Below are 144,179 nucleotides of genomic sequence, written 5' to 3'. Positions count from 1 at the left end.
CCACTGATCATATAGCAGTTGATGATGATGATATGGGTCATTCTATTCAAATAACACCTCGCATGATTAACTTTTCAAGAACTGAAATGATAAACAAAATAACTCTTCAACCCATAGAAGATGTACCACATTCCATTCATCTTATGGTGTGGAACGTTGGAGCATTTAACATTGCTGAATGACAAGTGACTTTCTCTTCAAATCCAATACCCATATTTCAACAAAAGTACATGCAAGTGTTTGATGAGGCCCAATTCAGATGGACAATGCGCAATGCATGGTGTCATAGGCACGGCCTAGCTCAAATGTACTTTGACTAGTTGTATGACTTAGCGGAGATACAAAACAACCGTGACATCTATTTGGCCAAAACATCAAGCCATAGAGTATGTTTACTCTAACACAGTCTTTGACGATCATGAACCGAATCATAATTGGCCTTTGCTACAAGGCATTATAATTTGGGAACGGAGGAGGGTTTTGAGAAATAATGGTGGTGGGAAAGATTTGGAATTCTTTAATTTCCTTTCTTATTTTCTTGGCCAAACGCTGGTGAACGGTTAGAGGACTTAATTTATTTACCACCTCCAATGAATCCAAACGAGGTTGAGTTGTTGCCTCCGTCTCCACCATCTATAGTCGGCCATAATGCGGCTGCTGCTCCTCCTCCATTGCATATAGGCAGCCATGATGCGACTGCTGCTCCTCCTCTATTGTCATTGGCTGTGCGTGAAGAAATATTTAGGTTTGAAGAAGAAGAAGATATGTGGTTGATGAATGTACTCGGACATAATACAGATGTGCCTTCATTGCCACTGTCCGTAGGTGGAGATTAAGGGTGGCAATGAGGCGCGGAAAAATCGAAAACCGTGGGGATAAAAACCGACAGGGTTGGGTAAAAACCGAAAATTTTGGGTGCGGGAGAGATTTTAGCCCCGAACATTAAAATTTGGAAAGGGTGTGTATTACTATCACTGAACCACGGAGATCCGCAAACCGCACCCGAATAACCAACCAAAAAATCTCCGAAAAAATTTCCGAAAAATAAAATAAAATATTTGAGATAAAGAACATAGACTTAATTAGTTGTAAGCCCGCATTAAAGTTATTGTTTAGTTTTAAAAATTAATTAATATATTGTCTAATTAAACAAATTAAAGAAAAAAGAATTATAACATATATAATTAGATAAATTAACAACTATATGATTGAAGTAAGACAAATCTAATGGTGATTGATCAAATAGCAGTTGATGATGATGATATGAGTCATTCTATTCAAATAACACCTCGCATGATTAACTTTTCAAGAACTGAAATGATAAACAATATAACCCTTCAACTCATAGAAGATGTACCACATTCCATTCATCTTATGGTGTGGAACATTTAACATTGCTGAATGACAGTTGACTTTCTCTTCAAATCCAATACCCATATTTCAACAAAAGTACATGCAAGTGTTTGATAAGGCCCAATTCAGATGGACAATGCGCAATGCATGGTGTCATAGGCACGGCCTAGCTCAAATGTACTTTGACTAGTTGTATGACTTAGCGGAGATACAAAACAACTGTGACATATCTATTTGGCCAAAACATCAAGCCATAGAGTATGTTTACTCTAACACAGTCTTTGATGATCATGAACCGAATCATAACTGGTCTTTGCTACAAGGCATTATAATTTGGGTACGGAAGAGGGTTTTGGGCAATAATTGTGGTGGGAACGATTTAGAATTCTTTAATTTCCTCTCTGATCTTTTTGGGCCAAACGCTGGTGAATGGTTAGAGGACTTAATTTATTTACCATCTGCAATGAATCCAAATGAAGTTGAGTTGTTACCTCCATCTCCACTATCTATAGTCGGCCATAATGCGGCTGCTGCTCCTCATCCATTGCGTATAGGCGGCTATGATGCGGCTGCTCCTCCTCTATTGCCATTGATTGTGCGTCAAGAAATATTTGGGTTTGAAGAAGAATAAGATATGGGGTTGATTAATGTAGCTACAAATGCGCCTTCATTGCCACTGCCCGTAGATGGAGATTAGGGGTTGCAATGGCGCGGGAAAAAATCGAAAGCCGTGGGTATCCAAATGACAGGGTTGGGCAAAAACCGAAAATTTTGTGTGCGGGGCTGGGGGCGAGAGAGATTTTAGCCCCGAACATTAAAATTGGGAGAGGGTGTGTATTACTATCCCCGAACCACAGGGATCCGCAAACCGCCCCCGAATAACCAATCGAAAAATCTCCGAAAAAATTCCTGAAAAATAAAATAAAATATTTGAGATAAAGAACATAGACTTAATTAGTTGTAAGCCCGCATTAAAGTTATTGTTTAGTTTTAAAAATTAATTAATAAGTTTTCTAATTAAACAAATTAAAGAAAAAAGAATTATACCATATTTTATTAGATAAATTAACAACTATAGGATTAAAGTAATACAAATCTAATGGTGACTGATCAAACAGAGGTTGATGATGATGACATGGGCAATTCTATTCAAATAACACCTCGCATGATTAACTTTACAAGAACTGAAATAATAAACAATATAACCCTTCAATCCATAGAAGATGTACCACATTCCATTCATCTTATGGTGTGGAACATTGGAGCATCTAATATTACTGAAGGACTAGTAACTTTCTCTTTAAATCCAATACCCATCTTTCAACAGAACTACATGCAAGTGTTTGATGAGACCCAATTCAGATGGACAATGCGTAATGCATGGTGTCATAGGCACGACCTAACTCAAGTGTACTTCGACTTGTTGTATGACTTAGCAGAGATACAAAATAACCGTGACATATCTATTTGGCCAAAACATCAAGCCATAGAGTATGTTTAATCTAACACAGTCTTTGACGATCATGCACCGAATCATGATTTGCCTTTTCTACAAGGCATTATAATTTGAGAACGGATGAGGGTTTTGGGAAATAATGGTGGTGGGAACGATTTGGAATTCTTTAATTTCCTCTCTGATTTTCTTAGGCCAAACGCTGGTGAACGGTTATAGGACTTAATTTATTTTCCACCTCCAATGAATCCAAATGAGGTTGAGTTGTTACCTCCGTCTCCACCGCCTATAGCCAGCCATGACCCGGCTGCTGCTCCTCCTCTATTGCCATTGATTGTGCGTCAAGAAATATTTGGGTTTGAAGAAGAATAAGATATGTGGTTGATTAATGTACTCGGACATGATACAGATGTGCCTTCATTGCCACTGCCCGTAGATGAAGATTGGGGGTGGCAATGGCGCGGGAAAAAACCGAAAACCGTGGGGATCCAAACTGACAGGGTTGGGCAAAAACCGAAAATTTTGGGTGCGTGGCTGGGTGCGGGAGAGATTTTAGTCCCGAACATTAAAATTGGGAGAGGGTGTGTATTACTATCCCCGAACCACAAGGATCCGCAAACCGCCCCCGAATAACCAACCGAAAAATCTCCGAAAAAATTCCTGAAAAATAAAATAAAATATTTGAGATAAAGAACATAGACTTAATTAATTGTAAGCCTGCATTAAAGTTATTGTTTAGTTTTAAAAATTAATTAATAAGTTTTCTAATTAAACAAATTAAAGAAAAAAGAATTATACCATATTTTATTAGATAAATTAACAACTATAGGATTTAGTAATACAAATCTAATGGTGACTGATCAAACAGAGGTTGATGATGTTGACATTGACAATTATATTCAAATAACACCTCGCATGATTAACTTTACAAGAACTGAAATAATAAACAATATAACCCTTCAATCCATAGAAGATGTACCACATTTCATTCATCTTATGGTGTGGAACATTGGAGAATCTAACATTGCTGAAAGACTAGTGACTTTCTCTTCAAATCCAATACCCATCTTTCAACAAAACTACATGCAAGTGTTTGCTGAGGCCCAATTCAAATGGACAATGTGCAATGCATGGTGTCATAGGCACGGTCTAGCTCAAGTGTACTTCGACTGGTTGTATGACTTAGCGGAGATACAAAACAACCGTGACATATCTATTTGTCCAAAACATCAAGCCATAGAGTATGTTTACTCTAACACAGTCTTTGACAATCATGCACCGAATCATGAATGGTCTTTGCTACAAGGCATTATAATTTGGGAACGGAGGAGGGTTTTGTGAAATAATGGTGGTGGGAAAGATTTGGAATTTTTTAATTTCCTTTTTGATTTTCTTGGGCCAAACGCTGGTGAACGGTTAGAGGACTTAATTTATTTACCACCTCCAATGAATCCAGACGAGGTTGAGTTTGTACCTCCGTCTCCACCGCTTATAGCCAGCCATGATGCGGCTGTTGCTCCTCCATTGCCTATAGGCGGCCATGATGCTGTTGCTCCTCCTCTATTGCCATTGACTGTGCGTTAAAAAATATTTGGGTTTGAAGAAGAAGAAGATACGGAGTTGATGAATGTACTTGGACATGATACAAATGTGCCTTCATTGCCACTGCCCGTAGATGGAGATTAGGGGTTGCAATGGGGCGGGAAAAAACCGAAAACCGTGGGCATCCGAACCAACAAGGTTGGGGAAAAATCGAGAATTTTTGGTGTAGGGCTGGGGGAGGGAGACATTTTAGCCCCGAACATTAAAATTGGGCGGTGGTGGGTATTTCTATCCCCAAACCACAGGGATTCGCAAACCGCGCATGAAAAACCGACCGAAAAATCTCTAAAAAATAAAATAAAATATTTTATATATATATATATATATATGTAAGATAATTAGTATTTAAATATGATTACAAAATAATCAGTATTGCGATAAGTTAACTAGTACTATTACATACATCTACAACAATTTAATTTAGTTTTATTGCCGCTCTTGATATATCACATATATTTAGATATATCAGTACTGAATCCTGAGTTTTTTATTATATCAGTACTTTAATTTTGTTTTATTGCTACACTTGGTATATCATATGTATTTAGATATATCAGTATTAAATGCTGAACTTTTTTTTTATTATATCAGTACTGATACTGAATGTTGAGTTTTTTTATTATATCAGTACTTTAATTTTGTTTTATTGCTACTTTAAAGTTATATTTTATAATTTTGTTTGCTCTAAACTGATATTTTATACCAGTAACACGTGGTGAATTTTAAATTTGGGGATTGAGTAATTTTTTAAATTGGGGGATTTTTTAAATTTTATTTGGGGATTAGGGATTCCCCAAAATCTGTGTAGAACCGTGCGGACGGGTGTGGGTGCCAAAAAATTCCCGAATATTTTTTTGGGATTCCCTGAAACCGCCCTCGAAATTATTGGGGGCGGAATGGGGGATGCAACCCCCCGCCCCACCCCGTTGACACCCCTAATGGAGATGATGTGGCTGCTCCTCCTTCTCCATTGCCACTACCTACAGATGGAGATGCAAATGGATTGTCTGAACCTCATAGCCAAGAGATTAAGTAACAACTTGTATTATTTATTTATTTATTAAATTAACACTCAATAAGAGATTATTTAGTTTAATCTTTCTTTTGTCTTTGAAAATTGAAAGTACATACTATATGTATTTCATTCATTAATTAAAATTTCAGTAAATTATAAATTATAAATTTTATGTGAATCTGAAACTAATATTTTTGCAATTAAGAGTAAAAATGGTTCTTAAAAATTGACAGTCGTGATCAATTTAGTCAAAGTTTAGATATCATCTCAGCCTCAAGTTGACAAAATCACTCGCATACATTAATTTTAATACTAAAAATAGAAAATGTTTGTATAAAAATAAAGAATTTTTTTTACAAAAAAAAAAAACAAGCAGATTTTCTAATGCTTACTCTTGAACTCTTTGTATACACAGTAAGATTTTGGAGTAAATATTTAAACTTTGATTTGGACTAAATTAACAGTGATTTCCAAGTTTGAGATTAATTTTGACCTCTAATTTAAAGTTCATGACAATTGAAAAATCACTTGCTTTTAGAGAATTTAAAAGAGGGGGGAAACAGTATCATATCCAGTGGATGAAAGATCATATTTTTCTTTATAGACATATATTTTATCTACATTTTATCGTTAAGATTTGACTTGTCTTTTACTTCCAAACTTCCTCAAAAAACGATACTTGGATGGAGGATTCACACCTCGTGAAAAAAAGTTGTGTTTTAGTTAGTCTAATAGATGGAAGCCCAGTAACCATCGAGATTTTAGTAATAACAATTTATCTCATATGCTACTTATTCTATTCATGTATGATAAATTTAATTAAAGCCCGACTTTCAAAACTCGGTCAAATTCGGTCAAAACTCAGTCAGATTCGGTCAAAAACTCATCAAAACTCGATTCGAAAGAGCTATGCTCGAGATATTAACAAGCCAATACCGAGCATGCGTAGGTTCGACTCGGCTCGGCTTGTTTATACTCCTAGTTATATTAAATATCTTACAACATTTTCTTCCACATTAATAAGAACACCAACATCATAACATATGTTCTGGCAAATCCTGTACCTTGTTTCTCTATTCAAATAGTTACAATACAATGTCAGACATAAATCATATTTACTGAACTTTTTAAAGACAACATTTTGATAATTTAAGATGTTTACTAAATTGTTAGGCCAAAATCCAAGGTACACAACTTCAATCTATTTTGAAATACTTCAAATCCTTTTCTAGATATGTAGCTAAATCTATACATATCAATGTCTATCTCCAAGTAGTTTTCTCACTGTAAGAAGGTAAAAAGATATACTAATCACTACTACATCCATCAAATATTAATTTCCATTAGACTTCAATCCCACAAAAAAAAAATTGTAACTATAACTAACCAATTTGTCATTCTGATCCCCGAGTTTCCTATTTGAAAGGCCACAACATTAATAGGAGAGCGAAACAATAGGAATTTGAAAATTACCAAATAGAATTCATGTTGAGGCATTGAGAGAACATGTTTTTCATTGTAAGCATTTATAAGCTTTCTCTCAACAGAGCTAATTGCAGATCGCCAACATTTGCTAATCGTCTCAAAAATCTTTAATCTCTCCTTGAATGGTGTAATTGTATCAACAAAAAAATCTCTTACTCTCTCAACTTCATCATTAACTAACCTTTGTAAAGAAGAGAAAGATGACACATTGTGACATTGCTTAGTAACATTAAGGCTTAAACTATTAAAGATGCCAAAAGTGGAGATATATTTATCTTACACTAATACTCTCTTGAAAATTAGAAGGAAATTCCTCCGAGTAACCTTTGGACACCTTAAAATACATGACCAAGTTCATCCCTTCTCCATCACTTTCGCTTTGAAAAATTGTGGCAGAATACAAAGGAATCCGTAGGAAAATACATCATGTTGTGATACAACAATGGAATTTGAGCATAATATTTTTTCACAGAGTACAAAGATCAGAATCATGCTACATTCTTGTGAAGATGCATACTTTATATATGAAACTCTTGCAAATTAAAACAAACTAGAACATGATAATGGCAATTGTTGGTCCAACATAGAATCAGAAAAAATTGACATAGAGCCTAGGGAAAGAAAAAGCAACTCTGACGTACTATTATGTCGAACTAGGGGTGTAAACGAGTCGAGCCCGAACCTATGTAGGTTTCGTATTGGCTTGTTAATATCTCGAGTCGAGCCCTCTCGAACCGAGATTTGATGATTTGACCGAATTTGACTGAGTTTTGATTGAGCTGGGCTTTTATTGAGCTTTTAACGAGTTTTAACCAAATTCATCATACATGTATAGAATATGTATCATAGAAAACAAAAAAAAACCTTATAACATATGGATTATGTTATAAGAAAGTCATCTTTAATCAATCTATTACAAATTCTCTTTGAAAGCAATGTTTTATACCTATATTTGAGATTAACCCTCTCTCCAAATTAGTCCAACTTTATATGTTTCCAGGATGGAGAAGAGTTTTACAGATAAAATGCAACATGAAAAATGAAACTCAATTGGCTAAAGAAAAATCTTACATTTTACTGGAGACGAGAGACAAGTTTGCAATCTGATTTGAGCCAAATTTTGCAATTTCAACTCCAGCACACTATACAGACAGTGGGAGAGTAAAACTATGCAAATACTCTATTTACTAGGCCCTTTTAATGTTTACTTTGATTAACATTTGTTGCCAATGGGGCATTTGGAAAATCTTTCTGTTAATTGTTAAAGTATATATTTCCAAGTCTTTCTCTGTGGTCAAAACATCTTATATGCCAATGTTGTTAAATGGGCTCTCTTTTTCTTTTACAGTCTTATAAAGATTCAATGCATTCAAGGTTTAAGTCATCGAATTCAAGCTTATTCCTCCTTGGTTTTATATACCTAGCAGTATATATGTTCTTGCAACCAGTCGCTATCGTTGATGAGGATGAGGATGACGACGATGTGGTTGATGATGATGATATGACTCATTCTGTTCAAATAACACATCGTATGATTGACTTTACAAGAACTGAAATGATAAACAATATAACCCTTCAAACCATAAAAGATGTACCACATTCCTTTCATCTTATGGTGTGGAACGTTGGAGCATCTAATGTTGCTGAAGGACTAATGACTTTCTCTTCAAATCTAATACTCATCTTTTAACAAAACTACATGCAAGTGTTTGATGAGGTCCAGTTCAGATGGACAATGCGCAATGCATGGTGTCATAGGCACGGCCTAGCTCAAGTGTACTTTGACTGATTGTATGACTTAGCGGAGACTGATTTTCTTGGGGCACACGGTGGTGAACGGTTAGAGGACTTAATTTATTTACCACCTCCAATGAATCCAAACGAGGTTGAGTTGTTACCTCGGTCTCCACCATCCATAGCCGGCCATAATGCGGCTGCTGCTCCTCTATTGCCATTGACTGTGCGTCAAGAAATATTTGGATTTGAAGAAGAAGATATAGGGTTGATGAATGTACTCGGACATGATGCGGATGTGCCTTTATTGCCACTGCCCATATACAGAGATGATGTGGCTGCTCCTCCTTCTCCATTGCCACTGCCTACAGATGTAGATGCAAATGAATTGTCTGAACCGCATGGCCAAGAGATTAAGTAACAACTTGTATTATTTATTATTTATTTATTAAATTAACACTCAATAAGAGATTATTTAGTTTAATCTTTCTTTTGTCTTTGAAAATTGAAAGTACATACTATATATATTTCATTCATTGATTAAAATTTCAATGAATTATAAATTATAAAGTTTATGTGAATCTTAAATTAATGTTTTTGCAATTAATAGTAAAAATGGTTCTTAAAAATTGACAGTCATGATCAATTTAGTCAAAGTTTAGATATCATCTTAGTCTCAAATTGACGAAATGAGTCGTATCCATTAATTTTAATACTAAAAATAGCAAATGTTGTATAAAAATAAAGAATTTTTTTTACAAACATATTTTCTAATTGCTTACTCTTGAACTTTTGTATACACAGTAAATTTTAGGAGTAAATATTTAAACTTTGATTTAGACTAAATTAATAGTAATTGCCAAGTTTGAGGGTAATTTTGACCTTTAATTTAAAGTTCCTTTGCTTTTAGAGAAAATTAATAGTAATTGCCAAGTTTGAGGGTAATTTTGACCTTTAATTTAAAGTTCCTTTGCTTTTGTATTCAGTGGATGAAAGATCGGATTTTCTTTATAAACATATCTTTCATCTACATTTTATCGTTGAGATTTGACTTTTCTTTTATTTCCAAACTTCCTCAAAAGACGATACTTGGATTGAGGATACACGCCTCATGAAAAAAAGTTGTGTTTTAGTTAGTCTAATAGATCGAAGCCTAGTAACCATCGAGATTTTAATAATAATCTCATATGCTACTTATTCTATTCATGTATGATAAATTTAATTAAAGCCCGACTTGGTCAAAACTCGGTCAGATTCGGTCAAAACTCAGTCAGATTCGGTCAAAACTCGTCAAAACTCAGTTTGAAAGAGCTATGCTCGAGATATTAACCAGCCAATACCGAGCATGCATAGGTCCGACTCTGCTCGGCTCATTTATATCCCTACTTATATTAAATATCTTACAACATTTCTTCCACATTAATAAGAACACCAACATCATAACATATGCTCTGGTAAATCTTCTGCCTTGTTTCCATGTTCAAATAGTTACAATACAATGTCAGACATAAATCATTATTACTGAATTTTTTAAAAACTGCATTTTGATAATTTAGGATGTTTACCTGAATTGTCAGACCAAAATCCAAGGTACACAACTTCAATCTGTTTTGAAATGCTTTAAATCCTTTTCTAGATATGTAGCTAAATCTATGCATATCAATATCTATCTCCAAGTAGTTTTCTCGCTGTAAGAGGATAAAAAGATATACTCATCACTACAAATATTAAGTTGCATCGGACTTCAATCCCACAAAAACAAAAAAAAAATATCAATCCCACAAAAACAAAAAAAAATTATAACTACAACTAACCAATTTGTCATTCTGATCGTCATGTTTCCTCTTTGAAAGGCTACAACATTGATAGGAGAATGGAACAACCGGAATTTGAAAATTACCAAAACATCAAGCCATAAAGTATGTTTACTCTAACACAGTCTTTGACGATCATGAACCGAATCATAATTGGTCTTTGCTACAAGGCATTATAATTTGGGAACTGTAGAAAATCGCTTTTCGAATCTTCTTTCATTTTCCTTGACACTTTCATTGCTCGTCGCTCTTCTAACTCGCTCATCATCCTGTCAATTTCATTGATTTCTTCATCCAACTTTTCTCTTTATCACATTCTGCAATCTTTTCTTGAATTTCTCCAGATCTATTTTTGAGCATTTCTTGTCTTTTTTTGAATGACAATAACTCGGTAATATGATCTGTCGTTGCTTTAACATCAAATCCAAGCATTTCAAAACCAGGTAGAGCTCCCAAATAGCTGTCAAAAAGACTTGTAGGCTTCTCTATTTCCAACTCGGATGCCTTCTCGACCAATGTGGCGAATGTCAGCATATGACGGATAGCAAATCCTTCACGAATTGCCTCGTCGAGTTCCGATAAAGGAGAAAAATATGGCTTTTAAGGCAGGAACCGGAAAACTACTAGAGAGTCTATGTATTTCCAAGCAAATGAGGTTTTTGTGAAAGGTAGCTCATTGTCTGCTAGAATGTGTATAGCTGAAGATTGGTGCAAAAATCGACAGGGTTGGGCAAAAACCGAAAATTTTGGGTGCGGGGCTGTGGGCGGGAGAGATTTTAGCCCCGGACATTAAAATTGGGAGATGGTGTGTATTACTATCCCCGAACCAAGGGGATCCGCAAACCGCCACCGAATAACCAACCGAAAAATCTCTGAAAAATAAAATAAAATATTTGAGATAAAGAACCTAGACTTAATAAGTTGTAAGCCCGCATTAAAGTTATTTTTTAGTTTTAAAAATTAATTAATAAGTTGTCTAATTAAACAAATTAAAGAAAAAAAGAATTATACTGTATTTTATTAGATAAATTAACAACTATAGGATTGAAGTAAGACAAATCTAATGGTGACTGATCAAATAGAGGTTGATGATGATGATATGAACCATTCTATTCAAATAACACCTCGCATGATTAACTTTACAAGAACTGAAATGATAAACAATATAACCCTTCAACGAATAGAAGATGTACCACATTCCATTCATCTTATGGTGCGGAACATTGTAGCATCTAACATTGCTGAAGGACTAGAGACCTTCTTTTCAAATCCAATACCCATCTTTCAATAAAACTAACTGCAAGCGTTTGATGAGGCCCAATTCAGATGCACAATGCGCAATGAATGGTGTCATAGACACATCCTAGCTCAAGTGTACTTCGACTAGTTGTATGACTTAGCGGAGACACAAAACAACCGTGATATATCTATTTGGCAAAAACATCAAGCCATAAAGTATGTTTACTCTAACACAGTCTTTGACGATCATGCTCCGAATCATGATTGGTATTTGCTACAAGACATTATAATTTGGGAACGGAGGAGGGTTTTGGGAAATAATGGTGGTGGGAACGATTTGGAATTCTTTAATTTCCTCTCTGATTTTCTTGGGCCAAACGTTAGTGAACGGTTAGAGGACTTAATTTATTTACCACCTCCAATGAATCCAAACAAGGTTGAGTTGTTACCTCCGTCTCCGTCTCCACCGCCTATAGCCGGTCATGATGCGGCTGCTGCTCCTCCTCCATTGCGTATAGGCGGCCATGATGCGGCTCCTCCTCCTCTATTGCCATTGACTGTGCGTTAAGAAATATTTGGGTTGAAGAAGAAGAAGATATGGGGTTGATGAATATACTCAGACATGATACAGATGCGCCTTCATTGCCACTGCCCATAGATGGAGATTATGGGTGGCAATGGGGCGTGGAAAAACCGAAAATCGTGGGTATCCAAACCGAGAGGGTTGGACAAAAACCAAAAATTTTGGGTGCGAGGCTGGGGGTGTGTATTACTATCCCCGAACCACGGGGATCCGCAAACCGCTGGTGAACGGTTAGAGGACTTAATTTATTTTCCACCTCCAATGAATCCAAACAAGGTTGATTACCTCCATCTCCACCATCTATAGCCGGCCATGGTGCGGCTACTGCTCCTCCTCCATTGCATATAGGCGGCCATGATGCAGCTGCTCCTCCTCTATTGCCATTGACTGTGCATCAAGAAATATTTGGGTTTGAAGAAGAAGAAGATATGGGGTTGATGAATGTACTCGGACATAATACAGATGTGCCTTCATTGCCACTGCCCGTAGATGGAGATTAGGGGTGGCAATGGAGCGGGGAAAAACAAAAAACCGTGGGGGAAAAGCCGACAGGGTTGGGCAAAAACCGAAAATTTTGGTGCGGGGCTTGGGGCGGGAGAGATTTTAGCCACGAATATTAAAATTTGAAGGGGTGTGTATTACTATCCCTGAACCACGGGGATCCGCAAACCGCCCCGAATAACCAACCAAAAAATCTCCGAAAAAATTTCTGAAAAATAAAATAAAATATTTGAGATAAAGAACATAGACTTAATTAGTTGTAAGCCCGCATTAAAGTTATTGTTTAGTTTTAAAAATTAATTAATATGTTGTCTAATTAAACAAATTAAAGAAAAAAGAATTATAACATATATAATTAGATAAATTAACAACTATACGATTGAAATAAGACAAATCTAATGGTGATTGATCAAATAGCGGTTGATGACGATGATATTGGCCATTATATTCTAATAACACCTCGCATGATTAAATTTACAAGAATTGTAATGATAAACAATATAACCATTCAACCCATAGAAGATGTACCACATTCTATTCATCTTATGGTGTGGAACGTTGGAGCATCTAAAATTGCTGAAGGACTAGTGACTTTCTATTCAAATCCAATACACATCTTTCAACAAAACTACATGCAAGTGTTTGATGAGGCCTAATTCAGATGGACAAAGCGCAATGCATGGTGTCATAAGCACGACCTAGCTCAAGTGTACTTCGACTGGTTGTATGACTTAGCGGAGATACAAAACAACCGTGACATCTATTTGGCCAACACATCAAGCCATAGAATATGTTTACTCTATCACAGTCTTTGACGATCATGAACCGAATCATAATGGGTCTTTGCTACAAGGCATTATAATTTGGGAACGGAGGAGGGTTTTGGGAAATAATGGTGGTGGGAACGATTTGGAATTCTTTAATTTACTCTCTGATTTTCTTGGGCCAAACGCTGGTGAACGGTTAGAGGACTTAATTTATTTACTACCTCCAATGAATCCAAACGAGGTTGAGTTGTTACCTCCGTCTCCACTGTCTATAGCCGGCCTTGATGCGGCTGCTGCTCCTCCTCCATTGCATATAGGTGGCCTTGATGCAGCTACTCCTCCTCTATTGTCATTGACTGTGCATCAAGAAATATTTGGGTTTGAAGAAGAAAAAGATATGGGGTTGATGAATGTACTCGGACATAATACAGATGTGCCTTCATTGCCACTGCCCGTAGATGGAGATTAGGAGTGGCAAAGGGGCGGGGAAAAACCAAAAACCGAAAATTTTGGTGCGGGGCTGGGGGCGGGAAAGATTTTAGACCCGAACATTAAAATTTTGAGGGGGTGTGTATTACTATCCCTGAACCACAGGGATCCGCAAACCGTCCCCGAATAACCAGCCAAAAAATCTCCGAAAAGTTTTTCGAAAAATAAAATAAAATATTTGAGATAAAGAACATAGACTTAATTAGTTGTAAGTCTGCATTAAAGTTATTGTTTAGTTTTAAAAATTAATTAATATGTTGTCTAATTAAACAAATTAAAGAAAAAAGAATTATAACATATTTTATTAGATAAATTAACAACTATACGATTGAAGTAAGACAAATCTAATGGTGATTGATCAAATAGCGGTTGATGACGATGATATAGGCCATTCTATTCTAATAACGCCTCGCATGATTAAATTTACAAGAATTGTAATGATAAACAATATAACCATTCAACCCATAGAAGATGTACCACATTCTATTCATCTTATGGTGTGGAACGTTGGAGCATCTAAAATTGCTGAAGGACTAGTGACTTTCTCTTCAAATCCAATACACATCTTTCAACAAAACTACATGCAAGTGTTTGATGAGATCTAATTCAGATGGACAAAGCGCAATGCATGGTGTCATAAGTACGACCTAGCTCAAGTGTACTGGTTGTATGACTTAGCGGAGATACAAAACAACTGTGACATCTATTTGGCCAACACATCAAGCCATAGAATATGTTTACTCTATCACAGTCTTTGACGATCATGAACCGAATCATAATGGGTCTTTGCTACAAGGCATTATAATTTGGGAACGGATGAGGGTTTTGGGAAATAATGGTGGTGGGAACGATTTGGAATTCTTTAATTTACTCTCTGATTTTCTTGGGCCAAACGCTGGTGAACGGTTAGAGGACTTAATTTATTTACCACCTCCAATGAATCCAAACGAGGTTGAGTTGTTACCTCCGTCTCCACCGTCTATAGCCGGCCTTGATGCGGCTGTTGCTCCTCCATTGCCTATAGACGGCCATGATGCAGCTGCTCCTCCTCTATTGCCATTGACTGTGCGTTAAGAAATATTTGGGTTTGAAGAAGAAGAAGATACGGGGTTGATGAATGTACTTGGACATGATACAGATGCGCCTTCATTTCCACTACCCGTAGATGGAGATTAGGGGTGGCAATGGGGCGGGGAAAAACCGAAAACCGTGGGGATCCAAACAACAGGGTTGGGGAAAATCGAGAATTTTGGGTGCAGGGCTGGGGGAGTGGGAGATTTTAGCCCCGGACATTAAAATTGGGAGGGGGTGTGTATTACTATCACCGAACCACGAGGATCCGCAAACCGCCCCCCAATAACCAACCGAAAAATCTCCGAAAAATAAAATAAAATATTTGAGATAAAGAACATAGACTTAATTAGTTGTAAGCCCGCATTAAAGTTATTGTTTAGTTTTAAAAATTAATTAATAAGTTATCTAATTAAACAAATTAAAGAAAAAAGAATTATACCATATTTTATTAGATAAATTAAAAACTATAAGATTGAAGTAATACAAATCTAATGGTGACTGATCAAACAGAGGTTGATGATGATGATATGTGCAATTCTATTCAAATAACACATCGCATGATTAACTTTACAAGAACTGAAATAATAAACAATATAACCCTTCAATCCATAGAAGATGTACCACATTCCATTCATCTTATGGTGTGGAACATTGTAGCATCTAACATTACTGAAGCACTAGTGACTTTCTCTTCAAATCCAATACCCATCTTTCAACAAAACTACATGCAAGTGTTTGATAAGACCCAATTCAGATGGACAATGCGTAATGCATAGTGTCATATGCACGGCCTAGCTCAAGTGTACTTCGACTTGTTGTATGACTTAGCGGAGATACAAAACAACCGTGACATATCTATTTGGCCAAAACATCAAGCCACAGAGTATGTTTACTCTAACACAGTCTTTGATGATCATGCACCGAATCATGATTGGTCTTTTCTACAAGGCATTATAATTTGGGAACGGATGAGGGTTTTAGGAAATAATGGTGGTGGGAACGATTTGGAATACTTTAATTTCCTCTCTGATTTTCTTGGGTCAAACGCTGGTGAACGGTTAGAGGACTTAATTTATTTACCACCTCCAATGAATCCAAACGAGGTTAAGTTGTTACCTCCGTCTCCACCGCTTATAGCCGGCCATGATCCGGCTGCTGCTCCTCCTCCATTGCGTATAGGCGGCCATGATGCGGCTGCTCCTCATCTATTGCCATTGATTGTGCGTCAAGAAATATTTGGGTTTGAAGAAGGAGAAGATATGGGGTTACTGAATGTACTCGGACATGATATAGATGCGCCTTCATTGCCACTGCCCGTAGATGGAGATTAGGGGTGGCAATGGGGCGGGGAAAAACCGAAACCCGAGGGAATCCAAACCGACAGGGTTGAGCAAAAACCAAAAATTTTGGGTGCGGGGCTAGGGGCGAGAGAGATTTTAGCCCCGAACATTAAAAGTTAGAAGGGGTGTGTATTACTATCCCCGAACCACGGGGATCCGCAAACCGCTCCGAATAACCAACCGAAAAATTTTCAAAAAAAATCCCGAAAAATAAAATAAAATATTTGAGATAAAGAAAATAGACTTAATTAGTTGTTTGCCCGCATTAAAGTTATTGTTTAGTTTTAAAAATTAATTAATAAGTTGTCTAATTAAACAAATTAAAGAAAAAAGAATTATACCATATTTTATTAGATAAATTAACAACTATAGGATTGAAGTACGACAAATCTAATGGTGACTGATCAAATAGAGGTTGATGATGATGATATGGGTAATTCTATTCAAATAACACCTCGCATGATTAACTTTACAAGAACTGAAATGGTAAACAATATAACCTTTCAACCCATAAAAGATGTACCACATTCCATTCATCTTATGGTGTGAAACGTTGGAGCATCTAACATTGCTGAAAGACTAGTGACTTTCTCTTCAAATCCAATACCCATATTTCAACAAAACTACATTCAAGTGTTTGTTGAGGCCCAATTCAGATGGACAATGCGCAATGCATGGTGTCATAGGCACGGTCTAGCTCAAGTGTACTTCGACTGGTTGTATGACTTAGCGGAGATACAAAACAACCGTGGCATATCTATTTGTCCAAAACATCAAGCCATAGAGTATGTTTACTCTAACACAGTCTTTGACAATCATGCACCGAATCATGATTGGTCTTTGGTACAAGGCATTATAATTTGGGAACGGCGGAGGGTTTTGTGAAATAATGGTGGTGGGAACGATTTGGAATTTTTTAATTTCCTCTTTGTATACACACTAAAATTTTGGAGTAAATATTTAAACTTTGATTTGGACTAAATTAATAGTGATTTCCAAGTTTGAGGGTAATTTTGACCTCTAATTTAGAGTTCGTGACAATTGAAAAATCACTTGCTTTTAGAGAATTTAAAAGAGGGGGGAAACAGTATCATATCCAGTGGATGAAAGATCATATTTTTTTTTATAGAGATATATTTTATCTACATTTTATCGTTAAGATTTGACTTGTCTTTTACTTCCAAACTTCCTCAAAAAACAATACTTGGATAGAGGATTCACACCTCGTGAAAAAAAGTTGTGTTTTAGTTAGTCTAATAGATGGAAGCCCAATAACCATCGAGATTTTAGTAATAAAAATTTATCTCATATGCTACTTATTCTATTCATGTATGATAAATTTAATTAAAGCCCGACTTGGTCAAAACTCGGTCAAATTCGGTCAAAACTCGTCAAAACTCGATTCGAAAGAGCTATGCTCGAGATATTAACAAGCCAATACCGAGCATGCGTAGGTTCGACTCGGCTCGGCTTGTTTATACTCCTAGTTATATTAAATATCTTACAACATTTTCTTCCACATTAATAAGAACACCAACATCATAACATATGTTCTGGCAAATCATCTACCTTGTTTCTCTGTTCAAATAGTTACAATACTATGCCAGACATAAATCATTATTACTGAACTTTTTAAAGACAACATTTTGATAATTTAAGATGTTTACTGAATTGTTAGGCCAAAATCCAAGGTACACAACTTCAATCTATTTTGAAATACTCCAAATCCTTTTCTAGATATGTAGCTAAATCTATACATATCAATGTCTATCTCCAAGTAGTTTTGTTACTGTAAGAAGGTAAAAAGATATACTAATTACTACTACCTCCATCAAATATTAATTTCCATTAGACTTCAATCCCACAAAAACAAAAAAAAAAATTGTAACTATAACTAACCAATTTGTCATTCTGATCCCCGAGTTTCCTCTTTGAAAGGCCACAACATTGATAGGAGAGCGAAACAATAGGAATTTGAAAATTACCAAATAGAATTCATGTTGAGGCATTGAGAGAACATGTTTTTCATTGTAAGCATTTATAAGCTTTCTCTCAGAAGAGCTAATTGCAGATCATCATCATTTGCTAATAATGCCAAAATCTTTAATTTCTCCCTAAATGGCACAATTGTATCAACTGGAAATGTTCTGACTCTCTCAACTTCATCATTAATTAACATTTGTGAAGAAGAGAAAGATGGCACGTTGTGACATTACTTAGTAACATTAAGTCTTAAACCATTAAACGATCAAAATGGAGGTGTATTAGACTAATACTCTCTTGAAAATGAGAAGGAACTCCTTCGAGTAATCTTCAGACACCTTAAAATACATGATCAAGTTCATCCTTTCTCCATCACTTTCGCTTTGAAAAATTGTGGCAGGATACAAAGGCATCTGCAGGAAAATACATCATGTTGTGATACAAATAACAATATACTGTTCAACGATGCGAAGCAAAGCTAGTTATTGTATTGAAGGCATGAGATTGAGTACCAGATGAGTATTAGCTTAGGCCCCGTTTGGTACGCTATAATGAGCATTGTAATGGAATGACCATTACAATGAAGGCTCATTACCATGTTTGGTTAGTCATATCATTTTTATCATAATAGAATCACAAATACATCATTCAAATTTTCTTTACAAACAAAATAGGTATGAATAATCATTACGATTGACCATTGTATTTTTATTACTAATTATGAAGTGTGAAAAATACATGAAAGCATAAAAAATGAAAAAATGCGAAAAAAAAGAAAAACATGAAAAAACAAAAAACGAGAAAAATGAAAAAACGCGAAAATCGAAAAACGGAAAAAGGCGAAAAACATGAAAACGTGAAAAACACAAAAAAAGGAAAAGGAGAAAAAGGAGAAAAAGCACGAAAAATGAGAAAATGAGAAAAACGGAAAAAAGAAAAAATATGAGAAAAACAACAAAAACTGCGAAAAACTGAAAACTGAAAAATGAAAAAAAAGAAAAATATGAAAACACGAAGAAAAAAAAAAGTAAACGGAAAAAAGAACGAGAAACACGCAAAAAAGATATGAAAATTGCATTTAACTAATATAAACATATATATTGTAATGATAATTTCGTTTTATCAATTTAACATTTGCCAACCAAACATGGTAATGGAATCATTATTCCATTCCATTACATCTTTCATTATATTAGAACCTTGATTACATTACATTGCATTACAATGTACAAAACGGACCCTTAGTGATGTAATTTGCACATAAGATTTTTTCACATAGTACAAAGGTCATAATTATGCTACATTCTTGTGAAGATGCATAATTTATATACCAAACTCTTGCAAACCAAAATAGAATAGAACATGATAATGACAATTGTTGCTCCAAAGTAGAATCAGGAAAAATCGACATAGCCTAGTGAAAGAAGAAGAAACTTTGAAGTAGGGGTGTAAACGAGCTGAGCCGAGCCTAACCTAGGTATACTCGGTATTGTCTCATGAATATTTCAAGCCGAGCCATCACTATCCGAGCTTTAACCGAATCTGGCCGAGTTTTGACCGAGCCGAGCTTTGACCAAGCTTCTAACGAGCTTTAACAAAATTCATCATATGTGAATAGAATAAGTAGTGTAGGAGACAAAAAAAATGCCTTATGACATACTCCATATGAGTTTAAAAAAAAGTACAAAGAAAAACAAACATATGTTATGGCCGAGATTCAAGAATAGTAGATGATACTCATGGTCGGAGATCACAACCCACAAAAAAAACAATGAAATATATATTAAAATTTGTAATGTATTTTGTTCCTTATCAAAATCTAATTTTCTAGCTAAAGATCTAAAGGCCTAAGCTTTTTTTGTATCATATTTTTTTATGAATTAAATCTCATGTGAGTTAGGAATTGTGATGTTAATGGAAAAAAAATTAAAACAATGAAATATATTATATATGTATATAATTAATGAAATATATATAGTAATTAAAAATAATCCAGCATGTTTGCGAGCTTTCGAGGCGAACCTGAGGAAGCTCGACCTTAGACTCGTTAGTGCTCGAACCGATCCGAACTCGAGTCGATTTATATCAAGCTGAGCTTTACCCGAGCCGAGCTCGAAAATTTTGTTAACTACCAAGACTCATTGACACCCTACTCTAACGTACTATTGTGTCCGACAACATACAAATAGTAACTTAGTGATGAAATTTGAACATAGTAGGTAAAAAGATCTCGAAAGAAAAGACCAAAATCTTATTTATAATTTTAATTCTATTTAAAAACAAAATTTAATAGATTTTATTATAAATTCAATTAATTATCATTCAAAATTGATTATGTTGTCTTTATAAATAAAAGGAAAAAGTACAAAAATAAACCTTGTGGTTACACATGTTTTCGATCGGCACGCTTGTGGTTTAAAAGTTTATAAAATGGTACCTTGAGGTTCATTCCGTTAGCAAACACATACCAAATTGACTAACGGTGTTAAAAGTCAAAGGAAAAAGAGTTAATTTAGTCCTTATATGTATTTATTTTATAAATTAACCTCCTTGTTATCTAATTATCACAAATAAACCCTAAAATAAAAAATAAAAATCAATTATACCATCTTCTCCATCTCTTTAAAAAAAAATTCTTCTTCTTTCTCTCTTCTCTCTCATCTTTCTTAATTTTTCTCTAGTTTTTCTTATACATTCAATTCTACCTAGGCCATCAATGGCCACAGCAAGAACAGGTTATGTTTGGTGTATGGATAATCTATTTGCTAATACTAATATCAAGCCTAAAATACTGGTATTCTTGTTGTCAATTGCAGCTTATTTTATCCCACACATTCACTTTCTGCTATGATTATTAATAAGTATAAATTGAGGGGAAATATCGTGAGCTTCAATTTAGGGGGAATGGGTTGTAGTGCTGGGGTTATATCTATAGATCTTGCTAAAGATTTGTTACGAATTCACAGGAATACTAATGCTGTTGTTGTTAGTACAGAAAACATTACACAGAATTGGTAGTTTGGGAATAAAAAATTAATAAAGAGGAAAATTAATTTATTAATAAAGAGAAGAGAGAGAAAATAGAAGAAAAATAAGAAATTTAAGAGAGATATAGAGAAGATAGTGTAATTGATTTTTATTTTTTATAATAAATATAAGGACCAAATTAACTCTTTTCCTTTTAACTTTTAACACCGTTAGTTAATTTGGTATGTGTTTGCTAACGGAATGAACCTCAAAGTACCATTTTGTAAACTTTTAAACCATAAGGATGCCGATCGAAAACAGGTGTAACCACAAGGTTTATTTTTATACTTTTCTCTAAATAAAATATATCCACAATTTTATTTTTGTCATATATTATTGTTTAATATTATTATTTAATTAGCTAAAAATTTGGAAAAAAATTATTTAAAAGAAATAAAAGAATAAACGTCGTATAACATTCATGATTTCAAAGTCTCCATAAGGTTCCACCCCCTATAGAGATATTCGCTTCTCTAACCTAAGGTCAAATAAATGCTTGATGGAACAAAATAGATCGCTTAAACTAGTGCTGGAAACTGATCTAGAGGTGACGGAGATCCAACACTAAGAGCATGTATCCCTTATAGTGTTAATTTGGGGTCCGCCCTAAACGAGGGATCTCTCTTCACTCAAAAGAAATCGACTGTGGGTGTTTCGATGCATGTTCTATGACTTGGATCAAATTAGCCCCCTCAACCATTTGGTGTTTGTTATGAGAAGTGTAGGAGTCTATGGACCTCCTAAGAAGAGGCAGGTAAACCAAGGAAAATATGACTGTGAGCGCCTCTAGTAGGGTCTTCTATGTCTATATAAAATATAATCTTTTTTTTTAGTAAAATTGAATATTTTAATATACTTTACCCGAAATAGAATAGAATTTCAATTTAATAAAAACATGAAAGTTTTTTTTTATTTATTATTTACAGTTTTAAACTTCTCAAACTTTTTTTTTTCATAGAAAGAAGATTTTTTTTACAGAGAGAGAAAGTGTTGGTATTGGAATATTAGTTTGGAAGAGGGGATGAAAGCAGATTCTCCCAATTTATGACCCACCATACGATGATTTGCAGCTAGAGAAGAATGAATTGGAGGATTGAGTTCGATCGTCCTATTTGATCAACATAATCTTACCCTATATTAATTTCCTGTTATTGAAACGGAAAAAAATACCATTAGACAAAACAACAAACAATGAAACCAAAAACAGATAAAGCGTCAAAACTATGAGACGCAATTGAAATTCCTCGGGAATTATACATTTTTGTATTGATAAGGTGGTTCACTATTTCTTGAATAATGGTACTTGTAGCCACAATGATTGATTGGCTTCATCTAAAAAAAAATTAAAATTAGTGGTAGACAAATGCAAAAATAAAAATATTTTCAGTCATTATTATTTGAGCATATTGAGAATAATCAGTTTGGAAAATTCATAGTTACTCACAAAAAAATTTAGCGGATTGAAGTGTATCTTGTAAGAGAGACGTGATTGATTAATATTCGGTATAGATGAGCTATTTTTTATTTATCAAAAGACAGTGCAGATCAGCGTGTTTCAATCCATAAATCCACAGAATATTCTAAATCTATTCTTAATTTAATTGTTATTTATTTGTTATTAGTTGTTATTGAATTGTACTTAAATATTTTAGTATGTCCAATTATATTATTTTTATTTGATTGAAATTTTTATTTCTAATTTAACTGAATATAAATTATTTCTAACAGATATAGCTAGGAGCATGCCCGCCAAAAAACCCTTTTGAGGGTAGTATAATTGAAGGTACAATGTTTTTTTTAAAAGTGGGTACAATGTTCTTTACGATATTCGTTGAGAATTGGAAAATGTATAAAGTATTTTAAAACTACAAAAATACAAGAGTAAATAATTTATTAGTTTTTTATTTTTACCTAATACACGGTTTAATAATTATTTTTTAATAATACATTATTTAAACCGTTTAATCTCTTATAGTGCTTATTTATTAAACTTAATTAATGAATTTGGCGAAAAATCAAAATCAAGTTTCAATTTTAAGGGACTTTTTTTCCCTGATGATGACGAAGAAAAAATGGATTTAGAAAATGAAATAAAAATTATAAATTTTTTATTTGATATAGTTGTAGTGAAATCCAAAAAAGATTAAATTGTTTAATAATTTAAATATTTAAGAGACTTAATCTGTTGAATAAAATAAAAGTTAACTAAATAATATATTATTAAAATACGTGAACTAAACAGTGTGTTGGGTAAAAATATACGAACTAAACTCACCTTAGGTGAGAACCACCCAAAACTACGTAGTTTTGAGTAGGAAAATTAAGAAAAAATGCTACTACTTATTAGGAGGTTCAAACCTAGGACCTGTTCATCTACACTCCATGTTGTTTACCACTGAGCCAATTGCTCTTTATGTATATTATTTCGCGCGCTGATTAATATACCATCTCCCTTTTAGCTTCTATTGTTTTTTTTTGTTTAATATTTGACGCATGCACTTATTAATATCGATTAAATATGCATAATAATGAATTATTAATAGAAAAAAGGAAATGTGAATAATAATGAATTATTAATAGAAAAAAAGAGAAATGTGCATAATAATAAATTATTAATAAAAAAAATCCAAGAACATGCTCTAATTTCTTATTTATTTAATTCATTTATATTTTTGTAATTTATGTTATATAGGAAAATATATTTTTTAAAACATACGTTAGGACATATATTTTAACTTTTAAAACACGAACTATAAAGTTTAGAACGTACGACATATTTTTTAGAACATACGTTATGTTTTTTAGAACATGTGTTATGTTTTTTCGAACATGCGTTATAAATTATATTATAGAACAAATGAAAAAACGATCGAGATATCTACTGATTTTTTTAGAACATTATACTTAATTTTTGGAACACAAAGTATATATTTTTTAAAACAAACGTTAGAACATATATTTTAACTTTTAAAACACGAATTATGAAGTTTAGAACGTACGACATATTTTTTAGAACATAAGTTATGTTTTTTAGAACATGTGTTATGTTTTTTTGAACATGAGTTATAAATTATATTATAGAACAAATGAAAAAACGATCGAAATATCTACTGATTTTTTTAGAACATTATACTTAATTTTTGGAACACAAACTATATATTTTTTAAAACAAATGTAAGAACATATATTTTAACTTTTAAAACACGAACTATGAAGTTTAGAACGTACGACATATTTTTTAGAACATACGTTATGTTTTTTAGAACACGTGTTATGTTTTTTCGAACATGAGTTATAAATTATATTATAGAACAAATGAAAAACCGATCGAGATATCTACTGATTTTTTCAGAACATTATACTTAATTTTTGGAACACAAATTATAAAGTTTAGAATATATGTAACAATATTTAGAACATCGTCCTTAACATTTTAAAATATAAATTACAAAAATATAGAGGAATTAAATAAATAAGAAATTAGAGCATGTTTTTGCATTTTTTTCTATTAATAATTCATTATTATGCATATTTCTTTTTTATTAATAATTTATTATTATGCACATATTGATATTAAAAAGTGCATGCACATGTTGATTGAGGTGTGCATCGCCCCTCCGCCGAATGATCTCCTCTCCTGGAGAATTGCTGATGTGGTGGACTCGGAGGGAGACTGGATCTGGTCTAAGTTCGACTCCTTTCTTAGCCTGGAGACCCTCCTTAATATTAGAGGTGTGAAGATTAGTAATCAGGAGGAGGATAAGGACAGACACTGCTGGGCCTTGACTAATAATGGTTCTTATTCTTGCAAATCGGCCTATGAAGCTTTTACCCCTAATAGGGCTGATCCTCCTTTGGAAATTTGGAAGTCCATTTGGGCCCTCAAAGTCCCCTACCGCATTAGGAGTTTCCTATGGCTGGGAGTCAAAGACAGGCTCCTCACGAATGCAGATAGACACAGAAGGCACTTGGCTGTATCTGGTGCCTGTAGCAGATGCAGCGGCCATGTGGAAACCTTGTGCCATGCTTTGAGGGATTGCCCGAATAGTAGAAAGGTTTGGGAAGGGGTCCTTCCTCACCACATCCTTCCTTCCTTTATGGGGTTCTCTGATATTGACTGGTTCTCTGAAGGCGTTAATGGGAATTTGTTGGCCAGTATGGAGCACGGGGCTATTCTCTTCGCTATTATTTGTCACCAAATGTGGAAATGGAGGAATGAAGAGTTATTTGCTGAGAAGACTGTCTTTATTCCTGACCTCCGGTTTTACTTCTCGAAAAAACTCTCTGTTATTACAAAGAGTTTTGAAGGAGAGCCCCTGGTTCACCCCTCCCCGGTTAAAGAGGTCCAGTTAGTTGGTTGGAGGAAGCCCAGGGAAGGGGTTGTCAAGTTGAATACGGATGGCTCCTGCCTTAGTAATGGCAGAATTGCTGCTGGTGGAGTTCTTCGGGATGCTGGTGGCGCCTGGCTGGCTGGGTTTACCCATAACTTAGGTACGGGCTCCTCCTTTACTGCAGAGCTCTGGGGGATCTTGTCTGGCATTAAACTCGTCATTCGCATGGGTGTTAAAAGACTTTCGGTGGAGTCTGACAATTTGGAGGCTATCAACAGGATTTCGGATAGACAGGCTGTTTGTCTTAAGAGTCAGAATCTCATTAAAGCCATCTTGAGGCTTCGTCCTGCCTTCGATTCTCTTACCTTCTCCCATATTTATAGGGAGCAAAACCGCGTGGCGGATCGCTTGGCAGCTGCTGGGCATGGGGGGATGTTAGGTGTTTCTACCCTTTCCGTTCCTCCTTCTTTTCTGTTACCTTCTCTTCTTGAGGATAGGATTGGGGTCAGTCTTCCTAGACTGATCCCGGGTTAGGTTTTTGTTTGTTTGTTTTTTTTTTCTTCCCTTCTTACCAAAAAAAAAAAAAAACAATTGAAACTAAAAGGGTCATAATATATTAAGCAGCGCGACACAAAATAAATAAGAAAGACAATTGGTTCAGTGGTAAGTAGTGTGGAGTGTAGATGCAAGGTCCTAGGTTCGATCCCTTTAGACAGCAATATTTTTTTTTTTAAATTTTTTACCCAAAACTACGTAGTTTTGGGTGGTTCTCACCTAAGGTGAGTTCTCACCTAGGAAAGTGTTCTCACAAGAGCCCTCTCCTATATATATATATATATATATGTGGATGAAAATAACAAATATGACTAGAAAAGAACTATTTTTTTAACATATCTTCGTATAGAATCTTTTATTTATCAGTTTATTTTAGCATAAATGTGAAATATACGTTTCTTGAATATTTTGAGGGTCCGTTTGTTTCAACTGTTCCTGTTTGCTGTTGTTGATAGACAATCGATATTATTTTATTTTATTTTTATAAAAAGCAGATATTTCAAAATTTTACCAAACACTTCTATCTCCCGTTTAGTATTGAAATACAAAAGGTAGTTCCGAAAAACGGAAACAAATGGTCATTAAATCTTCTACTTTCGTGGTGGTGGTGGGGGTTAGCCCTTCCGGCCGCCGGAACCACCTTGACCCCGGATCGTTTCGGCCCTTCTGTCTCAATTTTTTTTTATCGGGGTGTTGAATTAGCCCCCTTAGATGGCTCATTAAGTGTTATGCTTATCCAAAATTCAAAATTTTATTATTTTGGGCCTATTAGGTACTTCCTAAATCCAAATTTCTATTTTTTTTTAGGTTTGTTAGGCCCCTTTAAATCTAAATTTCTAATTTTTTGGCCCTAAACCCAAATTTCTAATTTTTTTTCTCTGTTAGGCCCTCATTAAATCCAAATTATTAATTGTTTTGCCCTGATAGGCCCTCTAAAATCAAAAATTTTAATTTTTTCTACCTGTTCGGTCCTCTCTAAATCCAAATTTTTTTTATATGTTAGGAATCTTATACAAAATCTAGCTTAATTTTGAGAAATTGTACATCAATACTAAAAAGTTGGTCCTTGACCACTCAAATTATAACACGCATATATACAAAAAAAAAATTGTGCTAGTTCGATTTAGTAAAAAAAATATTTTTTTTTTTACTAACACACGTGTAAAACCGGCCCCAACTGTCCTGTATTCACCACTACTTGATATGTTTGGTTTGTAATTCCGTTTATAATTAAGACAAGGAAAAGGAGATAGGTAGGCCCCTTACTCCCGAGCAACTATTTCTATCACATTCACTATTATGACAAACGCTTTCCGTTTATAATTACGACAAGGAAAAGGAGATACGTAGGCCCCTTACTCCCGAGCAACTATTTCTATCACATTCACTATTATGACAAACGCTTTTTCCCATTTACAAAGCAAGGACTTTTAGGTTGATATCCTCGAAATAGAAAATTTCAAAAAATAAATTTGTTTATCATTATATATTTACTATGGAATCACATGTTTTATTTTTCAAAAATATAATTTTTTGAACTTTCTCTTACTAAATATTAACTTTCTATCTTAACCAAACAACACCTAAATGACCACAAAACTAAAAAATTGAAGAGTAAAAACTAGGGATAAGGGCCAAATTTAACACTAACATTTCAAGAGAAATACAGATTTAGCACTAACGTATAAAATGGAGCAAATTTAACTCTAATGTTTTCAAGAATGATCAATTTTAGCATTGTGTTATCAAAAATTTGAAAGGACGGGTTTGACTGTTATTTACTGTCACATTGAACCTTCCAAACAAGTTTGTCAATAAATTGAAGTTGTTTCGTATATTTTTAATTGGTTATTTGTATGTAAAATATTTTAGACAATTTGATAAAAAAAAAAAAATTGTAATTAACTCATATGCAATAGATTTAGTTGTTAAAATTTTAACAGAATTTTATAATTTTGTTGGTAATGCACTAAATATTTTAGGTAATAGTCAAACTGGTACTTCTAATTTCAATAACATAAGACTAAAATTGATCTTACTTGAAAATATTAGAGTTAAATTTGTACCATTTCGTACATTAAGGCTAAATCTGCACTTCTCTTAAAACGTTAGGGTTAAATCTGGTTTTATCCCTTAAAATTACTTAGAATATCATCAATTCTTGAAATTTTCTATTTTGAAGTTCATTAACATTCAAATTATTAATGTCGACCTAAAAGTCCTTGATTTGTAAATGGAAAAAACTTCAGTCCTTTGTTTTTAACCAAAAAAAATACTACAGACATCTATCTGTAAATTAGCGAAACCACATTTTTTTTTTTAAGTTAACCCTTTGATTGTTTGTTTACCAGACGGTACGGGAACAATAATGCACAAGTAAAATAGACTCCTGGTGAAATTGATGCAGCCATCAATGAAATAGAAACATTCTACGCGGCTTGTGAAGACGGTAACATGGATACATAGATTTATGGACTAGGTTCAGCTGCTTCTAATTATTATCGAAAGTATATTAAGTTTGAAATGTACATACGAGACCGACAAAACATAAACTAACATAGTTAATACCTACCTGATTGTACCTGACATAGTTAATACCTACCCGAACAAAATTATCTCAAAGAGAATATGCACACCGTGACTTAACCCCGAACAAAATTATCTCAATGAATGAAAATACTATTAAAAACACTAGATAACTCTCCGCCAAGGAGCTGCAGATTTAACCTTGAACTTATGCTCCACATCAAACATGGCATCTTTGATAGATGAGACCTCAAGTTGTAGAAATTCTCGACTCGAATCTTCTTTCACCATTTGTGTCACTTTCAACGCTCGTTGCTCTTCTAACTCGCTCACCATCTTGTCAATCGCACTAATTTCTTGTTCGAGTTTTGCTTTTTTCTCATCAGATTCTGCAACCAAACTTTGATATCTTTTCGATTGATTGTCGAGTTTTTCTTGCTTTATTTTGAGAAACAACAACTGGTTAACACGATCTGCAAGTGCCTCAACATCAAATCCAATCGCTTCAAGAATCTCAAGAGCTTCCAAATAGCTGTTAAAAAGGGTTATTGGATCGTTAATCTGCAACTTGGTTACCTTCTCTACGACGGAAGCAAAGGTCCACATATGACCAATAGCTGCTCCTTCGCGAGTCTCCTCGTTGCAATCCAATAGAGGACTAAAATGGGGATTCTGCGGTAGGATTCGGAAAACTTCTAGAGAATCAAAGTGATTCCACATATAAGAGCTCTTTCTGAAAGGCAGATTTTCGTTCCTCGCAACAGGTTCGCTCTCCGCTTGAACATTTACGGATTGGTTAAGGTTTACAACATTTCCTACATTGATGATTTCAGCAGGATCTTCATTTATCTCGTCTTCTCTAGCTGCAAAACATCAGTTTTTCAATGATCAAAATAAAAATGACCGAAACTGCATACGATGTTCTATCCGTAACGCCTTAAGTTAGTATCAAAATATCGATACAGTTTTCAACCAAACAATAGGCAAAATCAAGTCAGTTTTTCGTTCTGCTGTGGATTCATATTTCATCTTAACAAACTAATTTTTAGCTAATGTGATTAGCAATGACAGACGACTTCAGGGGCGGAGCCAAAGGGGCAGAGAGGGTCAGCCGACCCACCAGAAAGCCCCACATTTAATTTTTTGAAGTAGCATTTAATTTTTTTTTACATGATCTAGCCCCCGACGTTTAGGTCCTGGCTCCAGCACTAGACGACTTTCAACGACTTTCTTGGAGTATGCTTCCACATTCTATCATTTGAAAGCTCTAATTTCTGCAACCATGTTATAATAAGAGTTATACGGCAATTAGATAACAAATTAACAATGAGAACATGGGAAGTAGCAACTTTTCCAGTATAAGTAGAAATGATACCGATACGTCTAAGAGGTTGATGTACGCGTATCGGGCGTATCGAATACGGATACATCGGGAATATGCGGCAAAACAATCATTCCCTTTTAATTAAGGGGATACGTTTCAGAGTAAAATTTAGTGTTTTTTTTTTTTCAAAATAACTTTACAAAAGGGTTAATATATAAAAAAATCTAAATATAAATAATTAACTAAACCAGTGGGCGTCCACTCTTTCATTTGCGAAAAAATAAATAAAAAACTAAAAGCTAATCAATATTGAGATATCTGCCAAATTTAACTCTAACGTTTCAAGAGAAGTATAGATTTAGCCTTGACATATGAAATGGTGCAAATTTAACCTTAATGTTTCCAAGTAAGATCAAATTTAGCCCTACGTTGTCGAAAATTAGAAAATACTGATATGATTTTTATTTAACTGGCACTTCAGACCTTCCAAACGTCACTTATATTTAAGATATTTAGTGTACTACTAACAAAATTACAATTTTTTTGTCAAACTGTCTAAATATTTACGGTGTTATTAATACAGTTACAAATAACCAACCAAAAATGTACGAAACAACTTCAATTTATAGACAAACTTGTTTGGAATGTCTAATGTGACAGTTAAATAACAGTCAAACCATTCTTTTCAAATTTTTGGTAACACTGGGCTAAAATTGATTTTACTGTTAAATTTGCATCATTTCGTACCTTAAGGCTAAATCAACACCTCCCTTAAAACGTTTGGGTTAAATTTGGTCTTTATCCCATCCATATTATATGTTTGTAGATGAAGAACATGAAAATGTTTTAGAATAGTCTTTAGAATTAGTAGTTTAAATAGTTTGAAGTATTAAATATTTCATTTCGACGAATTAATGAATTTTTGGTCATTATGAATGTTATTTAATGTTATATATATATATATATATATAGAAAGTTCGGCGTAACCGTACCTGTATCTCATAATTTTTAAAAATGCCATTTGCCGTACCCGTAACTGTGTTTGTGCTTCATAGGATATACCGGAAAACGATTACAATTCCATGTGAGTTTACCTGCAGCTGCAACGTTCTGCCCTGTAACTTGAGCAATCAGTTCTCTTCCGCTCTTCTTTGGGGACGACTCCATTCTATTTTCCGGTCCAGCTTCTTGATGGTTACGGGTCTGCATTCATAGCAAGTTCATTATTGGAGGCTATAGATACTTTGTACTTGAAATGTTTATGTGCCATTTCAATTTGAAAACAACTTACAGTATTCTTTCCCGTGTTCAATGGCGGATTTGCACCCGAATTGCGTGTCGAGCATTTAGCTAGTGTACTCTCTGTAACTTGCTCGGTTGAGTTCATTAACACCGAAGAAGTAAAAGAGACAAGAGAGTTTGCTTTTCTGAACTTCTTAGAGTGATTTGCAGTATTATCAACATGTTCTGATTGTTTTTCCTGACACAAAAAAGCCCACTTTCTCAGTGTCTACATGTAATTCTGCTAGAAAGCAAATTAGATAAATAATTTGGGGCAGTCGTGTCATAATCGTGTTATGTTATTTGTTCTCAATACGAATATATATGATATAACACAAAAATAATCGTGTTATCTTGGACGGATTGTTTCTGTAAATCATGTTTTTCCTACACAAATTGGCTAGAATGACTTCATTGAAATCAAAAGGGTGAGATACACCTATGGCGAATCTAAATTATAACAAAATCTAAGATTCGTGATTCAAATCGTACGTTTCGATTCGATTCAGCTCTATTTCGAGTCGGATTTATAGGGTGAATCTAAATTATAACAGAATCGAATGTGAATCGTTGGTGAATCGGACGATTCCACTGATTCGAGAAATATGCTAAAAAGTCGTGAGAATATCTACCGCAGCAGAATCCAAATTGTAGTTTAGAAAAACTAGAAGTCTCTAATAAAGGGAGGAAATAAATTAGTGGAAAAGAACTAATCAGAAATTTTAAAAAAATAAAAATAAAATTAAGGGTTAATTACAAAATTGAGAAAGCCAGTTTCATTTTTAAACGCATTATAACATGTGCTACCAAACTAGACACTTCTATTGTCTACTCTCCCGAAATGTAAATACGAGAAACCTATAAGTGTATGTACCTGAACAATTAGGGTGTGAACCGCAGGTCCTTTACCATCATCATCACTCTTTGGAGTCTTTTGTTGCCCCTCGGTATTATCCTGTCAAAATAGAATCAATCAAAACCAACTAAGTAATAAATTCAAGAATATAAATACATAGAACAACATGATTAAATATACCTCAATATCATATACCACTAGATTTGCATCATCTACATTAACATCAGGAGTAGATGCAGCCAGAGCATTTGCCTTTGGCTCTTCCCTCAACTCTGATGTAATTTGTGCAGCCATTGCCTTCCTCTCTCTCCTCATCTCTTCCCTCAACTCTGCAATTACCTCTGCTGCGATCTCCGACTTCAACTCTGCCCTAATCTCTCTCTTGATCTGTTCCCTCAACTCTGCAACGACCTCCGCCTTAATCTCCGACTTCAGCTTTGCCCTCTGCTCTTCTCTCAGCTCTGTTGGTACACATATCTTCCTCTTTTTCCTCACCATAGGAGAAGCATCATCTTCCTCTTCCACTTCCTCTTCTTCCACCTCCACCTCCTCCTCCTCCTCCTCCTCTACATCTTCTTCTTCTTCCACGGTCTCATAACTCTCAAATAAACTTTCTATATCTACTGCACGATCGTCGATATAGTCCTGGAGTTTCTTAGACCACACACATGCTTTCTCGGCATCCTCCATAACAAGTTGAAATTCTGGAGCTTCAGATGACTACAAAACAAAATATCCAAAGATCAAATTGTAAACAAAACACATATTAAAGGTGTGCATATACATAAAACATTTTATTTACTTACACTGAACACTTCCCATACTTCTATGAATGTCGGGTTTTTTGCCGTTATCCATCTACTAAGGCGTGGGAGGACGGAACTTGCTCTCTTGATATAGAATTTACGTGGCGCCTTCCATATCTCGAGTATCCAAACCTGTACAAAAGTTCAAATCAATTAAACTATGTTGATACAAATCTAAATTCAAGAATATATATACGAATCACACCTGGAATGCGTGTGATAACCCAATTAATTGATATTGCATGACAATATTGATCTTTCCTTTACTGAAATCCTCAAACTTTTCTTTTCTCGACAAACCATTTATAGCCCTTTCCATGCTCCTATACGTCTCCTCCCAAGCCACTACTCCCCATGGAAACTCATCAAACAACTTAGGAAAATCAGTGAGGTCGATGATATTGTTATCGACCGAATGAGCTGGATCGGGAGTGAAGAAGATGCGATGTATAACATATAACATCGCCATGAATACTGCATCACAGTCTTCTTCGTCGTGCCAATTTGTCTTCTCGAAAGCTTCATATATTTGTTTGTTAGTTAAGCTCCGACTTCCTCCAAAGTACATATCTCTCAACCTATTCTTCTTCTCCAAATTACTCATCCTTTGCAGAATTGGTTTCATATCGCCAAATCTCAACCCAGTGATAAGTCCGAACTCCCAATCCCCAAATTTAAGTTCAACTCCTTTCACATTGAACCACATCTCTCTATGTTTCGGTTTAAGTGGAGTAATCTCTCTAGTTAATACACCATGGCATATGGGAGTAGATAAATTGCAAAATTCTATATCCACCAAATGTCCGAAACAACTCCTCTTAAACATTTCCATCTGCTTTTTTGACAAATTACTCTTTAGTGTCTTCATTACATCGAAGTCAGCCCTCACTTCGATTGATGCCTTTGTATTCAAACTAAAGGGATACTTGAATTTGATGTTTTCCAGACTATCATCTAGAGGTACTCTTGTCCGAGATAATCCTCTCTTTCTCTTGTAATCCGTCTTGGGATACTTGATTGAAAACTTCACCTAAAAAAAATGGCATTTAGTGTAAGGGAAACAAGAAAAACAAAACTATTTCGCAGTTAACACAACAAATATTTAGCGGTTAAAGCAACTACAAAGCAGATAAAAACTGCGAAAACAATTGTTTTAGTAGTTCCTCCTATCTCTTGGCAATGTATGAGATTGCGAAGGTAAGATCCATTCGATTATTTTCTCACATTTGCTCTAAGCTTCCAACTTGTTAACCTTACTAAGTGCAATTCCTTTACAAGATTGTCAAATTGCTTTTTATAATTTTTCAGCTTATGTTAATAGATGTTATTGTCATTCTTATATTAAAAACTTTTCAAAAATCATTAAAAATCATAAAGATATGCAAGTTCGCATTCATGAAAACCAAGTGCGCAGGAAATTAAATTGACTGATATGAAACTATTGATACTGAAATAAGGGTACTTCTAACACATTCAATCATGCAAATACATTTCAAAGAAGTTTGCAATTCATTAAGGGGCGTTTGGTTTGGGGGTTTCAGGAAAGGGTAAGGGAAAGGAGAGGCTTCATTCCCTTTGTTGGTGTTTGTTTTGCTAATTAAGTGATTCCCTTTGCCCTTTTTCAGTTTTGGGTTTACCCCTAACTCCTCTAACCCATTCCCCACTCCCCCTAAGGTTTTCTATTCCCTTTCCCCTCTCTTTCTAACCTACACTCCTTATAAAATTCTACTTTACTCCCTATTTTATTTTTTATTTTTATTTTGGTCTCTATATTTTTTTATTTTTACATTTCTTTATCTTTGGATTAATTTCATTTTTGTTATATATTTTTAATTTTTTTACTCAAAAAATATTTTTTGACTAAATTTTACTTTTTTATTTTTGTTTAATCCTTATATTTTTTTATCACTAGATTAATTTCACTTTTGATCCTTATAATTATTTATTTTTACATTTTTACCCTGAAAAATAATTTTGACCAAATTTTTTTCTTTTATCATATTATTCAGTTTTAATATTTATTTTTAATTATTTAAAATAATTATTTTCTTTTTAAATATAATATTTATGCATTTTCTTTGATTAATTTTAACTTTTATGAACTTTATATTATTATCAATAAGGGTAGCAAATGAGTGACGTTTTGGATTGTTTGAGATTATATATGAAGTTATTTCACGTTTTATGGAAACTATAGTAAAAGAGTTGAATTTTTTTTTATTATATATGAAATTAAAAAAAAAATAGTTTTGATTCCCTATTTGAACCAAACATCCACAAAGGGAATATGGTGGAATTGCATTCCCTTTCCTAAACATATCTAAACACATAGGGGTATAAATGCTCATTCCTTTCCTTTCCTTTAGTTTCCCTTTCTTGATTCCTTTTCCCTTACCCCTTGTGAACCAAACGCCCCCTAACATGCTAATAAATATAACTCTAACCCTAATAAGGCTTTAAATCATACGACTTACAATATTCTTTCTTGTGTTTAATGGCAGATTTGCACCTGAATCATGCGTCAAGCATTTAGCTGGTGTATTCTCTGTAAATTGTTCCGCTGACTTCATTAACACTGAAGGAGTTAGAGAGATGGCAGAGTTTTCCTTTCTGCACTTCTCATAATAGTATGAAAATGTCTCCTCATCATGTGCTTGTTGTTTTTCACAATCTTCTGTGTTTGGTACTTCCTGAAACAGAAGCCCACTTTCTCATTGTCTACAAAGCAAATGGGGTGCCAATTCGGGGTAACTTGCAGCGTTAGTTATTGAAGTTTGGGGTTTATTTCAAAAAGGTCAATAAATTTCATATTCTTTCAATAAAATCATTAAACTTCACATTTGACTTTTTTAAAGTCATTCCGGCCAATTTGGATACAAAAACTCTACATAGAAAACAGTTGACTATATACCAACTAATCGCCATGTCGCACAAGGATGTGTTTCTTAAAAAATTTGTGGCATAGGATGTGCAACATGGCACACATGTGTCAACTGTGAAAATCAATATTTCAGTGAGTTTTTGTACACAAATTGCTCGTTTCAATGATTTTATCGAAAGAAAATGAAGTTTAGTAAACATTACAAAGTAGACCTCAACCTTTAGTGACCATATGCATTTTACGCACTAATTCGGATAGTGGCGCCATAAACAATTTATGTTGCCTGTGTTTCACACAGTTATATATAATATAAATGCAACAAAAATGATAATTGTGGCATGTTAGACGAATTGTGTTTGTAAATCATGTTATTGTGTCACAAATTGACCCCATCAACCCTTGCCGGCGTTCAAGGGATTATGAACTATCTCTCAACTTTGAATTAAAAGGAACTTTTAAGAGAAAGATGTAAATGTCCATCAACTGTGTATGATTTGAAGTTTAAAAGAACAAAAATAAGTCTATATGTTTGAGAACAAAGAAGTTCAATCAAAACGTGTTTTACTTCAAAAATTGAGAGCACATACCTGTGTAGGAGGACGAAGCCATCTTCCATCACTCCAATCCAAGTGCATCCTCAAATTTTCGGAGCTAAAATACAACTGATGAGTTAGGGTTTCAAACACCACTCTATACGTTCCAGAAGTATTAACTTCACTCACCACTCCCTTCCACCACCCATTACCGCACAAGGCGTCGACGACGTCGTTCAGATTATAAGTCTGATCAGCCACAGGAGGCGGCGGAAGTGGCCTAATAAGGGAAATGTCGACAGTTTCTTTCAATCGCTGATTCGAATGGTTCTGATACTCAACCATGAATTTTCCTTTAGGTTTAGGATATGATTCAAGGATCTTACCTTCATACCAAGCTCCAATAAACCCTGGATTTTTTATTTTCACCTCCACCATTGATCCTATGCTTAGAAAATCCATCGTTTTGTCCTCGATCGCCATGGCCATGGAAATTTGGGGTTTCTTCTTCTGCAAAAGGGCAGTCAACTCATTTTCTTTTCCCGGCGGCGAAAAGCTTTTCAATTTCTTTCTTATTTTGGGGTAATTTACATTCATAGCCCCCGAAAGTTTCACTTACTTTCATTATGGACCTTTAACTTCAAAATAGAACATTATGGCCCTCTGGTAGGCTTAAAGTATTTGTATTTGGTTTCTGATCTATTCAAAATTTTGTTATTTGATCCCTGATTTATATTTCGTCACATTTGGCCCCTGATCTATCAAAATTAGTGAAATTTCCCCTATTTTGTATAAATGTTTAACGGAATCGTTATCTCGTTAACAAGTAACGATATTTTGACACTTGAACTTGATACGTGATATTTCTAAAAAGTTTTTTTTTGCCACATTATATGAAAATAATTAATTAGATTAAAAAAAATAAAAAAACAAATCCTAAACTAAAATATATCGTTACTTATTAATGAGATAACGATTCGGTTAAGTTTTAATACAAATTAGGTGAAACTTCACCAATTGGGATAGATCAGGGGTCAAATGTGACCAAATAATAGGTCAGAGGCCAAATGATAAAATTTTGAATATATCAGGGGTCAAATACTGCTTTAAGCCCCTTTGCTAACATAATAATTTGTTTTACCGTTTACCAAATCAAAATAATCGGTGATCCGTTTTACCGTTGACCAAATCAAAATGACAGTTGATATCAAAATTCTAAAAATTAAAATTTTCTAGAATCACTATTTTATAGTATTGTTTTATTTTTATTTTAATTTGGACCGATTTCATAATTACTTACTCAATTCAACCTAAATTTTATAATTTGATGAGATTCAGGATGCATAGGTAATTTTATAAATTCTTCTGGTTTAAATTTATAATTATTTTATTAATTATTTTTTCTATCAAAATGTGTCATATTTGTAGTTTAGGAGATTTGGTAATTTACCAAAAGTTCTTACTAAATTGTATAATTGTCCAATCAAATATTCAAGTATACATCAACAAGTTTGGTATGGAAGTTGGATAAAGGTAGTGGAGCAAAATAATTCACAATATTTTACAGAATTTATACATATTAATCTTCAAATCTATTATTAAATTTTAGAAAATATGAAATCATTTTAAGACATACTGATATGCGATTAGAGCAGAATAAGAAATAAAATATTTATATTTTATAATAATGTTTTTGAAATTGACTCAACTTGTCAACTTTAGAGATAAAATCGCTCATGTCTACCAACATTAAAGGTAAAATTATACCATTTTAGACATTAGGGGTAAAATTGCACCATTTTAGACGTTAGGAGTAAAATTGCTCCTAGCAGTAAAAGTTATGGGTATTTTTGCACCTTATCCCTTTAATAAATAATAATAATAATAATAATAATAATAGTAATAAAGGTAAATTACATTCATAATCACTTAGCTATATCAATATTAACGTTACAACCCTGAACTTCATTTATTAACGTAAAAATGGATAAGGTGTAAAAATAGTGTTAACGTTTACGGTCAGGAGCAATTTTACCCTTAATGTCTAAAATAGTGCAATTTACCTATAATGTTGGCGGTCAACAGTAATTTTATCCCTAAGTTGTCAAGTTGGATCAATTTCACACCTTATTATTATAAAATACAGAATATTTTGTTCTTTATTATGTACCAATTGTATATCAATTTGTTTTAAAAAAAAAAGATTTCATATTTTATGTAATTTAAGAATATAATTAGATTGGTTTCAAAAAAATAAATATATTTAGAGAATAATATTTATAAATTCGGTGAAATATTTTGAATTTTTGTTTTTTGTCCAAATCGTACAATCGACAATATATTTTTTAATTTTTTTAAAATTTTTTTCACGTCTAATCATATGTTTATGATTTATTAATAACGAATGATAAAATGGCTCAGATGTGAAGTATTTTTTTTTTTGGTAGGAAAAGAAAGAAAAAAAAAACAAACAAACAAAACAACTCAACCCGGGATCAGCCTAGGAAAACTGACCCCCACCACATCCTCCAAGATCAAAGAAGAAATGAAGCACGGTGGAGAAGAAAAGGTAGAAAGACCTGGGGGATTCTCTCTGGCCTGAAGCTGGCTAAGGATCTAGGGGTGAAGAAGCTTCTGGTTGAGTCAGATAACCAAGAAGCGGTTAAAATGATTTCTGAGGGCAAGTCTGTTTGCCGGAATAGCTTGAATATTATTAAAGGCATTAAAAGGATTGGTCCTCCTTTGAATCTATTAAGTTTGTTCATATTTATAGGGAGCGGAACCGCGTCGCGGACCGTCTTGCAATGGAAGGGCGCTCAGATGTGAAGTATAAATAACAAGATTCATGACCGAAAACATAGTTTAATAAATTATTTCTCAAATTGACCCAACTTACCAATGTTAAGGATAAAATAGCTTTTGACTACCAACTTTAGGGATAAAATTGCACTATTTTAAACGTTAAGAACAAAATTGCTCTTGACTATAGATGTAAAGGGTGTAATATCACTTAACTATAACAATATTAACATTACAACCCTAAGCTTCATTTATTGAAGTAAAAATCCTTAAATTTTACACTATTGTAATATTAAAGTTCAAATCAACAAAAATTCGTTAAACATATAACCAAATGATGACCTCGATAAATTTAATTACATCATCGACACTTTTTTTTTTATCTATACTACCATAATAAAGAAAAAAAAATCTAAAAAAGGAATTATATTAGGTTTAAACTGTATATATATATATATATACAAAACCAAAAAATAAACTAACATAGTTAATTCCTACCTTGTAGTAACTAAGTTGACAATGCACACTGAATTTGTACGCTGTGGCTAAATTTTCACTAAAAACAAACAAATGCGTTGTGGCTAAACCCGAACAAAATAAATTGTCAGTTCGAACACTAGTAAGAACGCCAAGGGACTGTAGATTTAACCTTAAACTTTTGCTCTAAACCAAACATGGCATCTTTGATAGATGAGACCTCAAGTTGTAGAAATTCCCGAGTCGAATCTTCCTTCATCATCTGCAACACCTTCAACGCTCGTTGCTCTTTTAACTCGCACATCATCTTGTCAATTGCGCTAATTTCTTGTTGTAGTTTTACTTTGTTCTCATCACATTCTGCAACTAAACTTTGATATCTTTTCGATTGATTCTCGAGTTTTTCTTGCTTTAGTTTGAGAATCAACAACTCTTCAATACAATCTACTAGTGCCTTGACATCAAATCCAACCGATTCAAGAATATCAAGAGCTTTCAAATAGCTGTGGATAAGGGTCATTGGATCGTCAATTCGCAACTTGGTTACCTTCTCTACGACGGAAACAAAGGTCCACATATGACCGATAGCTGCTCCTTCGCGAGTCTCCTCGTTGCAATCCAATAAAGGAATAAAATGGGGGTTCTGCGGTAGGATTTGGAAAACTTCTAGAGAATCAAAGTGTTTCCACAGAAACGAACTCTTTCTGAAAGGCAGATTTTCGGTCCAGGCAGATTCGCTCTCCGCTTCAACATTTGCGGATTGGTTAAGGCTTTCATAATTTTCTACATTGATGACTTCAATAGGATCTTCATTTGTCTCGTCTTCTCCAGCTGCAAAACATCAGTTTTTTCAATAATACTGACACGCATCATCAGCTAAATACGTGTACAAAGTGTGGTTACCTGCAGTAGGAACCTGCTGTCCTGTAACTTGAGCATTCAGTCCTCTTTCCGTCTCCTTTGAGGACTGTGCCATTCCATCTCCGTTCGTTCTTGCATTGTCTGTAACTCGTTCTGATGAATTCAATGACATCAAAGTCACCTGACATTCATCAGGAGACGGTAAAACGTCGGTAGAGTTCTCTGTTCTGAGCTCGTTGGAACAGTTTGGAAGTGTCTCCTTAGTTTCAGGTGCTGGCATCTTTTGTTTCTTATTTGTTGATGTTGCACAAAAAGGGCTTGAATGCTCTACCGGATTCTTCCTCGACTTCTTAATTTCACTATGATTGTCAGCTCCGCTTGAACCCTTCAAGGAAACACGTGCTGATTGTTCTTCGCACTCTGTTCTGCACGGTACTACCTGAAACAAAGGTTAGTGTCTCAATAGTCTAGATGAAATTCTGCTAAAGCAACTTAAATAAAAAATGCCCCTATTTTAATCCTTTCTTTTGATCCACCGAGGAGAAGATAGGAAGACGGGGCATCACACATTCATCCGGGTGACATTGCTTTTGAGTAGGGGTGGCAATTTCTGACACGAAAACACGATTTACAGAGACAACCTGACTGACACGACACAATTGACACGAAAATCATTTTTCTAGTATTTATAACATATAAAACCATACGGAACATATATATGAGATAACACGATTTTGACACCAAACACGAAATTGACACCTCTACTTTCGAGACCAGGTATTGTCTCAGTTTCTCTCTACACACTCACAGACAAGAAGAAAGTTTAAGGGCCTATAGCCAATCCCCTGCCAAGACATACCGAGTAATGAGTAAGCGAAGGAGTATTCGTTTACCTCTCCTTATCGTAAATTCAATCACGGAAGCCGTAAATACTTTGTAATTGAAATGTTTACGTACCATTTCAATTTAAAAACTAAAACACAAGTAGTAAGTTAACGCATAAATAAATATGAATTCAGAATAAGAAGCGGGAACCGAAGCATATTGTATTAACCAAAAAAATAAATAATACAATGGATGAAGCTTAACAGCGTATGATTATAAAGACTATTTAAGAGGGATCGCCTGAGGCGAGCGGGTGCACTTACAAAATTCTTTCCCTTGTTCAGACTGTTAGATCCAGCCAACTGCAGGTCTCTAGTAATTGTACTGTCTGTAACTTGTTCCGTTGAGTTAATTAGCATCGAAGCCGCACGACATTCATCAGGAGATAAATGGTTGGAAGAGTTTGGAAGTGTCTCCTTAATTTCAGGTGCTGGAATCTTTTGCTTCTTACTTGTTGATGTTGTAATAGGAGAAGTCGACTGCTCTAAGGAATTTTTCCTTGACTTCCTAACATAATATCGCTCCTTGCCATGATTGCATGACGTCCTTGAACCTTTAACGGAAACATGTTTTGATTCTTCTTCTTCATTTTCATCTTCATCTGCTGATTCTTCTTTTTCTTCTTCACGTGCTGATTCTTCTTCTTCTTCGTCTTCTTCGCGTGCTGATTCTTCTTCTTCTTCTTCTTCGTCTTCTTCACGTGCTAATTCTTCTTCTTCCTCTTCGTCTGCATCTGCTGATTCTTCGTTTTCTTCTTCTTCACGCGCTGATTCTTCGTTTTCTTCTTCTTCACGTGCTAATACTTCTTCTTCTTCTTCTTCACAAGCTAATTCTTCTTCTTCTTCTTCATCATCTTCATCTTCATCCGCTGATTCTTCGTTTTCTCCTTCTTCACGTGCTAATGCGTCTCCTCCTCCTTTTTCTTTTTCTTCTTCTTCCCGCGGTATTATGTTTGGTATTTCCTGAAAAAAAGCACAGTATCTCAATTGTCTAGATAGAATTCTGCTATAGCAACTTAGATAAACAATGCCCGATTTTAACGTTTTTATCCGACCCTCCAAACATAGTTATTAAAGTCATAAGGCGCACTAAAGCGCAAGGGAGTCCTAGAGCCTAGGCAGGCACAAGAAGAACACATAAAATGCATGAAATCACAGTTGGTGCATAGTTCTCTCCTTCAAAATTGCAGCTCGGTCCCCAAAACCGAGCAGCATTTTTTTTTTTTGTATTGTTCTTTGCAATATTTCTGCCGTCTACATCTTCTTTCGTTTTCTTTTTATTCTAATTTAGTTTCGGCCTTAGATCATATAGATAGGACAGACATGAGATTAAAACATCACATTTTGAACTTGAAATCCTAAAAAACATTATGCAGAGCTTTTAGATTTGTGCATAGGCGCTCCTCCAGCAAGGTGCTAGGCTCATAAAGGCGCACGACTCTTGAACAGAGCCCACCTTTTATGCCTGAGGCGTGCCTTTCTGCATCACAAAATAACGTACTGATTTTCAGACCAGTTATTGTGAGTCCCTATATCTGCACACTCACGAGTAAGAAAGAAGCACGATTAAAGGCATATAGGCTATGTTGCACAGAAACAGACACGGGAAACGTTATTTCTAAAAAATATATAGCTAGTAAACAATAATGGAAACAGAAAAGAAACTGAAATGGAAACGAAATGCGGAAATGCTAATGAAGAGTGTTGCGAGCAAAATAGCATATAGGCTAAGTCTATACATCCTAATTTGAAACTTGAGATTTGAGCATAGCCACGCCTTGGCATATAGGCTATGTTGCACGCAAACAGAAACAGACAGCAGAAAAAACTTTATTTCTGAAAAAAATATAACTAGGAAACGATAATGGAAACAGAAAAGAAACGGAATGCGGAAACACGGGTAAATTACACTCATGGCCACTTAACTTTACTCATTTAACATTATGGTCACTGAACTTCAATTCTTAATAATATGGCCATTGAACATTACACTTTTTAACACCGGTGGCCACTCAACGTCTCAAAACAACCTTTGACGGTCTCAAAATAAAAAATTCGAAGAGTTAATAATATTCTAAGGAACTTTAATTCTTGAAAATTTTTGTTTTGAGGTCATTTAGGTGTTTTTTTATGAGGAGAGAAAGAGTGAATTTGTAGAGAGAGAAAGCTCCAAAAAAAGGTGATTTTGGAAAATAAAAAATATGGTTTAATGGTAAATGTCATTCTGAACAACTTTAATTCTTGAATATTTTCATTTTGAGGTCGTTACCGTTCATTTTGAGGAATTAATTAAAGTTCAATGGCCACTCCGTTAAAAATAGAAGTTCAGTGGCCACAATGTTAAAATGAGTAAAGTTCAGTGGCCATGGATGTAATTTACCCGTGGAAACACTAATGGAGAAGAGTTTCCGTGCAATATAGCATATAGGCTAAGGCTATATATCCTAATTCGAAACTTGAGATTTGCGCATAGGTGCGTTTCCGGCAACGCGCTAAGCTCATAAAGGCGGACTCAGACACACGCCTCTTGAACAAAGCCCACCTTTTGGCTTCTCAGGCAATATACCTAGAGCCTAGCTCCTTTTACGACTGAGGCGTGCCTTTAATAAATAATGTATTGATTTTCAGACCAGTTATTGTCTCAGTCTGCACACTCACTACTACTAAGAAGCAAGTTTAAAGGCATGTAAGCTATGTTGCACGGAAACGGAAACGGACAGCGGAAAACGTTATTTCTAATGGAAACAGAAAAGAAACTGAAAACGAAATGCGGAAACGCTAATGAAGAAAAGTAACGTGCAAAATAGCATATAGGCTGATGCTATACATCCTAATTCAAAACTTGAGATTTGAGCATAGGTGTGCCTCAGGCAAGGCGCTAGGCTCATAAAGGCGGACTCAGGCGCACGCCTCATGAACAGAGCCCGCCTTTTGGCTTCTCAGGCAACATACCTGGAATTAATCAAGTTTAAAGGCATGTAAGCTATGTTGCACGGAAACGGAAACGGCAGCGGAGAACGTTATTTCTAATGGAAACAGAAAAGAAACTGAAAACGAAATGCGGAAACGTTGGTGAAGAAAAGTTTCGTTCAAAATAGCATATAGGCTGAGGCTATACATCCTAATTCAAAACTTGAGATTTGAGCATAGGTGCGCCTCAGGCAAGGCGCTAGGCTCATAAAGGCGGACTCAGGCGCACGCCTCGTGAACAGAGCCCACCTTTTGGCTTCTCAGGCAACATACCTGGAATAATCAAGTTTAAAGGCATGTAAGCTATGTTGCACGAAACGGAAATGGACAGCGGAAAACGTTATTTCTAATGGAAACAGAAAAGAAACTGAAAACGAAATGCGGAAACGCTAATAAGAAAAGTTTCGTGCAAAATAGCATATAGGCTGAGGCTATACATCCTAATTCAAAACTTGAGATTTGAGCATAGGTGCGCCTCAGGCAAGGCGCTAGGTTCATAAAGGCGGACTCAGGCGCACGCCTCATGAACAGAGCCCACCTTTTGGCTTCTCAGGCAACATACCTGGAATTAATAGCCTAATCAAAATGTGTTATTTATTTGAAAATTGAGCATATCAAGTGCAGTAATGGACATAAAGCAAACCAGACAAAGAGATCATGAATAAAAATCAACATTTTTCAAATTACCAATTTGATTCCATCAGTAACGAATAAAGCATTGGTTCGCTGAGGGGGTCAATTTTATACGTGACTGTGTTAAAAAAAGTTTTTTTGTTAAACCGAACCTGCTCAAACTTTTTTTTCATCTCAAAATTAAGCTACATTTTAGGCTTAATACATCATTTGCCCTCCGAACTTCTCCAAAAAACTTGATCGACCCCTTGAACTTTCAAAGTGTTTCGATAGCCCCTGGACTTGCATAAATGTTCATTGAACGTAAAATGTAATCAATTAATCACTAGGTTGCAAAAAAAAATTAAGTTAAATGCGGAATATGTATTGTACACGTCTTAGATTGTTATTACATAATTTATAAAATAGATTAAAAATGAAGTTCTTACTTGCTCAACTATAAATTTGTCTTCTCCAATATTAGAACTACATACCCCGACCTTGATAGTAAAGATGTATCGCGTTTAACTTACTTTTTTTGCAACCGAGATTAATTGATTAAATTTTACCATAACTGAACATTTTATGCAAGTTTAGGCACCTATCGAGACACTTCAAAAGTTCAGGGACCAATCAAATTTTTTTTGAACAAGGTCAGGAAGCAAATGATGTATTAAGTCTATATTTTACTACAAAGGTAAAATTGAGTTGAACAAACATATTGAAATTTATAGCCAGTCATGTATTAATCAATCAATAAAATTGAGTAGTTTTTATTGAAATTTATAGCCAATCATGTATTAATCAATCAATTTGAATTTTGTAATTACACACAACTGAATGAGACAATTTTAATTTGTTCGGGAACATGAGGGCCAAAACCAGGTAATTCTAACCACTGGAGGCCGAAACCATGTGATTCCGCGGCCCGGGGCCTGGTCCGCCCCTCGAGATGATGAATAAAAAAGACAACATGTAGAAAGTACCAATTCGATTCCACATGCAATCTAATCAAAATTTCAACAATTGGGGCAAATGAAAAATTGAAAAACCCTAATAAATTAGGATAGAAAACTCACCTTCTTTTTAGGGTGTCGAACCCATCTTCCAAACATCCAAACATGGTGAAACCTCAACAAACCTCCATTAAAATCCCACTGTTCACTCGGATTTTCAAAAACCACAGTATACTTTCTTCTCAATTTTTTCTTACGCTTCCGAACATCAACTTTACTAACCACTCCCGTCCACCATCCATCACGGTGAAAAGCGTCGACGACGTCGTACGGCTCATAAATCTGCTTAGCCGCAGAAGGCGGAGGAGCAGGCCTAATGAAAGAAATGTCGACGTCCTCTATCAATAGCTCATCCGGATAATCATCAGATAGTAAACTCTGGTATTGGACTGAGATTTTGTTTTTTCGATAAGTATTAAGGACCTTGGCTTCATACCAAGCTCCTCTAAATCCTTCTTCGTCGCTGGTGACCTCCACTGCTGCATTGACTTTTAGAAATCTGAACTTATCTTTCCTCTCTTTGTCGATTATCGGAATGGCTTTGGGACCTCGCCGTGCTATTCTTCCCATTGTCGTCGGAAGAGACGGAAGAAGACCTGAGGAAGACAGACAGACAAATGATTTTCTGTTTGGGTTGAAAATTAGTATAATGGTAAATTACAATTCTAATTCTGTTGAGGATAAGTTACCAAAATAGGTCTAGAGTTTTTTTGGAAAGTATCAACGTGGGCTCCACATCCAAAATAGCACAAATGCAGACTTATATTTAAAAAACGAGTTCTTATATTAAACGTTCGGTCTTTCATATTACTTGAAGGACATGCGATTCACATTTGGACACGTGTATTGTGACCAACTCAAAGAGCTAGGTATGTGCACTCTCTCTATCACTTGGACCTCGAATATTAGCTTAAGAGTCTTGAATTACTAATTGGCTTAATCGTTAGAGTGTTTTCAGGGTCCGATCCACACACAGAGACGACTTCCGGAGGAAACACGCACCTCGAAGGACGCCCGATAGCAAGCGGGACCCATTGGCGTGACCCCCTCGGCCACTGTAGCTACACACCTTATTAATATGTGTGGGTCGATATTACACATGTTAAAAAATGTATTAAAAGTCATCCGTTTGACATTGATAACCGGATGCTATTAATAATTTTTTTTTTTAAAAAAATAGTATCAATTTAGGCATCAATAATGAAATGTGACACGTCATTCGTATTATTACTCCATTAAGTTCTGATTTCTCTCTATGTACAATTGACAAACCTTAACGGAATAATATAAATGATGTGTCACGTTCCGTTATCAATACCTAAATTTGTACTCTTTTTTAAACGTTAAGTATATATTGGTGTTATTTTATACGTTGAACCTAAATTTATACTTCTCCAAAAACTATAGATCTATTTTAGTACTTTATCCTTTCTTTTTAGGTTTAAAGTGTTATTTAGCTCCTAATCTAACCAAATTTTATCATTTGACCGCTGAAGTATTATTTTGACACATTTAGCTCATAAACTATTCCAATTGCTGAAATTTCACATAATTTAGATAGAAACTTGATAAACTCGTTCTCTGATATGTAGTGATATTTTGACACCTGGACTTAACACATGACACATCTTAAAATTTATCTGTCACATAAATTTTCTTACATGAAAATAATTAATTAGAATTTAAAAAATGTGTAAAATACCACTAACATTTACACCTAAGGGGGCGTTTGGTTCAAACTTCGGAATCGGAATTGGAATCGGAATCGGAATGTTACGGAATCAGAATCGGAATGACTATTTATTTATTTTGTTTGGTTTAATCCGGAATCGGAATCCGATTACTTTTAACATTGTTTGGTTCAAATCTTAGAATTGGAATCAAAATCAAAATTGTACAAAATCAATTTTTTTAAATTTTAATAAATAAATAAAATATGAAAACCATTAATAATAAACTAACCGAAAATAATTAATTATAAAAATATTTATAAATTAATTAGTATATAAATAAATATACTATATATTATAGTATATAGAAAATATTTGAACAACCAACCTATTATATGATAAATATACTATAATATATATGTAAATAAATATATTATATTCTAACCTATTATTGTACCTTTTTATAGTGTATGGCAGTTACAAAATGGTGGACTATATTTTTCCTTTTTTTTTAATTAAATTTATAAGGAATGGGAATTAAATTTGATTGAAGGGGAAGGAGAGGGAAGGAGTGATTCCCTTAGTGGGGTGAATGTGATTTCATTCAAATATGAAAATTGTAAAACCAAACACTTACAAAGGTAATTAATTAGTCACATTCTCATCCCCTACTACAAATATGTTTAACCAAACACTCTCTAAGAGCAATTTTATCCATAACGTCTAAAATGGTATAATTTCACTCTTAATATTTGCAGCCTAAAGCAATTTTATCTCTAACGTTGATAAGTTGTGTCAATTGGAAAAATTATTTATTAAATTATCTTTTCGATCATAAATCTTGTCATCTACATTTTACATGTACGTCATTTTCTCTATCATTAATAATAGATCATAAATATACTATTAAATGTTGATTTTTAAAATAAAAAAGTAATTATTTTAAAAATAATTGTATTTTTGTACGAGTTGGATAAAAAAAACACATATGTATTTCCTCTGTCAATAGCTCATCCGGATACTGAGAATTTGTTTTTTCCATAAGACTTAAGGATCTTGGCTTCATACCAAGCTCCTCTAAATCCTTCTTCGTCGCTGGTGACCTCCACCGCTGCATCGACTTTTAGAAATCTGAACTTATCTTTCCTCTCTTTGTCGATTATCGGTATGGCTTTGGGACCTCGCCGTGCTATTCTTCCCATTGTCGTCGGAAGAGACGGAAGAAGACCTGAAGAAGACAGACAGACAAATGATTTTCTGTTTGGGTTGAAAATTAGTATAATGGTAAATTACAATTTTAATTCTGTTTAGGATAAGTTACCAAAATAGGTTTATGTTTTTTTTTCGGAAAGTATCTATGTGAGCTCCATTTAAAAAAGAGTACTAATAGTATGTTTGGTTGCTGCTTTTCGACCTCTTGTTTAACTTTTGTAGCCAAAAGGTAGATTTTTATAAAAACGGAAAATCCCAATTTTTTTTGGAAAAGTAATCTTTTCAAATAGCAAACATCAGGTAAAACAAATGGGCACTTATGCCTCGATAACTATACGTGACACATCATTCATATTACTCCGTTATGTTTTGATTTCTATCTCCGTATACCGTTGATAGAACTTAATGGAGTAATATGAATGACATGTTACGTTCTGCAATCAAAACTAATATAATGATAAAGCAGTCTAAATTGATACTTCTCCGAAAATCATAAACCTCTTTTATTACCTTATCCCTTAATATAATGGTAAAGTACAATTCTAATTCTTTTTAGACTTAAAATGTAATTTAACCCTATGATCAATCTAAAATTTTAGAGATAAAGTACAAAAATATCATTAACGCTTATAGTCATGGGCAATGTTACTCTTAACGTGTAAAATTATACAATTTTACCCAATATTAATAGTCAAGAGTAATTTTACACCTAATATTGCTAAGTTGGGTCAAGTTCAGACATTATTATTAAATACAGATATTTTGTTTCTTATTATGCAAAAATTGAATATCAGTTCGTTTTAAAAAAAAATCATATTTTCTGTGATTTAATAATAGAATTATAGGTTAATATTTATAAATTTGGTAAAATATTTTAAAGAAAATTTTATCCAACTCGTACAATAGACTATATATTTTTTAATTTAAAAGAATCACATTTTATCATATATTTATGATATGTTACTAATGGTTGATAAAAACGACTCACATGTAAAGTGTAGATGACAAGATTCATGGCCGAAAAGATATTTTGATGAATTATTTATCAAATTGACTCAACTTGACAATGTTATGGGTAAATTTGCTTTTGGCCGCTAATATTAGGGGTAAAACTGCACCATTTTAGATGTTAGGAAGCTCCTGACTGTAAACATTAGGGATATTTTTGCAACTTATACTAAATTTTTTATCATTGGGTCTCTCATGTATTATTTGGTAAAATTTAGCCCATGAACTAATTTCATTGATAAATTTCATTCAATTTAAATGGAAACTTGACTGTAATCCTTGATATATATATATTGATATTTTGACATTTGGATTTGACATGTAACATATTTTAAAGTTTATGTGTCACATAAATTTTCTTATGTGAAAATAATTATTTAGATTAAAAAATAAATAAATCCCGAAAATAAAATTTTATTAAGTTTAAGTGTCAAAATATTATCACGTGTTAATAGAATAATAGTTTTATTATGTTTCCATGCAAATTCGTTGAAATTTCACTGATTAAGATATGTCAAGAGCCAAATATGACTAAATAATAAATCAGGGTCAAATAATTTTCTTTTAATAGAGTTTTAAGCTTTTTTTTTTATTATTAATGTTACTAATAGGCTTAATAAATCATATATACTGAATTTGTCCAAAAAACTTGATTGGTCTCTAGATTATATATAGTGTTTTATTAGCCCCATAAACTTATTAGTCACTTAAATTTATTTAAAGTGACATATTGACTTTCTGAACTTTTTTAAAGTGATGTTTAAATATATAAAAAAAATGAAAACTTAAAAAATATAAAAGTCTAATTCGTGATTTCAAGTCTTTAAAGCAAATTAATTTTCTGTTATATATATTTTTATGGTGTTTTATAGATTTAGAAACTTAATTATAACATTTTAACAAATTTAATAGACTAATAAAACATCATATAAATTCAAACGAGCAAATGAAGATTTTTTGATAAATTCAGGAGAAATGATGTATTAAGCAAAACTAATACCGTCATTCTTTTTACCTTTTTAATTTCATTTATGTTGTTATCTAAACTCCTTTGATCCCAATCCCCAAAATTTTCTATTCTTATCCTTATAAAATTATATTTAGTCTTTATTTTATATTGGGTGTTGTTACTTACCGCCCTCAAATTACCTCTTGCCGCTCCCATTTGAACAATTTTACCCTTTCGAAGAAGAAAAAAATGCCAATTTTGATCTAGGTGGGTGCCAAATCCGCCCAGCCAATGTCTTGGGCGGGTGGTATATCCGCCCAAGCCATTGGCTGGGTGGATGCTCGATCCGCCCAACCAATGGGTTGGGCGGGTGCTGGATCCGCCCAGCCCATTGGCTGGGCAGATCTGGCACCCACCTATACCAAAATTAGGCCTAGGCACAATCGTAGACTTTTTAGCGATGGAAAATACAAAATTTTCCAATGTTTTGTGACGAAAAATGCTAATCGTCACAAAAAAATATGCATTATTTTCATAATTTTTTTGAGAAAAAATGTAAATTTTATTGTTTCCGACTCATAATCATACATTTTCGGGATTCAGATTGTCACATATCAATTATTTTCATAATTTCAATTATTATTGTTCGAGTTTGTGATTTTAGAGAAAGAATTTTTAGTTTTTTTTATCAAAATTATAAGAAGGGCAAAAAAGTCCAAATGAGGACGGTAACTAGTAATTTGGGAACGGTATTGAGTAATTCATTTTATATTTTATTTATTTAGTCTTACTTTCTAACCTCGAAAAAATAGTTTTAACCAATTTTTTTTATTTGATCATATTATTGCAATTTCAATATTTATTTCTTAATTATTTTTTAAATATATTTTTATGTATTTTTTAATTTTATTTCAATTTCTTTTATTTTACCGTCTTTTTATTTTAATTATTAAAATAATTGATTTTATAGGAAAAATATCTCGGTTAAATAATATTTTTGTCTGGTAATACATTCGCTAAATGCATAAGATAAAAAAATTTAAAAAATTTCCTTAAGGCCAACTTAAATATAAAATAATAATTTATTAAATATATATGAAAATTATATATATAATTCATAAAATAAAGCACTTCCCTAAACAATTTTTATTTCAAAGTTGAGAAAAATAGTAACCACATGGGTTTTTTTAGAATTAACCTTGGTCTTAATTTTAACTTTCTCTCTTTCAATTCTTGCTTAGTACTAAACTTATGTTTATATTTTGGCTTAATACATAGCCAGCTCCCTGTACTTGTCCATTTTTTTTCATTTCACCCCTAAGCTTAAGTGACTTTCATTTTACCCCTGAACTTACAAAAAGCAAACCATTTTACCTCTCCTTGCCACGTGGCACAAATCTAGCGGTCGGTTAATGGGTGGACTATTTCGTCGGTCAATGGCAAGGAGGGGGTAAAATGGTTGGCTTTTTGTAAGTTTAGGAGGTAAAATAGTTGGCTCTTTGTAAGTTCGGGGAGTTAAATGGTTGACTTTCTATAAGTTTAGGGGTAAAATGAAACTCACTTAAGTTCAGGGGGTAAATTGAAAAAACTGGATAAGTTCAGGGCTCTGGTTATGTATTAAGCCTTATATTTTTGGGATAAGGTACCAAAGTAGGCCTAAGGTTTTTGGAAAAGTATCAATTTAGTCTCAACGTTCAAAATAGTACCAATATAGGCTTAACGTTTATAATATAATATCAATTTAGGCTTAACGTTTACAATATAGCATCAATTTAGGCCTCACGTACAAAATAGCACCAATATAGGCTTAACGTTTACAAAATAATACGAATTTAAACTTAACGTTTACAAATAAACGTCACAATTAAATTAACCATATTATATTCTTTTCCTATTAACTTTATATGTTACTTTTTTATTTCGTTCTATTTTCTTATTTATTATAATAATTAATTAGTATTCTTGCCCATTAAAATCTTATATTTGTTTTTCATCAACCATTTCATTACTCCTAAATTTCATGGCTTATATAATATATGCAAACTAAAAGTAATTGAATATTCATAATATTTCGAACACTGACATATATCAATATTATTTTAACTAGTGTTCGAAATATTGTGAATATTAAATTACTTTTAGTTTGCATATATTATATAAGTCATGGAATTTAGGAGTCATGGAATGGTTGATGAAAAACAAATATAAGATTTTAATGGGCAAGAATATTAATTAATTGTATTATAATAAATAAGAAAACAGAACTAAATAAAAAAAATAACATATAAAATTAAGGGTTAAGGTGTAAAAATACCCCTAACGTTTTAGGTCAGGAGCAATTTTACCTCTAACATCTAAAATTGTGCAATTTTGCCCCTAACGTTGGAAGTCAAGAGCAAATTTACCCCTAACGTTAATGAATTGGGTCAATTTCAGACACTATTATAAAACACAGATATTTTTGTTATTTATTCAGCACCAATTCGTTTTGAGAAAATGATTTCATGTTTTTTATAATTTAATAATAGAATTTGAGATTAATATTTATAAATTTGGTGAATTTTTTGAATTTATTTTGTTTAATTCGTACAAAAAAGACAGCATATTTTTTTATTTTTTTCACATCCCAACGTATGTTTAAATAAGAAATATAAGATTTTAATGGGCAAGAATATTAATTAATTGTATTATAATAAATAAGAAAACAGAACTAAATAAAAAAAATAACATATAAAATTAAAGGTTAAGGTGTAAAAATACCCCTAACGTTTTGGGTCAGGAGCAATTTTACCTCTAACATCTAAAATTGTGCAATTTTGCCCCTAACGTTGGAAGTCAAGAGCAAATTTACCCCTAACGTTAATGAATTGGGTCAATTTCAGACACTATTATAAAACACAGATATTTTTGTTATTTATTCAGCACCAATTCGTTTTGAGAAAATGATTTCATGTTTTTTATAATTTAATAATAGAATTTGAGATTAATATTTATAAATTTGGTGAATTTTTTGAATTTATTTTGTTTAATTCGTATAAAAAAGACAGCATATTTTTTTATTTTTTTCACATCCCAACGTATGTTTATGATTTGTTACTGATAAAATGACACACGTATGAAGTGTATATGACATATTCATGACCGAAAAGAAAGTTTGATGAATTATTTATCAGATTGACCTAATTTATTAACGTTATGGATAAAATTGCTATTCGCTTCCAACGTTAGAGGTAAAATTGCACCATTTTAGACGTTAGGGGTAAAATTGCTCCTGGTCCAAAACGTTAGGGGTATTTTTGCACTTTAACCCTAAAATTAATAGAAAAAAAATATAATATGGTTAATTTAATTGTGATGTTTATTTGTAAATGTTAAGCTTAAATTCGTATTATTTTGTAAACGTTAAGCCTGTATTAGTGTTATTTTGTACGTAAGACCTAAATTGATGCTATATTATAAACGTTGAACCTAAATTGATATTATATTATAAAAGTTAAGTAAGTACTATTTTGAACGTTGAACCTGTAGTTATCCAAAAACAACTCAGGCTTATTTTGGTCCCTTGTCCCTGTCGTTTTTTGAACCATTCTTTGGTTCAACTTCAACGGCACTCAGCCACTCCTCTGCCGTCAGTTCTTCGTCGCCGGCCGTCCGACGCTCCTGGCCTGTGTGTTCCTCACCGCCGTCCATCTGTCTTCCTCGTCGCCGCCTGCTGTATTTCTCACCGCCGGTAATTTCATCCTTTTTCTCTTTCATTTTTGTTCTTCTGTTTGTAGAGTCGGAGGTTTCTTCCTGTACTGAAAAGCTTTTTCCATATTTTGTTCATCTGAATATCCTACTGCAATAATAGCCCAACTATTTGGAATTGGGAACTTCTGGTTTTGGGATAGTTTTGGGTCTGTGCTTATTTTTTTTTATTTTTTTTATTGTTGTGTGATTTGTTGCAAATAAAAAATCAATTACACCTTTTGAATTTTCATTATGGTGAACAAGAGATGAATTATAATTTAGATTCAGAGGGTGGTAGTGAGGAGGAATTGCTATAGGCTATTAGTCAACAAGACAATTTAGGATTTGCTATTTTTAGTTGAACAATGGAACTTTAGACTTGAATTTGGGATTTTTTTTGCATGTTTGAACTTAAGTTATGGTTAAAGATTTTGTCATGGTTTGATATTTATTTCATTTTTAGTTTTGTTTAGTTTTGAATTCATTATTTCTTATAAATTTATCATTATTTCCGTTGAATATTGCTAGATCCTATACTACCTTGCTATATTTGTTGATATGCTAATTGCCAAACAGGGTTTTATCAGTTAATTGCTTGATTTCTGCAGGTATGACTATAAATACAGTAAAATGTAGCATGCACTTGGAGAAGTTCAAGTCTTGGAATGCTGATCCAAGAGTTATTCAAGCAGTTGAAGCTACCTGCTTCAAATGGTTCCTAAGAATGGGAGATCCTGGCCATCAAAGCTTGCAAATGATAACTGCCTTGCTCTTCTTTTACAATAAAGATTCAGAATGCTTTCAGTTTCCCAAGGAGGATAGGCAGTCTTTGTATTTGGATTTTGGCCTGCAAGATATCCTGTATATTACAGGACTTCCCATTGATGGGATCCAGGTATGTTTATTGTTTTTGTTAGATTTTAGAAACTTAAAACAGAAAACTAAACAAAAACAGAGAAGTAAAGAAGAAGATGAAAGATAAAGCTAATACAAAGTTTTAGGCTACCAGTAAACTTTTACAGACCTTAACTTTTTCTGTTGTAAGCAAAGTCTGCAATTTCTGGTTTTTTAGCACAATATCATTGTGTTAACAGTTTTTATGACAAACAATTATAAGGTCCCTATAATTTGGAACTGTTTAAAAATGCCCTTAATATGCTTGTGGCAATTGGAATGCAGGTATCAGGGTTTGAGGACAAGGACAGTACTAAGGTTATCAAGGATCATTTTTGTGTTGATGAGAACACGGCTGCAAGGTTGTTTATGAAAAAAGATGGAAAGAATTGTGAGCAGATTAACCCGGCACGTTTGATGGAACTCTTTCAGAAAGTTCCTGAAAATGTAACTGATGCTGCTGCTTTGGAGCCTTATGTGAAGGCTTATTTATTATATCTGATTGGAGTAGTGCTTTTTTCGAACAATAGTAATTCCATTCCAGTATTGTATATACCACTGCTACAAAAAGATAAAATCAATAAATATGCTTGGGGGGCAGCATTAGTTGCATACCTCAAACGTTCCATGAGGAAAGCACATGAGAGTTTGATTAAACAGAAGAATTCAATTCTCGATGGTTTTTCATACGCTATACTGGTAAGGTTTTTAGATAATATTACTAATTTATTATTTTGATTTCTAATATATTAATGATTTTCATTGATAACTCGCATGCTTTTTGTCTTGTAGGTATTTGCATTAGAGCGATTTTCAATTTTTCAAGGTTCATTTGCTCGACCATCAGAATTTCCTTTATTTTTGGGGTGGATGAATACAACGAGTGCAAAATTTAAAGACACTCAAAACATGACCATGGTGCAAGCATACAAGGAACGATTAGAGAGATTGACTGAGGAAGATGTGAGTTTCTTTCCCATTGTATTGTTCCTTTTCATATGTTTAATGTTTTCCCTGTTTTATGCCTTAGTAGTTACTAACCTTCATAGTTATCAATGACGACGCCATGGCACTCCTATGGCGCACCAGGCGCACTCCATGTCGCCATGGAGTGAAAATGGCGGGCGGTGTTCGAATGGCGCGCGCCAAGTGTGCCATTCTGCATCACAGTGCAGTTTGCAAAGGCGCGCCATATTAACCAACGTTTATTTTTATGACTGTATGAAAAAACGTGTATATGTGGGGCATAGTTATTAAAGGGTCATGGCGCACCAAGGCACAAGGGGTCCTGGAGCATGGCGCATTGCCATGGCGCACGCCTGAGCGACACACGGTGCACTATTTGATTATGTTATAATGTTAATATGACATTAAATATATGTTACATGTACACAAAAACTATTGCTCGTCTTGGATTCAGTTTGTAAATGTAGAGTTTGTTAGAATAGATAGATAGATAGATAGATAGATAGATTAATGCCTTTTTAGAGTTTGTTAGAATTCTGTTTGGTACTTAACTTGGTGTTTTTGTCAATTTAGTTTCATGTTTTTATGTGGTTTGGTCTTAATGCCTTTTTATGTTTTCACAGATTTGTTGGCAGCCTTATACTCTAGTTGACTGCACTATTAATTTGCCCAATGAGTGCGAGTCTCAATTGTGGCTTATATATGCTCGTGTGCCGTGCATCTGTTTCCATGAGGTGGCGATGAATCAACCAGAGTCGTGCTTCAAACAATTGGGATTGGAAGAAGGAGATGTGATTGAGCCGAAGGAATTAGGGTCGGACGAATTCAGGAAGCAAAGAGACAAAAGAGGAAGGATGATGATTCAACTAAGCAAGAATAAAGATAAAAATTGGAAACAATGTAACCCTTTCTACAAATGTATGAATCACGTATGGACGAGGCGAAACCTCTGTATTCTGAAAAGAGATTTCGTCTTTACAGGGGTGCTGATAAATGACGACGAGGTATGATTTTAATTTTGTATATCTCATGGTTTTTATAAACATTTCGATTACAAAGTATTTAGTTTACTGCCTCGGTGATTGAATTTACGATAAGGAGAGGTAACGAAAGCTTACTCGTTACTCTGTATGTCTTGGCCGGGGATTGGCTATAGGCCCTTGAACTTTCTTCTGGTCTGCGAGTGTGCTGACAGAAAGTGAGACGATATCTGGTCTCGAAAGCAATGTTACCCGGATGAATGTGTGATGCCCCGTCTTCCTATCTTCTCCTCTGAACACCTCGGTGGATCAAAAGAAAAGATTAAAATAGGGGCATTGTTTATTTAAGTTGCTTTAGCAGAATTTCATCTAGGCTATTGAGACACTAACCTTTGTTTCAGGTAGTACCGAGCGAAGAACAATCAGCGCGTGTTTCCTTGAAGGGTTCGAGCGGAGCTGACAATCATAGTGAAATTAAGAAGTCAAGGAAGAATCCGGTAGACGACCATTCAATCCCTTTTTGTGCAACATCAACAAATAAGAAACAAAAGATGCCAGCACCTGAAACTAAGGAGACACTTCCAAACTGTTCCAACGAGCTCAGAACGGAAAACTGTGGCGACGTTTTATCTTCTCCTGAGGAATGTCAGGCGCCTTCGATGTCAATGAACTCAACAGAACAAGTTACAGACAATGCAAGAACGAACGGAGATGGAATGGCACAGTCCTCAAAGGAGACGGAAAGAGGACGAAATGCTCAAGTTACGGGACAACAGGTTCCTACTGCGGGTAAGCACACTGTACACGTATTTAGCTGATGTTGCGTGTCAGTTTTATTTTGATTATTGAAAAAACCGATGTTTTGCAGCCGTAGAAGACGATACAAATGAAGATCCTATTGAAGTCATCAATGTAGAAAATTATGAAAGCCTTAACCATTCCGCAAATGTTGAAGGGGAGAGCGAATCTGCCTGGACCGAAAATCTGCCTTTCAGAAAGAGTTCGTTTCTGTGGAAACACTTTGATTCTCTAGAAGTTTTCCAAATCCTACCGCAGAATCCCCATTTTATTCCTTTATTGGATTGCAACGAGGAGACTCGCTAAGGAGCAGCTATCGGTCATATGTGGACCTTTGTTTCCGTCGTAGAGAAGATAACCAAGTTGCGAATTGACGATCCAATGACCCTTATTCACAGCTATTTGGAAGCTCTCGATATTCTTGAAGCGATTGGATTTGATGTCAAGGCGCTGGTAGATTGTATTGACGAGTTGTTGATTCTCAAACTAAAGCAAGAAAAACTCGAGAATCAATTGAAAAGATATCAAAGTTTAGTTGCAGAATGTGATGAGAACAAAGTAAAACTACAACAAGAAATTAGTGCAATTGACAAGATGATGTGCGAGTTACAAGAGCAACGAGCGTTGAAAGTGTTGCAGATGATGAAGGAAGAACGAGCGTTGAAAGTGTTGCAGATGATGAAGGAAGATTCGACTCGGGAATTTCTACAACTTGAGGTCTCATCTATCAAAGATGTCATGTTTGGTTTAGAGCATAAGTTTAAGGTTAAATCTACTGCCCCTTGGCGTTCTTACTAGTGTTTGAACTGAATTTATTTTGTTCGGGTTTATCCACAATGCATTTGTTTGTTTTTAGTGAAAATTTACCCACAGCAACTCAATCGAAACTCGTCCTACAAATTCAGTCTGCATTGTCAACTTAGTTACGACGAGGTTTTTGGTTTTGTATATATTATATATATATATATATATATATATATATACAGTTTAAATCTAATATAATTCCTTCTTTAATTTTTTTTTCTTTATTATGGTAGTATAGATAAAAAAAAAAAGTGTCGATGATGTAATTAAATTTATCGCGGTCATCATTTGGTTATATGTTTAACGAATTTTTGTTAATTTCGAACTTTAATATTACAAATAATGTAAAATTTAAGAATTTTTACGTCAATAAATGAACTTTAAGGTTGTAATGTTAATATTGTTATAGTTAAGTGATTATGAATGTAATTTACACTCCTTATGTCTACAGTCAGGAGCCATTTTATTCTTAACGTCTAAAATGGTACAATTTGGTAGTCAAGAGCAATTTCACCCTTAATGTTAACAAGTTGGGTCAATTTGAGAAATAATTTATTAAACTATGTTTTCGGTCATGAATCTTGTCATTTATACTTCACATCCGAGCCATTTTATCATTCGTTATTAACAAATCATAAACATATAATTAGACGTGAAAAAAAAAATTAAAAATATATTGTCGATTGTACGATTTGGACAAAAAAAGAAAAATTGGTACTTTTTTTAAACGTTAAGCTCATATTGGTGCTATTTTATACGTGGAGTCTAAATTGATATTTCGTCAAAAAGCATAGACCTATTTTAATGTCTTATCTCTTCAATCAATGGATAAGTTACCAAAATAGGCCTGTGGTTTTTGAAGAAGTATCAATTTAGGCTCTACGTATAAAATAGCACCAATATAGGCTTAACGTTTAAAAAAGATATCAATTTAGACCTCGATATATAACGGATTGGACACGTCATTCCTATTACTCCGTTAAGTTCTGATTTCTCCCTCCACGTACAATTGACAGAACTTAACGGAGTAATATCAATAACGTGTCTCGTTCCGTTATCAAGACCTAAATTGGTACCATTTTTTAAACATTAAGCCTATATTTGTGCTATTCTGTCATTTACACAATTACAAATAACATATCGAAATGACAATATTTAAGTTTGGCAAATACAAGTTAATCATATAATGTTTACTTTGTTATTAAAACAGGTATAAACAACCCGTAAAAATACACATAACTGCTTTATTTTATCGATAAACTTGTTTGAAAAATCCGATACGATAGTCAATAACTGTCAAATCAGTCGGTTCAAATTTTCTATTGTGTGGGGGTAAAATTAAACTTGCTTAACAACGTTAGAGGTAAAATTACACCATTTCATACGTTAATGATAAATCTGCACTTCCCCGAAAACGTTAGGGGCAAATTTGTACCTTATCCCGTATTATGAGTAAATAACATTTACAGTCCCTAAACTACATGGATATTAACACTATAGCCCATAAACTTCCATTTCTTGACACAAAAACACATTTTTCATAACTGCAACAGCATTGTCCAAAACAACAAAAAATCTAATAAAAAAAAATGAAACTAAATGATGTCATTGAGAAATTTAACTCTCCGCCAAGGACCTGCAGATTTAACCTTAAACTTATGCTCAACATCAAACATAACCTCTTTAATAGACGAGACCTCGAGTTGTAGAAATTCCCGACTCGAATCTTCCTTCACCATCTGCGAAACTTTCAACGCTCGTTGCTCTTCTAACTCGCTCATCATCTTGTCAATTGCTCTAATTTCTTGTCCGAGTTTCGCTTTTTTCTCATCACATTCTGCAACCGAACTTTGATATCTTTTCGATTTATTCTTGAGTTTTTCTCGCCTTGTTTTGAGAATCAACAACTCGTTAACACGATCTACCACTACCTTAACATCGAATCCAATCGCTTCAAGAATAGCAAGAGCTTCCGAATAGCTGTGGAAAACGGTTACTGGATCGTTAATTTGTAACTTGGTTACCTTATCCACCACGGAAGCAAAAGTAAGCATATGTCCGAAAGCTGTTCCTTCGCGAATCTCATCGTTGATATCTGATAAGAAACTAAAATGTGGTTTCTGCGGTAGGATTCGAAAAACTTCTAGTGAATCAATGTGATTCCACAAAGACGAGCTCTTTCTGAAAAGTGGAAGATTTGTGTTCCGAGCTGGTACGGTCTCTACTTGCACATTATCTTCCGCGGCTGCAAATAAAAAAAGTTTTTCAATAATGAAAAAAACGAAACTGATGCGCATCAGCTGATTACGGTGTTCTTACCTCCTGCTGCCGGAACCTGCTGTACGGTACCTTGAGCATTCATTCCTCTTTTCCTCTTCTTCGCGGACTTTGTCGTTCCATCTCTATTCATATCGAACAGTGAGCATTTCGTTATTGCACTCTCTGTAGCTTGTTCTGCTAAGTTCATTGACATCGAAGGTACGCGACATTCATCACGAGATAAAACATTGGCACAGTTTTCCTCAATTACAGGTGCTGGCATCCTTTCTTTTTTAGTTCTTGATCTTGTACGAGGATAAGTCGGCTGCTCTTCTTCTTCTTCCTGGTCGGCTGAAGGATAACCATACTTAATCAGATCGGTAGAAAATCAAGTGCGGAACAAAATATAATGCGTATTCATCAATAATCGTGAAAAATATAATACACGTTTTCTGTGCGATCTGCGACCGGAATTGCAGATGATGTTCTAACCATAACAAATTCAACTTTACAATGAATACAGTTTTCGATAAAGGTGTCAAAACGCATTGCCATATCATAATCATGTTATGTGATCTATATATTCCTACGTAAATTATAATCGTGTTAAACGGGTTGCGTCAGACGGGTTCTCTCTATAAAGCCTATTGAACTTGTTTTAGTTGTCAATTCATTTCATGCTGCATATTCTATGTTGCATGGAAACTCTTCTTCATTAGTGTTTCTGTGTTTCGTGTCCGTTTCCTAGCTAATTTTTCTTAGAAATAATGTTTCCCGGTATCCGTTTCGTTTCCCGTTTCCTTGCAACATAGTTCATATTCCAGCTTACTTGACTTAACTAATTTTAGCCAATCTAATTAGCAAAGACCTATGTTGCACGGACACGGAAACGGATACAGAAACGGAAACAAACACGGGGAACGTCATTTCTAAAACATAACCTTCATAGAATAGCTTTGAAACAAAACCGGACACGGACAGGAAATGCCTACTAAAGAGGAGTGTCCGTGCAACATAGACAAAGACAAGGACTTCATCGACTTTCTTGGAGCGTGCTTCCAAATTCTATCATTTGAAAGCTCGCTCTTACTCAACCATTACATGCCAATTAGATAACAAATTAACGATGCGAAAATAGGAAGTAGCAACTCTCGAATATACTGAAAAACTATTACTCTGTTTTGTCATTTCAATTCCATGTGATGTGAGTTTACCTGCAGCTGCAACTTGAGCGTCCAGTTCTCTTTCAATCTTCATTGAGGAATCCTCGATTCTTGTTTCCGGTCCGGCTTCTTGGTGGTTACAGCTCTGCATTCATAGCAAGTTCGTTATTGGAGGCAATAGATACTTTGTAGTTGAATATGTATGTTCGATTTCAATTTGAGAACGACTTATGGTATTTTTTTCCCTTCTTCAATGGAAGATTTAAACGGATTGTCATGTTAAACGGATTGTCTATGTAAATTATGTTACCGTGTCAGAAATTGATAGACCTTCAACCCAAAGATGTAAATGTCCTAATTATGACTTGAAATTTCATTAATAAATGGAGTTCCTGATTTGAACGGGTCCAAAAATAGCTTATCTTTCAAGGTAGATTGTATCAACGAATATAGGAATTTAGTGTCTGTTTTACAGAAGTCGGAAATTCAATTTTGTTTCAATACAATCATTGAACTTCATATTTCATTTTCAATAAAGCCAACCAATTTGTGTACTAAAAAAAAAACAGCTACCACGTTTCTGACACATCAACCACAAGTTAGACCTGTTCGGTACGACAATTAGTTGGTATATAGTCGACACAACATTCCAGTAAGGGGTTCTCTAGACAAATTGCCTATAATACCATAAGTCGTTCTCAATTTAGCATTACTAACATAATAGTATCGGAACTTTAAAACAGGACATAAAAGTTTCCGAACTTTGACATATACGAACATAAAAGTCTAAATGACCATTGTAAGTACTTATTGACCATGTGAAATGCGTTAAAATCCTACTTCTTTAAGAGCCATGTTAGTAATCAAAATTACGGCACCTTCATATTAGTAAAGGAGTGTGATTTAGCTGCATTTTACGTGTTCAACCGGTATTTATACTAACATAAAAGTCTAAATGACCATTGTAAATACTTATTGACCATGTGGAATGTCGGTAAATCCTACTTCTTGAAGAGCCGTGTTAGTAATCTCAAAATTACGGCGCCTTCATATTAGTAAAGGAGTGTGATTTAGCTGCATTTTACGTGTTCAACCGGTATTTATACTAACATAAAAGTCTAAATGACCATTGTAAGTACTTATTGACCATATGAAATGCCGGTAAATCCTACTTCTTGAAGAGCCATGTTAGTAACCTCAAAATTATGGCGCTGTCATATTAGTAAAGGAGTGTGATTAAGCCGCACTTTACGTGTTCAGCAGGTATTTATACTGATCAACCGGTATTTATACTAACAGAAAAGTCTAAATGACCATTGTAAATGCTTATTGACCATGTGAAATGTCGATAAATCCTACTTCTTGAAGCGACATGTTAGTAACCTCAAAATTAAGGGGCTTCATATTTAGCCGCATTTTACGTGTTCAACAAGTATTTGTACTAATCATCGGTCATTTGGACTTTGGAATTTATGTCAGTATGTGTCAAACTTCTAAGACTTTTATATCGGGTTTTGAAGTTTACTAATCATTAACACCAAAATTAAGCGACCATATGTGTATTTTACTTGATATCAAATGTGAAGTTGAGTCACCTCCTATGTTGCAGGGACATGGAAACGGACACGGAAACAGAAACATAACCTTCATAAAACAGACTCGGATGCGAAACACACGGACACAAACGCGGAAACGCTACTAAAATTAAGGAGTTTTATACTGATCAGCGGTCATTTGGACTTTGGACTTTATGTTAGTATATGTCAAAGTTCAAAGACTTTTATATCCGGTTTTGAAGTTAACTAATCGTTAACACCAAAATTAATGGGCCATGTGTGTATTTTACTCAATATCAAATGTGAAGTTGAATCACCTCATATGTTGCAGGGACATAGAAACAGACACGGAAATGGAAACTCACACGGAAAACGTTAACTTTCATAAAATAGTCTACAAATGAAAACAGAAGCAGATGCGAAACAGACGCGAACATGGACACGGGCACAAACGCGGAAACGCTACTAAAGAAGAGTGTCCTCTACTAAAGAGGAGTATCCGTGCAACATAGGTCACCTCAAAACTTTAACCACAGTTGGTGTATTTTAGCAATCATAAGCAAGAAAAGTAACATTTTGATTTCATATCGCCCGGAAACTCTTCTTCACTAGCATTTAGGCCTTTCAGTAAAATTTTGATTTCATGTTAGAGTTTCCGCCAGTGGCAAATACAGGATTGGTCCGTTGTCGGGCCAATTTTACACGTGCGTGCTTAACAAAAGTTGCTAAATCGACATAGGTGTTATCATTTGAGTAGTCCCGGACCAATTTTTTACATGGCAATTTAAAACTTCTCAAAATTAAGCTAGATTTGGATTGCAAAAGTAAGATTGAGTTTTGAACTAACTTAGTTAAATTTTGTACTTAAATACAAACTCGTTAATTAACCACTCCAAACCTTAATTTGTCGGGACCGAAACCATACATAACAGGGGTAGTTCTAATGGCCAGGGGCCCGAAAACCATCCATGGTAGGGGTGGTTTCGGCGGCTGAAGGGGCTTGGCCCCTCCAGGGACCCCCTTGTCTCCGCCCCTCACATTTCATCCCCGTTTCCGGGTCTTTTCCGTTTCCAATACCATTTCCTAGCTAGATTTTTTAAGAAATAACATCTGGTGTCCGTTTTCATGTCAATTTCCGTTTCATGCAACACAGTTTCACATTTATTCTGATCAAATTTCAAAAAATAAAACAAAATCACAATGCATTTTGTTTGAAATAATGGAAAGTAGATGAAATCACACCTACCTGATTAGGAGGACGAACCCATTTTCCATCACTCCAAACAAAGTGAAACCTCAAATTTGCAGAGAAATAATCGAACTGTTCAGATGGATTTTCAAAGACAACAGTGTACCTTCTTCTAGACTTCCCCTTCTCCTCCTCCTCCGTGACTGAAACTTTACTCACCACTCCTTTCCACCACCCATTACGGCGGAAGGCGTCGACGATGTCATTCAGCTCATAAGTCTGATCAGCCGCAGTAGGCGGCGGAAGAGGCCTAATAAAGTAAATGTGGACACACTCTGTAATTGGGGGATTTGACTGGTACTGAACCCAAATTTTCTGCTTAGGGTTTGGTTTTGATTCAAGGACTTTGGCTTCATACCATGCTCCTCTAAACATTTCTCTGTTGATTCTCACTTCCACCATTGAATTTTTGGTTAGAAATTCCATCTTTTTGTCGTTGATCGCCGCCATGGCTATGGAATTTGGGCGTTTCTTCCGATCACTTTACAGTCGACTGCTTTTCTTTTTGCAAAATGCTTTTCTTTTGATCCATTTTTCTAAGGAAGGGCATCAATGTCTTTTCACTTATTCTTAGAAAGGTCTCCATGGTAAATAAAAATAGTTGTACAAACCGAACTGGTCAAAGAATCGGGGAACTAAAGGGTTAATGGTAGGGATGGCAACGGGTACTCTACCTGCGGGTACCCGGCACTACCCGACTCTAATGGGACTACCCGTACCCTATATAAAAGGGTATGGGATCAAAACCATTACGCGTTAGGGTAATGGGACGGGTATGGGAAGACCCCCCAGGGTACCCGTTACCTGTCATAATTTTTTTAAATATTAAAAAATATTATTGTGTTTTAGATGTAAGATGTGATATTTGAACATGAACTTTTTGTTTTTCGACCATTAAGTGATACCACTAAGCTATTTTATTTTTATTGATTAAGGTTCAATTTATTCAATTTTTAGATTGATGATTTATTAAATTTGTACTTTGTTAAATTTGGAATATTATTTATTTTATTTATTGATTCTTAATGGGTAAGGGTACCCGCGGGTACCCGTGAATTAAATGGGACGGGTATGGGATGCAAAACATATTCCCGTTAGGGTAATGGAAAGGGTACGGGTAATTAAAAAATAAACGGGTAAGGGTTTGGGATTGACACTACCCGCGGGTACCCTACCCGTTGCCATCCCTAGTTAATGGTTTAAAATTCAACCGAGATTGAACTAAAGTTAACGAAATTTGTACTTTTTAGTGATACGAGAGATTATGTGAAATAGTTTTGTAGTGACCTAATCAATCTTTTCGGTGCCTGAAGTAAGATGGAAAGATGATCGGTGTGAGACCGTTGCCAATACAAAGCAATTGAAAGTAATTACGGAGAATGCGTGTATGTACCTTGATTATAGGGTTTAAGACATATTTATAGGATATTGTTATCCTTAAATTCATCGGATGACATTATTGATGTAATTTAGGTGAGTTGTGTTATAACTGATTTAGGTTTTCTTGATGTTAGACGGAATTGGGGGACGTGATTTGAACTGGATTCAGATACTCTTTCATTGGTCCATGTGTCAGAGGAAGGACGATGTTCCTGTTTAGTTGAATTTGACAGCTCATATTGCTTCGGACGTGCCCATTAGCTTAGAATGGGAAACGTATACTAATAACTATTTCCCATGTTATCATTTAGTTTTATTTAACCTTTTAAATACAGCTGCAATCCGAACCGTTGTGACTCGCAAAACCGTGATCGGGTTTTCTGTTTGATGGTTCAAACGTCTGGTTCAATGGTTTTTGGTGGGTTTTCGCATTGTCAAATTTTAGGTACCTCTGAATCGATCTCGCGTTGAACTCGGTTAATCTAGTCGGGTCGGTCCGATTTTGACAACTTTAGGCTTAATACACGGGGACTTAAAAATTTGATTAACACAAGGGTATTTATAGATTATCTAGTTAGTCTCTTAAACTTACGTAAACTAACATGATTAACTCGTTAAATCCATGTGGCAAAAAATAAATAAATTGAACAAATTAAAATACATATCACTTTAAATAAGTTCAGGAGAGCAAAACATCATGTAAGCACGTTCAGAAAAATATGTCACTCTAAACAAATTTAGGTGACCAATAAGGATAAGTTAAAAAAGTAATCAAATAGTATCCAGCTCAAAACAAATTTGTCCCGAACAATATAAATTGTTGGGATAAAGTGCAAAAATAACTCCAACGTTGACAGCTTAAAGCAATTTTGCCCTAACGTCTAAAATGGTGTAATTTTACCGCTAATGTTGGCAACCAAGAGCAATTTTACCCTTAGAGTTGGTAAATTTGATAAATTTGAGAATTAATACATCAAACTGTTTTCTCAGTCACAAATTTTATCATCTAACATTTACATTTGTATCATTTTATTAGTAACAGATCACAAACACATGAATAGACGTGAAAAAAAATAAATTCAAAAAATTATATTGTATTTCATACGAGTTGGACATAAAAATTTAAATATTTCATCGAATTTAAAAATTTTAATCTTCAATTCTATTACTAAATCACAAAAAAATATGTGAATTTTCTTTAGAACTAACTGTTATGTAACTAGTGCATAATAAGTAGCAAAACATCGATATTTTATAATGATATCTGAAATTGATCCAACTTACCAATATTAGGGATAAAATTGCTCTTGTCTGCCAATATTAGGGGTAAAATTACACCATTTTAGATGATAGAGATAAAATTGCTTCTGACTTTCAACGTTACGGGTATTTTTGCATCTTATCCCTAAATTGTACAATTGAGAATTTAGGTACGTCATTTTTATCTACACTCTTCATTTTTCAAACACCAATTTTTATTTTTTCTTCAACCCACTACATCATTTATAACACGCAAAAAAAAAATCTCTATTTTATTTCATTCACTGTAACATTTTTATTAATTTATAATAAATATTAGTTGATGAATAAAAACACGTAAACACGAAATAAAATTTAGAATACTTCGAGAGTAATACAACTTACGAATCAATTAATGTCATTTTTTTTGTTATACCAATCGCATCTCCAATGGAGAGTGGTATACAATACTATTTTTGATTGATTGTAAAAGTTCTCTATAAACACACGTGGTATCATATGAGTTTCATCTTGTTTGAATTTTTACTACATGTTTTTCATTTGTTGGAAGAAAATAATTAAAACTCAAACATTTTATATTTAAAGGCATTTCATTTCCAAATTTATTCTAAAATCGCAAAACTTTGGAACTAACTAATACATAATGGTGATAGGTAAATCGGCTTTAATTGTAATCAATTACAAGGTTCAATGGGACATGAAATGGGGACATCAGATTTTCTCCTGGTTCAATGACATCGATTTTAGGGTTGGGGATTTTGAAGTCGGGAACAAATTGAGTGGACGTTTGGAGCCTTTCCTATTTTTACTCTTTGCTACACTAGCACGTTTGATGGTGTTACTAAAAAAAATTGTGATTCTTAACGGTGATATTCACAATCCTCGTTTGTCATAAAAAAAAAAAAAAAAACTCATTAAAATTCATATATAAATCGGTCGAATCATAAAAGTTATTTGAAATTAACCCCTAAAATATTTGGATAGGTTAAAAGAGATAATGTAACTATTCCGATCATCGATTCTACATCGAGGATGACTCGTGTATGAACTTCGATAACATAGTTACCAGTAAACAAAGTATAGAGAGAGAAAGTAAAAAAAATAAACCATTTTTTACCTTTTTTGGACGTAATAAGGATCGTATCATATTTATAAGAATATTTTAAGAAAATAACATTATAATTATGATTTTTAATGATTCTTTTAATATTTTAACAAAATAACATTATAATTATGATTTTTTAATACCTTAAATGATATATTTTGTGAGATAACATACAAATTTATCTCCACAGTTGTTAGAGAAAAGTAAATTTAACCTTTACGAAACCTTAAAACTAGTTTACCAAATGGTTAGAAAACTCGAAATTAAAAGATAACAGGAAAATAAAATTACACAAAAAAAAAAAAACTCATCTTCCATTAAATTAAGTTTAAATTTGCACCGTTTAAAAAACTTTAATTTAAAATTGCTGTTTTAAAATTTCACCGTTAGAAAACGTTAATTTAAAATTGCATTTTTGAATCCGTTTTTTCATTTAATCAAATAGTAATAACTGGAATTCATAGTTTCTATAATAAAGAGCGCAATTAATATTATACCGCTAACTTAAATGATGTTCCGAACAAATTTGATTACATCATTCAATTTTTCTATCTATACCACCCGCCACTATAAACTATACCCAAATACCTAATTCCGCTTACACCGAACAATGGAGGTGCAATTATACTAATTACCTATCCGGTTATAGCTAAATTAACAATGTCGACTCAGATTGCAGATACAGTTTCGGTTCTCACTAAATACATCGAGATGCACTGAAACTAAACTCGGAACAAAATTATCTGAACGAGAAGACCACAGAGAACACTCTAGATAACCCTCTGCCACGGGGCTGCAGATCTAACCTTAAACTTATGCTCCACATCGAAAATGGCAACTTTTACAGAAGAAACCTGAAATTGTACAAGACCCCTGTTTGAATCTTCCATCCCCATCTCGGATACTTTCAATGCTCGTTGCATTACTAAATCACTCGTCGTCATCCTGTCGATTTCAGCAATTTCTTGTTCCAGTTTCGCTTTTCTCCCATCACAATCTGCAAGCAAAGTCTGGTATCTTTTCGATTGATTTTTGAGCTGTTCGTGCTGTTTTTTGAGAGCCAGCAACTCGTTAAGACGGTCAGCCACAACCTTTGCATCGAATCCGATCTCTTCAAGAATTGCAAGAGCCTCCACATAGCTGTCAAAACGACTCATTGGATCGTCTATCTGTAACTTGGTTACCTTCTCTGCCATGGAAGCAAAGGTCAGCATATGACCGATAGCTGATCCTTCACGAGTCTCCTCGTTGCAATCAGCTAAGAAATTGAAATGTGGGTGCTGTGGTAGGATTCGGAAGATCTCGAGAGAATCAATGTGCTTCCACATGTATGAGGTCCTTATGAAAGGCTGGGTCACTGGTTCGGGCACTTGACCGTTTACTTCAGCGGATGGGTTGAAAGTTTCGACATTTATCGTCTCTTCTCCAGCTGCAAAACATCAGTTTTTAAATAAGTAAAACGAAATTGAAATGCATCATCTAATATGTATATTATGTGTGCAGTGTGCTTACCTGCAGTAGGAACCTGCTGGCCTGTAACTTGAGCGTCCAGCTCTCTTTTCCTCTTCTTCGAGGACTCTGTGATTCCATCTTCCGATCCAGCTTCTTGTTCATTAGGACCCTGCATTCATAAACAAGAGCAACCATCTAAACTTTTGAATTCAATATATATTTAAGAAGGGTTGCCGATATTAATATAATATCGAAACAGGCGTCTAGAAATTCGGTTGATCCAGAACTAGAAGCGATATAAATGTAAAATGGTAATAGTGTCAAATGAATTGCGTCAAAGCAAGTTGTCTGTCTCTGTAAATTGTATTCTCGTGTCAAAAATTGAGAGCCCTAAAAAAATCCCAATTTAAATGGATCAACTGGAACATGTGTTCGTTTCGTAACAGTGATTCGGTTAAAATGTGAAGTTTATTACTCTAATAACAACACTGCAATATGAGTTTTCGAGCAGAAATCAAACCATCCAGTTCTATGTAAAGTAGAAAAACATTAAAGAGGATTTCAATGAATTTCAAAGGAAACCTATTATGAACACGGGAGCACTTACAGAGCATTTTCCCTTCTTCGGACTGTTAGATCCAGCCAATTCCAGATTTCTGCTGGCATCAAAAGTTGAGCATTTAGTAATTGGCATCAAAGTCAGGAAACATTGACGAGGAGATAAAATGTCGGCAGAGTTTGGAAGCGTCTCCTCAGGTTCAGGTGCTGGCGTCTTGAGGTTCGTACTTGCTGATGTTGCACAGAAAGTGCTTGACTCCCCTGCTGGATTCTTCCTCGACTTCTTAACAGAAGATTTCTCCTCATCATCGTCATTGTCTGCTGTGCTTGAACCCGCCTTAAGGGAAACATGTGCTGATTGTTCTTCAGCATGAGCTCCGTCCAGTAATACCTGAAACAAAGCCAAGTTTCTCAGTTGTCTAGATGTAATTCTGCTAAAGCAAATTAGACAAATAATGCCTCATTTTAACCCTTCGTTTTCTTCCACCGAGGTGTTCAGACGAGAAGATAAATTGAAACCTCAAAAAAACAAATGAAAAAATCCAACCAAGAATTTGCTCTGTTTATATGTTCTTTCTAAGCCATAGCATTCATTTGTTTTATCCCAAGGTAGAGATAAATAAGCAATGTTTAAAACTGAAATTTACCAAGAACAAAATATTCCTATGTTGCATGGAAACGGATACCGAGAAACGTAGGAAACGGAAACGTAGGGAAAACGTGTAAATATAGAAAAAAACATAGAGGCATACAATGAAGGAATTATCAGCCAAATAGGAAGTTTCTATTGAATAGGAATTGCAAAATAGGAAGTTTGAATTTCCAGACTTTAATCGAAATAGGCAGAGGAAACCATTTAAAAATGAGAGACGTCTTTTATATTTTGGGTAATTATGGAAACATGCACGGAAACATTTGGTATCAGTTTCAGAGAGTTTCCGCCGGAAACAGTGAAAAAGAGTTTCCGTGCTCATAGAAATATTCTGATTTTACTCTACTCTTTCTTTATAAACTAGCATTGAAAATATCAACACAACTAGAACATACACTTTCTGTTCATCATTTTCGTTTTTCCCTTTGATTCTAGCTATGTTGCACGGTCCGTTCTTTTCCGTTTCCTAGCTATTTTTCGAAATAACGTTTTCCGGTATCCGTTTCCGTGCAACATAGGATTCTAGATTAAGTGGTATCAATCTGTTACTCAAAGATAACTAATAACCTAAATACCCAAATCAATCTACAAATTTCAGTCCTTTTACTCCAACATTAACCATAAACAGGGGCGGAGACAGCCCCTCCGCCGGAACCAGCCCTACCATGGATGGTTTCGGCCCCTGTTTCCGACAAATAAAGAGTAGTTAATTAACTCATTGAGTTTGCATTTAATTATAAAATCCAACTTGATCAATATATGATAAGCTATAAATTTCTCTAAATTTGTTCGAAACGACTCAATCCAGTATCAGCCACTAGCCATAAACACAATTTTGCCACATCAAACTTCAAACAGATCATACTAATCAGGTAAAAAGAAAGAACAAGTGCTCAATCATGAGAGTTTATAATCAACCTAGTGGTTCTTGAAACAACTTCTTTTATTTCCTTTTTTTATTCTTCTCATAGTAACAAAGTTTTGATCAATCTCATTTCCAATAAGGAATAATAGATTTTTAAGCACACAATGATCTAAGACTGACATTGAGAAAAGAAACAGAGAAAGGATAATTTGAAAGACAAATAAAAAGAAATTCCAAATTTACCAAACGCAGAATCCAAAAACCCCCAAACTTTTAAGTCAATTCAAATCTCTTGAAATTTTATCCAAAAAAACACAAACAGAGCAATTGAAAATCTAACCAAGAATTTGCAATTTCCATTATAATTGAAACCTAAAAAAACCTCCAGATGGAAGTACCAATTTGATTCCACATTTACTCTAATAAATTCCCAAACAAGAAGCGAAAACAAACGAAAAAATATCCAACACAGAATTTGCAATTTTAAGATAGAATACAGACCTTCTTTTTAGGGGTTTGAATCCATTTTCCGTCAATCCAGTCAAAGTGAAACCTCAAAACATTACCATTAAACTTCAATTTCTCAGGCGGATTTTCAAACTCAACAGTATACCTTCTCCTCAACTTCCTCCCATGCTTCCGTGACTCAACCTTACTCACCACTCCTTTCCACCACCCGTCCCGATGAAACGCATCAACGACATCATTCACCTCATAAATCTCATCAGCCGCAGGAGGCGGAGGAGCAGGCCGAATGAAAGAACCGTCGACAGTCTCTCTCAACAGCTGATCCGAGTCCTTCTCAGAAAGTAAATTCTCATACTCGATTAAGAATCTAGGTTTCCGATTGACATACGGTTTTAGGATTTTGGCAACGTACCAGGCTCCTTTAAACCCTTCCTCATCGCTGGTCACCTCCACCACTGAATTGACTGTTAGAAATTGCAATTTCATGTTCTTGTTCTTGTCTTTGTCATTGTTCGGTATCGCCTTCGGACTTTGCCGTGCTATTTTTCCCATCGGTGCCGGAAGATAGGGAAGAAGAGCGGTGTCGGAAGAAAGGAAAGAAGATCTGCAAAAAACGCTCCTTTTTTGGCTTTACTCTGTAGATTATGCCAAGTTAGACACTTAATTTTCCTATTGTGTGTATTTATATATATATATGTATATGCATAATAGGAATCTTTAGTCCTAACTATTTAGCGGTTTCATGAATACTTAGTCCTAACATTTAGGCGTTACATAAGATATAATTAAGGAATTATTAATGTCTTAAGCTCTTGTTTGGTGAATGAATTTTACCGGAAGAAAATCTGTTGTCCCAAATTCAATATTTCTTTTGCAGAAAATTTTTTTTATTTAATTAAAATAATATATTATGTGAAGCTTTTATAAGAGGGTCAATGAGCCGAACCGATACCGATACTGAATCTAGGTGGGTTCAGCTCAGCTCGAGAATCGAAGAGATTGGCTCAAGTTTGAAATTTTAAGTTCAGCTCGAGCTCGAAGCTCAACGAGCTTATAATTTTAGGCTCGGTTTGAGATTAAGATAGGTTCGATTCGAGAAAAGCTTGCGAGTGACTCGATTTTAATTTATTTAATTGTACCTAATTTAACATTTTATTAAAATAATATATTGTGTGAGCTAGAGAGACCTACACAATAAAAATGAAGCTTTTTTTGAGAGGGGGACAATGAGTTTCGGATTAGGAGGATCAACAAGCTGAACTGATACTAAATCTAGATAGGCTCGGGTTAGTTGGAGAATCGAAAAGATCAGACTCGGTTCGAGTTCCAAACTCATCGAGCCTGGAATTTTAAGTTCGGCTCGAGCTCGAAGCTCGACGACCCTATAATTTTAGGCTCAGTTCGAATTTGAGGTAGGCTCGACTCGATAAAAAGCTTATGAGCGGCTGGATTTTAATTTATTTAATTGTACCTGGTTTAACATTTTATTAAAATAATATTATTGTGTGAGCCAGAGAGACCTACACAGTAAAAATGAAGGTTTTTTGTGAGGGGGACAAGAAGTTTCGGATTGGGATGATCAACAAGCTGAACTAATACTAAACCTAGACAGGCTTGGCTTAGCTCGAGAATCGAAGAGATCGGGCTCAGCTCGAGCTCGAAGCTCGTCGAGCCTGAATTTTAAGCTCGACGAATCTATGATTTTAGGCTCAGTTCGAGCTTAAGAAAAGCTTACGAGCGGCTCAATTTTAATTTATCCAATTGTACCTAATTTAGCATTTTATTATCAAATTTCAGCTTTCTAATGGAGGGAATAACTTATCCAATTCTTTTTCCATTGTTTTATTTGTAAATAAATAAATAGTAATTAAAAAAATCAATGTGTTTGTTCAAGAGCTTTCGAGCCGAACCTATGAAAGCTCGGCTTGGCTCGTGAATGTCTCGAACGGATTTCAAATTCAAGTTGAGCTCCATCGAGCCGAGTTTTGACCAAGCCGAGATCAAATAGTTTATGAATTACCCGGTTCATTAACACACCTATTTCAGATATTAAATTTTTTCCCGGATTTAACTTGTCAAAACCTCAAATAATGGTATTTTGTGAAAAACGGTTTGAAATAAAGGATTAGATTCAAACCGCTAATTTAGAAAGTGCTGGTTTTAATAGTTTTTTTCAATTAAAATACTGAAATATTTATATTAAAACTTTTTGTCCTTAATTACTATTTTAATTTCCTATTAAGAATATGTTTGGTTTACTTCTTAATTGATGTATGTTTGTTGTTGCGGTTAATTATATAGTGTTGTTCTGAATTATTATGGGTGTTGTTATTTACCGCCTTCGTTTTACTTATCATCGGCTTCTATTTGATAATTTTGTCCTTCTCATTTTATTTTGATAAAAAACTGAAAAAAAATTCTCTCTCCCGAGTAAAATCGAAATTCTTAAAAAATGGACCCAAGAATCCCGAAAATGGATGATTTCGAAGACGAGGTAAAAAATGGACTCGAGAACTCTAGAAATGGACGATTTAGAATTTTTTTATACTCGTATTTGGCCTCGGTGGGAGAAAATCCCGCCTGCCTAAGGGCAGGCAGATGAACTTCCCGTCTGTCCGGCAGGTGGGAGAATCTCCCATTGGGCAGACAGGAGATTCATCCGCCTACTAGGCGGATGACGAGTTCCGTCTCCAAATCCGGAGACAGAACTCATGTTTTCGATGAAAATTTAACAAAAAAAAAAACATAAATTTACTGTAATTTCCCTTCATGATTCTCGTCTAGAGGTTTGTGATTTTTAGAAAGATTAGAGAAAATGAGAAGTTTTGGTTAAAAAAATAAAAAAGGGCAAAAAGGGGAACGGTGATAAATAAAAATGAAACGGTAAACAACATTTCACATTATTTATTACCTAATTAATTATAAGCGTTTGCTAACTACTCTAAAAGTAAAGCGTGTAAAATTGTACCTAAGCTTTTCACTTGTTTTCCTTACATAATAAGGTAAATATATATTCATAATTAGGAATCTTTAGTCCTAATATTTAGCCTAAAAAGTAGGGATTACCTATGATATAATTAAGGAATCATTATGTATTAATTGCATTGTTTGGCAAATAAAATTGACCCAAAGAATAATTTGCATTGTTTGGCAAATAAAATTGACCCAAAGAAAGGGTGCGTTTGGTTGTTCTTTTTATCCTCATGTTTGTTTTTTCACTTCAAAATAGAAAGTTTTATATGTTTAGTGACATTCTGTTTGTATTTTACACCTGAAAAGTAGCATTTTATAAAAGCAGAAATGATCTGTTTGTTTTATCTATTGTTTGCTGTTGTTGTTTACTGTTTGTTGTTTGCTGTTGGAAATGTTGCTTTTCTAAAAAGCAGGGATTCCCTGCTTTTATAAAATGTTACTTTTCAGATGTAAAAAGCAAACAAGAGCTCCATAACCAAACATCTAAAACTCTCATTTTGAAATGAAAAGACAAACAATAGCATGAAAAGAAACAACCAAACACCCCTTTTTGGAAAATCAGCTTTTTCTAACAGTAAAAGCAAACAGTATATATAACAAACGGACCCATAATATGTTGTCCCAATTTCACTCTCTCTCTCTCGTAAAAAATGATTCCCATTTAATTAAAATAATATATTGTGTGGATCAAGAAGATCCACACAAAAGAACAATGAAAATTTTCTTGTAAGAGGGATAAGGAAGGAATATGGAGTTTCAGACAACATATTTTTTTTCCCGGTTTGACTAATCAAAACCTCTAGTCAAACTCGTGATTGGTGAAAAACGGTTTCAAATAGCAAATTAGGGTTAAACCGCTAATTTAAATAAAGTTATTTTAGTAGCTAATTTTTCGGTTATCCACGTAGCAACTTTGTCATATTTTATTTTTCTATTAAACTTAAATATGGTGAAAAACAGTCTACTTTAAAGTATTAGTACGCGAGGGTGTATACAGGGAATCCAGAGGGTTTGGCCCCTTCGAGCGCCGGAACCACCATAATCAGGAGTAGTTTTGGCTCCCTCCTATCTCCACAAAATTTAAGGACTGGGGTGCTAAATTGATGATTTGATTAAACTTTGAATAGATATATAATAAATTGGGCATTTAACCTACAACTTCAATGGAGTATCTGATAAATTGGCCTGATCAGGACAGTTCCAGCCCCATCTTTCTAAGAAATATTAATGGCGTGCTGGTTTAGCACCCAAAAATGGTCCGAGAAGTGTTAGGCCATTCCTAAATCTAATTTTCTATTATTTTTTTACCTGATAGACCCTCCTAAATCCAAATTACTAATTTTATTGGACTTGTTAGGCCATCTAAAATCCAAATTTCTAATTTTTTTTTTTTTTTTTTTTGCCTATTAGGCCATTTTCTAAATCCAAATTTTTTATTGAAAACATTTTTTTTATAAAAAATATTTTTTTACATGTTAAGAATTTTAGACACAATCTAGTTCAATTTCGAAAATTTTTCCAGTGATACTTAAAAAATTGTTCTTGACCACTTAAATTATAACAACAACAACAAAATCTTAGTCCCGAAATGATTCGGGTCGACTAACATGAACCATATATTTTAGTTCATGTCATAAGATGTGGCTAAGTTTTACGCTGACCGCCACAAACCTACCATAATCCTCCTCCTTTGTCCGGGCTTGGGACCGGCTGTAAATGCCACCAAGCCCCTAAATAATCATTCTTGAATTCACTAATGTTGGTAAGCACGAGGTTTTATTAAAACAACACCTCAAAACGACCAAAACTTCTATTCATTCCATTTCATAATATTTGTCTTTCTAGATAAATTTTCTTGTTCCATAATATTTGACGTTTTGATTCAATCTATGCACATTAATTGATGTTTTATCAAATATATCCTTATTTAAGTTACCTTTTTATTTTAGAAATAATAGATCTAATTAATATAAGAGTAATAAAATCTTTTAGTTAACATTAATTATATTTCTTAATTTTGATGTTCTAACCTTAAAACACAAATATTATAAAACAGAAGGATTATTTATTTGTCCATGTGTTTAATCTACCAACATATAACCTTTCATTCAAACGGTTGTCGTCACTCACAGTAGCCTTGACTGGAGGAATCTTTTTCCTCAACGTCAGCTTTGACTAATCAATCAATAATTCTATTCTTTGTAACTGAAATTGAAATTATTAATACCTAAAGTTTGTCTTTATTATGATTTTATCTCTGAATTATCTTTTATTTGTTATTTTTTATTCAAAGTGCTCAGTTATCTTACTTTGAATAAAAAAAATAAAAAAATAAAAGATAATTCAAATATAAAAATCATAATAAAGACAAACTTAAATTTTAATTAATAAAAACTTAGTAAACTTACAAACAAAATAATAAAATGGCATTGAAACTAGACATTAAAACCGTAAATTAATTCTTAAAAAAAACCCATAAATTAAAGTTGGAATAAATAAAGGGTTTTGCTATTCATCGCCTTCTCTCGGACATTTTCGCCCTTTTCAATTTTTCATTCAAAAACTTAATATTCTCTCTCTTCCGAACCAAAAATTGGATTTCTGAAAAATGGACCCGAGAACGTCGAGAAAATCGAATAACTACAGTTCCTATTTACACAAATTGAAATTCGTCTCCAAAAACTAACTGATCCAATCAGTATATAAAAAAATTCATCCAAATTGACCTAAACGGGTGATTCACACCACTTGGCCTAGACAGAAATGGATGAACTACCCGTTTCTGCCTAGGTAGAAATGGGTGATCCACCTGTTTCCGCTATCACCCGTTTAGCACATATTCAACAAGTTTTCTTCTATGATGTTTAAGTCCCATGAATGTTGTTTGGGTTTTTGAATTTTGAAGTAATTTGAGAGAATTTCAGTTTTTGAGTTTAAAAAATGAAAAAGGGCAAAAGTGTCCAAGAAGGGGTGGTGATAAGTAATTTAGAGGCGGTGAATAGCAATCCACATAATAAAATTACAACTTATCCTAAACTAATAAAATGATAAGATGTAAAAATACCCTTAACATTTACATTCAGAAGCAATTTTATCTCTAACATTTAAAATAGTGCAATTGCATCCCTCATGTTGGAAGCTAAGAGCAATTTTACCCCTAACGTTGATAAATTGGGTCAATCTGAGAAATAATTTATCAAATTATCTTTTCGGTTATAAATCTTGTTATATATGCTTCATATGTGCGTCGTTAATAACATATCACAAATATATGATTAGTTGTGATTTAAAAAAAAAAAAAAATATACTGTATTTTGTACAAGTTGGAAGAAATAATTTATCAAATTATCTTTTCGGTCATAAATCTTGTTATATATGCTTCATATGTGCGTCGTTAATAACATATCACAAATATATGATTAGTTGTGAATTTTTTTAAAAAAAAAATATACTGTATTTTGTACAAGTTGGAAGAAAAAATTGTCAACTGCTAAATACCGTAACCAAATTCCTTATCACCGCCTCTTTTGGACTTTTTTGCCCTTATCATAATTTTGATCAAAAACTGATAAGTCTCTCTCCAAAATCATAAACCCGAACAACAATAATTGAAATTATGAAAATAATTGATGTGTGACAATCCGAACCCCAAAAATGGATGATTATGAGTCAGAAACATTAAGATTTACATCTTTTTATCAAAGAAATCATGAAAATAATACATATTTTTCATGACGATTTTACATTTTTCGTCACAAAAAATAGGAGAATTTTTCATTTTTCGTCATAAAAAATTGAATGATTTAGTATTTTTCGTCACTAAATTTTTTACGATTTTGCATATTTCAAAATTTAGTCTAAACGGATGCGGCATACCGTTCGACCCATGGTGGGAACGGATGCGGCATACCGTTCGACCTATGGCGGGAATGGATGCGACGTACCGCTCGACCCATGGTGGGAACGGATGCGGCATACCGTTCGACCCATGACGGGAACGGATGCGGCATACCGCTCGACTCATGGTGGGAACGGATGCAGCATCCGTTTAGGCTAAATTTTGAATTTTCTCTCAATTTTTTTTTCCAATTTCGAATTTTTTTTATGCCAAGGGCAAAATTGTCCAATGGGTGCGGTGATAAGGAATTTGGTTGCGGTAAATAGCAATACCCAAAAAATTTCATATATTTCGTCGAATTTATAAATATTAATCTTCAATTCTATTATTAAATCACATAAAATATGAAGTATTTTTTAGAACCAACTGATATGCAATTGGTGCAGAATAATGAACAAAATATATGTGTTTTATAATAATATCTGAAATTGACCCAACTTGCTAATGTTAGGGGTAAAATTACTCTCGACTGCCAACATTAGAGGTAAATTGCATCATTTTAAACGTTATGGGTAAAATTGCTCCTAGCTGTTAACATTAGGGGTATTATTGCACCTTGTCCCCTAATAAAATCTAAGACTAAAAATACTAAAATTAACCAATTAAAGTTGATGTGAGTGGTTAAGAGCATCAAGTCGCTTAAACTAGATCTCGTAGCCGTCCATTTAGCATATGGATGTGGGGATGTAGCGTTGCCCCATTAGGCCCTAATTGGAAGCAAGTAAAGAGAATTTGCATGGAACACTTATTAAAACCGGCTTTTTACATGAAAATCATATCTTCTTATAAAATTACAATTAAATTATGTTATAAAACTTAATTCTTAATATATCACTATTTCTTATATATGTATGATTTTGTACCATAATTTATAATTTTTAGACCTCAATTCATAAATCATAAACCCTAAAACATATATCTTAGACTCCTAAGCCATAAAACCTAATTCTTAAAATATATGAAAAACAACTATTTTGCTTAGTTTGATATTATTTAAATTAGTACTTGACATATTTGTAAATAATTTTTTAAATCTCATTTTTGTGTAAATTTTCCTACTAATAACAAAGAGGCTCGAGTCTTTTTCAAAACACTGGGCTGAAGAAGCCCAGCATCTAATTGGAGATGTTTGGGCCGAGGCCCAAAGGGGAAGGATGTGAATTTGAGGGAGGTATTAGGTGGGTTTTCTATGAAAGAGAGAAACAAGTCAGATTGGGGGCCAATGACCGATGAACCCTCTCTGATACCTAAATTAGTATGAAGAATGCGTAATTTATCAGGAATATAGTGATATTATAATATATACAATTATGTACCTGTCTTATTGATTTCTACACTATTTATAGACATTCAAGTGTGTGCTCGGTTACACGTGTCATCTCCTGATTGGTCCGGAAGCTATATTTCCACAATGAACGATTGAGCGTGTAATCTTGGAGTCTGAAGTCCTTTTCCCTCTTTATTTCCGGAAAACTCTTCGTAATTAGGTGGGCTAACTAGATGTATGAAATGTTATGTCTCGACTTATTTATCTAAGCCCATTTCGTTATTTCATTCCATATCACCTGACATCTAGGGATGACAACGGATAAGGTACCCGCGGGTAGTGACAATCCCAAACCCTTATCCGTTTATTTTTTTTAATTACCTGTACCCGTCCCATTATCCTAACGGGTATATGTTTTGCATCCCATACTCGTCCCATTTAATTCATGGGTACCCGCGGGTATCCTTACCCGTTAAGAATCAATAAATAAAACAAAAAAATATTACAAATTTAACAAAGTATAAATTTAATAAATCATCCATCTAAAAATTGAACAAATTGAACCTTAATTAAAACAAATAAAGTAACTTAGTGGTATCAATTAATGGTCGAAAACAAAAGGTTTGTGTTCAAATCCTACCTCTTAAATCTAAAACACTATAATATTTTTTAATATATAAAAGAGTTATGACGTGTAATGGGCGCCAGGTATCCTGAGGATATTCTCATACCCGTCCCATTATCCTAACGGGTAATGATTTTGATCTCATACACGTTTCATACCCTTTTATACAGGATACAGATAGTTCCATTAGGATCGGATAGTTTCGGGTACCCACGGATAGAGTACCTGTTGCCATTCCTACTAGCATAGATGGAAAAGAGAAAATGGATGATGTATAGATCAAAGCTCTAATTCAGGTGATATATTTACTTTATTGTGTTTATGATTTATTCAAACAATGGTTAAAAAAATTTAGTTTGTATTTTACAAACTTAAATGCATATTATATTTATGGTCTTTCAACATTACACTTACTTTTATTATCGCTTCTAAACTTCAAAATCGAATATTACGACGCTTCAATTTTACACTTTACTAATATGATGACCCATTTTAATTTTAATCAATATGACCACTATTATGAGAAATTTTAATTCTTAATTTTTTTTAAATCATTTAGGTGTTATTTTGTTTGGAGAGAGAAAGAACCGTCTAAAAATTGTAATTTGAAAACACGGTAGTTTCATGAGAAATATGATTCTAAACAATTTTAATTCTTGGACTAATAATTCAAATGTGTATACTTTAAGCATGTTCAGAGAGCCAATATATCACTTTAAGAAAATTCAGAGAAATTACTTTAAACAAATTCAAAGGATCAATATAACCTTTCCAACTTATAGGGCAGTTGATCTTTTTAAAAGCTAAAGATATATTAAGCAATATCTGTTATATAGGATTGTATTCTTGATCACAACCGAGAAAGGAACCTAAGTTTAATGGATGAATCATGATAGAGTAATTTAAACGCGATTAACGATCCAACCTAGCTTTCTGGAGTGATCACAATTGTGCAAAAAATTTCCTTTCAAAAAAAGTGCCGTGTTAAAACAGTAATATGTTGATCGTTTCACATACTTGGTGATATGTTGACGATTATATGTGAGTTAACTAAAATATGTTGACGATTGTAATATATGTTGATCGTTTCACATATAAGAAAAGCTTAATACATATGCTAAAAAATAATTGAAAAAAAACTTAATATATATATTCATCTAACATATAGAATTTAATGTATTGAAAAATATTGGTTTAAAGGACTATTTGGTTCTAGTTTATTCACAATTTTATCATTTGATCTCTGACTTATTATTTGATCACATTTAGCCTTTGATCTATCCCAGTTAGTGAAATTTCATCCAATTTGTATTTAAACTGTCACATCCGATCCTAAACGACTCATAATCGGCATCGAGCGTAAAATAGAAAAATCACAATCAACACCTAAGAGTCTCCAAATTATCCAAATATAATAAATTTCAAACTGGGTTTACCCATAACTTAGGTACAGGCTCCTCCTTTACTGCGGAGCTCTGGGGGATCTTGTCTGGCATTAAACTCGCCATTCGCATGGGTGTTAAAAGACTTTCGGTGGAGTCTGACAATTTGAAGGCTATCAACAGGATTTCGGATAGACAGGCTGTTTGTCTTAAGAGTCAGAATCTCATTAAAGCCATGTTGAGGCTTCGTCCTGCCTTCGATTCTCTTACCTTCTCCCATATTTATAGGGAGCAGAACCGCGTGGCGGATCGCTTGGCAGCTGCTGGGCATGGGGGGATGTTAGGTGTTTCTACCCTTTCCGTTCCTCTTTCTTTTCTGTTACCTTCTCTTCTTGAGGATAGGATTGGGGTCAGTCTTCCTAGACTGATCCCGGGTTAGGTTTTTGTTTGTTTGTTTTTTTCTTCCCTTCTTACCAAAAAAAAAAAAAAAAATGAATTCATATTTCTACTACATTCAAGTCCCAAAATATAACCCAATACAATTAAATTTCCAAATGAAAGACAAATGTTCTAACTAAAGACAAAACCAATGACTTAATACTTCAACCTCGTTTACTTTTTTTTTTTTATCATTTTCATCAATTAATCTTCCTATTGATTGGATTTTTTCCTCCTTACATCATTCTGTTTTTTTATTTTTCTTCTTTTCTTTGTTCAATAAGATTATTTTAGTTAGATTGCATATATTTTACAGGATCTCTTAATCTGCTTCAATTGCATTTGTTGTTTATTATCTTTTCATTTGTAACATTTTCTGTTTTAGCAATAGCAGAAATGATAGATCTTATACGTAGATCACTATATCTACGTGGTTGCAAAAGAAAGGACCGAGATCCGAAGATTCAGAGAAGTTTAAATGTTGAAGATTGGATTATAAGTGCTTATCTGTAAATTTGGAGTTTCAAAAAGTATATGTTTCTGTTTGTTTTTCTTGTGCCTTTAATGGTTATTTTGCTCATTGTAGTCATTTTCTTACCTTTATGATTTCTGTACTAGGCATAGTCTGTACTTATGTAAGATATTATTCCTTATTTTCTTATTGTACTTTAATATTTTCTTATCTATGAAATTATGAACTTATTTTATCAAAAAAAAAAAAAAAAATTGGTTCAATTTTTATGTTATACAGATTTAATCAATTTATTATTAAAAGGGTAGCTTTAAAAAAAAAATCTATTTATTAAAATCTATTTGAAATGATATTCAATTTTCTTGAATTAAAATTATGTTTGAAATATAAACTATCACGTCCGTGTCTAAAATTTTTAATATTTATTTTTTTTTTAAAACAGGTAGTGTTATATAATTATGAATTTAAATACATAATTGAGTTTAATTTAATGTTTTTAGATGTAAATTAAAAGTTTTGGGTAAATAAAAAAAAATAAATGACTTCATTAAGTATCAAAAGTAATATTAACCAAAATTGTATTGATGTTGTAGACGGAATTGGAATTACACGATATGTTTCAAAAATTATATAACTATAATTATTTTAATATATATTTTTTTTTGAAGCAATAATTATTTTAATATATAAAGATGTATAATTAAAAGAAAATAAAAAAATAAATAAATGGTGCCACGTGTGGTTAGATAGAGTAAGGTAGAGATAAGTGGCAAATGTGCATGAATTATGAGTGCAACGTGTATTAATTTACACATACACAAACCAAAACTAATACTCCCTCTGTCCCACAATACATGTCTTTTAAGGTTAATACACACTAATTAAGAAATATAATTAATTTTGAGTAAAAGACTTTGTTACAGAAGGCATCTTGCTATCTCTGGTGCTTGTAGTAGGTGTTCTGGCCATGTTGAGTCCCTTTGCCATGCTCTGAGGGATTGTTCTAAAAGTATGAAGGTTTGGAAGGAAGTCCTTCCTCCTCACATTCTTCCGTCCTTCCTTGCCTATCCTGAGGCTGATTGGTTCCAATCTGGGGTGAGTGGGAAGCTTCTGGCTAAGGTTGAGCATGGGGAGGTTATCTTTGCTATCATTTGTCACCAAATATGGAAGTGGAGAAATGAAGAAATCTTTGGTGGTAAGGAGATGTATGTTCATAACTTACCTGAGTTTTTCTCGAGGAAGCTCTCTTCAGTTATTGAAAGTTTTAAAGGGGATTCTTTGGTTAGAGCTTCTCAGAATAAGGAGGAGCGTCTTGTCGGTTGGTGTAGGCCCAAGGAAGGGGTGGTGAAGCTCAATACAGATGGTTCTTGTCTGGTTAGTAGGAGAATTGCGGCCGGAGGGGTTTTAAGGGATGGAGGGGGTGCCTGGATGTCTGGTTTCTCTCATAACATTGGTATGGGTTCATCCTTCTCGGCGGAGCTGTGGGGTATCCTCTCTGGGATTAAGCTTGCCAAGAGTCTGGGTGTCAAGAGGCTCTCAGTGGAGTCTAATAATAAGGAGGCCATTGATATGATCTCCGACAATCATGCTATCTGTTTTAATAGCCAAAACCTTATTAAAGCCATTAGGAGGCTTGTCTCCGATTTTGAATCTGTTGAGTTCAGACATATTTACAGAGAGCAAAACCGTATTGCGGACCGCCTGGCTGCTGCTGGCCATGAGAGGATGCTGGGTGTCTCCATTCTTTCTAGTCCTCCTTCCTTTCTCTTACCCCTTCTGCTTGAAGACAGGATCGGGGTCAGTTTTCCTAGGCTGATCCCAGGGTAAGTTGTGCTTGTTTCGTTTTGTTTTTTCCTTTCCTTGTTTACCAAAAAAAAAAAATTGCATTCCTTAGTAACTTTATCTATTCCTAAGACAAAAAGTCAACTTAAATAAGGGTATATTTGGTAAAAGTAAATTAATGTGCATAGATTGAAGCAAAATGTCATGTATTGTGGAATAAAAAAAGTTCTCTAGAAAGACATGTATTGTGGAACGGAAGGTGGTGTATAATATAAGGTAAAGGAGACATAAAAAAAAGGGGGCTATTTTTTTGAACACACCTAGTTAAAAATGAAGAGTCTCTACGCCAAAATGGATTGATAATTAGGTAGTTTGAGTGGTTATAACGAGGTATGTGCCTTGTGTTCATAATTATGATATATTATCGTATTTTTATTTCACATATCTAAAATCCTGATTTAAGGCCTAATATATGGGATATTTTCGAGTATTGTCTAAGGGATTTATTACAGATATAGAGTAGATAATAATAAATTTGAAGTGAGATTTGGTATTAATGGTCTTTTAGCAGTCTTACGAGTTTAAAGGTATAATCGGTCCAAACTAACTATGTTGGTTCAAAATTACTATTTCAGAGATCAAAATAGACCAATTCGTCATTTTAAATTTTATGATAGAAGGATTAATACTAATAGTTGTCAATTAGAACCTATAAAATTAGTACAAAAGCTTAGAATATAAACTCTAGTACAAAAGTTTGGGATATAAAATGTGTACGGATGGATTCCTAGTAGTGTTATGAGTTTAACTGAACCTTCGATCAGTACTAACGATACCAATTTAGTATTATATGTTACTATTCCGTGAGAAACGGAAATAGTCTAATAAGAATATTAAACTTTAAACGATATTAAATTTTTCGATACAATATTTTGAGCAATTTAATTATCGTTTTGTTACTATTTTGAGGGTTGAATTAAATTATAAATCAGTATTTTTGATAGATTTATAATTTATTGAAATAAAATGTATATTATGATTTATGTGATTATTTTGCGGAAGAGTTAATTGAAGGCAAATGATTTATGGTTGTGGAATAATTTAGAAATTTGATTGCGAAAAGTGGAACATCATGATTTTATGATTTTTTTATATCCATCTAGAGTAATCCAGATCGGTGGTTTTATATTGGAAGACCATATTTAGTGAGAAATATGGCCTGTGTACACAGTCTGAAGACCTATCGAGTATGGTAGTGAAGTGTCGGGTAAGACCATATGAGATAGGCAATGTTAAGAGACGTTTTGACTATATATGTGGTTATGGATTGATGCTTAAGGGGAGAAACTCTATGATGGATACTGTTGTCCTCCGAACAGACTCTAGCAAGTGCACTAGAAACAAGTAATAAAGTGATAAATAGAGTATCGTCTCCACAGGGATTGAAGATCAAATTTTACTAGAAAAACCTTGTAGAACAGGGTGTTCGTGGGTCTAAATTCTTGATAATGAGAGATATTGTAAACGTATGACAGCGTAAATGAATAAATTGATAAAAACAATTTCTTGGTAAATGATAAAAGGTAGAACAGGTTAGGCACAGCGGAACCGGTCACTTTGAGTCTCTAAACTTCATATTTATTCATGAATGGAGTAAAGTGAAGTCAAGATTTCTGTTTTAATGCTCACTTAAGTCAACTCTCGTGTGTTCTTAAGATTCTAAGACTTACTACAACTGTAAGCGTCCCTAAGGTTGGTTCTTTCTTGCACTAAGATCGAAACAACATTTCAATAAAGAAAACTCATGATACAACCTCCTAACATTCCTACTTCGGTGTTGGATGTTTGATAAAAAGGTCCGTGAAGATGAAAGCAGTTCCCTATCATTCATCTATCACTATCATACATGCGTAGCAATGGAATAAAAAGCTTCATCAAACACTTCATAAATTAACAACATTCATTCATAAAAAGAAAACAGAGAACTTACATAATCGGCCCCGATTGGCCGAACCCATTCAAAATGACTACTCACTCATACTACCGAGTGAACAGTCTGCTCCCATTCTATAGAGCTCCATTAATGGAGTCATCTTCTTTCTTAAGAGCTCTTATACAAAAACGTCTATTCTTTTTGTTCACAAAAAAGATCCTTTTTCCTTTCCCATACTACGACTATTTAACGGAGAAAAGAAACAAAACAGTACTGAAAGTATACGATTAAAATATTACAAAAACCAACTACTTTGTTCATAAATCCTAGACTACTAAAAGTGGTTAAGATCCTTTTGACCCTTGAACACTCAAGGGTCGAACTTTCTTGTCATCATGCTTCTTTTAACTGCTCTTATCGCCTTTCCTGCCTGTCGCTCCTGCCGTCTGTCTTGTCGCTATCCGTCATCAGTAATTGCAGCATTAGACCGCTGGATCAAAGGTTGCTCATCTCCTCATGGTTTGCACAAAACAAGCTGCTTACAGTCTGTTTGACTTAATCTTTCCAAATCTGCACAAAAACATTTATAAGACCTTCTTTCTCGTAATTTAACCCTAAAAACACCCTTAATTCCTCATAAATTATATGTTAAATTGTAGTCAAATTCATGCCTAACAAATACCCCCAAATTGAACCTTTGCTTGTCCTCAAGTAAACAACAGATAGAAGAGAAGTCTGCTTTTTGAGAAGGATTTAGGAATGAAAGAATGCGGAGGATGAGTTGGAGGGGATCACGGAGAAAGAGATTATAACAGATTATTTGATCTCAGAAGATTTTTACAGAAAAACGCAAATCACGATTTTGAATGAAGTTATGCCAGTGTTTGATCATGTAGCCCTACTCAAGAAATTCCTCAAAGCTTAAAGTTAAACCTCAGTTTTCACATGAACGACCTGTTTGCCCAAGATACCTCACTGAGGAAAGGACGTTTCACTCACTCTCGAATGGCCCTTTTTCGCCATAAGGAAGGGAATGCAACTTCACTCCTCAGCTCAGTAAATACACCCGTAGGGTGTGAATTTGCTCATTGGTCCCATTTCTATGGATCAAAATTTTTCAAACGAAGTCCAAAGGTCTTTTAATGGTTGTAATGTAAGGTTAAGGTACAGGTGTGGAAGTGAATGGCTTTTGTGTGTAAGAATTCTGTCCTCATGCACTTTACACCAATCCTTTTTTTCTCACATACAAATCTGCACAACTTGTTTTAACCAATGATTTACCCACAATTTTAATCAACTCCTACCACTAAACAACCAATTCCAATGATTTTGGGCACACTATGAGGTAGTGTTCCATGAATGAAGAGGTTCTTTACATATTTTTCTTTTTTCTCTCAATCATTTTCTTTTATTCAACATTTTAAGTATGCACTTGAGTTTCCTCAGCCAATTATATTCTCTATTAACACCACTTGCAAGAGGCAGATTCTCGGCTCTTTAAGCTCATAGTGAAGGGATTATGGTTGTTCACAGGCTAAGTTAATGAAAAACAAGGGTAAGGCTCAAATGGTTCATCCTACTATATGAGTGCAATGCACGGGTTAAGTCTTTTAAATGGTTGAGTTAGGTGCCTAATGCCTTTATCATTCTAGGTTTGTCAAAAATCTTTCCATTTCTATAGGGCATACCAAAGCCAATTCTCGCTAAAGATAGCAAGTACTGGCCCACTCTTTAAAGAATCAATGCATTTTTAATGCAATTGCAGGCTCAAGTTCTCACTACTTTGGGGTTTCATGTATTTAGGCCAAAGGTCCCTCATGTGAATGTTGACTTAGAACTTCAAAATTCTTGGAACTTCAAGACTCGGGAATTTAAGATTAACACAAGGCTATCACCACACATCTCAATCATTCAAAGCGCAATCTGTTTAGTAATTTCTACAGAGACAAAACACTCGTAACACTAAACTGTTTACAAGGATATGGACATAAAACAAGGAACATTTACTGAGGACAGTTATAGATTTCTATTTATTCATGCCAAAGATCACATGGGGATAACTTGTTATTCAGAAAAATATACTATACTAACCAATTGTTCAAACTTTTATCATGTTTATGCATACTCACACAAATATTAACACAAGTAATGTAATATCCCACCCCCAAATTAGAATGGAACATTGTCCTCAATGTTATTACTAATAAAAGCATAGGAAGAACATAACATGATAATAAGTGAGTGTAATCAAATGCAAAGAAGGGGTATAAGTGTTACCAGATGCTTGGATAGTGACAAATTGAAGGATCAGACAGGTGGGGAGAGAGAGAGGAGTCAACCTCTCTATCCGCAGCAGGACCAGTGCCATCCCCTTTCGAGGAGGCAGCGGTATTGGCAGTTGTTTCAGGTTTAGCTCTTACCGGACTCTTGATCGAGGCACCAGAGGGACTCTCCTTTCCATGTTCTTCCACATAGAGGGTTTTGAGTAGGTCAATCTCGCTTTGTTGCACGACATTTGTATGTTCTAGAGCAAAGATCGGTTCTCTGCAAGCTTGGGTTTGTGCAAACAGAGCGTTGAACTTGGAAAGGATGTCTTCATTGGAGAGCTTGGCACATTTCTGGTAAAAGCCAAGATCATTGGCTTGCTCGATTTGCTCAGACTCGGATGACACCGATACTGTAGGCTCATTCTTCCTCTTCCGACATCCAGACCCACTTCCCATTCACCATCCTTCCGAATATCATGCTTTGTAGGCCTTTTAAATCGATTTGGTCTGGATAGTTCACCACAGTTAGCCTATTTCGGTCTTCTGGCTTGAAAACCCCGAGTTCTTCGGCTATTCGTGTCACAATGCTGCCACAGCATATGACGGACGAATTTTTTCTCCCAAAAGCGCTAATGTACTCCCCAAACCAATATCCAAGGTTCATCCTGCGCCCCTTTACCATACTCCAAAGAGCCGTAAGGTCTGCGTGAGGGATAGTGGCCTGGTTCTCGCGCGCAAAGATGGTGCCGGAAACCAGTTTGTGCAAATACCGGATGGCGTAATCCTCAATACCAGATGCTTTGGAGGCACTACCGTCATAATTTGACTGGCCAGAGATTGAGCGCTAGAAAGCCGTTGGGTCAAAATCGTCCGGGGTTTTAGTGAAAGCCCCTTTGTACCCGTCAGACTCTAAGTCGTCGTCATCCGCAGCGCCAAGCAGGTTATTAAATGTGTTCAAGGACGGCCGTTGGGTATGGGTCATCAGCCGGAAACTGAACTTTCCTTCCTCATCTGGGTCGGTGATCTCAGGATCATGTTTAAAGGTGGCTAAAAACTCCAAAGTGAGTTCCTTGTATGCTGGCTCCTTCATCTCAAAGAAGCAGCCAAAGTGGCCTGCTTACATGGGTTTTTTTACACGCTCCGCAAGCCGAAGCTTTTTCAGCGTTTCCCAGCATATAGTTCTCACCGGCCCAAATTCGAGTTGAGCCAAATCATCATAATATTGTTGCACCGCGGCGTCCTTAAACTGAGATAGTTTCTTCACTAGTTTTTCATCGGGTACAAACGCGATTGTGCTTGTGCCCACCATCTTGCTCTTACCTTTTTCTTTCTTTATGGCTTCAACTTTCACTTGTTTCCCTGAGCCTCGAGTCCTCATCCTGAGATAGCGACTAAATAGGGACACCCAAAGATAGTTGTCAAACAAGATATGGGGAACGGTGTGAAGGAAAGAGTTTAAAACAATTTTTAACTAGGGTCCGTAATACAGTCTACGCCCTTTAAGTAGAAAAAAGTTTGAAACGGCCTGTTGCCAGAACTGTCATTATGACGACGTTTCTATGAACGCCACCTGTATGAGTGGTTATGGCAACAGACGCGGCCAGATGAAAAGACGCATTGGGGAATCGAACGGTTACTTTTTAAGTTTAAATTTACTATACTCTACCTACTTTGGTTTTATCGAGAGAGGTGCAAAAGTAGAGTATAATAAGTACCAAACGAACAGTTGGATTTGATGTTCACTTTATTTGCCTTATGTTCGCTTCCAATCACCAATTGATTTTCCCCAAATATCATTTCAAACCCTTTTTCAAACAAGTAAAAATTCAAAACTTTACCCACATGGAAGGGTAAAAGTTTTAAATGTTTGCTCGCACTTAAAAACCTGATATATATGTTAAAGAAATTTCGTTACGGATCGTCATGTGACAAAGAGTTAATCTTAACCAGACTAAGCAATCCTAACTAAACTTTGACAAAAATTAAAAAAAATTCATGTACTAAAGTGCAAGGTTACTTGTGCTACAATTGGTGTTTGCAGCGGACACCCTGTTCTTGCTTCTATTGGCTCGGGGGGTCCTGGAAGTGGACAGTGTCAATCTTCCTTTGGTGATCGTTTTCGAGATAAGGTTTTAACCTCTGTCCATTGACCTTGAAAGGTTCATGACCATCCTTGCCAATTTCGACTTCCCCGTGATCGAACACCTTGCTCACCGTATATGGTCCCTACCATCTGGACTTCAGCTTCCTAGGGAACAGTCTGAGCCTTGAATTGTACAACAGAACCCTCTGTCCTTCTTGAAAGACTTTCTCCTAGATTTTTCTATCGTGCCATTTCTTGGTCTTCTCCTTATAATTCACCACGTTTTCATATGAAAACAACCTGAATTCTTTCATATCACAGAGTTGCAGCTTCCTTTGTTCGCCCACTGCATGTTTCTCAAAATTTAAGAAGGTTAAAGCCCAAAAGGCTCTATGCTCCATCTCTACTGGAAGGTGACACGATTTTCCATACAACAATCTAAATGGGGACATTCCAATGGGTGTCTTATATGCAGTTCTATATGCCTATAAAGCATCGTCAAGCTTGTTTGCCTAGTATTTTCTAGAATTGCCCACGGTTTTTTCTAAAATTCTTTTGATTTCACGATTTGAAATCTCCACCTGCCCACTAGTTTGTGGGTGGTAAGGTGTGGCAATTCTATGAGAGACTCCAAGCTTGCCCATCATCTTTTCAAATTGAGCGTTGCAAAAGTGGGTTCCTTGATCACTAATGATCGCTCGTGGGACACCAAATCGGGCAAACAGCCTTTTTAGGAATTTTACAACCACACGCGCGTCATTAGTGGGACTAGCAATTGCTTCAACCCACTTGCTCACATAGTCGACTGCCACTAAAATGTATTTATGTCCAAAAGACGTAGGGAATGGTCCCATGAAGTCTATACCCCATATATCAAATATTTCACAAACAACAATGTTATTGAGGGGCATGGCATTTCTCGCTGAAATATTGTGTGTTCGTTGGCACTCATTACAAGTGCTTACAAACATGTTGGCATCTTTGAAAATAGTTGGCCAGAAAAAACCTGATTGGAGCACTTTGGCTGCAGTTCTGCTTGCGCTATGATGTCCACCCGCTTCTCGATCGTGATAATGGCTCAAAACAGCTTGTCCTTCTTTTTGAGTGATGCACCTGTGAATGATCTGATCTGCGCATAACCTGAAAAGATAGGGTTCCTCCCAAAAATAATATTTGATCTCTGCATAAAACTTCTTTCTTTGGTTAGTGGATAGGTTATGTGGTTTAATTGAACTAGCAAGGAAATTCGCAATGTCAGCAAACCATGGAGAAGGCTGTATAGAATACAAACGCTCGTCTGGAAAAATCTCTAGGATTTCTGGTCGTTCCTGATTGTTCTCATGAGAAATTCTGGACAAGTGATCAGCAGCTACATTTTCGGTCCCCTTTTTGTCCTTTATCTCTAGATCAAATTCTTGAAGTAAGAGTAACCACCGTATCAGTCTTGGCTTTACATATTTCTTTGCAAACAAGTAGCGTAAGGCAGCATGGTCTGTGTAGATAATGACTTTTGACAAAACTAGGTACGAACGGAATTTGTCAAAAGCATACACTACTGCAAGAAGCTCCTTCTCTGTAGTGGTGTAGTTCTGTTGAGCCTCGTTTAATGTTTTGCTTGCATAATAGATAGGTCGGAACTTTTTCTCAATCCTTTGCCCAAGAACTGCTCCAACACATGTATCGCTAGCGTCACACATCATCTCAAACGGCTGTTCCCAGTTGGGTCCTGCTAGTATAGGTGAGTTGATCAGCTTGCCCTTCAATAGTTCAAATGCTTTGACACAGCTTGTGTCAAATAAGAAGTCCACATCTTTATGTAGCAAAGCTGACAGAGGTAATGCGATTTTTGAGAAATCCTTTATAAACCTTCGGTAGAACCCTGCATGTCCAAGAAAACTTCTTACATCTTTTACATTAGTGGGAACGATGAGTTTCTCTATCACTTCCACCTTGGCCTTGTCTACTTCCATCCCTTTTTCAGAGATTTGATGCCCGAGAACGATGCCACTTGTAACCATGAAGTGGCATTTTTCCCAATTTAGGACTAAATTGGTTTCCTTACATCGCACTAGCACAGCCTCCAGGTTGTTCAGACAGCTTCCAAATGAGTTTCCATAGACGGAGAAATCGTCCATGAAGATTTCCACTGTTCGTTCCACCAGATCATGAAATATGGACATCATGCATCTCTGAAACGTGGCTGGAGCATTGCATAGTCCGAATGGCATCCGTATGTAAGCATAAGTCCCGTAAGGGCAAGTGAAAGTTGTTTTCTCTTGATCTTCACAATGGATAACAATCTGATTGTACCCAGAATATCCGTCAAGGAAACAGTAAAATGCATACCCTGCCAAACGTTCGAGCATCTGATCAATGAATGGTAGAGGGAAATGGTCTTTCCTCGTTGCCTCATTTAGCTTTCGATAATCCACACATACTCGCCATCCTGTTATGGTTCGTGTGGGAACCAATTCATTTTTTTCATTGAGAACATCCGTGGTACCTCCTTTCTTTGGCACTACATGAACAGGGCTAGTCCAAACACTGTCAGATATAGGATAAATAATTCCTGCATCCAACAGTTTGATCACTTCTTTTCTCACAACCTCCTTCATGCGGGGGTTCAGTCTGCGCTGTGGTTGGATAGACGGTTTATGATCTTTCTCCATCAGAATTCTATGAACACACACTGTTGGACTAATGCCTTTGATATCATCAATTTTCCAAGCAATAGTTTCCTTGTTTCTTCGCAATACCTCCATGAGTTGAGCTTTCTGATCAGGGGTTAGTTTCGAAGATATAATCACCGGGCTCCCGCTTGGTGGTTCCAGAAACGCATACTCTAGGTGTGATGGCAAAGGTTTTAGTTCAAGTCTAGACAGGGGCACAATGGGTATTTCAGATGGTTCTCGATGGGTAGGAACAGTGGGATCTGGAGGAAGTGTCGAAACATGGGCTTCAATGGAACAGCATGTTCCTTCACATAAATTTACTTCTTGTCCTAAGAGAGCTTCCAGAGTATCATGTCCCTGTTCCTGCAAAGTAGACAGACTTTGGAAATCATCTAAAAAACAACAAGTGTCATCACTAGTGTTAGCTCGTCTCATAGCCTCATTCATTTTGAAAATGATTTCCTCCCCATTAATTCTCAAAAATAATTGTCCCTCTCCGACATTAATCAGGGCTTTACCTGTCGCTAAGAATGGTCTACTGTTAAGCCCAAAATATACCTAAAATATCATTAATATTTACATCATTTTTATTACGAATTTGTGTTATTTATATCTGTTTAGATTACTTTTACTCTCAAATATCTTTCTTTCTTGCAAGGTACCTAAATATTTGGTAAAATCCAAATATGAACGAAAAAGGATCTAAAATAGAAGAAAAATCCTACAAAAGGAGTCAAAGACGACGTAAATCAAAAGCGCCAAGTCAAGGACACGAACGAGAGCTAAGAAGTGAGAAAACTCACCGTGCCGCGACAGTGAATCCCCAACCCGCGGCCGCGACACGCGTGGTTTAGCCATTTCTCCCCTTCGTCCAAAGCTCAACTTAATGCTACGTCATTCACGGCCGAGGATCTCCATTCTCGGTAAGTGCAGAAAATTTTCCAAAAGCATTTAACACATGCTGAAATCCAAGAAACGCGTTCGTTCAAGTGGATAAAGACGTCCTTTCACAACGGACACGACTCTTAACCAACGGACACATCACTTCAGTCACAACCCTTCAACATCTATAAATAAAGAGTTGATATGGAGAGAAATGTGTTGTTAAGTAACATGTAATACATGTAATGTAGTGAATGTTGAGAAAGTGAGATTAGTGCAGAGTTTATGCAGAAACTCTGACTCAGAAAAGAGTCAGAGTCTAGATTTTATTTCTGTTCAAAGCAATATGCTGTACACACATTGTTTACTCAATAATAACAAGTTTAGTAGCGTTTAGACATTGTTCCAGTTTAGTTTACATTTTGGTGGCTGATGAGATTATTCTCCATTCTAAAGATTCGGCGAGAAGAATTAGTAAAAGGATCCGCCCCTGAGCCTGACAACCTCTAAGGAAACCCAAGGAAGGGACTGATCAATCCGTTCACTTGCACGCCCTCGAAGGGTCCATGTGATTTCACTCTGTAAACTTGTATCAATTTATATTTCATCTAATAAAGTCCGTTCTATTCGATAAATCGTTATGCAGCACTTATGGTAACCAATCCAATATAAGTGAGGCTGGTGTTTTCATTAATACGCAGTTGAATTCAAAATCATTACAAGGAAACTTTGTTGAACACTTAGGCAAATTATCATCTCGAAAGAGTTTTAATTTGAGTAAGGGCAACTATCCCGAAAGGGTTTTGTCGCGTTTAAAGCCAATTATTTAGAGGTTCCGTCATTTATTTCATCATCATAATTGATACAAAGTTTAAGTTGTTTTCTTTGCTCAATGCAAACGAATACATTTATTTGTTTTTCTAAAAAGTTCTAAATGTTCATGTCTTGCAAATTAACTTTTAAATCATAAATAATTTCTAACATCTAAATACTTTAATCTAATTCTATTTCTAGCAATTTCAAAACCAAATCCAATTTCAAATAATGTTTATCTATTTAATAAACCTTAAGTCGTATTTAAACTGAATTAATATAAGTTTTCGTTAAAAAGCGTTCTCTGTGGGATCGATATTTTTATTACTACAAGCGAAACCGTGCACTTGCGGAAATCGCTCAACAAGTTTTTGGCGCCGTTGCCGGGGAACGCCAAATTTTTAACAAAAATTTATGTTTTTTCATGTTTTATTTCGAACTTTGGTTTATATATCTATTTATTTATTTTTATAGTTTTTATTTAGTTTTTGAGGATGGTCACTAGGACTAAATCCTCGTTGTTATTTAACGTTTGCAATTAGATGTTTGCAGATATAAAAATCCAAGTCTTTTCAACAATAAACTGGAGATTTGATAATCAATGAAATTTACAGAAGGAGTCTACCGAAAAGAAATTCAGCATGCAAATACATCAGAAGGAGAAGAAGAATTTTTGAAACAGGATGTCAGACGTGACATATGACTTTTCCAGAAAATTTACCTTTTCCCAAACACCTTTATCTCTTTTCTATAAACTTAACCCTTCACCAAAATATCATATCTCTTTCTTAAGAAATTTATTCAATTCCTACACTAAACCCAAATAATTTCCTTTTTTATCACTTCCTTAAACACCTACATTTATCTCTCTAAGAAACAGCCGATCAACTCTTCTCAGACAGATATATCAGAAGTAGGAAGAAATTACCTTATCATCCAGGAAGGAATTGTATACTTTTAATATAGTTTTGAAAGTTTCAGTTAATGTACGTAGTTTTTGTTCACGTACGGAACCAAAAGTTTGGGCATTCAACCGAAATCATTAGATCCTTAATTTGAGAAAACGCTAAAAAAAAGGGGCCTAAAAAAAGAAAATACCAAAAAAAAAATATAAAAAAAACCCAAAAGAAAGAAAAAATATATATAATAATTTCAAAGATTTGGGATGCAATTCTAATTTTTGATTCCAAATTGAAATTATCTCCAGGTAAGTTTTCAAACCTTTTGTTGTTTATCTTTAGTCTCGTTTGTTGTTTTATTTTCATCTTTTCTTTTTTTAAATTTAATTTACATTTGTTTATAATTTATAATTTTTAGTTTTTAAATATGCGTATGTCGAGTTTTAAATCAATAAAAATTTATTTAAGTCATGTTCTACGTTTGTCCAAGCAAAAGGAACAAAAAAATATATTTCTGAACTTACAGAGAATCTGAATTCTCAGTTGAGAATTCAGAATTTCAAAATTTCAAGGGAAATAAAGAGAAAATAAAAATTTCTGAACTTACCGAGGATTGAAATCCTCGGCCGCGAATCAGAATTCTCTGTAACTTCAGCGAAATTTTTTTTTTAATTAGCGTGCCGCGACCGCGTCTCAGTATCCTCGGTCGCGACACGGTGAATTCCTGCAGAATCAGACCTGTATTCTTCTTTTCCTGCAGACACAACTTTTCAGAAACGAAAAATTGAGTTTCTTCATCTTTAGGAGGTTTGATTAACACCTTTTCGCATCAAACCAACACCTCCTTTCATCCTAGGATTTTATAAATAAGTTATTGAGGATCAAAGTTCTGTTACATTCTTTTCATCTCTGACAGAATAAATTTCTGATAGTCTTATATATTAATTAACCAGAAACTAAGTTCAGAGAACTTTGCTTCCTTACCTATTTTCAAACACCATGACTTCTGTTTCAGACAATAAACATCCTGACTTATCAGCACGCTATGGTTGTTTCTTTCCGGTGTATAATCATGATGAGGGACACCGTTATTATCAATTTCGATATACAATGCCCGTCGGGATGTTATATATGGACGAGTTCTTGAATGATGAACTCGGAATAAGCGACGATATGAATCGCTATTTGGAGAAATTGGGGTGGACTAAGTTTGCTCATATGAAATTTCCAATAATTAGAGATTGGATTCTGGAATTTCTCTGTTCTGTACGTTTTGTTAACAAACGTCGGATGCGTCTTAGTTTTTGCCACGACGGCAAAACTTACACATTTGGCTACCCAGAGTTACATGCCTGGTTTGGTTTTCCCCTACGGGAGACATCCACACATCGTCCTGGCAGAAATATGACGTCTAGAGACATTTGGCGAATGCTAACTGGTTTTTGGCGTTTCAATCCCAGCCTCGCCTACAATAAGAGTATCAAATCCAATTCTATGGTTTATTTACATAAATTCTTGTGTCACAGTTTGTTTGGACGCACTTCTAGTAGTATGGTCCAAGACACAGACCTGTATGTCTTAGGCGACATCTTCCGAGGCAATACCGTGAATTCATCGAAGATTTTGATGGACGGTCTGGTTGCCGCTTCTAGGTTGAAAGGGAGAAAGTCAACGGGATATGGGAATATAATCTGTGGCATTATACTCGGAGCGAAAGGATTAGTCGATGTTCCATGGACCGATCCAGAACCCTTTCCATTTATGGATTATGAATACATGGAAAAAGAGGGCCTGGTTAAAAATGTTTTTAGGATTGGCCCACAATTTCTTTCTGCAGAAGAAAGACAGATCTTCGTGCAGGCAAAGATTGATCGTTATCGGGCCTGGTTAAAAATGTTTTCAGGATTGGCCCACAATTCAACGGGATGACGTTTTAATTTGCCTTTGTGTTGTTTAGTATTTTTGTTTTCACACAGTATGTAAATAGGTTTGTTTGTTTTTAATTAAATTCATATTTATTTCATGCAATAATAATAAATCCATTCTTTTTATTATTTCGTCTGAGTACTAGTTTTATGTCTGTTTAAATTTTCTCAGAGATAATTAATCGATGACAATAATTCTCAGTTTATATTTAATATCTCATAAATCTATTAAATAAGACATTAATAAGTACATGACTAAATTAAATATAAATGACTAAATAAAGATTCATTTAACTTACATAATTAAATGAACATAAATACTTCAATCAATTTTTATTCAAAACCTTTGATATTCTTATCTTCATTGAATTAATTATATCATTTATTTTTTTCCATTAATAAGGACAAACCTTTGGTTTTCCTTATCATTTAATGTTTTACATTTATGTTCTTCAGTACAGATTACATTTTCAAGGAGTTCAGGATATAATTTCTCAAGAAATTACACAAAACAGAGTTAAAATGCAAAATATGGATGATCAGGGGCTGATCCGCGGCCGAGAATGTCAAATTCTCGGTAACTTCAGCGAGCAACACAAGAAAATTCAGAGAAAATTTCTCTGAATACCGCGTGCCGCGGCCGCGGATGGGTATCCTCAGTCGCGACCCGCGGCCTGTAGAGCCACCAGTTCCGGATTTCTGACTTCAATTGAGCCAATTCCTATTCCTACCATAACTCCTAAACACTTTTACCCCTATATGTACCTATCCCTTACACAAACCTAACATCACTTTCCATTTTACCCAACTTACACAATCCAAACTCTTCCCCGTACGATTAAATCCACACCATATCACCTTTACTTTTACCAAATTTTTACCTACCCAATATACTTCTTTCCCAACCACACCTTTACAAGTTTTCCACACCATGCCTAAACATAAGACGGTTACTAATAAGGTTTCCTCTACATCCATTAAGCATCAATTCAGATTAGGACGGGCAGCGGTACAAGAACTTTTATGAACATAACTCAATTATAGACTTTTTGGTTAATCTTTCCTATGCTCAAGAGAATGAGAGGATTACATTTAAGGATTTAGGTTACGTTTATGAAGTTGGGATGACGAGATGAGTATTTTTGTTTGGATATCCTACAAGACATTTTATTGTTAAGCCATAAATTTTTCCAACCAAACAAGTTTGGACAAATTTTCCAGTACACTTTTAGCAAGCTCTTTCAGGATAATAGTAATTTCTATTTCAATAAATTTTTTTTTCTTTTGGGGCTTGTTAAAAAGGTAAATGATTTGAAGTCATGATTTACTTGTTCACTTTGGATTACCTCATTACGGATTTCGTGGAAGATTAAATTGGATTACATTTTGACAATTGAGTCCATGTTTCCATTTTTCAACCATTAAGCTAGTTGCTTTGGTCATTTGATTACGGTGTTGGCTAGTTTTACAAGTTCGATGTTGCTACTACAAGTTCACAGGGCAATGGTATTAAAGAGGATGGTAATGAGCAGACCCATTTTTGGTACGGATGACGATGCGCCGTATGACGATGAAGCGGATGCACAAGGGCATGTTGATACCCAAACACAAGCACGAGAGCATGTTGGTAATGAGCATAATGTTCGTGATCACGTTAATAAGCCATCAATTTTCAACCACACCGTCTCCACCGGATTCACGATCACGTAATCAGGTTATATCTAATCTTTTCTTTACTCATTTATTTTGATTTGTTCCAATACTCCTATTTTCTATTATGTTTGGTACACTTTTAATATCTTAATTTGGATACTTTAATTTCATACTTTTTCTTTCTTCATTCGTATGATTTCTTTTCGTACCATTTTTCGTGTTTTATCAATTTTGCACCAATGAGGACATGGTCCAATTTAAGTGTGGGAGGAGATATTGCATATATCATTTTTAGTACGAATAAATGCAACGAATAAGAATAATTTTTAAAGCAACATTTATAAATGCAACACTTGTTTTATGTAAATGCAACATATATTGCAAAACAATTTATTTAACATTATTTTAACATATATTTAACTTATGATTATTTTTAGGTTATCATTAATATTTCTATACGGGTAATATTTTCAAATTTTTCACAAATCTTTGACACGATTTTAAGTAAAAAATTGTCTCGAGTGAATGTATTTAAGTAAAAAATTCTTTATTTTCAATCTCTATTTTATAATCATGAAATTTATGATACAATAAATCTTATTTTAAATTTTCAATTAGGTTTATAGACATTAAATTGAACTAACAATTTTTAGCTCGGTTTTGATTTTGTCTTACATTAACACCAATTGAAGTTTTTAAGGAAACTTTAGCCATAATACATGTTGAATTTTAAGTCAATATAGGATGAATGTGCTAATTTTCTTTTTCCCAAGTTATAATCAATAAATCGTATTCTTAACTTTTGGCCACGATTGAGACCACCCTTATCACAATCGAGGTATGAAAGGGAAAAAATAAATAAGTGAAGCGTACTTTTGGCCACGGTTGCGACCACCCTTATCACAATCGAGGTATGGAAGGAACGTTTAAATAAGAAAAAATTAAGCGTGTTTAAAGTTTAAAGTAACGATTGCGTCCACCCATGGCATGGTCGGTACCTCTTAAGCGAACACAAATAAAATGCATATAAAGTTACGATCGAGACCACCCTTATCACGGGCGTAACTAAGAAAATAAATTAAACTTAATACTCATATATAATAATTCAAGTTTGGGAAAGGAAATTTGGTGCTTTGAAATGCCTTGAGATGAAAAACTCAATAACATGCGTGCTTACATCGTCCCGAATACTTCAATTTAAACATTGAAATACAAGACGAATGATATATCGTATTTATACTAAGTTAGTTTGATATTTTGCGTATAAATTTGCCATGCGAAGTTAGTATTTTCGGCTTAACTAATTTAAAAGGTAAACACAAAGATATATGCTTTATTTTCATAAAGAGATTAGTTAAGGAATAAATTCAGTGAAATTTTGCTCGGGACTAGCAAAAGATTAAGTGTGGAGATTTGTTAAGCCCAAAATATACCTAAAATATCATTAATATTTACATCATTTTTATTACGAATTTGTGTTATTTATATCTGTTTAGATTACTTTTACTCTCAAATATCTTTCTTTCTTGCAAGGTACCTAAATATTTGGTAAAATCCAAATATGAACGAAAAAGGATCTAAAACAGAAGAAAAACCCTACAAAAGGAGTCAAAGACGACGTAAATCAAAAGCGCCAAGTCAAGGACACGAACGAGAGCTAAGAAGTGAGAAAACTCACCGTGCCGCGACAGTGAATCCCCAACCCGCGGCCGCGACACGCGTGGTTTAGCCATTTCTCCCCTTCGTCCAAAGCTCAACTTAATGCTACGTCATTCACGGCCGAGGATCTCCATTCTCGGTAAGTGCAGAAAATTTGCCAAAAGCATTTAACACATGCTGAAATCCAAGAAACGCGTTCGTTCAAGTGGATAAAGACGTCCTTTCACAACGGACATGACTCTTAACCAACGGACACATCACTTCAGTCACAACCCTTCAACATCTATAAATAAAGAGTTGATATGGAGAGAAATGTGTTGTTAAGTAACATGTAATACATGTAATGTAGTGAATGTTGAGAGAGTGAGATTAGTGCAGAGTTTATGCAGAAACTCTGACTCAGAAAAGAGTCAGAGTCTAGATTTTATTTCTGTTCAAAGCAATATGCTGTACACACATTGTTTACTCAATAATAACAAGTTTAGTAGCGTTTAGACATTGTTCCAGTTTAGTTTACATTTTGGTGGCTGATGAGATTATTCTCCATTCCAAAGATTCGGCGAGAAGAATTAGTAAAAGGATCCACCCCTGAGCCTGACAACCTCTAAAGAAACCCAAGGAAGGGACTGATCAATCCGTTCACTTGCACGCCCTCGAAGGGTCCATGCGATTTCACTCTGTAAACTTGTATCAATTTATATTTCATCTAATAAAGTCCGTTCTATTCGATAAATCGTTATGCAGCACTTATGGTAACCAATCCAATATAAGTGAGGCTGGTGTTTTCATTAATACGCAGTTGAATTCAAAATCATTACAAGGAAACTTTGTTGAACACTTAGGCAAATTATCATCTCGAAAGAGTTTTAATTTGAGTAAGGGCAACTATCCCGAAAGGGTTTTGTCGCGTTTAAAGCCAATTATTTAGAGGTTCCGTCATTTATTTCATCATCATAATTGATACAAAGTTTAAGTTGTTTTCTTTGCTCAATGCAAACGAATACATTTATTTGTTTTTCTAAAAAGTTCTAAATGTTCCTGTCTTGCAAATTAACTTTTAAATCATAAATAATTTCTAACATCTAAATACTTTAATCTAATTCTATTTCTAGCAATTTCAAAACCAAATCCAATTTCAAATAATGTTTATCTATTTAATAAACCTTAAGTCGTATTTAAACTGAATTAATATAAGTTTTCGTTAAAAAGCGTTCTCTGTGGGATCGATATTTTTATTACTACAAGCGAAACCGTGCACTTGCGGAAATCGCTCAACATCTACCCAAGATAATAGGAACATGCAAGTCCTCGTCTATGTCCATTATGATAAAATCAACAGGCAGTATGCATTTTCCTACCTTTACCAATACATCTTCCACTACCCCCCTAGGGTAACATACAGACCTATCAGCCAACTGAATACACATTCTAGTTGGTTGTGGTTCTCGTAGCCCCAGCTTAGCATACACAGAATATGGCATTAGGTTTATACTCGCTCCTAGGTCACATAATGCATTTTCAATATTTAACTTGCCAATTGAGCAGGGAATAGAAAAACTCCTTGGATCCTTCAGCTTTTTCGGAAGCTGCTGCTTGTTCTGGAGTATTGACGAACAGTCCCTGTTCAGTTGGATCATTGAGATATTTTCCAACTTCTTCTTGTTTGACAAGATATCCTTTAAGAACTTCGCATATGTGGGCATCTGGGTAAGTGCTTCCACGAAGGGGATGTTGATATTCAACTTCCTCAAGGTGTCTAACACTTTTGAATTTTGCTCTTCAAGCTTCTTGTTCACCAGCTTCGCCGGATAAGGTACAGGTGGCACATAGGGTGGAGGTGGTTTGTACCTCTTTCCTTGTTCCTCCTGGTCCTGATCGACGGTCAATTCTACCCCGACGGGCTCTTCTTGACTAGGAACAGCTTGTTCCTTCTTTTCTTCAACATTTTGAGAGGTACCTGCACACTCAGCATTTTTATCAGTTGGAAAAGGAGGGTGAGTTTTCTTACCAGATCTCAGGGTGATGGCCATGACATCTCATTTGGGGTTTGGTTCGGTGTTACTTGGCATTATCCCTTTTCCTTTTGACGAGGATGCAGCAAGTTGATGGACCTGTGTCTCCAGATTTTTGATTGAAGCTTGTGTCTGCTTCATGAATTGCATCATCATGGTTTTCATGTCCTGTTCTATATCTTCCTTCGGTGGAACAGGCTGTTTATAATGTTGTTGAGGTTGTCTCTGGTATTGTCCTCCTTGTTGCTGTTGATACCTCGGTTGCTCTTGCTGAGTGGGCTGCCCAGTCCATCCAAAGTTCGGATGATTTCTCGTGGCTGGGTTGTATGTATTTGAGTATGGGTTTGGTGGGTTCCTTTGATTATAACCAACATAATCACATTGCTCCTGCTCACCTTTCCCTTGCTTGACTTCAGGACAGTTTATGTTGAAGTGAGGTCCTCCACAAAAATCACAAACATCATTGAACGGTGGTTCACTGTGAATGGATGATACATTAATCTTTCTGAGCTGCTTTGCAAGCTGTTCCACCTGGGTGGTCAGTTTTGACACAACATCATCATTTCCCGCTTTTCTTCCTTCACTCCTGGCTAAGTGCCAGTTATAACTTGTACTCACGACTCTCTCAATAAGGTTATACAAGGCTTGTGGTTCAAGATCTTCGGGGTTACCATTGGCAATGGATTCAATTTGGATTTTATAAATGTTGGTGACTCCATTGTAAAAATTCTGCACTTGCATCCACATGGGGATGCCATGATTTGGTACCCTCCTTAACAGCTCTTTGTACCTTTCCCATGCCTCTGCCAACGACTCGTCCTCCTCTTGTACAAATCGAGACACTTCATTTCTGAGTTTTATGGCCTGTCGAGGTGGAAAGTATTTCATCAGAAAGGCGCTGGCCATTTCTTCCCAAGTGGAAATGGTTCCTGGCTGTAGGTTCTTCAGTCAGTTCTTCGCTTTATCTTTGAGAGAGAAAGGAAACAGCTTTAGCCTTATCACTTCATCGGAGACTCCTCGGTTTGATCGGAAAGTGTTGCATAGTGTAATGAACTCCTGGATATGTCCATTTGGATCTTCCGACTGGTATCCATTGAATTGTACTGCTGCCTGCAACATTTGTATCATACATGCTTTCACTTCAAACATGTTGTTCCCTTCATTAGGCAACACAATGCACGAAGAGTGCCCTTCCGTGGTCGGCCTGGAATAGTCTCTGATCCTCATAACTGGAGGATTGTTGTTCTCTCCTTCCTCTTCTTGATTAGGTTAAACTGGTTGTTCTGGTGGTACTCTTCCAACCATCCTTCTTTCTCTTTGTCGCTCTCGTTGTCTTGCTCGTCGAGCTCCCGCTCGGTTTCGTCTACACGTTCTCTCTAATTCGAGATCGATAGGAAAAACTGGTGGTCCAGCTCTGCGCATAAACAATGGGAGAACTCCTTCTGGCTGCACTATTTAGCAAACAGATTAAAAACACCTTGTTTCACAGAAATTTTCAGATAAATTTTGTTGCTTTCAATCCCCGGCAACGGCGCCAAAAACTTGTTGTCCTCCGAACAGACTCTAGCAAGTGCACTAGAAACAAGTAATAAAGTGATAAATAGAGTATCGTCTTCACAGGGATTGAAGATCAAATTTTACTAGAAAAACCTTGTAGAACAGGGTGTTCGTGGGTCTAAATTCTTGATAATGAGAGATATTGTAAACGTATGACAGCGTAAATGAATAAATTGATAAAAACAATTTCTTGGTAAATGATAAAAGGTAGAACAGGTTAGGCACAGCGGAACCGGTCACTTTGAGTCTCTAAACTTCCTATTTATTCATGAATGGAGTAAAGCGAAGTCAAGGTTTCTGTTTTAATTCTCACTTAAGTCAACTCTCGTGTGTTCTTAAGATTCTAAGACTTACTACAACCGTAAGCGTCCCTAAGGTTGGTTCTTTCTTGCACTAAGATCGAAACAACATTTCAATAAAGAAAACCCATGATACAACCTCCTAACATTCATGCTTCGGTGTTGGATGTTTGATAAAAAGGTTCGTGAAGATGAAAGCAGTTCCCTATCATTCATCTAACACTATCATACATGCGTAGCAATGGAATAAAAAGCTTCATCAAACACTTCATAAATTAACAACATTCATTCATAAAAAGAAAACAGAGAACTTACATAACCGGCCCCGACTGGCCGAACCCATTCAAAATGACTACTCACTCATACTACCGAGTGAACAGTCTGCTCCCATTCTACAGAGCTCCATTAATGGAGTCATCTTCTTTCTTAAGAGCTCTTCTACAAAAACGTCTATTCTTTTTGTTCACAAAAAAGATCCCTTTTCCTTTCCCCTACTACATCTATTTAACGGAGAAAAGAAACAAAACAGTACTGAAAGTATACGATTAAAATATTACAAAAACCAACTACTTTGTTCATAAATCCTAGACTACTAAAAGTGGTTAAGATCCTTTTGACCCTTGAACACTCAATGGTCGAACTTTCTTGTCATCATGCTTCTTTTAACTGCTCTTATCGCCTTTCCTGCCTGTCGCTCCTGCCGTCTGTCCTGTCGCTATCCGTCATCAGTAATTGCAGCATTAGACCGTTGGATCAAAGGTTGCTCATCTCCTCATGGTTTGCACAAAATAGGCTGCTTATAGTCTGTTTGACTTAATCTTTCCAAATCTGCACAAAAACACTTATAAGACATTCTTTCTCGTAATTTAACCCTAAAAACACCCTTAATTCCTCATAAATTATATGTTAAATTGTAGTCAAATTCATGCCTAACAGATACAATGTTTTAAGTTCATTTGGATTATGTTTTCGGTTATGATTGATTTTGATATTAGGTTTTGCGTTTAATTGATTACGAGTTGGTTTGATAAAACATTTATTTGATTATGAATTGGTTTGATGAAACGTTTATTTGTTTTGATTCGTTTTGATAAGATGAAGTATATATATAAAGTTATATAGTAATTAAGTGAAATATACAATTAAACTATCAACGTGTCAATCAGAGTGTCAACAAGTTAAAACGCCTCAATAAGTTAAGAGAACTACCGAAGTTACGAGAACTACCTAAAATAGGTAGAACTACGTGGCTTTGATTCCCGATACGTAGGAAGCTTGATAGAATTATCAAGTCCAAGCCAAATAATTAATATAACTTTAGGTAGTCCGAATACATTTTTATATATTAGAATATAGGTTCGGCTCTTAGGCTGTTAGGCGTTTGTTATTCTATTTTCCTTTCATGCCCGATGCCGTTTAGGGTCGGGTGTGACATAAACGCATAATATAATTATAAGATACTCATTAATGTTTATGTTATAAACATTTAATTAGAATTGGAATAAAATAAAATAAAATAAAATAAAAGAAATATAAATACATATATAAAAATATTTGTATTAATTTATTCTCAGAATAACAAGTAAAGGCTAAGCCCATAACCAATTTAGAATCCAAATCCATGGCCAAAACCATATGAATTCGGGTGAAGATCCACGCAAGGTTCAAGTCGGGATCCATATCATTCGGTCCGGCCCATCTATTTTCAAGCAGGCCCAATTCAGTTCCAAAGGTCAACAAAACCATATTCCTTGAAGGGAAAATTGCACACAAATTCATATTCTAAAAACTATTTACAACTATATCAAGTCATAATTTTGGATTATATCAAACTAGTAAAATTAGTATTTTTAACATATTTTAAGGATTAGAATTTATAAATTGAAGTTCAGAATATATTTTATAGGGTTTATGATTTATGAATTTGAGTCTAGATTTTTTAAATTATGATGTAAAATCATAATATATAAGAAATAATAACATATTAAGAATTAAATTTGGTGATATAACTTATTTGTAATTTTGTACTATGATAGTCATGTATTTGACCCATCATTGAACAAGGAGGTGTTCCTCATTAAAAGAGGAGTGAAGCAAAAAAAAAAAAAAAAAAAAAACTTCCTTTCACGTATTATTTGATGGATTAGATACTTGTAGAATTTATTTTATCCAAACAAGTACTGGAGTTTTTGTTTTGCTAAAAACGGGAATATTTTAGTTTAACACTATAAAAATAATTTTTCAAGCAAAAACGGGAATATATTATTTTTCAAAAGCATCATGCTTAGAGCTTTCTCTCTTTAAACATTTTGTTTTCATTTCCTCATCAGACAACCTAAATATCCTCAAAATTAAAAAGTTGAAGAGCTAAAGTTATTTACAATATCATCAAGTTTTTTAATTTTTCATTTTTTGAGGTCATAAACAGTCATTTTAAATTTTTACATCCTTGTTTTTCAAAACAGAAAATCTCACTCCTCAAGATACCTATTTGACAAAACGTGAAAGCACATAAATTTTTTTCGACTAAAATTAAAGACTTCTAGAGGTGCACTTATGATATAGGGACAAACCAAAGATTTTTAATGGTGATAAGATATAAAAATACCTCTAATGTTGATAGATAAGAGTAATTTTATCTCTAACGTCTAAAACTGTATAATTTTTACCTCAAATGTTGGCAGATAATAGCAATATTACCCTTAACCATGGTTTTAAGAACCGAATCAGACCGACCGGTTCAATCGAACTGATCATAATTACGGGCAGGAGGTGGTTTGATTTTTTAATACTTGAAAACCGGTGAGAACCGTCTAAACTGGTTGGTTAAACCGTGAACCGATTGATCCAGCACCGCTTGAGTGGTTTGGTCTGGTCAAATTTCAAACACCTTTATTTAAAAAAAATGTAAATTTGATAAAAGTTCAAACACTAGACTTTTTTTTTTTGTCGAATGAAGGGCTATAAACCCAGAAAACTAGGACCGAATCATCCGCGGACGATCCGTCCTATAATCAGAAAAAACATCCTGGATGCCTGTAGGAGGCTCCTGACACTCGTGAAAACCCAAAGATAGACATCCTGCGAAGTTAGCTATTCAATCTGCAACGCAATTACCTTTCCGGTACACATGCACTAGCCGAATCTCTCAATCATTTGTACACAACCTTTAACATTCATTCACAAGCCAGTAACAACGATGACATTTAGATCATAAACAAACATGCTTACCACTACCATTAATTTAATTATGATTATTATTAACTATTTAAAAATATATATTGATGTTATAAATTAAATAAGTAAAATATTATTAAGTATTAATTATTTTTAATTTATATGTAGATAAATATTGTAAAAAATTTTATTTTATCTCTTTAATATTAATAAATTTTAATTAACAATTAAAATTTAAAAGTTAAAATAACTATTTAATCTTATAAATCTACATCTTTTTTAATTTTTATAGATTTATTGAATTTTTAATTTTTTCGTATTAAATTTATTAATTTGATATCTCAAAATATCATAATATTAAAAAATTTATTATTATTAGTACAACTTTTATTAATATTGTATTGTGTTATAAGGTTAAATTTAAATAAAAATATAATTTTCACATAATTTTTTGAACCTCGGTTGAACCTTTTAACCTTTGGCCCTCTGTGCTTTCTGATTCTTTAACCAGTCCGGTTTTGACAACCATACCCCTTAGTTAAGCAACCTTTCTAGGGATGTAAACGGGACGGGACGGGGCAAGGCCAGGATCTGGTTTCCTATCCCATTCCCCATCCCCATCCCCGCCAGCTAAGCGAGGATAAAACTGTCCCCGTCCTCGCCCCACAGGGAAACCACGGGTATAGGGAATCCCTGTTTACCCTCTAAAGGATGTATTAGAGTCCAGAGTACCCTCTTATGCTTCAAAGGGATGTACTAGAGTCCAGAGTACTTCTAGCTGTTTGTACCATTTTACATACAGGTGCCAAATTTTGATCATTCTCTCTAACTCTTCCTAATTTCATTGACCATACACAGAAAAGCAAAGTTTGCAGATTCTGTCTGAATCAAAATGTATTTCTACTGCCAAACATAATCTAAATATCAGAGCCTCAACTTCAATGTTATAACAATTTCAATTGCTTCCCATCCTGATATATAAATACACCAGCATTATATATAATTTCTTATAGGGTAAATAATTTATTAGTCCCCTAGTTTTTACCTAACACACTGTTTAGTCCCCTATTTTGAAAAACACATTATAAGGTCCCTACCTTTTGCCAATATTAACTTTTTGGTCCTTTTGTCTAGTTTTTTAGACTTGTAATCGTTATATTTTAGCATAAACAAATATATACAAAATAACAGAGTGACATGGTCAACTTGTATTGTACCGTTGTTGTCCTAAACAGTGTGTTAGGTAAAAACTAGGGGACTAATAAATTATTTACCCTTTCTTATATAAATACACCAACACTATATATAATTTTGAAACACTATATAAATACATTATCACTATATAAGGATTTTGAAGCACTATATAGATACACCAGCACTATATATAATTTCTTGTATACCATTACAAACAAATTCCACATAAATCAAACAGAGTATAAGGAATATCATTTACATCACTCGGGATTATATAATTGCTAAACTGAAGAATAAATGCCAGATCAAATCTATGCATCCAATTTGAGCTTTACTAATTCTCGCTTAAACTAAATCAAAGATTTCCTTAGAAAATTCTTATAATTCCGCTAACCAATCTCTACAACAGGAAACGCAACCATTGATCTTAATAATTAAATTCTTCAATACAGTAAAACACGATTGCAAGTAATTCCAGAGAAACGAAGCCATGAAAGTTGAAGGAGTGGTGATACCTTGTAAAAGATCAGACCGCTTGTTGATGATGTAAAGGCTGTAAATCAAGGTGACCTAAAGGTGGAGGCGGAGAGGTGGAGGCCGACGATTTCAGTCTGAGATCAAGATCGATAGGTCGCGGTGGAGTGGAGAGTGGAGAGAAATACAAACCCTAAAATTCTAATATTTGTTACTTAATTAGTAAATTGTTAAGAAGAAGTCGAATGAGTCAAAATGGTTGAAGTGATTGATGATGTTTCATTTGGTCGAAGGTTCGATTCTCCATCTAAGTAAATTTTTGTTGATTTAATTCATATAAACGGGGATTACCCATCGGGGATTTACGGGTACGAGTATTCTCCGTCCCAGTTGCATCCCTAAACCTTTCGCATTAGACGCTCATGTTTTTTTTTGTCTCTGTGGAAGCTGGCGGCAGGCTTGCTTAACCGCATACACGGATTTGGGTTCTCGCATGCAATTCTATCGGAAAAGCGGCCTTTATTAAAGGTATTATTTAGAATTAGAATAGAACCTTTTTTTTTTTTACTCATAAGTAGTTGGTAGGAGCGATAGGATGATGATGAGTATATAAACAGAATGTAGCATTTTGTAGCACCCCTTTAATATTAACAGAATGTCTTGCATCTTAATTTCAAATTCTTTAAATTTGAAATATGTATCACTTGCAGATTGATTACAAAACTTTATTGTTTATCTTAAATTTTCAAATTTGAATACCGAAAAAGAATTAAATGTCTTTGAATCTCAATTGGATTCTACATCATTCTAATATTAAAATGATACGTATTTTGAATTTTGATATCAAATAATTCAGAATTTGATATCCAATTTGATTATGTATCTTTTGCACTTTATTCGATATTGAACTTCAAAAATTTACGATAAGATATTAAATTAACCCATTAATCTTAAAATTATATATGTATTTTAAATTAGATATTAATTAATTTAGAATTTGAATTCCAATAGATTTTTGTATCATTCCAATTTTAAAATGATATGTAATTTAAATTTAAATATCAAATAATTCAGTATCTAATTGAATTTTATAGCATTTGGACTATAAATTCAACACCACACTTTAAATTATAAAATATTTGCTAATATTATAAACAATACCCTTATATTAATGTTATAAGTTTGTTTTGATCTATTTCATATACTCTAAAATGTGAAAATTTGATGTAAGAATGAGCTTATCTTATTTAATTATTTTACTCAATGTATAAAATTGATGTAAAAAGGGATAATGTATAAAATACTCTCAATGTTTTGGAGAATAGTCAATTTAATCTCACAAACAAAACAATACAATTTTATTTGAGATATTTGTTAAATGGAACAACAAAATAATACAATTTTATTCTAAAAATTTATATATATCGTGCATAGCACGGGTATAAAGCTAGTTAACTTAATAGGGTTAGATAGAAAGAAAGAACTCCAGCAAAGTAAGCAGCCCGCTTCCATCCCTCACATCTCGCAAACGAAACGACCACTTCTCTTTCTCTTCTTCTTCACAAACGAATCGCACACGGTGACAACCGCTTCTCTTCCTTTTTTGGTCTTCTTCTTCGCGCAAACTCAATCATACCCGGTGAGTTATTTTCGGTCTGCAATCTCAACCTCAATCTCGATCAGGGGCGGAGCCATGGGGGTAGGGGAGGGTCTCCCGACCCTCCGGTCCCGCCGGAAAATCCCAGAGTGGAGGTTTTCCTCCCTGGTTCCGCTAGGGGCCGCCATGGCTGGAGCCACTCCAGCCATGGCGGTGTAATAGAATTGCAAACCCATCTTCTGTTATTTTTTTTTTAAGTTCCTGCTGTATAAAACGGCGTCGTTTTGTACAGCACAAAACGACGCCGTTTTATACAGCAGGAACTTAAAAAAAGAAGGATGGAAAGGGCAAAAATGCCCTTTGCCCTTTCCATCCACAAAGGCGTGGGATAGTTAGGGAAAAATTTCCTAAACACCCACAAAGTTTTATAAATCCATATTCATCTAATGTTTTTCTTTTCTACTCCCACTCAATTCAAGTAAGTTTTTTATTTCTATTTTTTTTTTGTGAGCTCTAAATTAGGGATTTTTAATTTAAGGTTTTTATTTCTAATATATTGTTTGCTTAGGGATTTAAAATTTAGGGATTTCTAATTTAGGGTTTAAGTTAGGTATTTTTATTTTAGGGATTTTTTTTTGAAATATTTCTAATATGTTGTTTAGTTAGGGATTTCTAATTTAAGGATTCGTAATTGATAATGTGATATTTAGGAGTTTTAATTAAATTGATGATATTTAGGTATTGTAATAGAATTGACAATGCGATAAATTTTAGGGTTTTTTTTTTATTGAATTGACAATGCGATATATTTCAGGGGGTTTTAATTTGATCGAAGATATTCAATTAAATGTTATAAAATTAAATAAATTGTTAGTGAACATTGAACATACCGAAAAAAAAATTTCTTCAGACGTTATACGAAAAACTTTTCTACATAGGGTGGAGCCCCCCCCCCCCCCCCCCCCCCCCCCCCCCCCCCGAGTATTGGGTCCTGGCTCCGCCACGGACTCCATCCCTCACATCTCGCAAACGAAACAATACAATTTTATTTGAGATATTTGTTAAATGGAACAACAAAATAATACAATTTTATTCTAAAAATTTATATATATCGTGCATAGCACGGGTATAAAGCTAGTTAACTTAATAGGGTTAGATAGAAAGAAAGAACTCCAGCAAAGTAAGCAGCCCGCTTCCATCCCTCACATCTCGCAAACGAAACGACCACTTCTCTTTCTCTTCTTCTTCACAAACGAATCGCACACGGTGACAACCGCTTCTCTTCCTTTTTTGGTCTTCTTCTTCGCGCAAACTCAATCATACCCGGTGAGTTATTTTCGGTCTGCAATCTCAACCTCAATCTCGATCAGGGGCGGAGCCATGGGGGTAGGGGAGGGTCTCCCGACCCTCCGGTCCCGCCGGAAAATCCCAGAGTGGAGGTTTTCCTCCCTGGTTCCGCTAGGGGCCGCCATGGCTGGAGCCACTCCAGCCATGGCGGTGTAATAGAATTGCAAACCCATCTTCTGTTATTTTTTTTTTAAGTTCCTGCTGTATAAAACGGCGTCGTTTTGTACAGCACAAAACGACGCCGTTTTATACAGCAGGAACTTAAAAAAAGAAGGATGGAAAGGGCAAAAATGCCCTTTGCCCTTTCCATCCACAAAGGCGTGGGATAGTTAGGGAAAAATTTCCTAAACACCCACAAAGTTTTATAAATCCATATTCATCTAATGTTTTTCTTTTCTACTCCCACTCAATTCAAGTAAGTTTTTTATTTCTATTTTTTTTTTGTGAGCTCTAAATTAGGGATTTTTAATTTAAGGTTTTTATTTCTAATATATTGTTTGCTTAGGGATTTAAAATTTAGGGATTTCTAATTTAGGGTTTAAGTTAGGTATTTTTATTTTAGGGATTTTTTTTTGAAATATTTCTAATATGTTGTTTAGTTAGGGATTTCTAATTTAAGGATTCGTAATTGATAATGTGATATTTAGGAGTTTTAATTAAATTGATGATATTTAGGTATTGTAATAGAATTGACAATGCGATAAATTTTAGGGTTTTTTTTTTATTGAATTGACAATGCGATATATTTCAGGGGGTTTTAATTTGATCGAAGATATTCAATTAAATGTTATAAAATTAAATAAATTGTTAGTGAACATTGAACATACCGAAAAAAAAATTTCTTCAGACGTTATACGAAAAACTTTTCTACATAGGGTGGAGCCCCCCCCCCCCCCCCCCCCCCCCCCCCCCCCAAGTATTGGGTCCTGGCTCCGCCACGGACTCCATCCCTCACATCTCGCAAACGAAACAACCACTTCTCTTCCTCTTCTTCTTCACAAACGAATCGCACACGGTGACAACCGCTTCTCTTCCTTTTTTGGTCTTTTTCTTCGCGCAACCTCAACCGTACCCGGTGAGTTATTTTCGCTCTGCAATCTCAACCTCAATCTCTCGACTCTGCAATCTCTATTTCCGATCTGCAATCGGTGAGTTATTTCTCTTGTTCCTACGTATATACAATTGCGTTGTTATTTTTTTAGACTCCATTTCAACAGTTGTTCTTGGATTTTTTTTAGATTCCATTTTTATGATGCTTTACCTTTTCATGTTCTGTTAGCATTTCTATAAAAAAAATTTAAACCTTTAAGATTGCTAGAAGAAGTAACTGATGCTTTAGTCTTCATTTCTATGATTTTTTTAGACTCCATTTCTACGATGCTTCTTTTAGACCTTTACCATTACTAGAAGAAGTAACTGATGTTATGTTTGTGCAATAAAAAGTAGTGCTAATTTGGTATTTTTTTTAGTATTTATTAGACTCCATTTTTATGATGTTGTTTTTTAGACTTCATTTCCTGGCTATCTAAAAGTTTCAAGTGTTTGGTAGAAATATTTTGAGAAATGATTGTTTTTCAAGTTATGAGATTGAGAAAAAGAAAATTAAGATTTTGTTGAGTGGTGCCAATAGAGTTAGTATAACTACAAATTTATGGACATCAAATCAGAGTATTCAATATATGGTCGTCACTTTGTCATTTTGTTGATTCTAGTAAAAGGTTAAAAAGTTAGGAATGAAATTGATATGGATTTAATTAAAAAGTAAAAATAAAAATTTAATTAGGATTCAAAGCAATTTTGAGTGTTTTTTTTTGTGCGAAACAAATTGAATGTCTTTATATTCTTCTTTTATGAGCAATTTAAGATAAATTAATTTTTTCTATTGTTTTATTTGGAAATAAATAAATATATATATAATAATTAAAAAATTAATCAAGCTTGTTCGTGAGTTTTCAAGTTGAATCTAATGAAGCTCCACTTAGCTCGTGAATATCTTAAATCGATCCTAAACTCTAATTGAATTTTGACTGAGCCGAGCTCGAACAGTTTGCGAACCACCCTGTCACAGTAATATTGCTATTTCAGACACTAGATTTTTTTCCCGGTTTAATTAGTCAAAATCTCTAATAATAGTGTTTCGTGAAAAACAGTTTGAAATAAAAGATTAGATTCAGACCGCTAGTTTAGAAAATACTGGTTTTAATAGTTTTTTCAATTAGAATATTAAAACATTTTTTTTCTAATTACTATTTTTAATTATCTATTAATTATAAGTGTTTGGAAATTACTCTAATGGTGTGTAAAATTATACCTAAGCTTTATATATATATATATATATATATATATATATATATATATATATATATATGAAGGGTAGACAAGATAACGAGTGTTATCAAGTCTAAAAGGCAAACCGATTTTCTAATAGATAAAAATTTATTTGGACTACCTAAAGTTTTATTTATTATTTGGCTTGGACTTGATAATTCTATCAAGTTTCCTCTATATATATATATATATATATATATATATATATATATATATATATATATATATATATATATATATATATATATATATATATAATTAGGAATCTTAGTCCTAATATTTAGCTAGGGGTTACCTATGATATAATTAAGGAATCATTAATGTATCAGTTATATTATATCGTTTCACGAATAAACTTGACTAGAAAAAGTCTTCCTAAATTTTTTTTATCTTTTAAAAAACAATAGTCCCCACTTAAATAAAATAATATATTATATGGATCGGGAAGACCCATACAAGAAAACTGAAGTTTTTTTTTTGTGAGAGAGATGGAGAATTTCGACATCAATTTTTTTTTCGGTTTGACTAATCAAAAGCTCTAGCAAACGTGTTTGGTGAAAAAGGTTTGAGATAAAAAAAATAGGTTCAAACTAATTTAGAAAATACTAGTTTTTTTTAAGCTTTAAAATACTAGTTTTAGTAGTTTTTTTAATAAGAATATTGAAATATTAATATTAAAAGACCTTATTTAACCTAATAGGCACCTGTTACGTATCAATCTCAATTGCACTGTTAGTCAAATAGATTTGACTAGTCAAAATTGGTGTTTGATGAGAAACGGTTTCAAATCACGGATTAAGTTTAAACCATTAATTTAGAAAACGTTATTTTAATAACTAATTTTTTTTATTACCCGAGTGGCTGCTTTATCAAATTGTATTTTTATACAAATAAGGTGGAAACAATCTGCTTTGGAGTATTGGTAAAAGTGGGGTTTTATTAACACAATACGGCAGACCAGGTGAGGGGGTGATGAAGTTGAATACCGATGGGTCGTGTAAAGAGAATGGGAGAATTGCTGCCGGCGGTGTTTTGAGAGATGCAGGAGGTGCTTGGTTGTCGGGATTTGCTCAGAATCTGGGCTTGAGTTCTTCGTTTATTTCTGAGCTCTGGGGTATCTTTTCAGAGCTTAGGATGACAGAGGATCTGGGGGTTAGAAAGCTACTCGTGGAGTCAGACAATCTCGAAGCGGTCATATGATTTCAGATAAAAGGGCTCTGTGTTTAGGGAGCCAGAATTTAGTTAAAGCAATTAGAAAGATTTGTTCCTCTTTTGATACTATCAATTTTTGCCATGTTTACAGAGAGCAGAATCGGGTGGCGAATCGGCTTGCTGCGGAAGGCCATAAGAGGGCCTTAGGCGTGTCTATTTTCTCTTCTCTCCCAGAGTTCCTGTTGTCTTTGCTTTTTGAAGATAATGTGGGAGTTAACTTTCCTAGACTAATCATGAGCTAGTGTGTTGTGGTGTTTTGTTTTTTACTTTCTTTTCTCTACCAAAAAAAACAACACGAGCAAAACAAATTCAAAACTTGTTTTTATTTGTCCGTATTTTGAACTACCAACAGATCACCTTTCATCCAAACTGCTTTCCACTCACATCAACTTTGACTTGGTTTTGGCACGCCATATTGTCTGGTATGACACGACGTGCTAACTGGTTTAACTAGCGACTTGAACACTCTTTTCCTCAATCCATATCATTTTTGACCAATCATTGATTTTATCAATAAATCTCTTTGTAATTGAAATTCAAATTATTAATATCCAAAATTCAATTATCTTTTACTTTGAATAAAAAATAAAGGATGGGTCAAATATAAAATCTTAATAAAAACAAGGCGTTCTGAACTTGTCTAAAAAGTTTGATTGTCCTCCTGAACTTTCAAAGTGTTCCGATAATCCCCTCAACTTGCATAAAATGTTGAGTTAGCCTCATGAACTTGCGTAAAATGTAATCAATTGATCACTCAGTTGCAAAAAAGTAAGTTAAATGCAGACGTGTCTTAAAAAAAGTAAAACGATAAAGATCGGGTATGCGGTTCTAATATTAGGGAAGACAAATTTTATAGTTGAGCAAGTAATAACTTCATTTTTAATATATTTTTGAATTATTTATTAACATTATAAGATGCGTGGAATACATCTTCCGCATTTAACTTATTTTTTTTGTAACCGAGTGATCAATTGATTACATTTTACGCAAGTTCAGATAGGTAACTAAACATTTTATGCAAATTGAGGGGGCTATGAGACACTTTAAAAGTTTAGGGAGCCAATCAAGCTTTTTGGACAAGTTGATAGAGAAAATGATGTATTAAACCTAAAAACAAAATTAAATTCTAATTAATAAAATCTCAGTAACTTATAAACAAAATAGTAATAAAATGGCATTAAAACTAGGAAAAAGTACGAAAAAAATGCTCGTGGTTTGCCCAATTTGCAAACAGATGTATGTGGTTTAAAAGTTTACAAATAAATGTTTGTGGTATGTTTTATTTACAAAACAAAATATTACAATTACACAATTAAGTTCTAATTACAACAAAAGATATTTTTATCTTAAAAAAAAATTATTCTTACATATCAGCAAAACAAAACCAACCCCGAAAAAAACAACTTCCTAAATCGAAACAATAAATAAGATGGTGGAATTTTACGTTTTTTACTAATCTGACAGTTTATGAACTAAATTGATATTTAAGTTCATTTATACAGTTACAATTTGATTTTGGGATCTTTGTTTTGTCAATATATAAATGTAATTGAAAAAAAAATAAAAAAATGCTGTTATTGTCATCAATTACTTAAAAGTTTAATTTTAAATACTTTATTTTGTAAAACAAAAGCAGACCACGTACCTCTATTTGCAAACTTTTAAATTACAGATCTTTATTTGTAAATAAGGCAAACCACGAACATTTTTTTCGTACTTTACCCTTAAAACTACACATTAAAACCGTAAATTCATTCTTAAAAAAACTATAAATTAAAGTTTGAATAATAAAATTACAACTTATCCTAAACTAATAAACTCTAAAACCCAAAATACTAAAAATTAACTAAATTCAATTAAATGATGAATTTAAAAATTAACATAAACTAAAAAATAAAATAAAAACGAAAAATGTACTAAAATAGCTCAAACTTAAGTTAAAAGAACCTAAGATTTTTAAGATAATCGGGATTCTACATTTCTATTATAGATTCTCAATTTGTTTGGAGTAAATTATCATTTTTTAAAATTTAACCATTTATTTCGCATGTATTGACGTTGTAGATATTTATTAAATATATAAGTAGTTTATCCAAATTTATCGTTAACTATATTTTATATAAATATTTAAAGAAAATAGCTTATTCTCATAGCTCTTAAGACTGGTTCAATTTTTATGTTATAAAGATTTGAACAATTTATTAGAATGTTAGCTATTAATTAAAATAATTTATTTTTATTAAATTATATTTAAAATGATGTTCAGTTTTCTTGAATTAAAATTATGTTTGAAATGTAAACACATACTATAATTATAAGATACAAATTAATGTTTATGTTATAAACATTTAATTAGAATTGGGATAAAATAAAACAAATACAATGAGATATATAAAGCGATTAAGGTTGATTAAGGTTGACTTTAATAGTTAAGGGCATCAAGTCGTTTAAACTAAATCTCGAGTTAGAATCTAAGAGGGTGTTTGTTTTAGCTTTTCGAAGGAGCGTTTAGCGTTTCACTCCAAACCGCAGAAAAAATAGCGTTTGGTTAGGTTTATATAACCGCAACGTTTAGCGTTTTTTCTGAAATCTGCAGCGTTTTGGAGCGTTTCACGAAAAGCTCCTATTTGGAGCTTTTCATAAACAGCTATATGTAGTTATTTGTTATTGACAAAATTATCCTTTTTATTTCCACAAAATATGTTTATTCTTTAATATTATTTATATTTCTACAAAATAATTACCGAAAAAACAATGTTTTATTGTGTTCAATAAATTTTTTATATAGATTATTTTTATTAATTTGTGTAACACATTTTTTTATTTTATAATAGGATAAGGTGCAAAAATACCCCTAACATTTATAGCTAGGAGCAATTTTACCTTTAACGTCTAAAATGGTGCAATTATACTCCTATTGTTGGCAGCCAAAATCAATTTTACCTCTGTCATTCACAAGTTGGGTCAATTTGAGAAATAATTTATCAAATTGCATTCTTGGTCATGAATATTGTAATCTACACTTTACATATCATTTCATCATCGTTAGTAACAGATCACAAACATATGATTAGACATGAATTTTTTTTTAAGAAAATAAAAAAATATTGTCTTTTGTACGAGTTAAACAAAAAAATTCAAATATTTGACCGAATTTATAAATATTAATTTTCAATTTTATTATTAAATCACAAAAATATGAAATCTCTTTTTTAAAATTACTGATATGTGCAATTGGTGTAGAATAAGAAATAAAATATCTATGTTTTCTAATAATATTTGAAATTGATCCAACTTATCAATGTTAGGGGTAAAATTGCTCTTAGCTGCTAGCGTTATGGGTAAAATTGCACCATTTTAGAGGTTAAGAGTAAAATTATTCCTAGTTGTAAACACTATAGGTATTTTTTCACATTTTTCTTTTTATAATTTCATCGTTGATTAATTTAAAACATGTCCATTTTAGACATTTTAAATCCGAACAACAGCAGTTCAATATAATTTTACCAAACACTGGTAATTAAACAGCTAACAGCTTACTGCAACTGCAAACAGCTAACAGCAACCACAACAGCTATTAGCTAACAGCTAAACCAAACGGATCCTAAGTGTACGTGAAAAAATTTCAATTGGGAAAGGATCCATTTAAAAAAGTGTAGGACGAATCTCGAACCGAGAAATCAGACAAAATAAAGTTTCCATATATATAAATATTGCATTATTTATTTTGAGAATAACAAGGCCCATCAGCCCATAACTAATTCAGAATCCAAATCAAGATTTCATAAGTCGAAATCAGTAATATGAATTCGGGTCAAGATCCACGTAATAAGATTCCATATAGGTATGACACATTTGTAATAATTTACAGAATTATTAACTTTTATGTAATATTTGTACTTTTCCTTAAATAACTCCACCTCCTTATTCCATGGGATAAGGTACCAAAATAAGTTTATGGTTTTTCGAAAAGTATCAATTTAGACTTCACGTATAAAATAATACCAATATAGGTTTAACATTTAAAAAAGGATACCAATTTAGGTCTCGATAACGGAACGAGACACGCCATTAATATTATTCCGTAAAGTTCTGTCAATTGTATGTGGAGAGAGAAATCAGAACGTAACGAGGTAATAAGAATGGGGTAAATTACACTTTTGGCCACTGAACTTTACCCATTTTTACAGCATCGCCACTAAACTTCATTTGTTCCCGGTATGACCACTGAACTTTACACTTTTTAACACATGTGACCATTCAATTTTAACTAACTTCTCGAAATGACCGTTAACGATCGATAACGACCTCAAAATGAAAATATTTAAGAATTAAAGTTGTTCAGAACGATATTTACCATGAAACCACATTTTTTATTTTTGAAAATTACATTTTTTGGAGCCTTCTCTCTCTAAAAATTCACTTTCTCTCTCCTAACCAAACAACACCCAAATAACATCAAAACGAAAACTTTCAAGAATTAAACTTCCTTAGAATATCATTAAGGCTTTGGATTTTTTATTTTTAGCCATCAACGCTCGTTTTGAGGCATTAAGTGGCCACCGGTGTTAAAAAGTGTAAAGTTCAGTGGCCATACCAGGAAGAAATGAAGTTCAATGGCCATAATGTGAAAATGGGTAAAGTTCAGTGGCCATGTGTGTAATTTACCTAATAGAAATGACGTATCCAATCCCTTATCGAGGCCTAAATTGATATATTTTTTAAACATTAAACCTATATTAGTACTATTTTATACGTGAAGTTTAAATTGATGTTTTTCTAAAAACCATTGTAGCTTATCCCTTATTCTATGGCTTTGATTTTGTGGCCTGAATGGGCCTGTTAGAAAATAGATGGGCCGATCCGACTTGTTTGAATCCGGTCCGAATATAATATGGATCTTGACCCGGAATCATATGGGTTCGGTTCTGCAATGGATTGCTGGTTTTGACCCTTATCAATCTTGATTTGGATTCTGAATTGGTTATGTGCTGATGGGCCTTAACTTGTTATTCTGAAAATAAATTAGGGTCAAATACATGAATATCATAATTAAGTACAAAATTACAACTAAGTCATATCACTAAACTTAATTCTTAATATGTCATTATTGTCTATATATTATGATTTTACATTATAATTTAAAAATTCTAGACTCGAATTCATAAATTATAAACCCTAGAAAATATATTCTAGACTTCTAATTTATAAATTCCAATCCTTAAAGTATATTAAAAGTACTAATTTTATTAGTTGACATAATCTAAAATTATGACTTGACATAGTTGTAAATAGTTTTCCAAAGATGAATTTCTGTGTAATTTTCCCAATAAATTAATACAATCCTTTTTTTTATATATAAATATAATTATATCTCTTTTATTTTATTCCAATTCTAGTTAAATGTTTATAACACAAACATTAATTAGTATCTTATAATTATAATATGTGTTTATATTTCAAACATAATTTTAATTCAAGAAAATCATTCAAACATAATTTAACAAAAAGAAATGATTTTAATCAATAGCTAACATTCTTTTTTTTTTTTAATAGAAGCTGGGACGATACAGTAGCAATGATTCTGAAATCCCAACTAGGTTGACACCCCAAGAGCAAGCACTGAAAATTTGATATTATTAAAAATAAAGTAAAATAATGTAACACAGGGGGAAAACGGAAAAACAAAGTAACAAAATAAAATAACAAAAAAACAAGCAAAAAACAAATAAATCAGCGAAAATCTAAAGCAACCAACATTACAGATATCGTCAAAAAGTAGTGACTGGCAGAAGTGTGGAGCCGATTGCCACCACGTAATGCCGGAGGAGGAGGAGACGCCGAAGCGGGCTAAAACATCAGCAAACCGATTACCTTCTCTGTATATGTGGGTAATCATGACGGACATCTGCGAGCACTATTGTAGACATTTCAACCAGTCTTGATGGACGAACCAAAGAACATTGGTAGAATGTGACTTTAATTTATTGACCACTAATAAGGATTCTGATTCAATCCAAAGCATGTGCCAGTTCTTCTCCCAAGCTAGGTCAAATGCAAAAATTACCGCCTTCAACTCAACAATATAAGCATAAGAGCAAGCAATTGAGAATGTAAAACACCTTTTGGAAAACCCTCAAGACGATCGGAATACTCCACCAGCACCAACAGCCTCCGGGGAGCCCGACGCAGATCCATCAACATTAACCTTCAGCCAATAAGGCGGTGGAGGAATCCATTTTACTGAGATAATGTTAGGTGCTCGAGGGGGTCTGATTGGGACTTGAAGATGAGCCAGGATCACCGCGTCACGCTGGGAGAGACAGCAGCCCGAACTACTAGACTGAGCCTCACGAATTAGCAGCAGAATGGAACGAATTGCAGCTGAAGTAGACGGTAATAAATCATTGAACAAAGCTTCATTTTTGATCTTCCAAATGAGCCAGACACAGGTGACGACCACTGAGCTCCAATGAGCAGCAACCTGCGTTCCAAACGATATGCCACGAAGATTATCAAAAAAGGAGACAAAAGAAGGAAAGACAGCAATTGAACGATTGAAAATCCTCCCAATTTCACGCCAAAGCGCCCCTGCAAAATTGCAATGAACAAAAAAATGATCAATATTCTCAATATCCATATAACAAAGCACACACCGACTCGCCAGTTGCAAGCCCGTTTTCTGAAGAATTAAGAATTATGATAATAAGCTAACATTCTAATAAATTGATCAAATCTTTATAACAATCGAACCAATCTTAAGAATTAAGAATTATAAGAATAAGCTATTTTCTTTAAATATTTACATAAAATATAATTAACGATAAATTTGAATAAAGTACTAATATATTTAATAAATATCTACAACGTAAATACTTGCGAAATAAATTGATTCAAAAGATAAAGTTAAAAAAATGAGAATTTATAAACAAAATGGGTACGGGCGGAGACAGGGGGCCCAGGTCCCTCCGACCGCTGGAACCATCATGACCATGAGTAGTTTCGACCCCCTATCTTGGTAAAATTTAAGGTTGTGGTGATTCTGGCATCCCTGTTTCCAAGAAATTTATCTCGGGTGCTATATTAGTACTCCAAAATTGACCCAGGTCTCGTTAAATCTTCTCTAAATCTAAAATTTTAATTTTTTAGACCTTTTAGGCCATCCCTAAGTCCAAATTTATATTCTTTCACCTGTTAGATCCTCATTAAATCCAAATATCTAAGTTTTTTTTGGGTTGTTAGACTTTTCTTAAATCTAAATTTTTAATTTTTTTTTCACCTATTAGGCTCTCTCTAAATCCGAATTTTTTCTATTAGACACCGGTTTAGTAATTTTTTTTTATATACCACATTTAAAATCAGCCCCCCAACTGAGCAATTCTGTATTCGCCACTGAAAATGGGTATCTACAATAGAAATGTAAAATCTGGATTATTTTATACAGTTTTTTTAGAAATATTTTTTTTATATGGTTTTTAGTGTCTTTTTTTTTGGTAGGAAAGGAAAAGAAAAACAAACAAAAAAATCGCTCAATCCGGGATCAGCCTAGGAAAACTGACCCCCACCACATCCTCCAAGATCAAAGAAGAGATGAAGACCGGAGTGTTGGTCCCGTGTGATTAGTTCCAAAGGGGGGGTTAGGAACTAATATAACTTTTTTTCGCTTAATTGTATGCTGACTTAGTTATTTTGCGAGTTTGTCAACTCAGCTTTTGGTCAGCTTAGCCAGAAATGCTATACGACAGCTTTGGTCGGATATTGACTAAAGCTATTTTATTTATAAGTTAGATATTGACACTCTTGGAGGTCAGCTTCTAACTTAGCACTTGAAATTACTCAGAGTCAACTTTAAACAATTTTATATGCTGAGTAAACTTCCACCTAACACATGCACACACATATATATATATATATATATATATATATATATATATATATTGAGAGAGAGTTTAGAGATTACTCAGTATCACTTATCCTGGTTCGGCCTCTCTGCCTACGTCCAGTCCCCAGAGTCCTCCGGGCTTTTAGAATCCAATACTGAGCTCTTTAAAGGTAGAGCACAAACCAATTACAAGGTAGTTGAATATGCAAGAGTACCTTCCTCTATTCGTCTACTCAACTCCTACTAAGTGCTACAGCCCAGCACCTAGATTTCTCTACCACTGAATGTTTACAACCAAACACTCAGCACTACACTCTCAATTTTACAATTGATAGACACTTGTTCCTTTTAAATAAAGAACACTTTAGAAGATTACAAGTAATCACTCTAGCATTTACACAAGGAATAGAAGATGGGTGTAAGATCTCTTTTTGTATCTAAGTGCTTTTGTATCTTCTCTCTTGTATTTTTCTTATTGTTATCCGGCAATGATCCAAGAGGTTTGATTGTCCTTTTATAGGAAAAATCTGTGTTGGATCATTTTGAGATGATCTAGCCGTTAATGTTAAAACGGCTCTTTTAGGGGACAGATTCTGGTCAGCTTCAGACTGTTCCGGCCATTCCCTTCCTCTGCATTTCTTCAGACGTCAGGCTTGTCTTCTTGCATCTGGCTTGTCTTTTTGCGCCAGTTGTCCTTTACCAATAATCCATTGACCCATACATCTCGGAATGTGTCTTCTGCGTATTTCCAAGGATTCAATTATTGGTGCAGAGGGGCGGTAATCATTGTCTTTTAGCAAACGACTTTTTCATGCTGTCCTGAAGAATCACTCAGCTTCTACTACGTAAATCACTGTCATCGGCAGTTTCCAAGCTGAGTATATTTTTAGTCAGCTCAGCTTCGTGAGACAGTTGTTGTGGGCGTGTATGTCTTTGTCTTTTGATGCTAAGTTTGATTCCACTCAGCTTGATACTTTAGGCTTCTATGCTGACCTCTTCCTGTCTTACTATTTATACTTATCTTTATTTATATTTATACTCAACATTGAACAAACGGATTAGTACAATTAAAATAAAGCACTTAAATTTAATTGTCTCTTAATCATGGATGATTTTGTCAAATCAAAATCTTGTGGAAATGTGTTTCAACAAACTCCCCCATTTTGATGTTGGCAAAATGCATAATTATGGAACTCAGTTTTGAAATTCCCCATGATTGATTTGTTTTTCACATTTCTGAAATTTCTCCCCCGTAAGGGTTGCATCTGTTAATTTACCTCTTAAACCTTCCAAAATTTAATTTTGAGACAGACTAAGGATGTGTGTACTGACTAGATTTAGCTCTAATTTATTTTGAGTCTAGGTCAGCTTTCAGAAATGCTTGAATACTCAGTTTGATTCACTTGTTATTGTATATGCTGAGTATCAGTTTGTTCAATTGGCTTATGTTAATGTGTATTGACAAGTATGGCATTTGAACAGAAAAACAGTTCATTTGATAGAATGAAACAACATATAGATTTTCAACCAAGCATACACATACACAATACTTGTGCCCACAAAATAGATTTTTTTAACCAAACAAAAACTTAAGTTTCACTTGTGCTTCAAGCACAGCCTTAAACCTTTCTTCTTTTCTCACTCTAAGGCCTTACCCTTTCCTTTCACTTTGCTTCCTGATGCACCTGTCTTTTGTTGAGTTCCAGCCTGAGTTCTCTCCCCCGTTTTTCCAGCATCGGGTTTGTAAACAAAGGTGTCATTTCTTGCAGCTGAGGATAGAACATTCGAATAGCGTTGTAAACGCTTCATGCTCTCACTCAAGCCATCTATCACAGGAACGCAATCATCTCGAACGTTTCGAGGAACGGGGATAGACCCAGTGATCAGGTTGATAATACACTCATGGGACTTACTAAGCCAAGTAAGAGACCTGGTAATTTGAGCAAAGGATTGATGATACATCTTCAATAGGGCAGAGTCATAGAAGATGCGTTGAGCATTGTCATAGCGAATGGCCTGCAAAATTCCTTGTGAAAGTTTATCATTGATGGGGTCAACATCCATCTGAGCTTTGTTGACACTGAGAAGACTCACGGCTTCACTGAGTTGATCAATGGTGCATTGAGAAGTGGAGGAAACAAGCTCTCGCGTACAGGTGAGATCGACAGTCAGCTTGGCAAAGCATCCCTGCAACTCAGCAGATGTGGCATACTCAGGATTGGCTGTTGTCCTAAAGTTGGGCAGTTCTGTTCTCAGCTTGGCAAAGTGGTGATCTAACTCAGCCGAAGTTACATATCCTGAAGTAGGGGCAGAGAGATTGTTGATTTTACCTTCAAGGGAGTTCATGTGGTTTATCATCAGAAGGAATAGCTCAGTCAGCTTGGCAATGTGATCTTACTTAGGTTGCTGTGATTGGATGGTGGTCACAATACTGATAAGATCCTTGAGTCCCTTAATTTCCGTGAGAAGTTGAGTGACGACAGAGATATTGGTTGACTCAGGATGAGCAGACCTAGCAGCATCAGAGGTAGTGAACTCCTAGAGAATAGATTGAGCCGTTTCAATGATTCGTCGGCCAGACTGAGTTGCACTAAGATATGCATGTTGCTCAGTGGAAGTTGGCTCAGACGCAGGAATGGAGGTGGAGCTGGATGGTGGTGGAGTTGGCTGCTTACTAGCTTGAGTAACTGGGGCTTGATGAGGTGCAGTACCAGGATGTTGAGGTTGAACAGGTGGATCCATAGCTTTCTCCCCATGTTGAGTGGCTGGATCTTCGAGCTCCTGCTCGGCAGGATTTGGATTTGGTGGAGTCTTGGCATGTTCCTCAGAGTGAGTAACAGAGGCTTGATTTTGCTCTGGTTCCTTGGGAGGAGACTCAACATGATGGGAAAAATACTTGAACTGGATTTCGGATGGATCCGTGCTCTGCTCCAAAGATGGAGACTCAGCCAAGAGATCAAAAAGAGGGGTTTTGACAGCTTTCTTTTTCAGTCTTTTGAGGGACTTAGATTTTGGAGGTGAAAGGTCAATTTGAACATTTGCATCCTCAACCTCGACTTCAACATTCAGATCTTCTCTTTGATGTTCCTCTGCTTCTTGTTCAACATGTGCCTCCTGATTTTGCTCAACATTATTTGGCTCAACATGATCTGTTTCTTCAGCATTAAGCTGAGTATCAACCTGTCTTTGTTCTTCTCCTTCATCAGCTTGCTCAACTGGAGTTTTCTCAAGATCAATCCCAATGTTCTGAGTGTGGTGAGATTTGGGTGTCACAACCCAATCAAATGGATCAGCCTCAACTACTTTCAATCCAGAACTTCGACTTTTCTTCCTCAGAGGTTGTTCTGGGGATTCTTCATTTTCTTCCACGGGCTCAGCTCTCCCTTTCCTTTTCTCTGCTGACCTAAGTGTAACCTGGGGTGGGTCAGCATCAACATTCTTTCCTCTGGTCATAGCCCTCTTCTTCCTGGGCACAGTTTCAATATCCTTTGCACAAGTGGCAAGTGTCTTTCTCTTCTTCTTTGCCTTAGGGGAATCAGCAGGAACTTCCTCTGGTTCAACTTCTGGCTCAACATCATCTGCTGCTAGCTCAGTTTCAATTTCTTGTTCAGCATCATTTTCTTCCTCATTTTCCTCAACATCTTCACCTCCCTTTAGAGGTTGGTTGAACAATAACCCAAGTAGTAGAGCCGCGGTTATTTCTGTTCCCAAGCTTTTAGTTTCAGAGATGGTCTCAATCTTGTGATCTTCAAGGATCTTGGTGATTAGAGAACCTAGTCGAAGTTTCTTGCCCCCACGTTGAAGTGCTCCGACAAAAAATACAAGCATATTGAGTGGGCAATAAGTTAGCATGTGCCATATAAAGCACTTCTCAAAGTTGGAGGCAGACGAGACCGAGTTGAGTTTAGGAAAGATGAAGTTGGTGAATAGGTAGTGCGCCATCTTCTGGTTTTGCCCCATACTAGTGCTGGGGATTTCTCCTTTGTAATTTTTGGGTTTGCAAAATCCCTTCATCTGGTCAAGCTTTTCCGTTGATACCTTTTCTTTTGTTGTTCTAAACTCGGTTCCTTTGTTAGGCAAGTTGAGTAAGGTTGCCAAGTAGGACGGAGTGATTACAATCTTGTGACCTTTAACGTGTGTCTCCAAATAGTCAGCATCGTCCTTATCAACATGGAGACCAGAGTAGAATTCCCTAACCAACCGAGGATAGGTGGTTCTGTGGAGAGAGAAGAGGCCTGTCCATTCGTTCTTCTCAATCCATTCACAGAATGGTTTTTCGGTGGTGACGAAGCTGGGAGAGAACCAGCGGAATTTTAGGACTTCCAGGTTATGGACCTTCGTGTGAACCTTTACCATGGTTCTGGCCTTGGGTTTCTTCTGTTTTGAGGAACTTGCTGGGTCCGTTTGTCGGCGCTTGCTCGGAGTTAGATTAGACTGAGGAGTAGATTTGGGGCTTTCATCGGTGATCAATTTTCCGGAATTTTCACCGGAGATTTTCTGAGTGTTAGTCATTTTCAGAAATTTTTATGGAAGATTTGAGAGAGAGAGATTCTGAATACCAAAGGATTTACGTGTGAAGAGATTTGAGGAGTAATTTATCCATTATTTATATATACCTAAAAAGGTCCTATTAATTGAAGTGGCCGTTTTTCCTTGGGGCGTTCAATCGACAGAAATTCTGTCATTTATGACATTTCCGGCGCATGGGTTGTCTCATAATTGTTTGCCTCTCCTAGGTGCTTTTTATTACACGTGTTGGCATTTAATGGTGCAAGTGGGTTTTAGCGCAATTTTCCTAGAAAATGAACCGTTTGGGATACTGAGAACCTAGTTCTTATCGAGGTGAATTCCTACCTTAGTATATGATAGTTGCTCAGTATATGTACCTACTCATGATAATCACACCACATGTATGTCAACTCAGCATGACACTCATACAACATTTGCTTAGAAATTTATTGAAGGGGATTATACATACCGATAGCTTCCCTTAGTATGTTGAATTGTTCACGTGCCAAGGGCTTGGTGAAGATATCTGTAAGCTGTTCATTTGTTGGCACATAGGTCAGCTTGATCTCATCTTTTAGTACGTGATCTCTGATGAAGTGATGCCTTATGCTGACATGCTTCATCCTGCTATATTGGATTGGATTTCTGGATAGATCAATGGCACTCTTGTTGTCACATTTGATCTCTATTGTTTCAGTCTTCACTCTGTAATCCTCAAGCTGTTGCTTTATCCAGAGGACTTGTGCAACACAGCTTCCAGCAGCCACGTACTCAGCTTCAGTTGTAGACAAGGCCACAGATGATTGCTTCTTGCTGAACCAAGATACTAGACAGCTTCCAAGGAAATGACATCCTCCTGAAGTGCTCTTACGTTCTAGCTTATCTCGTCCATAGTCAGCATCAGTATATCCAATGAGTGTGAAGTTATTTGAAGTTGGATACCATAGACCTGCATCAACTGAACTCTGCAAATATCTAAAGATTCTTTTTACAACTGTTAGATGAGATTCTCTTGGGTCAGCTTGATATCTCGCACAATAACATACTGAGTACTGTATATCTGGTCTACTAGCTGTGAGATAAAGTAACGTACCTATCATACCTCGATAGAGTTTAGTGTCTATTGACTTACTTTTCTCATCTTTGCATAGGACAGTATCAGTACCCATAAGGGTTGATATTGGTTTGCAGTCCATCATATTGAATTTCTTTAACATTCCTTGGTGTACTTGGACTGGCTTATGAAGATGCCATTCTTACCTTGCTTAATTTGGAGTCCAAGGAAGAAGTTGAGTTCCCCCATCATGGACATCTCGAACTCAGTTTGCATCTGTTTGCTAAATTCTTTGCACAAAGATTCGTCAGTAGCACCAAATATTATATCATCTACATATATTTGTGCAAGTAGGGTATGTTTCCCCTTTTTCTTAATGAACAAGGTTGTGTCAGCTTTTCCCCTGACATAGTTCCTGGTTAGCAGGAAGTTGGTCAACCTCTCATACCAAGATCTTGGAGCTTGTTTTAGGCCGTACAGGGCCTTTTTAAGTTTGTAAATGTGGTTTGAAAATTTTGGATCTTAAAACCCAGGAGGTACTATCGGAGGAAACCCAACTATTGAGTCTGTCTCCTTAGTCAAAGGTCTCAAATACAACCTACTGAGTGTAGCTCAGCTTTGCATGAGCGGCAGAAAGGTTGTATTCGATGATACTAAGTGTCAAATACTCGAAGGGAACTCAAATGAATTGATTTTAACTGCCCCTCGTGTAGATAATGTTTACATGCTAGATTTAGAAAAACAGTTTTCCAAAAACATATGCTTAGTGTCTAAAGAGGATAACTCCTGGAAATGGCATAGAAGACTTGGGCATGTCAGCATGGATCTTCTTGCCAAATTAGCTAGAAAGCAATTAGTTGAGGGATTACCCAAATTGAAATTTGAGAAAGATCAATTATGTAAAGCTTGTCAGCAAGGGAAACAAACCAAAAAGTCATTTCAAAGTAAAAATATTGTCTCAACCAAGAGACCATTGGAATTACTACACTTGGATCTTTTCGGACCTATCCAGCCACTCAGCTTGGGAGGTAAGAAATTTTCCTTGGTCATTGTAGATGATTTCTCTCGGTACACTTGGATCATCTTGCTGAGTAGCAAGGATGAAACTTTTGAGATGTTCACTACACTTATCAAAAGGCTTGAAATTGACAAAGACCTAAAAGTAGCTCATATTAGAAGCGACAATGGTGGAGAATTCAGAAACCAACAGTTTGATGAATTCTTTGAAACCAGTGGTATTGACCACAATTTTTCTGCTCCTAGAACACCTCAACAGAATGGGGTTGTTGAAAGGAAGAACAGAACAATTGTCGAAATTGCTAGAACCATGCTGAGTGAAAATAGGCTTCCAAAGTACTTCTGGGGTGAAATTATCCACACAGCATGCTATATACTGAATAGGGCTCTAGTAAGACCTATACTTAAGAAAACCCCATATGAACTTTGGAAAGGACGAAAACCCAACATTGGTTACTTTCGTGCTTTTGGATGTAAATGTTTCATACTCAATACAAAGGACAATCTTTCAAAATTTGATGCTAAAGCTGACGAAGCGATCTTCTTAGGGTACTCAACAAATAGTAAAGCATATAGAGTCTATAATAAACGAACTCAGGTTGTAGAAGAGTCTGTTCATGTTGAGTTCGATGAAGCTGACCCAACAGGAAAGACAACTCAGCTCACTGAAGATGAACCAAGCTCAGCTTCCGCTGATCAAAATGGAGCCTCTGAATCATCAATACAAGGGCTGACCAAAGGTAAGCAAGAAGTTGAAATAACATTCACTGACCAATCTATTCCTGTAGAGATTGTAGAAACTCCTATTCCAAACGACTCAACATTGCCTAAAGAAATAAAAATCCCAAGAGGACATTCAGAAAAGTCCATTCTTGACGTTGCTGACAACAAGCTGATGACCAGAGATCAGCTCAGGAAATACCTCAGCAATGTTGCATTCGTCTCAATACATGAACCAAAGAACTTTGCTGATGCTGAGCACGATGAATATTGGATCAATGCCATGCAAGAAGAGCTTGACCAATTCACCAGAAATGAGGTATGGGATTTAGTGCCTAAACCTAGCAACCAAAAGCCTATGGGAACTAAGTGGGTGTTTAGAAACAAACTAGATGAGCATGGAAATGTAATAAGAAACAAAGCTCGACTTGTAGCCCAAGGCTATAGTCAGCAAGAGGGTATTGACTATGGGGAAACATTTGCACCTGTTGCTAGGTTAGAAGCAATATGTATATTATGTGCCTATGCCAGTTTCATGAACTTTAAGTTATACCAAATGGATGTCAAAAGTGCATTTCTTAATGGTTTCATAAATGAAGAGGTATATGTTTCTTATTGTCTCCAAAGCTTACACTTCCACCTCGTTTAAGCTCTAGTGTGATGAATTGTGTTTCATCACCTGTCATGTGTCTTGAGCATTTCGCTGTCTATATACCACAGCTTTGACTTCTCTACGCATGTCAAGCAAACCTGCATTTTAAACTATTCATTTTTAGGTACCCAATTCTTTTTGGGTCCTTTCTTGTTAGTATAAACAGGTGCAAAATCATACTTTAATTTGTGACGACATACTTTTATAGTGTGGCCTGGCTTACCACAAAAGTCACAAAATTTTACCCTTTGGGGGTTGTACTGAGTGCGGTCAGCATTATTGTGCTGAGCATGCCAGCATACCTTTGTGGGATGTCATTTTCTTTCGCAGAAGTCACATTGGACAACTCGCTTGTTATGCCAACACACTTCTTTTGTGTGCCCCTTTTTTCCACAACATTCACATTGAGTGAATTGCTTATGCTGACTAGTACTTGCGTACTCAGTACGGGGTTTATTTCTTTTTGAGCCTTTTGTTTGACTCTGTAAGATCGTAACATCCTTTCTAAGTTTTATTGACTCAGATTGAACCTCCACGAGAAGCTTATGCATTATTTGCATGTTGGTATGTAAATCTGAATTGTCCTGGAGAAGATATCGGAGGTCACTTAGCTTGACCTCTTCAATCTCGTCACATCGCCTGCTGAGTGATTTGATTTTCTTGTTGCACTTTTTAGTTAGTGCATATCAATCACTCAAGTCATTTACCATTTCATTTCTAAGCAAAAGTAGGGATGTTACCTCATTGTTGTGTTCCTCCTGGTCAGTTTCATCAGAGAGGTCAGTTTGCTCAGATTGAGATTGGCCAGCTCCATCATCTGCCATGAAGCATATATTGGCAGTTTTATTTTGCTCAGTTTCGGATGATGTTGACTCATCACTGTCACTCCATGTTGCTACCATTGCCTTCTTGTTTCCCTCTTATCTCTTTTTAGGTTTGGGCAGCTTGACTTGATGTGCCCAGTTTGGTGGCACTCAAAACATGTGACAGACTTGGAGCTGTCCTTCTTATATTTGTCACTGGACTCAACTTTGTATCTGTCACCTCTTTTGTATGGCCTTTTGCTGTTCCTGTCATTTCTTCTGAACAGCTTCTTCATCTTTCTAGTGAACATGGCTATTTCCTCATCATCAGTTGACTCAGCTTCTGTGGAGTCAGCTTTCATCACTAGAGATTTTTGTTTCTTATCTTCAGATTTTTCTTTTGCCTCAAAATTTTTCATAGAGATCTCATGGGTCAGTAAGGATCCGATTAGCTCATCATATTTGTAGGTAGTCAAGTCTTGAGCTTCTTCTACAGCTGTTTTCTTTGCTTGCCAACTCTTAGGTAGACTTCTCAGGATTTTCTTCACCTGTTCCTCTTCAGTGAAGTTCTTTCCAAGTCTTTTGAGCTCATTTATGATGTTGGTGAATCTTGAGTTCATTTTTGAGATGTCTTCATTTTCGTTCATCTCAAACAGCTCGTAGAGTCTCATATGCTGATTGACTTTGGACTCCTTAACCTTACTGATGCCTTCATAGGTCACTTCAAGCTTTTTCCAAATCTCCTGTGCTGACTCACAACCTGAAATCTTATTGTATTCTGCAGCATCTAAAGCACAGTGAAGCATATTTATAGCCGAAGCGTTATTTTGTAATTTTCTGAGGTCATCCTCTTTCCACTCAGCTTCGCTCTTAACAATTTTCTCATTGTTAACAGTTTTATATGGCACATGTGGACCTTGAACAATTGCAAGCCATGCACTCATGTTTGTGGCTTGAATAAAGTTTTTCATCCTATTCTTCCAGAATGTATAATTATATCCAAAGAATAGGGGAGGTCTAGTGATTGATAATCCCTCAGGGAGTATCTGTGTTGTTTGGTTCCCTGGAAGGAAACGAGTGATGTTCTCACCCATTTATGGGATCCGCTCAAGATAGTTATATCTTTGAGTAGTGAGCTTAAGCTCTGATACCACTTGTTGGTCCCGTGTGATTAGTTCCAAAGGGGGGGTTAGGAACTAATATAACTTTTTTTCGCTTAATTGTATGCTGACTTAGTTATTTTGCGAGTTTGTCAACTCAGCTTTTGGTCAGCTTAGCCAGAAATGCTATAAGACAGCTTTGGCCGGATATTGACTAAAGCTATTTTATTTATAAGTTAGATATTGACACTCTTGGAGGTCAGCTTCTAACTTAGCACTTGAAATTACTCAGAGTCAACTTTAAACAATTTTATATGCTGAGTAAACTTCCACCTAACACATGCACACATATATATATATTGAGAGAGAGTTTAGAGATTACTCAGTATCACTTATCCTGGTTCGGCCTCTCTGCCTACGTCCAGTCCCCAGAGTCCTCCGGGCTTTTAGAATCCAATACTGAGCTCTTTAAAGGTAGAGCACAAACCAATTACAAGGCAGTTGAATATGCAAGAGTACCTTCCTCTATTCGTCTACTCAACTCCTACTAAGTGCTACAGCCCAGCACCTAGATTTCTCTACCACTGAATGTTTACAACCAAACACTCAGCACTACACTCTCAATTTTACAATTGATAGACACTTGTTCCTTTTAAATAAAGAACACTTTAGAAGATTACAAGTAATCACTCTAGCATTTACACAAGGAATAGAAGATGGGTGTAAGATCTCTTTTTGTATCTAAGTGCTTTTGTATCTTTTCTCTCTTGTATTTTTCTTCTTGTTATCCGGCAATGATCCAAGAGGTTTGATTGTCCTTTTATAGGAAAAATCTGTGTTGGATCATTTTGAGATGATCTAGCCGTTAATGTTAAAACGGCTCTTTTAGGGGACAGATTCTGGTCAGCTTCAGACTGTTCCGGCCATTCCCTTCCTCTGCATTTCTTCAGACGTCAGGCTTGTCTTCTTGCATCTGGCTTGTCTTTTTGCGCCAGTTGTCCTTTACCAATAATCCATTGACCCATACATCTCAGAATGTGTCTTCTGCGTATTTCCAAGGATTCAATTATTGGTGTAGAGGGGCGGTAATCATTTGTCTTTTAACAAACGACTTTTTCATGCTGTCCTGAAGAATCACTCAGCTTCTACTGCGTAAATCACTGTCATCGGCAGTTTCCAAGCTGAGTATATTTTTAGTCAGCTCAGCTTCGTGAGACAGTTGTTGTGGGCGTGTATGTCTTTGTCTTTTGATGCTAAGTTTGATTCCACTCAGCTTGATACTTTAGGCTTCTATGCTGACCTCTTCCTGTCTTACTATTTATACTTATCTTTATTTATATTTATACTCAACATTGAACAAACGGATTAGTACAATTAAAATAAAGCACTTAAATTTAATTGTCTCTTAATCATGGATGATTTTGTCAAATCAAAATCTTGTGGAAAGGTGTTTCAACACGGAGGAGAAGCAAAGACAGAGAGACCCAACATTCTTGAATGACCTTCAACCGCAAGACGGTCCGCAACACGATTTTGCTCCCCATAAATATGAGCAAAACTAATAGAATCAAAGGATTAGCCAATCCTTCTAATGCCTTTAATTAAGTTCTGGCTATTTAGGCAAATAGCATTGTTTTCAGAAATAGCATGGTTTTTAGTGTCTTTAAGTTTAAACTATTTTAATAAATTTCACGTTTTTATTTTATTTTATTTTATTTTATATTAAATTCTAGTATTTTTCACATCATTTAGTTAATTTTTAGTATTTTTGGTTTTAGAGTTTATTAATTTAAAATAACTTGTTATTTTATTATTCCAACTTCAATTTATGGGGTTTTTTAAGAATTAATTTACAGTCTTAATGTCTAGTTTTAATGCAATTTTATTATTTTGTTTCTAAGTTAAGTTTTTATTAATTAGAATTTAGGTTTTTATTAAGTAAAATTTAAGTTGTCTTTATTAAAATTTTATCCTTGATTTATTCTTTATTTCTTATTCTGTGGCTCAAGCTTTGCCTACTTTCTGTATGAGTATATTCCTGCTCCCCAAATCTATGTGCGAGGAACTACAAAAAATGATGAATTCTTTTTGGTGGAGTACGAAGGAGGGTGGAAAGAAAAATATTCATTAGTGTGCCTGGAATCGTCTATGTCAAAGCAAAGAGAAGGGTGGATTGGGTTTCAGGGACCTCCATGACTATACTACTGCTCTCTTTAGGAAACAGGGATGGAAATTCATGGATAGCCCCCATATATTGGTAAGTCGTTTGTTTAAAGCTAAGTATTTTCCCAATGTATCTTTCCCCTCTTCCAGTCTGGGAAATAATCCTAGTTTTATCTGGAGAAGCGTGTGGAGCTTAATTGAATTACTCCGGAATGGGGTTCGCTGGCGGATTGGGGATGGTAGAACTGTGAAGGTATGGGTGGATCCGTGGATACCTGCTGAGGAATCGTGCTTGGTTCAATCAGAGGCAGGTGCTGCTGACCAACTAGTTGTTGTTAGTGATTTACTGATACCGGGTACGAGGCTTTGGAACAGGAATCTGGTGAGAGGATGGTGTTGAGCGATTTCCGCAAGTGCACGGTATACACTTGTAGTAATAAAAGATATCGAACCCACAGGGAACGCTTTTTAACTAAAACTTTATTTAATTCGGTTTAGTCACGTGTTTAGGTTTAACAAAAGAATATCGTTTAATTGATTGAATTGGTTTTGGTAAATTAGGATTAGATAGAAGGATTATATTGAGTTTAGAGAACAGTTCCGTCTTTGTGGTTTTGATTACAAGACAGATATTTCCGCAATTGGAATAAAATAGAACTTATTTTCATAAAGCAAAGAAAACAACTTTAACTTTGTAAGATTATGGACATGTAACAATATAGCGATTTATTCAATTAAATGGCTTCGAACCATAGAAATCCCCCTGATGTTGAGGTGATTCCTACCTTAATCAAACTAGTGTTTTATGTCTGATAAGCCGCGATCAGCGATCATGTCATCCATAAAAACTAAATCTGTCAAGTGTTCAACAAAGTTCTTATATGAATAAGATGGAATAGAACGTTTTAATAAAAACACCAATTTATCATTTTGAAAATCATTTTATCAGAACAATATCAAAATAACAACAGTAAGAATGTATTGAATACATAAGTATATCATTAATGAAATGTGAATTTTCACAAGTTAACAGAGAAGTAGAAACTTGGATAGCATTGTAACGAAAACTTTGAGATCCGGGTCGTCAATCTTTCTCTCAAACTCCGTAGGTTCGTCAAACCTCATGCGCTTCAGCCGTCAATTCTTCTCGCTGGATCTTCGGAATAGAGACTGATCTCGTCCACTACCAGAATGAAAACTAAACTAATACTGTTTATAACTAATCTAATAACAATTCGTGTACAGCACGATTGTTTACATAGAAATGAAATCTAAACTTTCTGATTCTTTTCTGAATCAGAAACTCAACATAATAACTTTCTTCTCTAATTTCTCTAACTTTTCCAACCTTGATTTCTTGAAATGGATCACTTATTTATAGTTGTTGAAGGGTTGTAAATGACGGGTCGTGTCCGCTGGTGAAGGGTCGCTTTTATCCGAACGAACAGACGCGTTTTTCCGATTTAAAACATGTGATTTGTGTGCAGAAGGGTTCGCTGTCGTGACTGAGATTCTGAAAATCTCAGTCGCGATAGGGGGTATAGGGACGAGTTTGAAGACTTCGTTTTTCTCCCGAGCTGGCCTCCGCAAGTCGTGACTGAGATTCTTAAAATCTCAGTCGCGATAGAGAGATGTTTCCCTGTCTCTCGACTGCTTTTCGTCCTCCTTGAGCGTTCTTCTGACTGATATGCATTCTTGGTACGTTTTTTAGGTTTTTCCTCCATTTTAGCTCCGTTTTGGCTTCGTTTTCGCTCCTATTTGGATTTAACCAAATAATTAAGTACCTTGCATCAAAGAAGTAAATAAAGACGTAAAAGTATTCCAAAGGAATATAATTAGCACGATTTTAATGTAAATTTAACGTATTTATATAGGATATTTTAGGTATATTTTGGGCTTAACAAACTCCCACACTTAAGCTTTTGCTAGTCCCGAGCAAAATTTCACTGAATTTATTCTTTAATCAATCTCTTTATAAATAGAACATATATCCATATATTCCTCTTTGAATTAGTTAAACCAAAAGATAAACTTTTCATGGTAAATTTATACGCAAAGTATCAAACTAGCTTGTATAAAAGAGATATATTATTCATCTTGTATTTCAATTTTTATATTGAAGTATTCGGGACGGTGTAAGCACGCATGTTTTTTAATCTTTCGTCTCAAGGCATTTCTAAGCACAAAATTTCCTTTCCCAAACCTAAACTATTACAAATATGGATTTATTAAGGACTTAGGTTTAATATATTTGCTTAGTTACGCCCGTGATAAGGGTGGTCTCGATTGTAACTTTATACTCATTTAATTTGCTTTCGTGTTCGTTTAAGAGGTACCGACCATGCCATGGGTGGACGCAATCGTTACTTAAAACTTTAAACACGTTTAATTTTGCTTTAATTTCTAACGTTCCTTTCATACCTCGACCGTGATAAGGGTGGTCGCAATCGTGGCCAAAAGTAAACGGTACTTAATGTTCTTCCCTTTCATACCTCGATTGTGATAAGGTTGGTCTCAATCGTGGCCAAAAGTTAAGAATACAACTACTTGATTTAATTAACATGGAAATAAAATTGGGAAAGAAAAATAGCACATTCATCCTATATTGACTTGAAATTCAACATGTATTATGGCTAAAGTTTCCTTAAAAACTTCAATTGGTTTTTAATGTAAGACGAAAAATAATATCGAGCTAAAAAACTAAAGTTGTTAGTTTGATTTATGCCTATAAACCTAATTGAAAATTGAAAATAAGATTTATATTTATCATGAATTCATGATATAAAGTAGAGAATTGAAACTAAAGAAATTTTACTTATATACATTTACTCGAGACGTTTTGATAAAATCGTATCGGAGATTTGTAAAAATATTTATAAAAATATAGCCCGTATATAAATATTATTTCTATCAATAATGATAACCTTAAAATATGCTTAACATTATTTTGAAAGTAGAATTTATTTGAAACATATGAAATATATATTTTAACAAAAATATATGTTTATGAAAAATTGCTATTGTTTTTTAAAAGTGTTGCACTTTATATAAAAATGTTGCATTTGTTTTTTGAAAAATGTTGCATATTATACTTTACTTAAAATTGAATAACAATATGCAAAATAAATAGCATTCATTCTTGTTCGTTGCATTCATTCGTACTTAAAAAATAAAATGATATATGAAATATCTCCTCCCACACTTAATTTGGACCATGTCCTCATAGGTGCAAAAAGCGATAAAACACGAAAAATAGTACGAAATAAACCATATGAATTAGAATGGAAGATAATAGAGTACCATAACATTCAAACATAATAATAAAGAAAATTGTACCAAACATAATTAAAAATATTGTACCAAAGTGAACAAGACATAATAAAAATAACGAAAATGAGTTAAAGATAGAAAGGATAAAACCTATCAAGGTGAACTCGGTGGAGATGGCGTAGTCTCAACTCCTTGGCGTCGGAAGAAAGAGAGCAACCGGCGACGAGTAGATTTGTGCTCACGACTCAACGTAGTGATCCTTGAACTCATTTCAGCATTGTTGGCAACGACTTCATCTAACCGCAAATTCATGTGACGGTTATGCTCGTTCATTTGTGTCAAAACACGTTGCCATCCAACGTGTTTTTCAACATTCGGTTCCATATTTGCTTGCTCGGTGGCATTAACATCAACATTCTCCTCCTCCTCCTCTTCTTCATCATCAAATTCCTCTTCATCGTCCTCATCATCATCTTGGGCACCTAAACCTTGAGAACCCGAGGCTTCACTACTCATGGTAGCAAAAACACGTCTTGTGCGATCCGCATAAGAGATAAAGGCGGGGGGTCCTAATTTCTTCAATAAATTGGCTCTTTGAAGTGCCGTAAGATCCAATGAAGGTAAACCAACATGAGGCATATTTTGATAATCTACTAATTCACCTCGAGCACCCAAAACAATGCCGGTAATTAAATTACCCATAGGCACTTGCTGATTACGGGACTTGGAAGCTCGAACTAAATTAGTAAATATCATCTCAATACTATCAATGGTCAAACCCTTAAAAATAGCATCCAACACAACCAAATCACGAACTTGCACTTTTGAACTTTCAACCCGACCAAATAAGGAAAATGATAAAAACTTGTGAAAGAAGAATATACAATCATCCTTAATTAGCTTACTAGATGTATTCTTTGGACTAAAAACATCTAAACCGGTTAAAGTATTCCAAACCGTGTGTGAATCAAAAGGCTTGGGCTTGGAATAAAAATTCCGAGTAGGAAAACCAAACCAACGGTTCATGGCCGCATACCCAACATCATAACAAACTCCATCACTACGAAAAGAGATAACTCCTTTCTTTTTGTCATAGGTTAGAGTAACCAAAAACTCAATAATATGCGATTTAAGACTAGGAAAACGCATACTAGCAAATCGTTTCCAACCAAGAACGGTAAGAAATTCATCAATACGCTCGGTAAAAGAAAGTGTGTTTACCGTATCGGTGTCAAGAAAAAGCATGTCGACGAAATCTATTTGGACATTAGAAAATCGGCGATATTTGCGTCCTTCGCCCTCCGTCGCAATGTCGAACGGTGCTCCATATTGAACCCGTAATCGATTGACTTCGGTGGCCTTAGCTTTGTTAGCAACGGTCTTTTGTCTAGGCATTTTTAGTGAAATTTGGTGAAATTTGTGAATGGAAAGAAGAAAATATGAAAGGATGAAAGTTAGAATAAAAGATAATGGTGGTGAATTAAGGAAGAAGAAGATGAATAGGGTAAAGATTTATGGGAAAGGTGAGTGAATCTTTGTGTTGGGAAGAGAAAAGATGATTGATTGGTGTAAAAAGAGGTGATTTAAATAGGTGTAAGTAATAGGTATTGATTATGATAGGGAATATGTATGTAAAATAGAGTAGGAATAGGATTAAATGCAAAAAACCATCCAAATCCTGTCACAGCAGCCGCAAGTCGCGACTGAGATTTTCAAAATCTCAGTCGCGACAGCAAGCTTGCAAAGGGGGTGAAATTTTCCTGAAAATTGCTCCTTTGCTGTCTCAACTGAGATTTCAGAATCTCAACTGAGATTCTGGAATTTATGGGTAAAAATTGGATATTTTTGACAATTTGAACATGACTAATTCAATTCCTCTTGTAATTAAGTGACATTAATGCAAATTTTAATTCCTGAAACTGAGATAAACAAAACTGAAACATTAAATTAAAGGAAACCCAAGGGTTGTTCCTTAAATAAAAGAATTAAACTAAGGAATTAATGCACTTTTATTTATTATTATAAAAAATATAAACAATACCTTATTATATATATTACATAAAAACATCTTACTCATATAAACACAAAATATAAACACTCATATATATAATAAAACAAAACAGAAACTCAAATTATATCCCTAAGTAGTTGACAAACGACGTGCATTGGCCCTGTTAATCTTCGTTTGAATGAAGACTTGCCTTTCTGGTGCAGAAAGGAATGTTGGACCAGAACGAAAAACGCGTTTTACAAGCCCCTCGTTCTCCAAGAACTCGTAGTCTAGAATAGGGAATGGTTCTGTATCAGTCCAAGGGACAGAAATGGTTCCCTTGGCTCCTAGTATGATTCCACAAATGATGTTGGCGAACCCAATCTTCCGGTTCTTCGAACGGGAAGCGGCAACTAACCCCTCCAATTGAATCTTCGAGGAGTTCACTGAGTTGCCTTGGAAAATGTCGCCCAACACATAGAGATCAGTATCTTTCACAACATTGCTACTGACTCGACCAAAAAGTCTATGACAGAGGAATTTATGCAGACACAGCATGGAGTTTAGAATATATTGATTTGTTGTAGGCAAGACTTGGATTAAGTCTCCAAAATCCTGTCAACATTCTCCAGATATCAGTATAAGCCATATCTCTGCCAGGATGATGTGGAGTGGTGTCCCGTGGTGGAAAACCAAACCAAGTATGAAGTTCAGGATATCCAAAAGTGAATATCTTCCCTTCACAACGAAAACTGAGACGAACACGCCTCTTATTGACGAACCGAACAGTAGACAAAAACTCTAATACCGAGTTTCCAATAATAGGAAACTTCATTGATGCAAACTTGGCCCATCCTAAGTTTGTCAGATAGCGATTCATGTCATCGCTTATCCCGAGTTCATCGTTCAGGAACTCATATACAACATTCCACAAAACTGTGCATATCTAAACTATAAATAACGTTTCCCCTCATCATGATTGGAGATTGGAAACCATGCTCCATAGCGAGAAGAAATGTCAACACGCTTACTATGAGCAGAAGTGTGTTTT

At 34.7% G+C, this 144,179-nt stretch overlaps 5 protein-coding genes and 1 non-coding gene across 6 annotated transcripts; 2 read left to right on the top strand and 4 right to left on the bottom strand.

Moving 5' to 3' along the window:
• Positions 1–28,834: 28,834 nt before the first annotated feature.
• LOC136207223 (uncharacterized) lies at positions 28,835–37,149 on the bottom strand. The gene is made up of 9 exons (XM_065998534.1): positions 36,607–37,149; positions 35,613–35,828; positions 33,344–34,168; positions 33,139–33,270; positions 32,513–33,052; positions 32,351–32,431; positions 31,487–31,675; positions 31,290–31,398; positions 28,835–29,734 (listed from the first exon to the last, which is right to left on the bottom strand). Exons 1-9 carry the CDS (start codon positions 37,147–37,149, stop codon positions 29,037–29,039), a joined length of 3,333 nt encoding a protein of 1,110 aa, XP_065854606.1. The 3' UTR covers positions 28,835–29,036.
• A 2,636-nt stretch (positions 37,150–39,785) lies between these two features.
• Positions 39,786–46,763, bottom strand: LOC136205510 (DUF724 domain-containing protein 6-like). The gene is made up of 4 exons (XM_065996137.1): positions 46,235–46,763; positions 41,838–42,536; positions 40,732–41,128; positions 39,786–40,659 (listed from the first exon to the last, which is right to left on the bottom strand). The coding sequence occupies exons 1-4, from the start codon at positions 46,739–46,741 to the stop codon at positions 39,968–39,970; spliced, it is 2,295 nt and encodes a 764-aa protein (XP_065852209.1). The 5' UTR covers positions 46,742–46,763; the 3' UTR covers positions 39,786–39,967.
• A 7,778-nt stretch (positions 46,764–54,541) lies between these two features.
• LOC136206936 (protein MAIN-LIKE 1-like) lies at positions 54,542–59,391 on the top strand. The gene is made up of 7 exons (XM_065998147.1): positions 54,542–54,740; positions 55,348–55,634; positions 55,919–56,332; positions 56,426–56,596; positions 57,223–57,603; positions 57,981–58,368; positions 58,448–59,391. Exons 2-7 carry the CDS (start codon positions 55,350–55,352, stop codon positions 58,681–58,683), a joined length of 1,875 nt encoding a protein of 624 aa, XP_065854219.1. The 5' UTR covers positions 54,542–54,740; positions 55,348–55,349; the 3' UTR covers positions 58,684–59,391.
• A 1,178-nt stretch (positions 59,392–60,569) lies between these two features.
• LOC136207444 (DUF724 domain-containing protein 7-like) lies at positions 60,570–65,933 on the bottom strand. The gene is made up of 4 exons (XM_065998692.1): positions 65,406–65,933; positions 62,655–62,748; positions 61,501–61,791; positions 60,570–61,426 (listed from the first exon to the last, which is right to left on the bottom strand). The coding sequence occupies exons 1-4, from the start codon at positions 65,856–65,858 to the stop codon at positions 60,777–60,779; spliced, it is 1,488 nt and encodes a 495-aa protein (XP_065854764.1). The 5' UTR covers positions 65,859–65,933; the 3' UTR covers positions 60,570–60,776.
• A 3,684-nt stretch (positions 65,934–69,617) lies between these two features.
• Positions 69,618–73,815, bottom strand: LOC136206565 (DUF724 domain-containing protein 7-like). Its single transcript, XM_065997659.1, has 4 exons — positions 73,182–73,815; positions 71,213–71,554; positions 70,666–70,774; positions 69,618–70,582 (listed from the first exon to the last, which is right to left on the bottom strand). Exons 1-4 carry the CDS (start codon positions 73,698–73,700, stop codon positions 69,924–69,926), a joined length of 1,629 nt encoding a protein of 542 aa, XP_065853731.1. The 5' UTR covers positions 73,701–73,815; the 3' UTR covers positions 69,618–69,923.
• A 31,719-nt stretch (positions 73,816–105,534) lies between these two features.
• On the top strand, positions 105,535–105,641 carry LOC136207761 (small nucleolar RNA R71). Its single transcript, XR_010676889.1, has one exon. It is a non-coding gene; the product is annotated as a small nucleolar RNA R71 (small nucleolar RNA).
• Positions 105,642–144,179: the final 38,538 nt, after the last annotated feature.

Source organism: Euphorbia lathyris, chromosome 9 (assembly GCF_963576675.1).
Source record: "Euphorbia lathyris chromosome 9, ddEupLath1.1, whole genome shotgun sequence".
Lineage (NCBI taxonomy): Eukaryota > Viridiplantae > Streptophyta > Magnoliopsida > Malpighiales > Euphorbiaceae > Euphorbia > Euphorbia lathyris.
Note: the sequence above shows the minus strand (reverse complement) of the source record. Positions and strands in the feature narration are given on the sequence as shown.

Coding starts and splice junctions, on each gene's coding strand:
- LOC136207444 (XM_065998692.1), bottom strand. CDS start 65,858: ATGGCGGCGATCAACGACAAAAAGATGGAATTTCTAACCAAAAATTCA. Junction 61,792..62,654: donor CGCTCAAGTTGCAGCTGCAG/GTAAACTCACAT, acceptor GTTATCCTTCAG/CCGACCAGGAAGAAGAAGAA. Junction 61,427..61,500: donor GCAGGTTCCGGCAGCAGGAG/GTAAGAACACCG, acceptor TTTTATTTGCAG/CCGCGGAAGATAATGTGCAA.
- LOC136206565 (XM_065997659.1), bottom strand. CDS start 73,700: ATGGGAAAAATAGCACGGCAAAGTCCGAAGGCGATACCGAACAATGAC. Junction 71,555..73,181: donor TTCAAACCCCTAAAAAGAAG/GTCTGTATTCTA, acceptor GCTTTGTTTCAG/GTATTACTGGACGGAGCTCA. Junction 70,583..70,665: donor CCAGCAGGTTCCTACTGCAG/GTAAGCACACTG, acceptor GATGTTTTGCAG/CTGGAGAAGAGACGATAAAT.
- LOC136205510 (XM_065996137.1), bottom strand. CDS start 46,741: ATGGGAAGAATAGCACGGCGAGGTCCCAAAGCCATTCCGATAATCGAC. Junction 42,537..46,234: donor TTCGACACCCTAAAAAGAAG/GTGAGTTTTCTA, acceptor GCTTTTTTTCAG/GAAATACCAAACATAATACC. Junction 41,129..41,837: donor TGAACAAGGGAAAGAATTTT/GTAAGTGCACCC, acceptor CCTTTGTTTCAG/GTAGTACCGTGCAGAACAGA.
- LOC136206936 (XM_065998147.1), top strand. CDS start 55,350: ATGACTATAAATACAGTAAAATGTAGCATGCACTTGGAGAAGTTCAAG. Junction 55,635..55,918: donor TTCCCATTGATGGGATCCAG/GTATGTTTATTG, acceptor ATTGGAATGCAG/GTATCAGGGTTTGAGGACAA. Junction 57,604..57,980: donor TGCTGATAAATGACGACGAG/GTATGATTTTAA, acceptor CCTTTGTTTCAG/GTAGTACCGAGCGAAGAACA.
- LOC136207223 (XM_065998534.1), bottom strand. CDS start 37,149: ATGAATGTAAATTACCCCAAAATAAGAAAGAAATTGAAAAGCTTTTCG. Junction 34,169..35,612: donor TAAACACAAGAAAGAATATT/GTAAGTCGTATG, acceptor CATTTTTTTTAG/GTGAAGTTTTCAATCAAGTA. Junction 33,271..33,343: donor GGTTATCACACGCATTCCAG/GTGTGATTCGTA, acceptor ACTTTTGTACAG/GTTTGGATACTCGAGATATG.